The 144,179-nt window shown below is 42.8% G+C and overlaps 3 protein-coding genes across 6 annotated transcripts in view; 2 read left to right on the forward strand and 1 right to left on the reverse strand.

Annotated features, from left to right (window-relative positions):
• Positions 1-2,105, forward strand: part of olfml2ba (olfactomedin-like 2Ba) — a gene marked incomplete at both ends in the record, with an annotated part of 11,815 nt that extends 9,710 nt beyond the window's left edge. Inside the window, 2 exons of the mRNA XM_080730532.1 lie at positions 683-859; positions 1,492-2,105. Coding sequence (XP_080586658.1) covers positions 683-859; positions 1,492-2,105 — 791 coding nt within the window. The remainder of the gene's footprint in view (positions 1-682; positions 860-1,491) is intronic.
• A 4,024-nt stretch (positions 2,106-6,129) lies between these two features.
• atf6 (activating transcription factor 6) lies at positions 6,130-111,053 on the reverse strand. Of its 2 annotated transcripts, none has more exons than XM_080733271.1 (16): positions 110,820-111,053; positions 108,570-108,646; positions 106,226-106,304; positions 98,650-98,750; positions 97,669-97,792; positions 94,982-95,188; positions 81,889-82,064; positions 57,674-57,859; positions 56,127-56,218; positions 53,848-53,994; positions 50,437-50,532; positions 49,897-50,002; positions 46,066-46,136; positions 42,721-42,832; positions 30,482-30,566; positions 6,130-6,441 (listed from the first exon to the last, which is right to left on the reverse strand). In XM_080733271.1, exons 1-16 carry the CDS (start codon positions 110,929-110,931, stop codon positions 6,245-6,247), a joined length of 1,968 nt encoding a protein of 655 aa, XP_080589397.1. In that variant the 5' UTR covers positions 110,932-111,053; the 3' UTR covers positions 6,130-6,244. The 2 variants fall into 2 exon arrangements, with proteins under 2 accessions (XP_080589397.1, XP_080589396.1); XM_080733270.1 differs by having other exon boundaries at positions 46,066-46,139.
• An 11,229-nt stretch (positions 111,054-122,282) lies between these two features.
• rxrgb (retinoid X receptor, gamma b) overlaps positions 122,283-144,179 on the forward strand; it is a 96,994-nt gene continuing 75,097 nt past the window's right edge. Inside the window, exon 1 of one of the 3 annotated variants that reach the window (XM_080734057.1) lies at positions 122,283-122,430. In XM_080734057.1, coding sequence (XP_080590183.1) covers positions 122,400-122,430 — 31 coding nt within the window. In that variant the 5' untranslated portion in view covers positions 122,283-122,399. Of the gene's footprint in view, positions 122,431-139,798; positions 140,097-144,179 lie in introns of those variants that run through there. The other 2 variants (XM_080734055.1, XM_080734056.1) reach the window with 2 other exon arrangements.

The following is a 144,179-nucleotide window of genomic DNA, read 5'->3' on the forward strand; positions in this document are numbered from 1 at the left end:
ACACCTAAAACAAACCATCCAGTAAACATTACTAGTAAATGCTGCTATTTAACCCATTTAGGCCTGAACACAATATGACGCAATATTTTATGCTTTAAATATTAAAAAAATTGCAGATATACAAGCTCACAGCGCGGCACCGAGTGCCGCGCTGCGAGCTTGTAGATCTGCTATTTTTGAAAAATCGTGAAAATTTGAATTTTGACCCGATTCTATAAGTGTCTTTTGAATCCTTCTAAGATTTTTTGAAAAACCCAATGTTTCTATGTCAGCAATCTGGCCAGCCATTGTCAAAGAAAAGGTCCTTTTCACTTCACTGGAGTTCAGTTAGTCTGTTCTCGAGAGACTGCTATGTCAGAGGTTCTCATAATGTTTCATGTGAAGGACCCCCAAAATGATATTTATTTGGCCACGGACCCCCATCTCAAAATATCTAGTTCCAGGGACCACCCAGAAGCAAAGTTTGAGTTACAAACATTCGCTTTGAAAATACATATATTCAAAGATTTGCACACATTTTCACGACTTTTTCAAAAATAGCAGATCTACAAGCTCGCAGCGCGGCACTCGGTGCCGCGCTGTGAGCTTGTATGTCTGCTATTTTTCACTGGTTAAAGCAGTCAATAATTCTAGGCCTAAATGGGTAATACATCTTCTGTCTAACTCTCTGGCTCGTTCACAGAGGAATGTAAAGACACGCTGGCTACCATCTCAGAACCAGTAACTCATAACACCTATGGCAGAAACGAGGGAGCGTGGATGAAGGACCCAAAGTCTGGCGATGACAAGATCTACGTTGCAAACTACTACTATGGAAACAATCTGTTGGAGTTCCGCAACATGGAGGTCTTTAAGCAAGGTAGGAGTCAGTGGTCACAGACCAAACATACACTTACAGAAACGAGCTTGAGGAATCTGTTTAATGTATGCTCACTGTACCTTCGCAAACAAGGTTATGCTTTTGCCCCCCATTTGATTGTTTGTCTATGACCGTATCTCGGTCACTGCCGGATCGCCGTGAAATTAGCCAAGCACCTTCGTGCTCCGAAGAACTGTGACTGAGTGACTCTGACCTTTCCTCTAGTGCCACCATCAAGGCAAATTATCACTTTTCAAATGAGTGAAATTCCTGAACCTTTAGTCGTTAAGAGACACAATATTAGCTTGATTGATTGATTGAATACTTTATTAGAAGCTTACTTAGGAAAAGGTAGTTTCATGACAGTACAGTTCACTGGTACACGGTCAACTAAAAGGAGATCCAAGAAAGCCTTTTGGCTTATTTACATAGGAAACCTTTATGCATCTCATATAATATTTGCACATATAATATGTGCACATTTAGGCACCCCCAGAGGGAGAAACCAAATGATTGGGGTGACGCTGTGACCTAACTTTGCCGTGAGCAAACTGGGAAGTTTTATTTGGCCGTTGGCAGAGGCCTGCAATCGACACGAGTACATCCTTGTTCTCGTTTCTTCTCCTCTCTAGGCCGATTCACCAACTCCTACAAGCTGCCGTACAACTGGATCGGAACAGGCCACGTGGTCTACGCCGGCGCCTTCTACTACAACCGGGCCTTCTCCCGCGACATCATCAAGTACGACCTGCGCCTGCGCTACGTGGCCGCCTGGACCTTCCTGCACGACGCCATGTTCGAGGAGTCCTCGTCGCCGTGGGAGTGGCGCGGCCACTCGGACATCGACTTTGCGGTGGACGAGAGCGGCCTGTGGATCATCTACCCGGCGCTGGACGACGAGGGCTATCTGCAGGAGGTGATCGTGCTGACCCGGCTGGACCCGTCGGACCTCAGCACGCAGCGGGAGACCACGTGGAGGACGGGCCTGCGGCGCAACCACTACGGGAACTGCTTCATCGTGTGCGGCGTCCTCTACGCTGTCGACAGCTACAACCGGAGGGACGCCAACCTGGCGTACGCCTTCGACACGCACACCAACACTCAGATGCATCCGAGAATGCCCTTCACCAATAACTATACCTACACCACGCAAATTGACTACAACCCCAAAGAGGGCGTCTTGTACGCGTGGGACGATGGACACCAGGTCACGTACAACATCAAATTAGCCTATGTAAACCCCTAGTAAGGGTTTGATAGCCGTTTAGTTGAGAAGCAAAGTAAAATATGTGCGTCGGGAGTGGATTGTAGATCAGTCCACACCACGCCATCAGTATATTGTGATGAAATGCCATTTTATAAAGTAAATTGTCTTGGTGATGAATATACAATGTTGGGTCTATTTGTTATTTTCCTGCGAGAAAATAATTGTTTCCGTTTCTATCGAGTGGGGAAGCTACATGAAACAAATGCTTCAGTCAACGCAGCACATTTACTGTATATAATGTAATATAAACCATTGTGAAATACATGAATGTAGAGAAATAAGGTCCAAATCAATACTTGGACACATAAAGCTATAACAATGAATTCAGAGAAACGCCTTCATCACAGCATACTGCACAATCTGTACCCTCCAAACATTACAAACAACCAGATGTTATGGACTAATCGTCTCATTCCATGTTCTGTTTTATACACATTTATTTTTATATTACCGTTTCCTTTGCATTCTGGTACATGTAGTGTACCATAAGACTTCTGCCAGTAACTGGGACTATCTGTCGACCTTTGTCCGATGAAAGCACTTATGTACTCCCCGCATATCAGATTGTACCGTCTTGAAGAGACTGCAATAAAGGTCTGAAAATACTAACTGAAAAATCGACCCCTTTGTTGGTTTAATTCACAGTTAAAGTCAAAGTGGCCATAATTACCTCCTGTGAGCTGTAATCCAATCTGCAGAACAGTCAAGGGGGAAGGCAACCAGATCTATAAAAAAAAAAGAGAAAGGCTGCCTACAAAGGACACCCACAAGTACAGAACTATGCACAAGTCATGTGCTACCCTGTAATTTCCTCCCTTACCTAAATTGAGATATAGACTATAGCGCAACATATCTAAAGGGAGCAATCTCAACCCACTGTGAATATCAAACAAAGACTAGGGGTGCCCGCTGGCCTACCGGTCCAGGCGCAAACCACATAGGCTCAGTGTAGCCTGACAGCGTGCCGCTGGTTCGAGTCCCGATCCCGCCCACCTTTGCTGCGTGTACAAACCCAAAAAACATCTTTAAAAAAAAAGACTAGCATCCAATGAAGGAGTCGCAATCCTATGAATTCAATACACAGGACCACAATGGACATACTGTACATACTGGCTTTTTGTGTTATCCTTTTTAGCACCATTGTATAAACATACCACACTGTACTATTTGCAAACTGTTAATAAAGTATTCAACCAATAACCCACATAACAGACGTACAGGCATATTCAGTGTAAATCCAGTGTTTTATTGACTCACCGTTTTTTGTAATATGATATACAAAAAAAAAGAAAGAAAAAAAGCTTAAAAAGTAATTGTGTTCTTCCTTTGTCCCTAAGAAAATCATGGGATGTAGTTACAAAATGCTGACATCAACTGAAACAAACGGCCACAACAAACATAGAAAGGCTGTGCTTAAAATCACAAAACTGAATGGGACACGCTACTTAGACCTAGGATAGCAATGTCCATGCTATAACACGGTCAAAAGATTTACACTTTGGAATATACATGAGATAGCAACATCCTATTCAACACATCTTCGCCTAACCCACCATACAAAAACCCAATTATCCTTTTCACCCATACCAGTCAAAACTAAGTCCCCTAGAATAGCATTGAGATGGTGCTAAATATTCTAATGTATATTTCCACACCTCTATACCTAAATAAAACTACACTATCAGGAAATATTTTGTCGCTCAATATTTCTTTAGATATTGCTTTTCTTCTATGCCACATTTTAAACATGGATTATTCTGTTTAACAATAAGAGTGCAATTAGGACAAGTGGACAGAGAGATCACATTTGATACAGCATCTTCATTCTGACCATATTTACCGATTGCAAATGTTGTCTATCTTTTTGAGCTCAGTGTATCACAACATGTTCAAATCAGAGTAAATAGATTTTTCATTTTTCAAGCAAAATCAGTCCCAGTTGAAGGGAACATAATGTAGGACACACATGACAAAATCAAATACAATATCTATCCAATGAATAGAATTATCTTTTGAAAGCCTAATTGACAATTGACATGTACTGTGTACATACATTTGTTTTTCTAGACATTTAAGCGGCAAGTAGCTATGTGGCTTATATCCCAATAATAACAATTATTCCATGTTAGTCCAAATAAATATGTATCTTTCTTAATCTATTTAGGTATTTAAGCAAAGCCCAGTGCAAACAAAGACCCTAAAACAAAAACAAAAAAACAACACACATACATTTTGCATCAATACAATATTGAGAATAAAGCATTTCAATTCCATTCATGAATAAATGGAAGCCCAAACCATCAAAAACAATAGTGGTTACTATTTTCACTGACTTCCTGAGTATATGCCTCTACCGCTGCAAGTGTTTACCATTATTTACTTCAGAAATAAAATAATATCCTTCATTTACAGAGGAAGAAAAACAACAAGAGAGAAAAATTAGATCCAAGAATAGTGTTCCCTTTCTGGCAAGGCCACACCGTAAATTTCAAAAGTAATGACATTTATTTCAACTAATGAAAAAGTAATTTTTCTGTCTCTATTTATCAAGGCTTGGTGCACATAGAGATCCCAACCTTTTTATTTTTTTTGTTGAAAAATATGGCTATCGTGCAGTAACCACGTTTTTGGACACACCAACTTATTTACGCCAAAGGTCAAATTAGACTTCGTGATAACAGATATACAATTAGTGTAATATCACTTGTATGCCTTTATCTCATGTGGCTGGCCAGTTGAAACACTTTTAAAGGTGTAGTTCACCCCCCAAATGACTTTTTTTCTATTGATTAGTCACGCCATGGAGAGTAGAGTTCAATAATATTTTTTGTTTTTTGTCAAATTCCTAAGACAAAAATTTGATTCGAGTAAATCTACCCACATTCATTTCCGGATGGGGACCCGTTTCGAAACGGGTCCCCATCCGGAACGAATGGGGGTAAATTTATTGTTATCACATTTTTGTCTTAGGAATGCGACAAAAATATTATTGAACTCTAGTCTCCATGGCGTGACTAATCAATAGAAAAAAAGTCATTTTGGGGGTGAACTACTCCTTTAAACCCATGTATCAGTCCATCATTATTTTGTTCGTAGTTACTGCACACTGGCTTTGTAGGGCAGTGTAGCTTGGCCAGAAAGCAACAACCGAAAAGGATGAACAACAGGCTTGAAGAAACATTCTAAAAGTATTCATGTTCTGATGAGGGTTTAGTGCCCTTCATATCCAGCTGCTCTGCAACAACCTTTGGGCAGGGCATCTGGGGATATATGGGGGGAAAGTCAGTCTTACCACACAAGGAGACTACATTTGCCCTCGATACAATAAAATCAAAATAAGCGAATATTCGACTTCGGTGAACAACGTCGAATAGTGACTTTGATATTCGGATATTCGAATATTCTAATATTTGATGAATGCCCTACTCCGGACATCAATGCCCGACACTGACCATTTCAACTGGGCTACTGCAGCCTTCTAACGACTGTGTTCCCTTCCCGAGGCCCACGAGGTGAGCCCATGCTAATTCTGATGAAGATCCAAAGTCAGACCAGAACAATTAAATCAGTGTATATATAAAAAAAAAGATACAAGATTAGTCAAAAGTACCCAGAGGATAAACAAACATGTAGAAGTTCCACCTTTTTCCTGAATCACAGAGAATGCATCAGTTTTGACCAGGGACGTGCTGGGCCCCTGATTCAGCCCGGGAAAAAGAGTTGTAGAGGCCCTCATTGCGCGCTATATCTCTATAGCGCTGCTGCTACTCAAAGAGTTGCCATTTCAGATCATGACAAGTGACAAGCCAGCGGGCCAATTACATGAGTTATATTTCGTCGTTGTCAGGTGGAAACCTTATATGTCCAAAAACGGTTTGTTTTGTATTTATCATTTAAAAAATTATTTAAACTAGTGAAAACAGCCGATCTACAAGCACACAACGCCTCGCTGTGCGAGGCGTTGTGTGCTTGTAGATCTGCTGTTTTCACTACTTTTGTGCAAACAGTTTAATTTTTTTCCTAATGGCCGGCCTGTACCGGCCGGGAATGAACCGGCCGTTCGGGAGTTGTCCCGCTTTTCCCAATGGCCAGCACGTCCCTGGTTTTGACTGGGGTTCTCATGCGGAACCCATGAGAACGACGGGGGGTGAGGCCTGCCCCTCGGCCCCTGGTGAGGGTTGGTAGAGGGTGTCGGTGTGGTTGACGCGGAGCAGCGGTGGAATGGTGGACGACTTGATGTGGATGATCCGGGTGTTGGTGACCTCACAGTCGATCTGCATCATTATCTCAACGTCCTTGTCTGGTATGATGCTCTCTGTAATGGCAGAGAAAGACAAAAAGGCTTTTTTAGTGAACGCATTAAGAGTCTTAAGACAGGGAACGCATTATTACTTCAACCATTATTTTATGCTTTAAAGGGATATTTCACTTTAAAAAAATGTTCGATAATGTTTTTCAAACGTTATTGTATTTCATTTTTTTCATTTTCCCAAAGAATTATTAAAAATAAAAGAAAAAAGTTATTGAAAAAACACGGCCTGCTCACGTATTAGGGGGGTAGTATGAGTCACCAGAAAAAATAATGTGTGTTTTTAATGAATCTATCATGGTTAAAATGAAGTTACAATGGGTGTGTGTGGGGAGAGGTCCTGAGCCTGCAGGGCCTAGTAACATTTACATCAAATATCTAAATATTGAATCAAGCAAATTAAAATCTGTTCAGGGTGTTCATAAAAGCCTGATTAGACGATAAAATGACTAAAAGTTTTTTTGAAATTGGAATATCCCTTTAACTATTAAAAAATAGCAGATATACAAGCTCACAGCGCGGCACTAGATCTGAATATTTGAATATTTTGGAGCCGATTCTATAAATGTCTTCTAAATCCTCTTGTTTGGAGCTGAAAGGTTTTTGAAAAATGCATGTTTCTACGCCAGTGGTTCTCAAACCTTTTCACGTCAAGGACCCCTGGAATTATATGTATTTGGCCGCCGACCCCCCCGTCTCAAAATATTATGAATCAGGGACTCCCAGAAGCAAATATCTGAGTTACAAATGTTCGCTTTAAAAAATATATATTCAAAGATTTGCACAAAATGTCATGATTTTTCAAAAATAGCAGATCTACAAGCTTGCAGCGTGGCACCGGGTGCCGCAGTGTGAGCGTGTAGATCTGCTATTTTTCAATAACTAAAGTATAAAATAATTCCAGGTCTTCTTCTTTCGTGTATCATCGTCCTTAATGATTGGTTCCAAGTCTTAAATGTGTTAAGTCATAGTTTATTCACCTGCGCAGCAATCGCTGCGGTGGGGCAAACGAAACACAATTATAAAGCACTTAAAGAACAACAAAATAAACATTATGTGCAGGTGAGGTTTAATAGAAAAGGCCTCCAGGGGCCCATAAATAACCATCTCACCTCAAAAGTTAGGAATTTATATACTGGCTTTAACAAGAGATACAAACGTCATGCGAACAACCTCTGTTAATTTATTCTCAGTCTGACTAACAAGTGATTGGACATGGTTTTTGTCATGCCTTTCCCCAGTGCCCTTTTAAATGATAAGGGAGACAGCACTTTGGGTGGGGGGTAGGGGGTGTTGTGCAGGGTAGGCAGGGGTGTCGCACCAAATTCTGGGCACTGGGTACTTTAACTATTGAAGAATAGCAGATATACAAGCTCACAGCGCAGCACCGAGTGCCCCGCTGCGAGCTTGTAGATCTGCTATTTTTGAAAAATCATGAAAAAGTCTCTGAATATTTCAAGGTTTTTTGAAAACCCTATGTTTCTATGTCAGTGGTGCTCAAACATTTTCATGTGAAGGACCCCCAAAATTATATGTATTTGGCCACGGACCCCCATGTCAAAATATTTAGTTCCAGGGAGTCAGGGACCCCCCCAGAAGCAAGATTTGCACATATTTTCACAACGTTAAAAAAAAAAATAGCAGATCTACACGCTCGCAGCACGGCACTCGGTACCACGCTGTGAGCTTGTAGATCTGCTATTTTTTCAATAGCTAAAGTACAAAATAATTCCTTGGCCCCTCCACCTTGGCCCCCTAGTAACTCAGTCCCACTTTCCCCCCCCCCCCCCCCATTGTGACGCCCCTTAGGTTAGGGGCAGTTGGGGGTTGAGAACCGCAGCAGCTGGAGGGCCAGAGGTGAGTCACGCACTGGCTTTCTCCTTCGTGGAGATAAACAAAACAGCTCCAAACAAGAGGAAGACATGCAAATTCAGAGGGAAGGAGAGCAGAGAAGAAAATGCTGGCAAGAGCGAGGGAGAAAAAGTGATCGCCGATGATGACTCAGGCATTTTGGTGTTACAGGAAAGCCCCAGGAGACTGCAACGCCGCAGATGGTATAGGTCAGCACAATGAAATAAAGTTTGTTATACTCGGCTTCAAGGGTAAACAACAACGTTTCCACAAAAAAGGTCATCCTGGAAACTGGAGACCTAAACAAGTGCCCGTACCCTTTATTATGCCGAAAAAACACAATAAGGTTGTGAAGAAAGAAAATCTACGTCTACGGATGTTTAAAACCCATTTAGAACGGGTACACTATATTGTGTATCATTATTTTATGCTTTAACTATTGAAAAATAGCAGATATACAAGCTCACAGCGCGGCACCGAGTGCCGTGCTGCAAGCTTGTAGATCTGCTATTTTTGAAAAATCGAAAATTAGAATTTTGACCCGATTCTATAAGTGTCTTTTGAATCCTTCTAAGATTTTTTGAAAAACCTATGTTTCTATGTCAGCGATCTGGCCAGCCATCGTCAAAGAAAAGGTCCTTTTCACTTCAACTGGAGCTCAGTTAGTCTGTTCTTGAGAGACTACTGTGTCAGTGGTTCTCAAACCTTTTCATGTGAAGGACCCCAAAATGATATTTATTTGGCCACGGACCCCGTCTCAAAATATTTAGTTCCAGGGACCACCCAGAAGCAAAATTTGAGTTACAAACGTTCGCTTTATAAATGATTCGCACACATTTTCACAACTTTTTCAAAAATAGCAGATCTACAAGCTCACAGCGCGGCACTCGGTGCCGCGCTGTGAGCTTGTATATCTGCTATTTTTCACTGGTTAAAGCATTCAATAATTCTAGGCCTAAATGGGTTAAACACGTTGTGTGGTCCCTGGTTTGTGGAATCCCGCAGTCTAGTCTTAATTGAATGGACAGTGTTCACTGTGCCTTGGGGGAAGAACACCTTTGAGTGGACAGGCTAGTAAAACTTCCTTAGCTACCAAAGCCCATAAATAGCATGTTCAAGGATCCGTCCCATGTCGGGTTTATTTACATTACTGCACGACTTGCACTTAACAGACTTCTGCCTCTTATGGCTCGTCTCGCTATGGAGCAAAATAGATGAGTTGGTGAAGAGTGTGACAATAACATTCTCCATATGGACAGCATAGGAATGGCATGCCACCGCCAGGTTTTGGTATAGAGTCTCATATTATGACCCAGAAAGGCAGCTAAAGAAGGCTTTAAAATGAGGTTGGTTAGAAACAGACGTCTTTTTTTCCAGAGACACCTGTCCAAGACATTAGCTTCTTTGAGCCTTGCCATAGGGTTTCCATATACTTAGGGGAAGCAGATGCGGAATCATGTTTAATCAGATGGGCGGCTGCTGTGTGATACTGTAAAGCCCTTCTTCAGCTGGAGTGTTCATATCAGTATATGTATCTCTGTCGGTGTATGAGTGAGTTGGGGATTGGACGATATGAACATTTCATATCACGATTATTGTGACCAAAGAAATCTCGATTTACGATATTATCACGATAATCAAAATATCCTCAACATCCATTATCATTATCGGCTAATTTTTGGCTAAGAGATTTGGTAGAGACTAGAGAGTGAAAAAAGACTGTATAAAGTATGTATATTATAAGTACATTCATCAATAGAGGGTTTAAGTGGTACCGGATATGCAGCTCGGCAAATAAAAGGTGAATTGATCCCAGTGCATGACGGAGGACGATATCACGATAAATTAAATCTCCACGAGGCGATTATTGTGAGTGTTTTTTATCAAGATAAACGATAACATGGCTTATGGTCCCATCCCTAGAGTGAGTCCATGCACTCTACTGGAGTCAAACCTGGCCTTTTCAAATGGCAATGATGTTTCAGCTGGCCTTTGGAAGTCATCTCAAAGAGTACAAATGTACTTGTTGTCACAGAAGGTTTCCATAAAGACAAAGACAGGAGACTCTACACTACACCAGGGGTCTTCAAAGTGGGTGACGAGGCACCCTGGGGTGCCGCGACGGCAGTCCAGGGGTGCCGCGAGATCATTCGATAATATTTGGAATTTATTTGGACACTTGAAAAAATATTTTGTATCATTTTAAACTTGAAGTACAAAGTTATTTTCAGTCAGTTCTAACCAAAATGGCTATTATCTCAACGTTTTCCTCGCAACATAATCACTAAAATATCGTCACTAGGCAGAAACTTTCCAAGTTACAATTTGTAATTCCAAGTTACAAGGCCGTCGCACAACGCCTCACAATGCGAGGCGTTGTGTGCTTGTAGATCTGCTGTTTTCACTAGTTTAGTACCCATATGGGTAGATGATAAATACAAAACTAACGGTTTCCACCCGACAACGACGATATGCTATAAATATAAGGTGCTGGGAGTGAAAATTATAATGTAGGGGTGCCTCGGATTAAAAAAATATTCATGGGGTGCCCTGAGACAAAAAAGTTTGGGAACCCCTGCACTACACAGTGTACTTCTTATAACGTGATAAGATCATGCAGTATGGGTGTACAGTGCATTTTCCTCCAAGTTCAAGTTCCGGTTAATTGAAGAAGGTTCCTCATGGCAAATAGTGGAGATAAGCTGTCTTTGGTAGGCTATAAGTAGCAATGCTGTCTGCTGACCCAGAAAAACAACTACAGCTGGAAAATCAGGTGCACACACACACAGAAATGGGTATTCTCTTTGTTTCACATTTCGTGCCTTTATCAAGGAAAGGAAGCTGGTGTGGATTAACGATTAAGAAGTTCCATTCAACGCCGCAGAACCAGATTGACTGGTGGAATTTGAAAAAAAAAAATGCTGTGACAATTATTCTTTTTCCTATTCCCGATTCCCTGTGTATTCTAATCCATTTCATTGGCGGAAAGCAGCCTGTATATTATATATCGTCTGTGTGTTAAAAAAAAACATTGAACCAATGGAAAGTATTAAAAAGGGCTTCTGACAAAACCAGCTAACTCCATTGGATCCTCAAACTGTTTAACCTGACTCCGCGAGGTGGTGGCGTATCGAGTTCCTCATACTTCCATCTGGTATCGCTCAGGACCAACCGCTGAAGGAGGCGGTCCATTTTTTCAAGCTATTTGGCAGGTGATTGGATCTGTCTATCACAGTGTCTGCATGATGTATAGTAGCTGCGCCGGCAGTAAAATAAACACTAAATGCAATGTCCTTTTTTCAAGCGCATTTCACGTCACCGCTTAGGGTTAGGGCCAGGGCGTGGGGGTCCGCGACATGTAGTGCGTTTGAAAAAAGATGCTCGCAGCAGCCTTGTGGTAGACGCAAAGATGAATAGTGAAAGAACTACAGTGCAACTGCAACAGGGCGCTTCTTCATTTCCTGATTTTTTTTAATTTAGGAGAAAAGGGACCTTTACTCCATGGCATTGGTATTGTCCTGGCTCGCCAGTGAGAAGCCAGTATAGGGGACTGTGTCCATGTCGCTGTACTAGTCGGCCCCTCTGTTTTAGCAAGAGGGGGGGGGGGGGGGCTGGGGAAGACGTTGCAAAACCTCTGTGCATGTTATGTTACATCCTCCCAGAGAAACTCCTTGCTGTCCTTCAAGAACAGACTAACTGAGCTCCAGTTAAGTGAAAAGAACCTTTGCTTTGACGATGGCTGGCCAGATTGCTGACATATAGAAACATAGGTTTTTCTAAAAATCTTAGAAGGATTCGAAAGACACTTATAGAATCGGGTCAAAATTCTAAGTTTCACGATTTTTCAAAAATAGCAGATCTACAAGCTCGCAGCGCGGCACTCGGTGCCGCGCTGTGAGCTTGTATATCTGCTATTTTTCAATAGTTAAATCATAAAATAATGATACACAATAATGTGTACCCATTCTAAATGGGTTAGAGGAAACTCAACTCCTTGCTGTCAGGTGAATAGAACCGGCCGGTGACTCCATGTAGACGAGGCACATGGAAGTAGGGGTGGGCTATATGGAAAGATACGCTATCACGATACACAATCTTATCGCGATTCTTTTTCATGTTGTTTTTTATGGTTATTTCTGTCAAGTTACTTAACAGTACAACCACCTACAAGGTAACAAAAACTAACAGAAAAAGCCGTAACAGACCATTTAGACCAGTGGTCCTCAAAGTGAGGTCCAGGGACTCTCTGGGTTCCTTGGGAGGTCTAAATTGACCCTTATGTAACTCTGACAGTATACAAATGAAACCTTACGGGTCCATTTGGTTTCATTTGTATACTGTCAGAGTTAAGTGGAGACTATGATATTTTAAAGTTTGAGAACTACTGATTTAGACCGAAATGCAGGTTTAAATTAATTCTGCAATGAATCTCTGTATTAACATTGTATCACGATATATATACGAGATCTCTGAAAAGGCATATCGTGGAGACATTGTATCGCCTCAATGATATTTATCACCACATCACCCACACCTTCCCCAGGCCAATGCTGTTTTTTGGCAGCGACAGGGAGCACAGTAAACAGGGGGGGGGGGGGGGGGAATTGGCAACAACTAAATTGGGAGAACAAATAGATGACAATCCCCAAAATGATTTGGGAAAATAAATAAATTCAAAGTTTACAAAACAAGGTGCCCGGCTTTTTTCATATACCCAATTCAAAGGCGTGCCATGTACAGTATATGAGGTGGACCATACTGTTTGCCTCCATCTTTCACGAAATTACCAAAACAGCTCGACAGGGCATAAACAGTGGGACCAGGGAACACAAAAACACACAGCCTGGAGGGCCCGACTTCAAAAGGCAGGTTCTTTGAGGGGCTGCCAAGACCAGCCCGCTCCTCGCTCTTTGCCAGGTTCTCCTTTCTCCCCTTCTACCGCTGCCATCTGGAGACCTTCCAGAAAGTTCCTTCCTGGCCTCTTCAGTGGCAGAATGTGTGAGCTAGTGTGTGCGCCGACTAAAGCCCTGTGGTGTGACAGCATTACATTTAGAGGAAACTCAAGAGGGCATCCTCTTGAGGACAGCGTTTGCCAGCTTGGCGTGGGGGAACTGACGGCCGAGAGGACATGTTTGAGATGAGAGCTCTGCTCGCATCCCAAAAGGAAGCAACTCATCGGTGAGCACAATCACAGGAATCGCTAAGAGGCCATTTGAGTCAATAAGAAGGAATTAGGTCTTAATAATAGGATGCTCATTAGGCCATTCAGATTGCCCACCAAACTGGCCAATTTTTCAACTGGGACTTGAACATGAATGGCTCTTTCATGATCCTCATAATCACATAATTGGATATTTATATTTATATGAGGGCAGGGAAAACTACAATCGACTGGAGGAGTAGAGAACCACTTTAGAAATGTTACACAATTTAAGACGGTAAAAATATGACAAAGTCATGCGAGTGAGGAATGGTTTCACAACGTTGTGTAATTTGTCAGGGCTAAACCTCTGGGCTGGCATGACAGGCGTCTAGTCAAGAGGACTGGTGGGGAATGGGGCATTAACAACCCTTTTTTTTTTTTTTTACCCCGATTATTTTGGGGCGGTCCCCAGATGATTAACTTAATGTGCAACATTGTTTTCTCACTCAACTGTAAACAAACCAACATAAAGTTTCTAAACTGCCAATTTAAGGACTTTTTAATACCTCTAAAATGACAAATTAAACATTGTCCAAATTGTCAAATATATAGAGGCAGGAGTTCCGACAAGATGGCGACCGAGTAGGACGCGTTTGTTGAGCTCTGTGGAGGTGCATAGTTTTCACATTTTTTAAGCCCATTTTTTACTGCCTTTATAGTTCTTTTGAGACTTTAAACGCCCAAAACACTGGTGAGCGTCTGTTTTTGCAGTTGTTTCGTGTTTCATGCCGAATACGATTAACACGAGGTCGAGGAGTACCAGGTCTCCGACCGCAAACGCCGACAACATGGCCGGCGCAATGCAGGGCGACGCTGACGCTCCGGTTACAAAGAGCATGCTGCGCGAGGTCCTCAAGGAATCACTGAAAGAGTTTATGGATGGTTTTATTCAACCCATGATGCTTGGCTTGGAGAAGAAATTACTGAAGAAGATTGATGACTTCGGAAAGGAGCTGCGTCCTGCAGTCGCCACGCTGAACACGACCGTGGCTGAACAGGGGGAGGCCATTGAGAACTTTGGTTCCTCCATGGACAGTTTGCAGATGTGTATCACTGAATTGGAGAGAAGATGTGCTAATCTGGAGGAGAAGCTCGTCATAGCAGAAGACCGGAGTCGTAGGAACAACATAAGAGTGATTGGGATCTCTCCTGGGCTAGAAAAGGCTGACCCAGTGGCCTTTATCCAGTCTTTTTTGCAGAAAACATTCCCCGACGAGTTTCCCGACTCCCCCCCGGAGGTGGATCGTGCTCATCGGACCGGCAATCCACGTTCTGATAAGCCAAGGGCTTTCCTGGCAAGGATCCATTTTTTCCGGGTAAAGGAACGCATACTCCAGCTCTCCAGGAAAGCAGGCCAACTGACATACAATGGCAAAAAGGTGTATATTTTCCCCGACTGGTCTGCTGAAACATCAAAGAGAAGGGCAGCTTTCGGGCCAGTAAAGGAATTCCTACGTTCCATCACCGCGGAAGGGGTTAAATACGGAATAAGGCACCCGAGCAAATTCTGGATAACCGTGGATGAGGCGACTTCTACTTTCAACTCACCCAAGGAAGCTCTGGCCTTTTGCAAAGATAAGTTCAAGACTCCAGGTGCTGCGGACGAGACTCTAGCTACGCAGGATGATGAGACGACAGTTACAGAGAACTAACTTTTACCAGGGACACTTTTGCTTTCGTGATCGCGTGCTTTCAAACACATTCTGCCGATGTGATATCCTTTTGCCTTTAATGGACTGTTGGTAAGCTGGCTGGGACTTTGGAGATGACTTTTACGCAGCGTCTTTCTTTCCTCACTCTCTCCTCCTCCTCCTCCCCAAAGGGTGAGTTGTTAATGTAAGCCTACTTATTGTTTTGGACTCATCATCTGACTTGACGTTGTGTTTTCAAGTGTTTCGTTTCATAATACCTATTTTATTTGTTTTATTTTTTAACAAGATCTGTAAGCAGATGGGTGTTACTCGTTTTAATTTAGGTTACCGCAAGGAGAGAGGATTTAGGGCTGCTAAAGCTATAAGCATAATTCACTGTCTTTTTTGTTTGAATATAATGGTCATTGTTCTTGTTATTATTGTATTCCTTTTCTTTGCTCTTATTGAGCGTTGTGCTGCTTACTATATAGGTCTAGAGGGTTTTATCTCTCTCTGTTAGGCTTTGTCTAACGTGTTCCGTGTCGCGGTTCGGACGGAGCCTGCTCTCTCTATCGTCTTCCCTCTATGTCTCTCTATCTATCTCGGCTTTCCCTCTCTCTCTCTCTCTCTCTCTCTCTCTCTCTCTCTCTCTCTCTCTGGCTCTCTCTCTCGCTGTGTGTGTGTGTGTGTGTGTGTGTGTGTGTGTGTGTGTGTCTTTCTCTCTCTCTCTCTCTCTCTCTCTCTCTCTCTTTCTGTTAGGTAATGGCGGCTATGTTGGTTGTTAGTTTATGGTTCGTTTATGCCGCCTAAAACGCTACTTTTTCGGGTAGGAGGGCGAGACTGGGCTTTGGCCTTTGTATTGAGTAATGTAGCCTACTGTTTAAGGTGAAACAGATATAAATAATATGGTCTAAATTGTGAAGGCTCCGCGGTTCCAGAGACCACTCGCTCTCCCGCCCTTTCTCTATGTCTCTCTACCTATCTCTGCTTCTCCTCTCTCTCTCTCTCTCTCTCTCTCTCTCTCTCTCTCCCTGGCTCATTGACTCGTTCTTTTTTTTCCTTTTTTTTCTAATCTCAATAGCTGGCGGATGTACGATCTCGTGGCGCGTTGGCTCTACGTGCTTGTGGATCCGCTGTCTGGGGGGGGGGGGGGGGGGGGTAGTTATTTACCTACTTTACTTGTTAAAATGTTAATTTACTTGTTAAAATGTTAATTTCTTGATGGGGGGAGAGGGGAGCTCTGTATTGGGATATTTATTTTGTAGTCGTGATTGGGTAGGTTCACTGTTTGAAGTATGGTAGTTTACTGTTTAAGACGGAAACAGACTTAACTAATATGATTGACATTTATCTAAGTTTGCACTGGCCTTTTGGGCATGTACAGGGAGCTGTATATGGCGCAGTATGCATTATGAGTGCTGTGTTGTATATGGTTTCCTGATCATACATAACTGTGTTTTATGTAAATACTTATGTATACAGACTTTTCTTTTCTTTCCTTTTTTTCCCCCTTCTAATTAGTAATTGTGGTTTGTATGCATGGATGCATGGGGGGGCTGTATGTGGCGCAGTATGCATTAACACTGTGTGTGCTTTGCTGCATATGGCCCCCCGGATGTGCTTTTAATTTCTATTTCTAACTACATATGTAAGTGCATATATTTTTATATCATATACACTGATTTCCTTTTTTATTTATTTTTATTATTAATATTATATTAGTGCCTTGTCGTGGTGACAGCCTTATTTCCACTTATCTGTCACAAGTGTTTGGTTATTTGCATTAGCGTGGCTTATAGGGCTTTATCACATTCTAAGTGGGCCTAATGCTGGACTGATTATTATTATTACAGTTGTTATAGTCCCCTCAATTTTTTTTTTTTTTTTTTTTTCCCTTTATTCTTTTCTTTTTTCTCTCCCCCTTCTTTACTAGAAATGTTAACATACCATTCTCATTTATTTAAGTGATATGAAGTGGGGAGATTGATCATAATTTGAGCTGATGGAATGTTTGAGAGCTATTCAGCCACAAGAAGGCACTTTTTTGTTGTTGTTGTTTTTACTTTGGTGATCTGTTATATATTTACATAACCACCAGAGGGCAATGTATGGTTACTTTTGGGCAGTTACTTGTTTGCACTCTCTGACAGAGTGAAATGAAGGTTGACTAATAGGTTGATGGGGTGGGGAACTGTTTTTGTGCACTCTGATGCTAATGGGGTTTTCCCCCTCAAGCTTCAATGTTATGTGTTTTTTTATGTTCGTTTGATGTTGCTTTTTCCTTTCTGTTCCTTTTGGGGTTGTTTTGTTTTTCTGTTGGGAAGGTTTGTTGTGAGGGACCAACTAGGAAATTCTAAAATGTTCTACTGTGCTTGCTGTGCGTATGGTTTGAACCACAATTATGACAGAATATAAATTTCTAAGTTTCAATGTAAGGGGAGCGAATATACCGCATAAGCGAACCAGCATTTTGGGGGTTTTGCGATCTAAATCAATTGACTTTGCATTTATACAGGAGTCTCATCTTTTAAAAGAGCATTCCAACCGATTGGCTAATAAACATTATCGTGTTTTAGCCTTTTCAGCTGCTTCTTCCAAAACCAAGGGAGTAGCCATATTGGCTAGACGTAACCTTAGGTTGGATTCTTTGGGTGATTGGTCTGACAGTGACGGGAGGATAGCTGTTGCTAAAATCCGCTTGGAGGGTAAAATGCTAGCACTAGTCTCTGTGTATGCTCCAAATGTTTTAGACAAAGAGTTTTACAAATTACTAACTAAAACCTTATTGGAACTGACGGATTTCAAAATCATTGTTGGTGCTGACTTCAATGCAACATGGCAACATAACCTAGATAGATCCACTGGGGTAGAAAGCAGAGAACAAGCACTAGCGTCTGCAGAACTACGTGCTTGGGCAAACTCAACTGGCTTACTCGACATCTGGCGTTTAATGAACCCAACGGTTAGAGATTTTTCTTTTCTGTCGGGTAGGCATGCTTCATTCTCTAGGATCGATTACGTTTTTGCCCCTGTTAGCTTGTTTCATAAAATTGCCAAGGTAGAGTTGCTCCCAATGTCACTCTCGGATCACAAGGCGGTGCTGTGTGTTGCTTCACTGAAACAGGTTATAGATAGAGCTCCTAGATGGCGGTTTAACACCACACTGCTGCGCGATGCGGCATTTGTAGCTCAGTTTCAAACTGGTTTGCGTGAATTTATAAATATCAATACAGGCTCAGTTGAGGATCCCAGAATTCTTTGGGATGCAATTAAAGGCTTTATCAGGAGTAATACAACCCTCTATGCGTCCACTCAGAGAAAATTAAGGTCAGCCAAACTGGTGGAATTGGAATCTCGGTTTTCTACTTTGGATAATTCTCTCCAAAATAACTTTGATGTTAGTACAGCAACTCAGAGGGAGCTAGTTAAGAAAGAAATTAACTCCATTCTCAAGCGCCGCTCAGAATTTCAAATGAAACGCACAAGGCAAAACTACTATTTTAATAGTGCAAGACCCAGTCACTTACTGGCTTTACGTCTTAGATCCAATGAGCATTTTGCTGATATTGTTAGTGTCAAATCAACAACGGGAGCCATGGTTACAGAACCCAAAGAGGTCAATGCCACGTTTCGTGCTTTTTATGATGAGCTCTACACCTCCGAGGTCATTCACGATGATGCAGTATGCAATAATTTTTTATCCAACATACAGTTACCAACCCTTAGCGAGGCGGATGCGGAAGCCTTAGATAGACCGCTCCATCTGGCGGAATTACAGGAAGCTGTGCTCGCAATGCGTAGGGGCAAGTCGCCTGGTTTGGATGGGATACCCCCTGAACTTTATGCCATCTTTTGGGAAGATCTAGGTCAGCTGATGCTAGACATGTTTCGATATGCAATTGAAAGTGGCTCTTTCTCCAGGGATGTGAATGTAGCTATTATATCATTATTGTTGAAGAAGAACAAGGATCCCACAGATTGCGCAAGCTATAGACCGCTTTCACTTTTGAATTCTGATCTAAAAGTTTTTGCTAAGGTGCTTGCGCGTCGCTTGCAGGGTTTTATGACCACCTTAGTACACTGTGATCAGACAGGTTTCATAGGAACTAGACTAGCCTCTGATAATGCTAGACGACTATTGCATATCATCGATAGGGCTAAGGAGCTGAGGACCCCCGCCGCAGTGTTGTCGCTCGATGCGTTGAAGGCATTTGATCGTCTGGAATGGTCTTACCTGTGGGCTGTACTAGATAAAATGGGATTTGGTGCTTCATTCATACATTTTGTTAAAGTACTTTATTCTAATCCGTCAGCGATGGTCCTAACCGGTAAGATCTGTTCGCCGCTATTCACGATTGGCAGATCTTCGAGGCAGGGTTGTCCCCTTAGTCCTCTCCTTTTCGCACTTTCACTCGAACCCTTGGCTCAGACAGTGCGTCAGTCTGCAGATATTACTCCTGTTTCGATTAACAACACACAGCATCGCATTTCCCTATATGCTGACGATATTCTACTGTTCATTGAGAATGCACCACAGTCAATTACTCATGTCCTTCAAATCTTTGATCAGTTCAGTTCCATTTCCGGCTACAAAATTAATTGGACGAAGTCAGCCCTTCTACCTCTAAATGATCAGATGAGATCTGCTATCCTGCCGCCCATAATCCCAGTAGTAAGCCAATTCAAATATCTTGGCATAGATATTTTCCCCTCTCTTCAGGCTATTGTTAAGAACAACTATGGTGACACTCTAAATAAGATTTGTCTTGATTTAGATAGATGGTCATCTTTGCCCAACTCTCTCCAAGCTCGAGTTTCAATCATAAAGATGAATGTTCTTCCTAGGGTTAACTTTGTAAGCTCTATGCTCCCTTTGCCACCACCGCCGCAATACTGGAATAAGCTTCACTCTTCGATATCTAAGTTTGTGTGGAAAGGGAAACGCCCTCGTCTTAAACTTTCTCTATTACAGCGTGCTAGAGATGATGGCGGCCTTTCATTGCCCAACTTTAAATTTTATTATTGGGCCTTCACGCTCCGCCCCCTTTTAAATTGGTTTAACCCAGCAAATAAGGTTTCTTGGAGAGAGCTTGAGGAGAGTTTAGTGCAGCCTGTTGAATTGAGAGATCTTATCTATTCAAACATAACTACACATCAATGCAAAGTTCGCTTTGGACCTATCATTTCTCATTTAGTGGCAGTATGGAGAGCAGCTGAAAAGATGTGTAAGATTGATTGTAAATGGAACTTATTTTCCCCAGTGTTCAATAATCAAAGACTTTTAATCGAGGATCGCCCCATTCGCTTTCCAAGGTGGAGGGCTAAGGGGATTCGTACATTAGGGGACTTATTTGATAGAAATGGTTTACGACCTTTTCGAGATTTGTGTGACATCTTCAATCTGCCTGGAAATACCCTTTTTTTCTACTTCCAACTGAGATTGTCCATGAGGACCTATGGGGTCCCATGGCAAGCTCCCCTTAGATTGCACCCCTTCCATGAGTTTATCTGTGATGGTAACAGAACAAGAGGTTTGGTTTCCACCCTCTATGGTTTTTTATTAGACTGTAGTTATGGGCCCCTATCTGTTGATACTGTTTGGAGGAATGATGTACCAAATTTGGACCCTGACTTTTGTTGGGACACAGTGTGGTCTAACATTAGGCTATCTTCTAGAAATCCAGACCATCAACAAATTCATTTAAATTTTGTTCATCGGACTTATTTAACTCCCCGCAGACTATGTGCTATGAGGATTTTGAATAATCCCAACTGCACTCTCTGCGCCTCAAATAGTATTGGTACCTTCCTTCACATGGTTTGGGAATGCCCAAATGTGTCGTCATTCTGGAATATGGTTGCCTCAAAACTTTCAACTATTTTTAGTATTAATATCATATCTTCTCCTTCTTTATTTTTATTAAATGACGTCTCACAGTTGCAACTAAACAATATACGCAAGCGCATCTTCTTTGCTGGATTAACGGCGGCGAAGAAGATGGTAGCTACGCGGTGGAAACCTCCTCATACGTTAACGTTTCGCCAGTGGGCCTTAACCTTTCTAGATATAGTATATTTAGAGCAGTCGATAGCAAGGTTACACGGAGCAAAAGAAGAAAACATTAATATGTGGTCGGACATTGCAGATAAGCTTAAGGCTATGATTCAAGAAATCACTATATAGTGGTAACAGCCTAGCACAGGCATGCACTATTGTACATTCCGTGTTGGTCCGGGGAAAGGGGGTGGGTGGGTTTTCTTTTCCTTTTCTTGTTTTGCTATTGTTTGTGTTTGTCTGTTAATTGCATTTTTCTTTTGATTAATGTTTTACTTTTTCTTGTTCTATTCATATGTATGTCTCTAATTTTATGTTATGGAAAATAAAAATAATTGATAACAAAAAAAAAAATATATAGAGGCAGAAATTGTGAAAATAGCCCATCTACAACGCCTCGCGATGCGAGGCGTTGTGAGCATGTAGATCTGCTATTTTCACAATAGAACCACGTCATACCAAATGTAATGTAGCACTGTAATATTGGATCATTCCGCCCTTGACAATAAGCAATCCTACTGTTTGAATGCTGTACAGACGCACACATGGAGCAAAAATAATGATAGAAAAACTTCGATAGAACAACTTCGACTTTCGACTTTCTCTGGTGGGAGTCGACTTGTGTAATGAAGTGGACTCAGTCGACTTGTCGACCTTTTTCGTTAATGCCCTAGTGGGGAATAGGACTGTTCTGTTTAGATTAGGAGAGTAGGAAAATGTGACCCTGAGACTCCTTCAGCACTGCCAAACTCTACACTTAACCCACCATTACAAGCCGCCTGTTAGCTACACTAACTAGACATTTAAACCCAAAGAAGGCAAAACAAGACTGCAGCGTTGGCGTGTGCACGTGTGATAATATCCCAACTAACAGCCTATTCACCTGGAATAAAAATGTAAAAAAAAAAAAAAGTGACGTGACATCAGCCCTGAAAAATCCCTTCTGCTCAAAACATGTCGGTTTCAATTGATTGAGCTTCTTTCAAACTCAGGGGGGATCGTTAAATAAACACTCCTTTTAAGGAAAGAGATATTCTTAGAAGGGGAGAGAGAATCGCAGAGGTCAAAAATGTCAAGTGACTTGAACAGAACCTCTGAACCGTGGAGGTACAGTCAGACGGAGGCAGGCCAAGGCCTACACATCAAAGTCCCTATCGCTGCTCGTTCGGTGATTGACCAGGACAGACCAAAAGATCAGTACGTATTAGCAGAGCCTATCCACCTTCTAACAGATGAAAGCCATTTAGCTGAGTGGGAGGGGGGGGGCATTCCTGAAGGAGAGCAACAGGGAGCTGGAAAGAATTATCCTCCGCTCTGGAGCAATCACGCTGCCACGGAGGGGACAGCATTTGTGCTTTTCTAACCCATTTTGGGTTAGAATTATTTCATGCTTTAACTAATTGAATGCCGCGCTGTGAGCTTGTATATCTGCTATTTTTGAAAAATTGAGTCTTTGAATATATTTAAAAGTGAACATTTGTAACTCAAATATTTGCTTCTGGGTGGTCCCTGGAACAACATATTTTGAGATGGGGGTCCGTGGCCAAATACATGTCATTTTGGGGGTCCTTGACATGAAAAAGTTTGAGAACCACTGATTTAGAAGAATGATTTAGAAGACATTTATAGAATCGGGTCAAAAATATTCAAAGACTTCCACAAATGTTTTCGAAAATGTGGTTCAAATCTAAAGCGACACAGATTTGCGTTCAGGCCCAAATGATCTAAGGGTCTCCCCCAAAGCTCGATGTACACGATGCACGCTCACTCACGCAGGATCTTTTCAAACAAAGATGAACATGAATCTAAATCACGCCTCTGAGAGAGCCATCTGAGAGACACGCATAGCCTTCTGTACACAGGGCTTTATGAGGGCCACGGGTGCTTTGACCCGCCACCACTTCTTACTGGACAGATAAAAGGACTTCTGTCGTGTCACACTGGATAACAACAGCAGGTCTTTGGCTCTTCTCCCTTCCCGGCTTCAGAAGCGAACTTCCTACTCCAGCTGGCACAGCGGAGTGGGGACAGTGGTGGACAAAGCGCTCACAAAGGAGTAGTTCACCCCCAAAATGACTTTTTTTCTATTGATTACTCATGCCATGGAGACTTGAGTTCAATAATATTTGTTGGTTTTTGTCGCATTCCTAAGGCAAAAAAACAAAACGTATTATTATAGTAAATGTACCCATTGATTCAGGATGGGGACCCGAATGCATTTGGATCCCGATCCGGAATCAATGAGGGTCAATTTATTGTAATCAAATTACTGTCTTCTTAGGAATGCGACAAAAAACTAAAAATATTATTGTCTCCATGGCGTGAGTAATCAATATAAAAAAAGTCATTTTGGGGGTGAACTACTCCTTTAAGTAAACGTATCAATACTGCAATATAGAAATACTCTGTTCAGGGTTCCCACACATTTGTACCAATGAATTTTCAAAACCTTTCCAGAATATTTAACTACATTTCCAGGACTATATAACAATCATTCAGCGCAGTAACGAGTCTCTTACTCCTAGTATGTGCAATGCCCAAAGCAAAAATAAAGCGTGCACGCCACGAACAGACCGTGGCGTGCATGTGGATCACGCACGCGCCCATGTCAAAAGGTAAGAAAATCGTGGCAGGGAACCCTCAAAGTCGATTCATGGTGTCAGTAAAAGTTAAAATCAATAACCAAAAACAATGCATAGTAGTTTTTTCCAGAACCTTCCAGGACCCTTTTTCAATTCCAAAACGTTTCCAGTACTGGAAAAATATTTTTCTAATTTCAAAATATTTCATGACCGTGGGAACCCTGTCTGTTACAAGTAGAAGTCCGGAATTTCAATTACTTGAGTAAAAGTGCCAGAAGTATTGGCATCAAAATGTACTTAAGTATCAAAATGTAGAGATTATGCAGATGTATAAAGTGTATACAAATCTTTTGAAAATAGCAGATCTGCAACAAGCTTGCAGATCGGCTATTTTCAAATGGCCGAAATAGGCTCAAGTGGTTAATGTATGTTTTGCAATAATAATCAAAATCAAGAAAGTAACTAGTAACGTGAAGTTTTCAAATAATTGTAGTGGAGTAAAAGTACAATATTTGCCTCTGAGATGTAGAAGAATTGAAAATGGGAAATACTCTGGTAAAGTAAAAAATACCTAAAGATTGTTCTTAATGACAGTACTTGAGTAAATCTACTTAGTTACTTTACACCATTGCTTCTCCCTCCAGTCCTGATACAGGAAGGACCTTCCCACTCCACTCATCATCATAATCAATTAATCTGTTGGTTTTGTCTTGAAATTCGATCAATCTGTGATAGATTTTTTTTAAAACCATCAAATAATGGTTAAATAAGGTAAAAAAAATTACAAAACGATGGTAAATGCACGCCACATGTTATCTGAAGCCAGGCAGACATCTTGAAAGTGCTCAAAGTGTTTACCCAGCTGTCAAAACAACTTACTTTTATAACACGGAACAAAGACAAGCGGTGCCATTTTGGTCAAAGTTTGAAAATAGAAAACAAATATATTTTTTATGTGTCAAACCACTAAACCAACATTTTACTACTAAAATTATATTTGATACTTTTTCTATTATAGTTAATAGCTGTCTTGAGTGTCTTCTGGCTTAAGACTCTTTTGGAAAATATACATATTCACTATTTTACTTCAAGTTAAAACAAATGACAAAAACCCTGCCACTATTTTTAGCTCTGACTTCCCTCATTTCTTGTTCCAGCACTTTGCTCTAACATGATCACATAAATATTGCAATAACAACCAATTGTCCCTTCCTGGCTTATAATGCTGATCATTTAGGAATTTAAACATTTTTGACAGTCATACTTAATTTAGGGTTGTCTGTACGACAGCGTCAGTGAAACGTGTTGAACACAAACGTAAACTCCAAACATCTGCGCTCAACATCTTGTTGAAAAACTGTTTTCAATCTTCTCTTTATAGAACGCCACATGATCAAACCTTTAAATTAGATGCAAAAGCATCTCGTGTTCACAAAATAAGAGGGCAAAGGCATCTGGTGAGAGCACAGAAGCACAATGTTTTGATTTGGTGGGTGAGAGCATGTATCCGTGTCAGATCATCCAAATCCAAGATCCTTTTCTTGTGGTGAAAAAAAGAAAAACAAGAAAAAACATCTTACGAGCCCCAGCGTCTCTCGCTGAATGCAACCATTGTTTGGCATTAGGAGCAATTAGTCGAAAAGGGAGATCTATGATTTCAACTATAGAGATGGGACGATATGAAAATTTGATATCACGATTATTGTGACAAAAGAAATCGCGGTTTACGATGTTATCGCGATAATCAAAATTCATAATCCTGGGGCGGAACATTTACCAAAAAAATAGCAGATCTACAAGCTCACAACGCGTTGCGTTGCAACGCGTTCTGAGCTTGTAGATCGTCTATTTTTTGGTGGCAAAGACATTTGATAGAGAGTGAAAAAAATAAGACTGTATCAAGTAGGTATATCATGAGTACCTTTTACCAAAAGAGGGTTTAAGTGGTACCGGACATGCAGCTCAGCAAAGGTGAACTGATCCCAGTGCATGACGGAGGACGATATCACGATGAGTTAAATCTCCACGATACGATTATCGTGAGTGTTTTTTTATCACGATAAACGATAACATCGCGTATCGTCCCATCCCTATTCAACTATTTGCCACTGCTTCAATGGGCCATCTGACCGCTATAGCTTCAGCATTCCTTCATGACAAGACCAAACCAAGAACAATGTTTACCTTCATCAATCTTCATCCCCGTAACCCCCCCCCCCCCCCAAAAAAAAAAGCATTTCCCAATGGCCCAGTCTTCCATGCTGAGTAAGAGGATCGTATTCCACTGACTCACTCCTCCCTGGGCCCGCTGAAACCCAAATCGAATCTTGTTGCTGCATCCCGGGCCAGGGAAGGAGAGGGAGATAAGACGGAGACAAGAGGATCAGTGATTAAGATGCCAAGTGAGCGGCCAAGAACAACAGCCTAATGTCCTCCCAATTACTCACACCCTACAGTACTTTGGCCCGGTCACTGATCTCACTGATCAGTTCGCTGTCATCAGGGACGTGCTGGCCATTGGGAAAAGCGGGACAACTCCCGAATGGCCGGTTCATTCCTGGCCGGTCCATGCCGGCCATTAGGAAAAAAATGAAAATAAAATGTCGGCCTTCGTTCCATTTTGGGGCTGGGCGGCCAACGAAGTAAATCGTCACTGTCGGGCAGAAACCTCGTATCTACAAGTTTCAAATTTGTAAATTTTTTCGCAAAGCAAAGCCCTGCTTCATCACACAAGGCCGTTGCAAAAAAGTAGTGAAAACAGCAGATCTACAAGCACACAACGCCTCGCAACGCGAGATCGGCTGCTTTCACTAGTTTAAATCATTTTAAAATGATAAATACAAAACAAACGGTTTTGGACGTACAAGGTTTCCACCCGACAACGAAGAAATATAACTCATGTAATTGGCCCACTGGCTTGTCACTTGTCATGATCTGAAATGGCAAATCTTTGAGCAGCAGCAGCAGCGCTATAGAGAGAGATCTCTCTCTATAGCGCGCAATGAGGGCCTCTCCAACTCTTTTTCCCGGGCTGAATCAGGGGCCCAGCACGTCCCTGGCTGTCATGCCATTTTTACAGGGTGGCTTTGCAAGAGGCCATTCGTCTAAGATAGGGTCTGTCAGTGTGTGTGTGTCGTCTGTCCAGAGTTAATCTTGAAAACCACTTTCGAGATGGGCAGATCAGCGCCAAAAGTAGTAAGCATGCTGCCAGTAAGTAGGGCTGCGAATCTTTGGGTGTCCCACGATTCGATTCAGAATCGATTCTTGGGGTCACGATTCGATTTCTTTTCGAGTCTTTCAAATCCAAACGATACGATTCAGAAACGATTATCTTCCGATTTAAAAACGATTCTCGATTCGAAACGATTCTCTGTTCAGTTCATAGGATATCAGGATCTGTCTGCTGGCATGAAAGCAGAGTACATTTACGTAGCTTTTATAATTGTAAAGGTTTTATCAACGTACTGCAATAATGTAAACACACACAGGTAAATCCAAGACAACATGTCTGACATTCTTTTAACTTGTACAAACACAACACAATATCTAATAAATAATCATAAAATAAAATAATGATATTATCTAATAAATAATATCTCATAAAAATAGATTTTTGGAAAATGAGAATCGAGTCTGAATCTTACCATGTTAGAAACGCGATTCGAATCGATTTTTTCCTCCACCCTGACCAGTAAGCCACAGAAATAACTCCATAACGTTTCTTTCACGTATTTTCCCTTGGGGCCTCGTCAATATACGCGCAGAGTTTGCTGTGGATCGGTCGAAGGGTTCTAGCCATGGACAGAGTATTCTCTACAGTGCAGGCACAGACCATGACCTCCAAGTAATGAAGTGTGTCAGTGAGTGATCCAGCAGTTATAAGGACCACAGAGGACAGTGCTGGTTAGTTTGAGGCCAAGCACAAACAGATAGATGGGCTTTAGGAAACACTTTGGCCACAACTTCACTGATGCAAGACCAAGGTTTTTGAGAGGTGGAACCAAGAAAGACATAATGAGCGTCTTCGCGGCGATCATCTTTAGAACATCTTTCCTGTAGAAACTGCAGGAGATGTTGTGGGGATCAGTGAGGCTGTGCAAATGTTCTGCACGCGTGATCCCTGTGATGACTCCCATCGTCCTTTGCATGGCAAAAAGGAGACAGACAAATAAACTGGGATCAATGTTCTTTGTAGGTTGCCGATCTGGTCTGGGTCTTGGGCGGATACGTGCGTGCATGTATAGGCATGTACTGTACAGATCCATCAAAAAAATATATATTGTGTAAAAGTACGTTTTCTTAAAACTTTCATATATTTCTAGAAACTTTCATATATTCTACATACATTGCATGCAGTGAATTATTCTAAACCTTTTTTGAATTTTTATGGCATATCAAAAGTACATATTTCAAAATATTACAATATTACACGAGACCACTCAAAACAAGGATTTATAATAGAGAAATGTCAACCTGCTGAAGTCAGAGTTGCTTGAAGTACAGTGGGAAGTTTCCACAGTCAGTTATGATTTGGGATGCTATGGCTAATTTTTTTAGATGGATCTGTAAGTGTGCGTGCAAATTACAGGGCTCTAGACCGGATCACACTGGTCACTTTGGCGGTGGAAACGCAAGGTTATGGACAAAAGCAAAACAATGTCAGGGACAATCACTGCAGGAAATATAAACAAAATGAGAAGCCAATTGTAACATCGCCACCAAGTGAAGCTTGTTGAATGAATCGCAACAAAACTCAAGACAGGCGAAATGACGTTCGTAGCCCCACTTCAAAAACTAGATTAAACATTATAGCCAAAGACTTCTATCGAATCAGTGACACAAAGCCTGAAACATTGTCCCACTGGTTCTGGAGCCTGCGTGACCTGAACAACAGGACATATTCAACTGCAGGCTGAAAGCAACAAAGATGCAGAACCAGGCATTTTTAATGCGAGGGAGGTTAATGGTTGAGAATGTTAGTGTGTCTGTTGTCTTTCTGTGTGTGACTCTAGGCATACATGAAGGAAAGAGAGAGAGAGAGAGAGAGAGAGAGAGAGAGAGAGAGTGTGTGTCTGTGTGTGTGTGTGTGTGTGTGCGCGCGCGCGCGCGCGCGCGCGTGTGTGTGCGTGCGTGCGTGCGTGCGTGCGTGCGTGCGAAGTGACTTTTTAAGTCATCATTTGTCTTTTATGATGAAAATGGTATTATGGACTTGTTATTGTATCTCAAGTTTTTTTATACAGTTACATCTTTAATACTAGACATTCTTAACAGCTGTCTGACGAGTTACATTCTGAGGAAAGCCATTCTTCTGTTATCTCTCTGTGCGTGCGTGCGTAGGTGCGTGCGTGCGTGCGCGCGTGCGTGCGTGCGTGCGTGTGCGTGCACGTGCGAGTGTGTGTGTAATACACATAGGCAGATAAACATAGCCAGATATAGCCCGGTGTATAATCAGAGGCTGAGAGGGGACATAATATGGAGTTCATTATGGTAAACCAGGACCGGTGCGGAGGGAGGATGAGTAGGATGACCCCGCATGTTGACACCACACCAGATGTCAAATAAGACAAAAAAAACAACAACTCTGCTACAAATCATTTACACATCTGTGTGAACGGCATGTATGGCTATGAATAGCAATATAATGAACCACTTTCAACCTGCCAACCATTTTGGGCACTAAAGTATCGAAAACACAATGCACAGCCACGATAGGCGATCTACAAGCTCACATCACAAGGCATCACCTTCGGATGCGTTGTGAGCTCGAGCATGTAGATCGTCTATTTTTGTCATTTAGGAAAATGTCTGCAAGTATGAAATAGGGTTTAAAACTCATTCACTGCCAAGAATATTTAACCAAAATAGCCCTCACTGCCAGCTATTTATTGTTTTTCCTTACCTTTTGAAGTAGTCACAGAATATTTCTAAATTTTTGTGATCGATCCCCCAATCGGACACACAAAAAAAGAATCTAATTCCCAATTATTCGCCAAACTATTGAGCTACTGCAACGTGCCTTTTACAAGTCATTTACCACCTTCTTGGGCAATAGAAAACTCACTGTTGCACATTGTGCACCGGCCGGGCAAGTGTGTGTGTGCATGTGGGTGTGTGTGTTTGTATATAGGGTTCCAAGTTCGATCCCGGGCTCCCCGAGAGTTAGTGTCGAAGAGTCCTTGAGCAAGACTCTGAAGCCCTAGTTGCTCCCGGTGAGCAGGTTGGTGCCTTGCATGGTTTCCTCCGCCATCGGTGTATGAATGTGTGTGTGTGTGTGTGTGTGTGTGTGAATGGGTGAATGTAATGCCTGGTCGCATTTGCGGGAGATTTATGACTGCTCGCGGGTGTCCAGGAGCGGACGCTAATTCCCGGGAGACTCCCATGTCAGCCTTATGGTCTCGAAAAAGCATTTCAGCTGGTCTTTAAACTATGGTAAGTACATTTGAGTTTTTTGAGTGCAACCCTTAAATATAAATGCTCAACACACTAGGAGAGCACGCCAGGTGGTCAGATTGAATGCCTACTGTAACTATACTAACAAAAGGATTGCTATAACCTAAATAGGATTTAAGAGATTTCCTTAAATCCTTCTTTGGCCCTAAAAATACTTCTTACAATCATTTTTACGTGCAGTACACTTTTTGTGAGGAGAGGTGTTGTTGACTCTGTTCCCATCCATTACACGTTGCACATTTCAACCAGAGCTCTGTAAAGACGCAGTTCTTACCATTTATGTTCATGGCTGGCAGCACCACAGACATTTTGGGCCGGCGTCCTTTGTTGTGGTTGGTGGCAGGCAGTAGAAGGTGATCCTGAGAATAAAAAAGGTCAAGGTGATTAATAGAAAACAATAAATCTTTTGGAAGCTAAATTAAACGGTAATGTGTGCTTTGGCAATCGTTGTACATTATTGGATCGTGATCCGAGATTGAGCTCACATCCTTATGACCGACTCGAGCTCCTGGAATTTAACTCCCCCGGTTCAGAATGATCCAGAGAAATACTCGCAGTCAGGGGTGTCGCACCAAATTCTGGGCCCTGGGTACAAGGATTCACTGCGGGGCCCCCCATGAATGTTCTTCATAGGGGGAGAGGGTTTAACTTTTAGACTGGAAATGCATTATTACCCCTTATTTTGTGCTTTAACTATTGAAAAACAGCTGATATACAAGCTCACAGCTGCGATCTTGTAGATCTGCTATTTTTGAAAAGTCTTTGAATATTTGAAATCCTTCTAAGTTTTTTTTTCAGTGGTGCTCAAACCTTTTCATGTGAAGCACCCCCAAAATGATATGTATTTGGCCACGGACCCCCATCTCAAAATATTTAGTTCCAGGGACACCCAGAAGCAAAATCTGAGTTACAAATGTTCGCTTAAAAACATTTTCACGACTTTTAAAAAATAGCAGATCTACAAGCTCACAACGCGGCACTCGGTGCCGCACTGTGAGCTTGTATATCTGCTTTTTTCAATGGCTAAAGTATAAATAATTAAGGCCCCTCCACCTTGGGCCCTAGTAACTCAGTCCCACTCCCCCCCCCCCCCCCCCCCCCCCCCCCCCCCCTTGTGACACCCCCTATTCGCAGAATACAGCAGAATGAATGGGATACAGTTACCAGGGGTCTTTAGGTTAAAATGGTCACAGCCAAAGGCGACAATTCACATGAAAGCCTCTCACACCACACCAGCTTAACCGCGGCGTTCAGGAAATCAAACTGCTCCCCATATGAGCCTTTTTTCTCCTCATGTATCACTTCAAAGGCTTCAAAGCTAAAGCAGCTCAACACTCTTTTAAAGATCATGTCGTGTGCACCCACCGTGCAACGGTGTTTTGTGCAATCATAATCATACAGTAAGATTGCGAGGTGTAATAGTATACACCGTGCCAGTCGACAGGAATTCATCTCATTGTGCACTGGATGATCACAGGACAGGAAGTCAGGTGTCCTGCATAATGCCTGTATTATTACTTGAATAAAAAAAAACATTGTGCAACGTTTTTTTTTTTTAAGATATGTTTTTGACAGGAAATGGGGAGTGACACGCAGCAAGGTAGCCGGGATTGGGAATCGAACCAGGGATACGATGTCAGGCTACACTGAGCCTTATGTGGTATGCGCCTGGACCGGTAAGCCAGCGGGCGCCCCCCTAAAAGACAGTTTAACCACCAGTAAGACTCCCTAATCGGGAGATAAGCGACCACAAATAGGCCAAAAGTTTGTTTTACCAATTATCAAGACATACGGGCAGTTGACAGTTTGCCATGGTTACTCATTGAAGTTGAATCTCCATATATGGAGATAACCTACGCATCACACCAAGTCTGACCTCACCAGCCCATATTTGGGCATGAGCAACTTATGTCTCCATATATGGAGATATGATGACATCACACAGTCCCTCAGCCGATGATGTGGCGTGATGTCATACAATACACAAACGAGCCCTACAGTATAAAGGGTCAATTCTTGCCAGGAAAGAAGCATTTATTCGACTCAGACCTTATCGCCAGGGTTGGCTTATAGCAACTGTCGGTAGATAATGCCGGTCTTATATAAGGGTCATTTGTGTACGGTGTGATTTGCCATGGTTACTCATTGAAGTTGAATCTCCATATATGGAGATAACCTACGCATCACACTAAGTCTGACCTCACCAGCCCATATTTGGGCATGAGCAAACTTATGTCTCCATATATGGAGATATGATGACATCACACAGTCCTCAGCCGATGATGTGGCGTGATGTCATACAATACACAAACGAGCCCTACAGTATAAAGGGGCAATTCTTGCCAGGAAAGAAGCATTTCTTCGACTCAGACCTTATCGCCAGGGTTGGCTTATAGCAGCTGTCGGTAGATAATGCCGGTCTTATATAAGGGTCATTTGTGTACGGTCTGTGATTTGCCATGGTTACTCATTGAAGTTGAATCTCCATATATGGAGATAACCTACGCATCACACTAAGTCTGACCTCACCAGCCCATATTTGGGCATGAGCAACTTATGTCTCCATATATGGAGATATGATGACATCACACAGTCCTCAGCCGATGATGTGGCGTGATGTCATACAATACACAAACAAGCCCAGATATGAGCAGGGCAAAAGTGTGACGTGTGACGTGACGGACGTGACGGACGGCCGGTGGAGGTTTTGATACTAAACTGCGACCTTACGGTCGCAATTACTAATTTTCAAAAATAGTGAAAATACCACATGGATCCGATCTCATTCCCGTCTCTCTCGGGTGTACTTATCAAATAAAGGGACAAAATGCATTTAAAATAGTAAAAATCGCGCCTAAGGTATCAAACACGACACACGTCGTGCATATCTCCTTGTACGGGCCGTTCTGCGCGTGACAATCAGTTATCTCCTTACATGGAGTTCCGACACTCATACATACACACAAAGCCAGACGTAGGAGTGGTTAGCAAGAATAGAAACTCATTATGCTTTGCGATCCACTTTTTCTTTACTTGGAAAAAATTTCACATTTCGTGATACAGTAAATAAATAATATGCCCCAAATTATATGCCCAAAAAAGTAAAGCTGGTTGCACACTGCTAACGTTTTTACGTTGCGTTTTGGGAATCCGAAATCCGCAAAAAAAAAACATTTTTCAGGCCAAGGAAAAAGAAAGGAGAGAGAGAGCAAGGGACAGAGTGGTGACAGTTGCAAAGACCTTAAGTCAGGATGAAATTGGAGCTACTGTAAGTGACCATGAAAACACACAGGCGGCAAACATGTCTTTCAAATGTGGTACTAGAAAGAAAGCATCTAAAGTGGTCAATGCCCTCTGCTCCGCTCAGGAGGAGTTGTGAGGAAGAGGTATGCTAGCAAACATGTGTGGGCCAGGCCTCTTGGAACCGCCTACACAAACAAACACACAAACACAAAACAATGCAAACCTGCTGTACTTGAGGCCACACGCGAGACAGAGCATACTCTGTCAAGTTTGGTGGTGTCACTCACTCGCCTCTTCCATGAATACATGGCGCCTAAAATCTGGACCCGAATTCAAAGACGTAGGCGCTTCCACGTATCGTATGAGGTGACAGATGTGGAAAATGTGACGCCATTCTTCGAATCTGGCACCAAGTTGGCCATGTGGAGAAAGAGTTGCTGCCATTAATGACAAAAGCAAGCAGAGATGAGAAAAGAAGAGCTAGGAAAAAAAAGAGAACAAATCACTGTAGAAAAAAAACAAAAACACCTCTGATCTGAACGGCCATCACCTTGTGTGGCTCAAGCGTTCTGTTCCAGAACAGATGCGGTCTACCGGGAGGACACAGCTTAAAAAACCTGCTGCCGCCATCGTATTTGGCTGCCAAAAAGACTGGAGAGGTGAGATGATAAAGCAGGAGGTTGCAGAGCTGAGGACAAGTGGGAGGGAAAGCTGGGCGTCAATTGGGTATGGCAGGGGTATGCAGCTGCCATACCCTGGGTCCAGGAGGGGAAATAAAAGTTCCTTTTAAATAACAAAATGGTCACTTTAACAAGGTATTATAATTATATTCTCCACACTTGTATTCTACCCATCTTGAAAAAAATAGTATGTTCCCAGGTTCCGCAGGTCAGCTGCACAGGTGCAATGCATTATTGTTAATTGTGGCACGTTTACAAACAATGATGTTTAGCTGCACTTCCAGGCTGCCATATCCAACCCAAGAAACCGTAGAAACGGGGAAAAAATTAAATGTATTTCTTAAAATAAATGTATCATGCCTGTTGCTAAGGTATGGTAACATGACTGGTGTCTTGCACGCGCGCGAAGGCGCGCGTGCAAGACACCAGTCATGTTACCATACCTTAGCTTTTTCTGAACCGACGCCACTGAGGGAAAGGGGAGAGAGGCGGGTGGGTGGGTGAAGTCCAAGGTTGGGGAAGGTGCAGGAACTCTGGAAAGACTTCAGATGGCGGGTAACGTTGTACAAGGCTAGGAAAAGGACGACGGGGGGGAAGTAGTGACTGGGCAAAGTCGAGACTAAATGAGGTTAGAGAAGGCGTGAAGAACTAAAACCATGCCAGCGCGGACAAGGGATCTTTGTGCTGCGCAAATAACTTGTTAGATGTACGGTACAATACGAATGGAGCAAGGAGGGCGAGTTAAGGGGGAAGAACAAGGCCCGTGTCTGTGTTCGGGGGAGGTAACTGCAGTTCCTCAACGGTGAAATGCTGCAGCGTTGTCAGATCTGACATGGTGGCTGCCGCTGCTATGGAAACTGGTAGCCAAGCTCGCTTGGAGACACAAGCCCCGGTTTATGCTCCGAAAAGAAAAGGTGATCTACAAGCTCACAGCGCGTCGCGGATGCAACATGTTGTGAGCCTGTAGATCGGCTTTTTTTTCTTTCCCGGTGAGCGACGCCGTTGTGCAGATGAAGTATAAATTAACCCATTTAGGCCTAAAATTATTGAATGCTTTAACCAGTGAAAAATAGCAGATATACAAGCTCACAGCGCGGCACCGAGTGCCGCGCTGCGAGCTTGTAGATCTGCTATTTTTGAAAAAGTCGTGAAAATGTGTGCAAATCTTTGAATATATGTATTTTCAAAGCGAACATTTGTAACTCAAATTTTGCTTCTGGGGGGTCCCTGGAACTGAATATTTTGAGATGGGGGTCCGTGGCCAAATACATGTCATTTTGGGGGTCCTTCACACAAAGGTTTGAGAACCACTAACATAGTAGTCTCTCAAGAACAGACTAACTGAGCTCCAGTTAAGTGAAAAGGACATTTTCTTTGACGATGGCTGGCCAGATTGCTGACAAAGAAACATAGGTTTTTCAAAAAAACCTTATAAGGATTCAAAAGACACTTATAGAATCGGGTCAAAATTCTAATTTTCACAATTTTTCAAAAATAGCAGATCTACAAGCTCGCAGCGCGGCACTCGGTGCCGCGCTGTGAGCTTGTATATCTGCTATTTTTCACTGGTTAAAGCATTCAATAATTCTAGGCCTGAATGGGTTTAAGGCTATAATGGCTCAAATCCCCACAGGGCGAAAAATGGCCAGTGTTTTCCACCACCTCACCACCTCTCGACTGAGGCACACTTACATAAAAGTCACAGGTGCTAAAACAACCCCGGGAAAACACAGATGACCACAAGATGACCGGCACCATGCAAACACTGCCAACCTTTGGCTTTCGTAGAAAGTCTAGGTTTTCCATCACCTCAGCGTGTTTCACTCTGTGTTTGCCAGGTTCTGTGAGGGAAATAAGCGTCCAGGTCTAGGAAAAACAAGCCCAAAAGAAGCGACTGGTATAGGCCACATGGGCACTTTAAGCCCATATACTGTATACATTGGCTATTTGAAAACGGCTGATCTACAAGCTCACAGCCCGTTGTAATGCAACGTGCAACGTGCTGTAATGCAAGGTGTTGTGATGTAATGCTTCGTGAGCTTGTAGATCTGCTATTAAAGAAAATATCTTGGGAAAAATGAAACATTTTAACAAATCTGGTATTGGGGTCCCCCTGGCACAAAATATTTTCAGATGGGGGGGGGGGTCTGCAGTCAAATACATTTTAATCTGGGGGTCCTTGACTTGAAAGTGTTCAAGAACCACTGGCTTAACAACATTAGGAAGCAATTTCAAATATGCAACTACACTTTAGAAACAAGTCCCCCAAAAAATGCAACTACTTACAAGCAACTTTTACAGAAACACAAGCCCAAAGTGGCTTATAATGAGCAGACATGGCAACACACAGGTTTCACTCTGTGCTGTAGGGCCAGCTGTTTTGAAGTGACCTGAACATGACCAGGTCCCAGGGCTGAAGATGTAAGACTGTCCGCACTTTATATTAGAGCCAGACCATGCCAGATTGTTGGGTCCGATGCCATTCCCCCATGTTGGAGTTCCACTCCTAGAACCACAGATTATGGATATTTTGATAGAGATTTTGCAAAAAAATAGCTAAATCTTGAAAAGTTTCTATTTGAGAACATTTTAACTGAATTAAAAGCAAGCAAATAAATGTGACTTTAACTTTTGATAGATGAGAAAATATACACAATCTGATTTTAACTACTTCAACCCAAACATAAAAAACAACCAAGAAAATCGTATCTCCTTATAATGACATGTCCAAAACAGGGATGCCACGTTGAAAGTGGTCAAAGAAAACTATGTCCGATTTACGGGTCTGGCTCTGCTGCCAACAATATGACCACGTCGTCCCAGGGCTGAAAATGGAAGACTGACCGCACGCTCTAGTATTGAGGGCACCGAGAGGCTGTGATGATGACCGCGGCAGGAGTCCAACAACAGGACACCAGTCAGATTGGTCCCGGTTGGCTTCAGCGTTTTAAACCTTTGGCCCGTCCTGTAACAACATCACATGTGCTGGAACAAAAACAACAGCACGCCCCCACTCAGGGACACACACACCCTGAAACCCAGGAAACAAAATACAGACAAATAAACGGAGGGGGCGAAAAACTAATAACCCGTCTAGGCCTAGAATTATTTTATGCTTTAACCATTGAAAAATAGCAGATATACAAGCTTTGCCTGATGGAGGGGGAAAGGAACTGGTTGGAATAACGTGTTCCTTCCGCGCGCTACGTCCAAAACAAGGAAATCTCCACTGTCAGGTGAAAAGAAGCAACTTGGACTCCTCATGCATAGAAGGAAGCATGAGGTCAGTCCGTTGTCTCCCTAGGCGCGGCAGAGGGAGAGCAGAGCCCAGGATTACATAGGCATTTGGCACTGGGTGAAAAAATGGGTTACAAAATTGTGGGATAAATTATATTAAAAAAAAAGCGTACATTTGTATCTCAAATATTTGCTTCTGGGTGGTCTCTGGAACAACATATTTTGAGCTGGGGGTCCGCGGCCAAATACACGTTATTTTGGGGGTCCTTGTCATGAAAAGGTTTGAGAACCACTGACTTAGAAGATGGATTTAGAAGACATTTATTTTCAAAAATAACAGATATACAAGCTCGCAGCGCGCTGTGAGCTTGTATATCTGTTATTTTTTATAGTTAAAGCATAAAATAATGGTTAAAGTGGTTCAAATCTAAAGTGACACAGATTTGCGTTGCCAGGCTAAATGGTATAACAGGTCTGTAAAAATTAACGGGAACAGTAATCCGTGTCCTCAGCGTGTCGTGTACAGCTTGCTGAGCCCACGTGGTTTCCATCTTACCTAATGAACGGCTGACCAGTAATCAACAGCGATTACTGTTAAATGTTTTTGTTGTTATGAAAACCTATATTCCTGTTCCAGCCGTTATAATTGTACGGTTTGGCGATTGGATGAAACCAAATCCAAACAGACAGCGAGGGGAAGGCAGAGGTCCAGAACACTGCTCCATGGAAAGACCTGGAGGGTCGACTGCAGTGCACCGCACACATCTGCCCATCAAGACAATTATCATAATCCTGTGATGTTGAGTATCATGCGTGATCTTGTGATGCTTATAATCATAATCTTGTGTTAATCATGTTCTAATGTTAAAACATTTCTGTTAGTTTGTCCTCGCTTAACCACTTGAACCCGAGCATCCCTGTTCTGAGGGCGGGAGCTTGTCGCTATTTCTACAAGTCATCTTTTCCACAACCAAACCTAACCCTAACCTCCGTGGGGTGAGTAGCGATACCTGCCGACGCTCCGTTGTCGAAATGATGTGTGTTCGAAAAAGCGAGATTTCACCCTCTGGGGCAGACATTCGACTAAAAGGTTTAGTAGTGTAGAGCAGAAGGGAGAGTGTTTTCTGCAGGTCGTTCAGTCCAAGTGTATCAAAGGGTGTGTTCCGAAATGTGCACCGGGTGTGTGCTCAGTGTAGTGAGTGCCTAAACCTAACCCTAACCCTAACCACACCCGGTGCGCATTTCCGAACGCACCCTTTGATACACTCGGACTGAACAACCTGCAAAAAATACTCTCCCTAGAGCAGAAGGGCGGGAAGGGTGATATTGGTCTTTGCATGTACTCCTACGGGCTGTGGGGGGGGCACCTGTCAGCGGGGAGTGTTGGGCGGGAGGAGTAGGATGAAGGCTCTACGTCCTCCCGAGGCTACCGGCGGGGGCTCCTCACTGGCAGGTGAGTCAACACAGTAATGCGTGTGGGGGCCTGGGCCACAGGGTAGTAGTGGACCGGTCCAGGCACCTCGGCTGGTAATCCGGCCTGACAGCGTGTCGCCAGTTCGAGTCTCGATCCCGACGACATTTGCTGTGTGTCACCCTCCACATCTCTCTCCCAAAAGTCCTGTCAACCTACTGTATACCTATCAATAAAGGCAGAAAAAGCCCCCCAAAAATATCTTTATCTTTACATAATATATCTATGTGGGTTGACGAATGAATAAGCACATCTGTAACTATTACATTGGTGGTACAAAATAAAAAGGGGGTAAAAAATCATTGGTTTAATTTCTAATTTATAAATGCTTTAATGTTTTTACTTCATAAAGCAATTTTTGTATATGTGTTCCCATTTATGACAAAAACTATCCTGTGTTCATGTTTCAAACTTTTGCAGTGCAGTTTCTATTAAAGTGAAAACTACCATGTCCCCGTTCAGTAAAACAGCTGTCAGCTGATGAAGGCCAGCTACTTGACCTATTAAGAGGTCCTAAACCAGGATGTGACACTGCCTCCGTTGTCCTTACTGTCACCATGTCAACTCTTGAGTCAAAACATTGTCCTTACTGTCACCACGTCAACTCCTGAGTCAAAACATTGTCCTTACTGTCACCACGTCAGCTCCAGAGTCAAAACTGTCTGGGCAGGGACGTGCTGGGCCCCTGATTCAGCCTGGGAAAAAGAGTTGGAGAGGCCCTCATTGCGCGCTATAGAGAGAGATCTCTCTCTATAGCGCTGCTGCTACTCAAAGATTTGCCATTTCAGATCATGACAAGTGACAAGCCAGTGGGCCAATTACTGTACATGATTTGTATTTCGTCGTTGTCGGGTGGAAACCTTGTATGTCCAAAACCGTTTGTTTTGTATTTATCATTTTAAAAATGATTTAAACTAGTGAAAACAGCCGATCTACAAGCACACAACGCCTCGCGGTGCGAGGCGTTGTGTGCTTGTAGATCTGCTGTTTTCACTACTTTTGTGCGACGGCCTTGTATGATGAAGCAGGGCTTTGCGAAAAAAGATTAAACATTTGAAACTTGGAGATACGAGGTTTCTGCCCGACAGTGACGATTTACTTTGTTGGCCGTCCAGCCCCCAAAATGGAACGAAGGCCGACATTTTATTTAATTATTTTCCCTAATGGGGGAATGAACCGGCCGTTCGGGACTTGTCCCGCTTTTCCCAATGGCCAGCACGTCCCTGTGGGAGATCTTCAGCGGCAACGCTCTGTCAGCCTTGATCCGGCCGATGATGCAAGACTGACTGCATGCCAAGTCTCTCTGACCACACAGACTAATCCTGGGCATTTGAGAATTCAAGCAAGCCCGGAGGTGCTGAGGCTGATGAGAAACAGAGCCGGGTTTGCTCCTCTCTGTACCACATTAGCGTGCAGTGTTTCCCTGTTCAGACTATGATCACACGACGACGTGACCGTGTGGGAAGGGAACAACATGTCTTCAATTGAGTGAACGGAACATGTCTTCAATTGAACGGAGGGCAACGAGCATTTCAGATTCACAGGGCTGTTCTCTTTTGCCGGAATTAGTCATCTCTGACCCTTACTTTTCCAATAAACAAAGTTGTTAAGGCGGAAATTGACATGTGTTTCTTGGCACGGCACGGAATGACAATATTGTTAAACAGAGCGGTGAGTCCAGTGAAGAACAGGAGATAAAAACTGGGTTTTAGACGGGCTTTATTGTAACTAATAATTCTGGGAAGTGGTGAAAACAATAAGTCCAGTGAAGAACATGAGATAAAAACTGGGTTTTAGATGGGCTTTGTTGTAACTAATAATTCTGGGAATAGTGGTGAAAACAATACATCCAATTAGGGCTGTCACGATTATGACATTTTACATGACGATTAATTGTCACTCAAATAATTGCGGCTTTTAGGCTTTGAAGTTGCACATGGCAATCATGGCACACTTAAATATGCAAAGAAATACGACATATTTGACAATTTTATACTTAAAAAATAACATTGATAGTGATGCAACGCGTTGTGGGCTTGTAGATCGGCTATTTCCACTACTTTTTGAAAGTGTTTGCAACTACATTAACGTTTCTCAACATGGAAACGATTATGACGATTATGCAAAATAATTGCGATTACCTCAAATAATTGCGATTAGACGATTATGTAATAATTGTGACAGCCCTAAGTCCAGTGAAGAACATGAGATAAAAACTGGGTTTTAGATGGGCTTTGTTGCATCAAAATTATAATTATAATTCTGGGAAGCGGTGAAACATTTCCAGCCGATTCCTTTTGTTTTGGTCAGAACAGATGCATGTAAAGTAGAAGACACAGCACCTGCACCTTTCTTTGGAAAGAAGTGACAATGCTCAGAAAATCAAAGCAATCAGAGAATCCCCCTCTGAATAAGTCGTCCGGTGTTTTTTTCATACCAAGAAAGGGAAATTAATTGCGGTTATATAATCACAAAGAGCGGGGGGAAAAAAAAAAGGATTTATGAATAAAGGCTAAGTGAATTAATGGTGACATGATGTGGTCGTGCCCTAAATGCTAGAACATGGTTCTGATGATTACAAATGGCTAGACTGGAAAAAACGGGGGGGGGGGGCTCCAGTTAAAAAAGACTTCACCCCTGACGCTGCGTCTTGCATTTCCATTTCAAATCTAAACCTGGACACGGAGACCAGGCCTGTTGAGAGATGCTAATGTACCGTGCAAAGGGCCTGTGGACGACGTGTGTTGCCCGCAAGGCCGAGCCTCCCCGACCATTTCAAACCAATTAGCAGAGCTCATGTCTGGTGCCCAGCTTTGTGTGATCTGTTTCCTTTCTTTTTTCATCCATCATTTCTGATTCATTCATTCTTTTTTTCCTTGTTTTTTATGATTGACGTTTCTTAAGTCAATCCATCTGCATCAAATCACGAAAAACATGTTTTCTTGTGTCCAGCTCTGGAACTTGGAAAATATTAACAATTTTTGGAATAAACATTAATATGAGTAAAGTTCTAAACCTTGACTGAACCCCCTCTAAAAACGTATTTCAGACGCTGTGTCAGAGCCAGCGATGACTGCTCCTATCAAATACGCCTCTTTAACGCACAGCTGCGTGTTAAACATCAGTTAACATGTTCAAGGTCCTTGAGACATTTATATTTGTAGCTGTTTATTCTTCTTCATAGACGCTTGCTACATTGGAGGAATATGCTGTACTTGTTTGCCTCCTGAATTAGCATAGTGAGCTTTTAACTTGTGCCTAGCTATACCCCCATATTTTTTTACTTATCAAAATGTCACAAGTAGTCTTTTTTGTCCCTTTCATTTAAGAGTACAGAAGTCACAGGAGACTCAAACCTATGCCAAACTGGGTTCGTGTAGTTCCAGAGGTTTTCATCAATCCATCCATCTTCAACCGCTTATCCAGAATCAGGTCACGGGGGTAACAGTTCCAACTGAGATTTCCAGAGTTCCTTATCCTGAGAAACTTCCTCCACTCCCTCAGGGAGTATACCGAGGCAGCCTGGAGATATAATCCTTCCATCTGGTCTTTGGTCTGCCACGAGGTCTCCTCCCAGTGGGACGTGCATCGAGAACCTTCCTAGGAAGGCGCTCGGGGGGGCATCCGTACTAGATGCCCAAACCACCTAAGCTGACTCCTTTCCAAGTCTAGAAGCAACGGTTCTACTCCAAGTCTCTTTCGGGAGACTGAACTTCTCACCCTATCTCTAAGGGAGATACCAGCCACCCGTCTGAGAAAACTAGTTTTGGCTGCTTGTTTGTACCTTATACTTTCGGTCATGACCCAACACTTCATGACCACAGGTGAGAGTAGGAACTTTAAACTTGTATTAGCCAGAAAGTATTCTAAGTTAAAACTCACCCTGCGGAAAGACACCACGTAGAAAGTGTCGCCGCGACGATTGATTTCATCAAAGAAGTCACTGTAGGTCCGGTGAGGGGCGTAGTAGACCTGGAGCTCACTGCCAGGATTCCTGTTGGAAGATGAAGTACAATCAGAGAAATACTACAATGGTGCTTTCACACCAGGGCCATGGGCCCGGATACGAGTCCAAAGTTGGTTTAATAGGGTGAATACTGTGTAAAAACCATGCATGCATGGATCAACTTCTGTGCCTGGGGCCACTTGGAAAAGGTGGTCTCTGGAGTGCAGTTTATGTGGACCTGGATATCGTACAGGTGTGAAATCAGTCTGTACTAAAACTAGACTGGTATCAATTCACTTTGCAGGTTGCTGATCCAGTCTGTGTCTAAAGTGGATATAAACTTTGTGTGCATGTATGTGTGTGTGCTAGGGCATTCACCGAATATTCGAATATCAAAGTCACTATTCGACGTTGTTCACCGAATATTTGCTTAGTTGTTTTATTTATATATTTGTCTTTCTTTTATACAGCTTGGCTAGATAGGAAGTCATAAGAATGAGTTTTCAATGCCCCTGGTCGATGAATTGGTTAATGCTCTATCTATACTGAGGTCATGTGTCACGTTTCGTCTCCTGGAACTAATTACCAGTGGGAAAAACAGCGTCCAGCCGGCAAACTCCATGTCATGATGGAGGAAGAGCAACTGTCTCTACTAGATCGAGAATTGCTCGTTTTTATTTCCTTTCGAATATTCAACTATTTGAATACTTTGAGGTCGAATAATTCAAATACTAAAAATCACTATTTGTGAATGCCCTAGTAGTGTGCCCAAATTACTGTATACAAAAGGTGGGATCTAGAACGGATCAGAGCACTGAGCAGTAAAGAGAAAACTGTGTATTTCCACACGGAATGCAGAAACCCATAGTGATGCGCGGATAACCAAAACACTGCTTAGATGTGACATCATAATAACTATTCACCGATAGATATTGTTCCATACTGTTCAACTAGAGTTGTACGGTTTTTCGGTGTTTCGGTTTAATACGGTGTTATAAAATGTTGACGGTCTCGTAAGCCAAAACCGAAAACCGTCACGTGACATGTGCGCCGCTGCCGCATCTGCCGTGTTTACGGAAGCAGCAGAAATCACTCCTGAAGGAGGAGACACAGAGATAATAGTAGCAGCTGGACTGGAGGGAGACCTGGTCTCTAAAGAAATGCACGAGGCTTAGCTTGAAGCTAAACACGGTGGATCTACAAGCTCACAACACGTTGCACGGTCGACGAGCCACAAGCTTGTAGATCAGCTATTTTTGTATGCCTCTCGTCTCCTCCAAGGCTAAAGGAACGGGGCTATAGCGCTAGCATGCTAACGATTTAGCCACGTTCCTCCAGGAGGAAAAACAACAACAAACGTAGGCTAAAAGTAACAATTATGTAACGTCAGTGAATCGATGCAGAACGGCACGCGGCTGTATGCAGGCAAATTGTCTTATATTAATCTAAAAACTTTTAAGAAGTATTCTACTCCATCAGTGTTTACTATGCAGTGTGTGCGCTTGCCGCTTGACACAGCACCCAGTACAGCGGCGTCAATTCAGAAAAAGCTAAGGTATGGCAACATGACTAGTGTCTTGCATGCGCGCCCTCGCGCGTGTGCAAGACACCAGTCAGGTTGCCATACCTTAGCAACGGGCACGATTACAGTACATTTTATTATTTCCCCCTGTAGCCAAGGGTATGGCAGCTGCCATAGCTTGCCATACCCAATTGACACCTCTGACCCAGTACACACTGCAGCCAGGCAAATGCCTCAGCGTTTGTGAATCTGTGGGTCGAGACCCCAGAGAGGTCCCAAAATGATTTTGGGTGGTCCCCAAATGATTAACTTAATGTGCAACATTTTCTCACTCAACTGTAAACAAAACAACAATAATATAATAAAATAATAGTTACCTATATTATCCCGCGGGGGAAATTCAGATATCGCAGCCCACCCCAGCTGCTTTTTTTTTTTTACATACAGTGTAGTGACAACGTAAGGACTTTTTTAACCTATGACAAATTAAATTGACTTGGGCTATTTACAATTTATTTTAGTATAGCCCAATAGTATTTACTGCATTTTTGTGGGTAACTTTTGTATCTGCTTTATAAATAAAGCACTTTGATTTATTTATTATTATTATTATTATTTTTTATCACGTTAAAGATTGTAAAACCGTGTAAAACCGTGTACCGGGGTTTTGGGGGGGGCCTAAACCGAGGTTAAGAAAAAATGGAAACCGTACAACCCTATGTTCAACCATGGAAAAGGAAAAGGATCTCTCTGGTCTACAGAAGATATTAGTTCAGGAAATCCTCTGCTTTTCAGGGCCAAACATTCCCACTGAGAGCAGTAGAAACAACCCCACCAGAAGGGCTGTATTGGTGCATCTTTGTTGAGCCCTCATTGCCAACAACCCAGTGATGCAACTCACAGATTCATCACTGGGAGACCAAACTTGATTTATTCTTGGTTGCGCATCAGTTCGCGCACAGAAACTAGCTGATCTGCAAGCACACAAAGCGTCTCAGTGTGGCGCAACACCGGCACGCAACTAAACATAAATCACGCCTGACAGACAACAGAAGCTTCAGTGGTTTTGCCGGGTTCAGCTGGTGTGTCTGGACTCTGCTACAGTGGCTCTAAACCAAGATTTACACAATGGGAACAACATAAAACGGAGGAAAAAAGTGGGACAGCTACAAACAGAACCATCAAATTCCACTCAGACGCGGATAAAACATGGTCGGAATCGGGATTTTACGCACGCTTTCCTGTGTCAGAGTGAGAGATCTACTGCACTGTAAAAAGTTTAGATGTCCGTTTCGAAAGCGGGGATGCTGGTTGGTTTGGGGTCCTGCAGACGGGAAAGGTTTTTATAGACTGACTCACGTTGGGGGGAAAAAGCATTGTGAGGCCAAGAAATCGGTCTGGCTCGGTCAGGCAGATCCGAACCCCTGTGAAGCTATGTGTTAAGCTCCAACGTTAGAAGCACCATGGCATAAATCAAGTGCTCTATAAACAGGGATGAGATGAGGAACACAACAAAAGGAAAAGAGAGGGAAGTTGGTACAGTATGTCCCATTGTAAAAAAGAAAAAAACCTCTGGAATCAAATAAATGCACTTTGGAAAAGAAAACACACCAAGTGCTTCAGCTGTTAAACTAAAGGCCATACTCGTAAAAGAAATGAACACTAATAAAACAAAATCACACCACCAATATAAATTCCACGATAATAAATAAAATCCCATGATATAATAAATATGTATATAATAAAATACTTGACTCACTTTTCTTCGCTGGGTTCAGTGTACTGGACAGTCACGATCTGGGCGATATCAGCCTCCTCGTCGGTTGTCTTCTGCTGGGTGGCATGGATAGACAGGAGACAAACAGGGACACAGAGGAAGCGAGATTGTGAGAGATTAGTCTCGCGTAGCCAGACAACTATTCCACAATCTCGCTACTGTATATAGAGTCTGGAACTACACCTCCCGAAAGCCGAGTAACGGAAGTAGTCACTGCTGCACGGAACTGTAGTCCCATTGGAAACATAACAGAAGCACACTAGCACAGACAGAGTCATTATAATGAACTGTAGTCCCCTTGGAAACATAACAGAAGCACACTAGCACAGACAGAGTCATTATAATGAACTGTAGTCCCATTGGAAACATAACAGAAGAACACTAGCACAGACAGAGTCATTATAATGAACTGTAGTCCCATTGGAAACATAAAAGAAGCACACTAGCACAGACAGAGTCATTCGAGTGACATATTCCTGTTATGCGTGTATAGTTCCAGAAAACATTAACATCATGGAAGTAACACCAACAACACCAGAGAAAGACGAAATAACGCCCCAAAAAATATTGAAAGAAGACATAACGCTTCCAGTAGGACTTGTTATCGCTACTGCACCAAGGGAGTGGTTGCGTCACATCCGCTTTATCGTATAGGCCATGGGTCTTCAACAGGGGGTCCGGGACCCCTAAGGGGTCCTCAGAGTTACTACAGGGGGTCCTCCAAATCTTACAAACATTTTTATATTAACAACTCGAACCCTAGTGTTCATATTCTTTGAACTGTAGCCAAAAAATAGCAGATCTACAAGCTCACAACGCCTCGCGCTGCGAGGCGTTGTGAGCTTGTAGATCGGCTATTTTTGGCAAAGAGCTTTGGTGTAGAGGGGGAAAAAGAGAAGACTAAGTACAGAGTGAAAGGTCAAGTTTATTAAGTTTTGACGGTTCAAGTGGTTAAATATCTGAAAAAACAAATTGACATGAATCCAAAATAAACTGATGATTGTGCTGTCAAACAATGAAACTATATGGAATCTATAAACAGGTTGTGGGGGTCCCTGCTTCATCTCTCTCTCAACTAAGGGGTCCTTGGCCTGAAAACGTTGAAGACCCCTGGTATAGGCTACTCATGATTAGAACTTCCGTCTCCCAGACTGTATGACGGGAGCATTTGCACATTGTGGGAGTCAACAGCGTGGCCACGTGAGACTAGAGAGAGATGGAAGGACAGGGGTCGAATACAGTGAGTATAAGAAGGTAATACGTGGGCCTGTGTTTATACAATAGACTACAGCTGGTCATCCAAAACCCCTTGATGATACTTTACTAACAAAGCATTGCTAATCTTCTCATAACACTCCCCAACGCAACCTCTCCCCTGACATACTGGATCCAGTGTGTTATTCATCAGAGCTTTTCTGAGAGGGGCTGCAGTGAGGACTCTCCTGGGTTTAGCAGGATGGATTGCCATCATTAAGGCACGGGGGGGGGGGGGGGGCTTAGGGAAACAGCAAACTGTCAATGCTTGTCCAGAAACGGCTAACACATTAACAACCTTGAGGAGAATCATTCATTCAAATTAGTCGAAATATAACTAAACAGTGGTGATATGTTTAGGTACGCCTCAGGGTGCCAGGACTAGTTTGAAAAATCGGGTGCTTGGGCGTGTGTGCGTGTGAGAGCATGATAGAAAGCAGGTCAGTACAGGCGGGAAATAATTCAGCTCAAAAGTTGCAAATGTTTCTTCCTTTGCAGAAACATGAATGACCAAATCAACCATTCACTAACCAAGCCATTGAGCAGACATGCGTGACTGAAGTCACTGGGACAGATTAAACAGAAAACACAAATACAAAAAGTGAAAAGTGGGATGGGAAATAAATAGGAGCAAGGCATTAACTCCACATTGCCTTTGATTTTTTTTCTAAATCACTTTCACACAAGATAAAATAATAAAAAAAACAAGTAAGGGGATTCTGTCAGGGAGGTGGCTCTGTATCATTTATGATATTTCATAATATTGATACAGTCTGTGTTTGGAGAAAATTGAATTCATACTATGCCGGTCCGGTACTCAGAAGAAATAGAGTTGGGCAACTACATTAGCAAATCACAGGAGTCACTGAAGCATTCCTGAGATTCCTTAGATTTTGTGACATTAGTTCATCTGTGATGGCTTTTCTGCCTTCATTGATAGTACACTGTGGAGATAGACAGGAAACAGAGTGAGAGATAGGGAGTGACACGCAGCAAAGGTCACCGGGATCGGTATTCGAACCCGCGGCGCTCTGTCAATAGATCCTATATGCAGTATGAGCTTGAACCACTAGAAAAATCACAATGCAACTAGGACGAGATGCTGCGTATGCCGCCAGTGGTGCCGGGGGGGGGGGGGCAGTCGCATGTGTAATGGGAGATTTAGTTGTTAGGTCAATTCAATTCAATTCAAAGGAGCTTTATTGGCATGAGAAAACATACCTTTACATTGCCAAATGATCTTAGCCTGAGCATAGCCTGAGCATTGTAGTCGATTTGTAAGCGGGCTCACTCTTTGGATAAAGTAGTGCTTTTTCAGTTGATGCTTTGTAACCACATGAGTAAAATGCCCAGAGTCACAGAACAGTTTTTATATTATGTGATGAAAACAAAAGTCTACTGGATTTTGAATGGGGGAAAAAATGACCCTGGGCTGTGGTATTTGACGTTAGACGTCAGCACTCTATGTATTTTGTTTAATTTCTCAGAACTGCCGGATTAAGCTGTCCAAAGAGAGGATGAGAGAGAAAGAGACACAAGAGGGTGAATTGGCTGAAAGAAAGACTTGCTAAAAATCCCCATTGTTAACTAATAGCAGATCGATGTATTTGTGGCTCAGAAAAGGGGATAAGTCCTCGTTAAATCCACAGATAGTTAAACAAGGTTCTGTCAGCTGTCCTAGCTCGGTCTAAAGATTATATATTTTATTGTCTGTTCCACCATCTGTTCTATGTAATCTAATAACACGGTTATTCTGACGGTAATGCTATCCCTACAATGTGTTTTTTTTTTGTGTAGCCAATAACATTTTAATTCAATTTCTTTTCAAATTAAAAGGGTGTAATGTGCAAAGCAGACGAGTTAAATAAAGTTCCGTCATCTCTTCTAGTTCGCTCTAAAAAGATAATAACTTTTATTGTCTATTCTCCCATCTGCTCTGTGTAATCTAATAACATAGTTATTCTGACGATAATGCTATTCCAACAATGTCAGTTTTTGCTGCCAAAAGGTTTAGATGCGTATATCTCGTCTTCTTTTCCCATAGCGTGCGACCAGTCATGTTGCCATACCTTAGCAACAGGCATGATACATTTATTTTAAGAAGTACATTCTATTTTTTTCCCCCCAAAACATTTCCATGGTTTCTTGGGCTGGAACGGTTGTTTCAAGTGCAGCTAAACTTGACATAAATATAGTAAACGTGCCACAATTAACAATAATGAATTGCACCTGTGCAGCTGACCTGCGGAACCTGGGAATATACCATTCTATCAAGATAGGGAGAATACAAGTGTGGAGAATATCATTATAATACCTTGTTAAATTTTGCATTTGTAGTTATTTTACTGTAATTTAACAACATAACCAGCACAGACAGACAATGAGACATTCATGGATTTATATTTTAAAGTAACTTGTATTCTCGCCCCTGGACCCAGGGTATGGCAGCTGCATACCCCTGCCATACCCAATTGACGCCCCTGGAAAAGCCTTGGCAGCTAATCTACAGTTATGGCAACATTATGGCATTCAGAATGTGTCTGGTGAGTCGTGACTCACCAGGATGGTCCTGGTGGGTTTGTGCTGGTTGTTGTTGTTCATGCGTCTGGACTTGGTCTGCTCCACCTCGTGTCTGTGGACCCAGCCTCTCAACTCATGGGCCAACCTGCCAAGCACAGTTCATCTCAGGTGTGAATGCATGGAATATAATCTGTTCAGATAGACTGTTAAGTAGCCAAACCTAGCCAAACATCCACAGTGCATTTTATTCAAATTGTTCCATATTGCACTGTTGTTTTCCTGGATCCATTTGAATGAATAAATCTCTGTTTTAACCACTCTGTTGACACTTGAGATGCAGTGAAGTATAAGTATAAGTAAAGGTACTGCAAATTGGAAATACTCCAGTAAAGTTAAAAAAAAATACCTCAAACTTAACTCATTTGCTGCTCTTAAAAAATTGCTACTTTCAGGCTGAACTGCCACGATAGTGCACAGATCATGCACGGTTTTCAAACAAAAACATCCGCTTGGAAACCCATTCAGGCATTCATGAGATGGCAGCCATCATATTTTAAAGAACACAGATGGAGCACTTACTCCATGCACTTGGTCCTGTTGACGGGCGGCAGGCAGGGTGGAGGTGGTGTCAGGTAGACGGGGTCCTTCACCACCACCAGGGCCTTATCTTCTGAACTACAGAGACAGAGAGAGAAGGAGAAGAACATGTGACATGGGATTAGATCGATAGATCTTATCTTATATCTTATCTTCTGAACTACAGAGACAGAGAGAGAGAGAGAAGAACATGTGACATGGGAGAAGATAGATAGATCTTATCTTATCTTAGATCTTATCTTCTGAACTACTGACCCGGAGACAGAGAGGGAAGGAGAACATGTGACATGGGAGAAGATAGATTTATGAGGCCGTGACAGCTGTTGGGAAATTACCGTCACCGTGTGCCAGAATCTAATTCTAAAAATGACGATCTGGTAATCAAAAAACGTTTCCACACACAGTGAGGGTACGTTTTCTTTTTTTAATTTGATACAAATGTATGTCCAAGATGGTTTGTTCTTCTTGTACAGGGGAGTAGAAACATTCATGGTGACATAAACGGGTAAAAGGAGCCTAGACAACCCCAAAACACAACAAACCTGGTGTCCAATGTGGCGGCAATTAAAACGCAATTGATTTTCTTTCATGCTTGCCACGTAAAAGAGCCCCGTGCTTAGTTAAGAGTCAAGTAAAGCTGAAATCTGGAACTTATTTTAATGTTTTACCATCTGTATTGGTAGAGTATGTCAAGTCTGTTACCAATACTAGTCCAGTGGTTGGAGGTGATCTCCCAACTGCTCCATTGAGAAATGTACACTCTGGTGTCAGGTAGGACACACTTATTGGTTGACAAGTAGTACTTAAAGCTCATGAGTGCAATGGCTCGTCCAATCAAACAGGGATTCTGTCTTGTAAGGGTGGTACAAATTTGCACTTGTGGTCGGACGTGGGAGACATCACAGGTAGGACATGAGACATATGAATTGCATCTTTAATGTATGGTTACTTTAAAATGCTGACAAACTTGTGCAGAGTCTCTGATAGTCTGGAATGACAATGATATATCAGTGATGGGATCTCAGTTACTGGACAATGTTCAACTGGTATAACAGCCAGTTGTTACTCAATACTCACAGCAGTAAAATGCTTGATTTATTCCCCCATTATACAACAGTCTCACGCACCAAAAACATCAGATCCGCAAGCTCACAATGTGCCGTGATGTGACACGTTGCGAGCTTGTAGATCAGCTATTACTGTAAAGCAGGTTTAAATTAAGCTGCAATCTGTAATATTTCTCTCCTAGCCAGGATTCAAACCTGGCTATCCTGCTTACAGTAAGTGCCAACATTTCTACCACCGAGCTAAGACAGAAAGCATGTTTGGACGGGGGAGATATTAGGCTTTTGAGCTTCATGCAAAACATCTTGTCAACCATTAGTGGTCCTGCCCAACCACAGGATCTAAATGATTCAGTAGAAGAGGAGCCAGCGACACCAGCGGTTGTAAGTAACACACCTGCTATGTTTGGAGGTGGTGGTGGTGGTGGTGGGGGGGTTCCTAGAACAAAATATTTTGAGATGGGTGTCCACGGCCAAATACATATCATTCTGGGGGTCCTTGACATGAAGACGTTTGATCGCCACTGATACAGCAACATAGGTTTCTCAGAAAAACGGGTTTAGAAAACATCTGTAGAATCGGCCTCAGGTTTTAATGGCTCAAGGGGAAAGAGTCAAGGCTGTGAACTGCAGTGTAGAGCGTCGTCCGAGATGATGGGCGACACCAAGATCACAACAAACATGAAAGAAAGAAAAGCAAAGCCCTACTGTAGTGTAGGCACATCACACAGGACGAGAGATGAAAGCAGATGAAACGAAGGGGTCCACACTGAGGCTGTTATGGTAGCGTAGCCTCCAAACATCACAGATTAGCAGTACACTACTCCACACATCTAATTGGCTGGCAGCTCAGATTACATACAGTAAAGTCTCGGGGTGAAATATTAATCTGGGCCAGGTGATGATGTGGACTGTCTACAGGTCGGCGTTGTCCACCTGCGAGGGCCTCTTTATCAAGATGGCAGCCGCAGCTCTAATTCCTCCCCCAGGGAGATTGTGTGTGTGTGTGTGTGTGTGTGTGTGTGTGTGTGTGTGTGTGTGTGTGTGTGTGTGTGTGTGTGTTTGGGGGGAGGGGGCAAGGGGGGGGGGGGGTGGCTTGCTGGAGCTGCGCCTCGCGATCCAGTTTCTAAATGGCCTAGAAACGGTTCCGCGAGACAGAACATGGCAGAACACGGAGGCTATGTCGTAACTCTTTGTCGCGGTTGCGTGTTAAGCTTGTCACACGTGCACACGTCAAAGCACACACACGCTCCCAGCACCATGCCCTTCACTAGGGCTGCACATATCAATTATGTTCTTAACGATTACTCTGACGATTACGTTTTCGATGAATCAAATAATTGCTTGTTTTTTGGATACAGTATTTATTTTATATATCAATGAATCAACGCAAACAGATCTAATCGTAGATTATAATCATTAGCACAAATAACAAGATAAGCCCTACTTTATAATGTTGTCGTACAACAGCGTCACACGCAAAGAGCGAAAATGGCTGATCTACAACAAGCTCACAACACGTGAGCTTGTGTATCTATCTTTGCAATTTAAAATATTTAGGAGAAAAAATAAAATATTTTCCTAAATTACTTATTTTTAATAAATCCATTCGCGATCATTTTCATAATTGATTAAATGGAACACACTCTTTCAACCCAGAGGAACCCCAATGTCGGGTTGCACATACCCCGCTACGGCCTGCCCCTGCCCCCCCCCCACTCCCTGTCACCCCCCGTGTTAAGGCTAATGTGTTCCTTCCTGTACGCGTTGGGTAAACGGTGCTGCGGGGGAAACCCGAGACCAGAGATGAATGGCTCGCATTAGAAAGCGTGACCCAACCTCCCCATGCCTGCATGTGACACGACGCAGGTCGGCCACGCTCGACATGCAGTTCAAAACAACACCGTTGGCATGGGGGGAGGGGGGGAGGAGGGGGGCAGTACAGGTAATGTACCAGACAAGAATGTTATTCAAGCAATTTACAAACCAAAAGTCTGTGGACTGGTGTCGCATTTCCAAGTGAATGGTAGAAATGTTTCTTTTCTTTTCTTTAAGTTTTTAGAACAATAAACTGTGACTGGTAATGTAGGGCTTTATGTCAACCCAGGCCCAGACCCATCATAGCCCTCCTCCGTTTTCGTAAACTCAGGGGTCAGTCATCGTCTGGCACGTTTGTTTACGCATGGCGGTAATGAGCTGTCCCTGCATCAAACCTGTGGCCCCCGTGGTGGCGCGCACAGGTGCATCCTGGTCCGAAAAAATGCCCGACACGGTATGTAAATAGGGCGTCAGTGGGGGGGAAAGGGTGTTGGCTGGCTGAGCTCATTACCTGTCTGCGAGGCCTGCGGGGCCGCCGAGGTGCTCGGGGCCCACGGCCTCGGCCTCCGTGGTCTCCTGGGAGATGCCCAGCAGGTGCCTGCCACCGTGCTGCAAGGGGCCCGTCTGGTGCATGGAGCCGGGGCCACCCTGGAACAGACTGGGAGAGAAATGGACAGGTTGGAGATAGATAGATAGATAGATACCTTTATTATCCCAAGGGGGAAATTCAGTTGTCCAGTAGAAGCACAGCAGTATACAGTTATTTACAAAGTTACAGAGACGTAAGAAAAGATAGATAAGATAAGAGGGAAAAAACTAAAAAACAAAGACAAGAGCAGTACAGTACCAATAAAGAGAATGTGCATCAATAGAGAAGCGAATAATATATAAGTATATATACATAAAGTGTCTTGCAAAAGAGACCATAGCAGTCAATGCTAGTTAGTGCAAACAAGTATCTCACTGTCATTGTTAAATAAAGCAAAAATACTCAGAAACTACCAACACAACCTAAAAGTGCAATGTCAAAAATCAGTGCGAAAAAAGAAGAAACTAGGAAGCGTAGAGGGGAGAATATGGGATACAGAATGAGAGAGAAATGATATCGGGAGGGATCTAGGGATGGGGACGATATGAACGTTTCATATCACGATTATTGTGACGAGAAAGAATGTTGTGACCGCGAATTACGATATTATCGCGATGATCAAAATATCCCCAATATCCATTATCCTGGGGCGGAACATTTGCCAAAAAATAGCAGATCTACAAGCTCACACCGCGTCACAACACTTGTAGATCGGCTATTTTTTGGCAAAGAGATTTGGTAGAATGTGTAAAAAAGACTGTATTCAAGTACATACTGTATATTATAAGTACGTTTTACCAATAGAGGGTTTAAATGGTACCGGATATGCAGCACAGCAAATAAAAGGTGAATTGATCCCAGTGCATGACGGAGGACGATTTCACGATAAATTAAATCTCCACGATATGGTTATCGTGAGTGTTTTTCAATCACGATAAACGATAATATCGCTTATCGTCCCATGATCCCTAGAAGGATCCGAAGAAGAGATCAAAAAGAGAAACGGACGTGAAGGACGGAGCGAGGGGCCTCGGTATGTAGGAAGATAATTGAAAAGAACAACATTGTAATGGACTGAAAACCAATGCCAAATTCCACGCGGCCCCACATCCTGTGGTGTGCACGGGAGAGGCTTTTAGTTCTTCAAGCCATCAGCACAATCTGAACTCTGATCGTGACTGGATAAACCGAAGCACACACGGACACAGACAGACACACGCCCCGCGCAACAGCACTCACTACTTTCAACAGTATCACTGTACACAGGGTGGCATTTTCTTTTCAAAGGGATCGGGCCTTGTATGTCAGCATAGCTTAAATTCCAATGTTGAACGCACACATACGCACGCACACATACACAGATACAGTAAATGCACAACTACATACACACTATAGCTAGAGTGAAGAACACAGCTCCAGCAGTAAAATCAGTCAAAGTGTTAATTTAACAAATTCATTCAAATACACCAATAATGTATTTGAGGCCGTTTATAGCACCAAGAATTGCACATCACTTGCAGCCGCTACAGTATCTGCCTCGTCCTACGGTCCGATTCACAAAAGATTAAGATATTAACATGATCATAATGGATCATAGCTGACTTTGAGTTGCCCTTTTGCATCTGACTGCAATTATCCATGTGGCAGATTATAAATGGTGGCTTTGCACTTCACTATTTATTTGTGTGTATCTCTGACTCTGAGCAGTTTGTTGAGCTGGTGCCAAAGCATTATGTAGGCTAACAACAGCCTGAAAGTGGACAATGCCAGTGTAGTAATGGATCATTTTATTAGAGCCAATGGACTCGAGTGTCAGCAATTTTAAGTTCTTTTGTCTGAAAATACCGTACACTCTAGTCCGCTGTAATAGCAAAGGGGCAGTGCTTGAACGCTAGTTCGTTTCAATTAGAAATTGGAGCAGTCATGAATAACACTGGATTTAATTGGCCAGTACTCACCAGTACAGAGTACAAGTTCGGATGACTTTTGTCCACCCGAGTCCCTTAATTACTTCTAATTATTCTCGGTCACTTAAATTAAGTGGGGCTTTGAATGTTAATTCCCACAGCGCTTTCACACACACACACACACACACACACACACACACACACACACACACACACACACACACACACACACACACACACACACACACACACACACACACACACACACACACACACACACACACACACTCTCACCTCGTTGGTCCCACATTGAACACAAGAAAGACCAAGACCGCCATGAGAAGGACAGCCCTCCTCTTGGGGGCGACGGTCTGAAGAACTGTGTTCTGTGGAGAGAGGAAAGCACATTATCAACTCTGTGTCTCATACTGCAGTGGTTCCCAAACTTTTTGGGCTTCAGTACCCCCTTTTCCTGACTTCTGAATCCATGTATCCCCCCCCCCCCCTCCCCCCCCTTAATCGACAGCAACATTTTGATCAGAAAATACTGACATCAGTTTTTATGTCAAGATGTTGAAAATGTAAGTAGCCTATTGCTTTCTATTCAGTAACAGCTGTGCTAGTCAAACTTCTTACTTAATTTGGTTTAAAGCTTTACAGAGCAGCACGTTCACATACATGTGTCAATGTTTTATCATTAACCACAAGAGTAAAATCATTTTTACCATTTTCTCTCAAGTAGCCCCTGTAGTACCTCTGTGTACCCCTAGGGGTACAATAACCCCTTTTTGAGAAACACATACTGTGCTACTACTGCTAATAATAATAATAATAACTTGAATTTATATAGCGCCTTTCAAAAACCCAAGGCGCTTAACGAAACAGAAACAAACACATTATCGTCCAAAAGCCTGAATAAATAAGTGTCTCTTCAGTGCAGACTTGAATGAGTCCAATGTTGGCAACTGGCAAATCGCCATGGGGAGAGAGTTCCAGAGGGTTGGGGCTGCCACCACAATGACAATTGAATTTCTGTCGCCCTTGTTGGTCAGCAGCAATTCAGTGAAAAGTCAAAAGGTGACAACTGTTTTCCATTGTTTAGGTTGTACATGGATTAACTCCCATCCTCTTCAGCCGAAAAAGGTAAATGGTACAGTACATGCATTTTATATAGCAGCTTTAAGTGCTTTAAATGTGCATTACATTCACCATTATTATTATCATCGCTATTTTTGGATAATGATTGAAAAGGCATTTTTCAACATGGTGTAATGGGTATTGCATAACAGGGTGGGCCATGCTTCCCTATTTTCATCGTTCCCAAGTTGCATCATTCCCGAGTAGGCCAATGCCCGATGAGCACAGGTCTAGTTTTGCTAAAGAATTGTGATTGTGTGTGTGTTAGGGCATTCACCAAATATTCGAATATTCGAATATCAAAGTCACTATTCGACGTTGTTCACTGAAGTCGAATATTCACTTTCTTTTATTTTTTTTATTGTTTTGTCTTTAAAAATGTATATGTTTCTTCATGGTTTATAAAGCTTGGCTTGATAGGAAGTCATAAGAACCCTGACAAGCACTTGGAATTGTAGGTATTACATTTAATGTGACTCTGTTTCGCAGATAAATATTGTGGAAAATAGCAGATCTACATGCTCACAACGCCTCGCAACGCGAGGCGTTGTGAGCATGTAGATCGGCTATTTTCACAATGTTTGCCTCTTGCTTACTTAATATTTGACAGTTTGTCCAGTCCTGTCGAGGGCGAATAATTCGAATACTAAAAATCACTATTCGTGAACGCCCTAGTGTAGATGTGTCAGTGCCCCATCTCTCACCTCAGAGAGCAGTCCTTCCAGCTGTCTCTTGAGGCAGCCGTTCTCGCTCTTGAGCACCTGGTTCTCGGACAGCGCCATCTTGAGGCGGGCCTCCAGCGTCAGCAGGTACTCCTTCTTCTTCTTCCGAGACAGCGACGCCGACTCGCGGTTCTTGATCATCCTCTGCTGCCTCTGGGAGACCTTTGACTGGACGGAGGGAGGGAGGGAGGGAGGGAGGAAGGAAGGAAGGAAGGAAGGAAGGAAGGAAGGAAGGAGAGGGAAACAAAGGAAGATTTGTTGTATTCATTTATATGTTTATTTGACAGGGGACAATACAAAAAAACAATGTCAAGTTATAAATATCAAATCTCAGTTTGAAGTGGAGCGGTGAATTTGAGCAGCTATACCCTGTGTGTGTGTGTGTGTGTGCGTGTGTGCGTGTGTGTGTGCGTGCGTGCGTGTGTCTAGGCTGCACAACAGTGGTCTTCTCAATCTGTTCCTGTTTTTATAGTTTAAAAATCCCGTTATACTAATGAAACATAACTCCGGCCACGCACCGTTGTACTAAAGAAACATAGCGCGCCACTTGGTCAAAGTTCATCCTCAACGGGACAGGGCCAGTCCACGACACACAATGCTAAAAGGTGGGAGCGATTCACCGCTCCAAAAACATGAAGCCGTTGCATTGTATATGGGGTTTCTAGCTGAGGCTAATTTGCAACCCCAGTCCCTGGTTAGGCCTTTCTATACCATATCTACCTAGTTTAAAAAAAAACACACACATCTTGTGTGAAGTGAGGGATGCCATTTATGAGTTTATTTCATGAAGCGTCACACGAACCCTGGCCAATGTGACCCTAGGCGTACAACAGACTTTGAGCGCTTTGTGCCACGATGTAGGCCAGATGTAGGCCACTCTTCAAAGCCCAGACATTATTTGGGCCCCGGACATTTTTGGGGGCCCGGACAAAGCCAGATGTTGGAGCTTAGCTCCTTCCAGGAGCACCGCTCAAAAAGGATCCAATTACAAAAAGCACATGCATGAAGCTCCAATCTAAACAAGTACAACATTCTCAAATTACAGTCATGAAAGCAGTGACGTTAACGTTTTAAAATGTGCATAACATTAGTGTTCGCAGCTTTGGTTTGATTTCAACAAGTATTTAACCTTTTTAACTCTCAAATACCTGGAACGCGCCCGAGTCGCGTTAGATTTGAACCACTTTAACCATTAGTTTATGCTTTAACTATTGAAAAATAGCAGATATACAAGCGCACAGCGCGGCACCAAGTGCCGCGCTGCGAGCTTGTAGATCTGCTATTTTTGAAAAATCGTGAAAATGTGTGCAAGTCTTTGAATATCTTTGACCCGATCTTTGACCCGACTTCTAAATCCTTCCTCTAAATCAGCTGTTCTCAAACTTTTTCATGTCAAGGACCCCCAAAATCTCATTTCTTCGGCCGCAGACCCTTATCTCAAAATATGTTGTTCCAGGGACCCCCCAGAAGCAAAGATTTGAGTTACAAAAGTCTGCTTTGAAAAATACATATTTTCACGATTTTTCAAAAATAGCAGATCTACAAGCTCGCAGTGCCGCACTGTGAGCTTGTATATCTGCTATTTTTCAATAGTTAAAGCATTCAATAATTGTAGGCCTAAATGGGTTAATATATATATTTTTAATTAAAATATTAATTTTCCCACTTTGTATATTTTCGGATGAACGCTACGCTACCCATCACATCTGGACCACTGCATGCGCTCTTCACCAATCCAAACAGAGCGAGGGAAAGGGAAACACGCTGTTGATAGTAGGAATACTCTGTCGAGTTATACATTTCTGTCCGAGACACCTGTTGGGCAGCGGATCACAGGCTCATCTCATGGTGTGACCTCATGTTTGTCTATATTCTCAAGGGCTTCTTGGATGAAAAAGAGGGCCTTTCATTTGTATGATCCATCTTTTTTCTGCCAGATCACCAGCAGCAGCTGCCAGCGCCGATGACAACACACACAGGGAGGGATGACTGTCTCACGCACGCAAGTGTAGAGCAGGGGTTCCCAAACTTTTTTGTCTCAGGGGTCAGGGCACCCCTACATTATAATTTTCACTCCCAGCACCTTATATTTATAGTATATCATCGTTGTCGGGTGGAAACCTTGTATGTCCAAAACCGTTTGTTTTGTATTTATCATCTATAAAATGTACTAACTAGTGAAAACAGCAGATCTACAAGCACACAACGCCTCGCATTGCGAGGCGTTGTGTGCTTGTAGATCGGCTGTTATCACTAGTTTTGTGCGACAGAGGTTTCTGCCTGACAGTAATGATATTTTAGTGATTATGTTGCAAGGAAAACTTTGAGATAATACCCATTTTGGTTTGAACTGACTGAAAATAAATTTGCACTTCAAGTTTAAAATAATACTAAATATTTTTTTCAAGTGTCCAAATAAATTCCAAATATTATCAAATGGGGTGCCCCTGGACTGCCGTCGCGGCACCCCAGGGTGCCCCATCACCCACTTTGAAAACCCCTGGTGTAGAGTACAGACAGACACTACAGCAGTGGGTCTTAACGTGGGGTCTGGGGGACCCCCAGCGGTCCTTGAGGATTAACATATGAATCCGTTTTGTTTGGTTCACTCTCAGAGTTAGGATTTACCTAGAGGATTTTACTGTGTACTGTAGATTGGGGTCCCTGTCCCTGAGATAATTGGGGGTCCCAAGGCCTAAATGATGCATATTAAACTGGGGGTCCTTGTATTTACATCAGTTACCCCAGTCCATTATAGCCTGGAAATCAGACGAATCTGAAAAAACAAACAAAAAACAATTGCCCTCGTCAAATTTGGTCTGGCACCGCTCAGTTGTGATTGGACTTCACTCCCTCCAAAGTTGTGAGGGACCAATCAAGGCCGAGTGCACAAAAATGGGGCGGCTTTATCACCAGAGGCATTTTCTTTTTCAATCTGTCCCTTGGAAATGCAGGTTCCACACAGAGATTCAAAGGTCTCTCTTTCACTATCTGCCTCTAACACACTAATCTCTCAAGAACAAGACTCTCGGGGCGCCCGCTGGCCTAGTGGTCAAGGCGCTACCACATACTAGGCTATGATGCCTGCTGGCGTCGCCGGTTCGATTCCCAAACCGCATGTCATTCCCCATCTCTTTCTCCATTTCCTGTCAATCTACTATCCTATCAAATAAAGGCATAAAAAGCCCCAAAACAAATCTTTTTTTTTTAAAAGAACAAGACTCTCTGATGCTACGCAAATGAAAAGGGACTTTTCTTTGACGATGGCTAGCCAGATTGCTCGCTCACACACACGAACGCACGCACGCGCGCACACACACACACACACACACACACACACACACAAAGAACGACAGTGGACAACACTAAGGAATGCGGCTCCTTAAAGTTAAGCCTGTGAGAAACCCAGGAGTACTGGGGAGGGCTGAGGGAGGGAGGGAGGGATGATGGTAAAAGGAAGGATGGTAAAAAGAAGCTTGTCAGAGTGAGACAGAAAATGGAAGGGGACGAGGGGAGGGGTGGTGGGAGAGAGAGCTACATAAAAGCCAGGCTCTTTGTACATGAGCTCTCTGGGAAGAAGTCCTGGGTCATCGCAGCCTCCACTAAGTACAGTAGAGAATAATAAACAGGCATGTGTCACAGAATGAAGGATTCCTCTGCAACGTGGCACAGGTTTTAACAGGAGACATCGGGTCGATATTAGCATTTTGGACACTTGTTTGGCTCTGCACTATTGGGTTGTTTCAAGTTTATTTGTCATACAGTATATGTACTGTATAAATACAAAGCATGTATAATACAATGACATTCATTGTGCTCTGAGCACCCTTCAGCCTTACACATACAACACACAACATCCAGACAGGACATACAGTACACTTAGTGTTGGTAGTATTGACAGGGTTCCCATACATTTTTACCAATTCATTTCCAAAACTTTTCCAAAACTTTTCCAGAATATTTAGCCCAATTTCCAGGACTATAGAACAATAATTCAGCTCTGCTCAATAACAGGTCGCTTACTCCTATACGCAATGCCCAAAGACAGGTAGTGTATGCCAGTGGTTCTCAACCTTTTCAGGCCGTGACCCCCAAAATAATCATGTTTTAACTGGGGACCCGGCACCCTGACGAGCACTAAGAGTTGAGAAATTTTGTATAACACGGTTCTATTGTGAAAATAGCAGATCTACATGCTCACAACGCCTCGGGTTGCATTGTGAGCATGTAGATCGGCTATTTTCACAATTTCTGCCACTAATATTTGACAATTTGGCCCATGTTTAATTTGTCATTTCAGAGGTATTAACAAAATCAATAACCAAAGACAATGCATAGATAGCTATTTTTTCCAGGACCTTCCAGGACCGTGGGAACCCTGTATTGAGTATTATTGCTTGTGTTTGACATGGCTGTGTAGCACTGACTAAGATTGACTGTTTGGACGCTTTTTGTTTGGCAATAGTTGTGCTTTAAGTATTGCTATTTGTGTTCTGATGTGACACACACGTTGACTGCTTTTCGACTTTTTCTTCTTTTCGGTGCCTTTCTTTTTTTCACTGTACACATACTTCTCTGTAACCTTGTAACCTTAAACTGCGTTGCTGCCTCAGCCCTCTGGGTGACAGATTTTCCCCCTTGGGATAATAAAGGTATTGTACTGTTGGGATCAGCGGCTAAGGGATTACTTTTAGGGTACAGAGTCTGCTACCATTGATTACGGATACCGGAAATCTTTGAGAGAGAAAATAATAACAATCAGTTGATACCGGCTTTCCTGTTCAACAAAATATTGGAATCGATTATGTGCCTTGAAAGAATCCATATCGAATTACCTCTCTAGCTTTATTGCTCTGAAGAGTGAAGACTGAAGGAACAACCCCACAGCCCCGCGGCCGCGATCAAACTTCTGCTGGAAATATTTATGCCTACATCCTCTCTGGAGGGATCAAGGGGTCACACTCACCGAGGCAGAACAGGGGTTATGAGAGAGGGGACGCTACACTCCAGACGTGATGGAGGGACTGTTTACAGACACTGTCATGCAATGAGGGATGAGGTCACAGCATACACACATAAACACCACCAGGAGACACACACACACACACACACACACACACACACACACACACACACACACACACACACACACACACACACACACACACACACACACACACACACACACACACACACACACACACACAGTAAGACTGCAAGAGTTTAAAAAAAGCATTCAGGCATGGTTCCGACTTAATTACCGAAGTCAAAGATTTACACACTTGAGATGATCTGGAAATAAACATGGGATTTTGCATAATTTCCTCATTTAGAAATCACTGGATTTTGTTTATGGAAGAATTTCCGACAACCAACAGCGTCCAGATTTTTTGCAATGGACACCTAACAAACAACAACACACCACCACCTATAAAGCAGTCTACTACAGTGGCTTGTGCACCTCAAGAACTAGCGTAAACCATCTTCAAGTGAGATAGAAACCAAACTGCCGGGTGTGTAAATGGTAAATGGTGCATTTATATAGCGCCTTTATCCAAGGCGCTTTACATAGATTGTGCATTACATTCACCCATTCACACACACATGCATACACCGATGGCAGAGGAAACCATGCAAGGCACCAACCTGCTCACCGGGAGGCTGGAGCAACTAGGGGTTCAGTCTTGCTCAAGGACTCTTCGACACTAACTCTGGGGGAGCCTGGGATCCAACTGGGAACCCTTCGGGAACCCTCTGTGTTTTAACGACGGTTTCTCTACCCCTGAGCCACTGCCGCCCCCGTGTAAAGTTCTGTTCACCCAACCTGACCCGACCAACGAGCATAAATCTTGTTAACATGAGCAGCGGAGGGCAACTTAACATGACCCATTGACAGTGAGGAGCCCAAACAACGTCATTGTCCCAGACCCAGCTATACCCGCTTCAACTACCCTTCCCCAAACACAAACAACACCCTCCTCTCCCTACCAGTAAGCCCCTATAAGTCCCCTGTCCTAATAGCCCTGCTGGTGATTAAGTTATTTGGATCCTTGTATTTGTGTTCCTGTCTCCTGAGAAACCTCTCTCTCCCTCTCTTTCTCTTTCTCTCTCTCTCGGTCTCCTGGCTTAGAAGTGGGAGCTGCGCCACCAGCCCGGAGCCTGGGAACACGGTGAATAAGCGGTTACCATGGAGCAGCGGGGGAGAGAGGGAAGGGAAGGGAAGGGAGGGACTTGACTTCACACTGCTGCGGTGCTGAAGAGGCTGAAGAGACCAATGTGGGGCAGGGAGCGAAGATGGAAGAATGGCACCTCTCTCAATTAAAGGCGTTCAACCGTTTTCTTATAAATGAGAGGCAAAGTACGAAAACCTTGGAAACTCTGAGCTTGGGCAGGGGGCGGGGGGCAGTGAATCATTAACAGTGTGAGTGAGCTTCCTTAACCACATTGAACTTGGCGTTCCTATTTTGGGCATGTTAAAGCCTACAAGCCAAACAGAAATGTAATTGTCAGCGACAGAAACACAGTTAAATTGTAAATCACAATAGGCTATATGCATATGCACCATTTTGTTCTACTTCCGGATGTCTTTCGACTTCCTTCACAGATGTTACTGATGATACTAATTAAGGCTCTGTTTGATTTATTGTACAGTGGTTCTTTAATTTCAAGGACCCCACAACTCTATACAAATGGAATCAACAAATGGAATCAAATGGACCCTTGCGGGTCCATTTGCTTCCATTTGTACACTCTCAGAGTTACACACCTGTATGGGGACATTTGGAACGCACTCAAGAACACTTTGAGACCCACTGGTATAGCAGAGTGTTTCAAGTGAGCCAACATGCACAATATCAGCACCCTGACTCTGTTTGACCAGAATGGAACAGACCCTTCATTAGTATCATCGGTAACACCTGTGAAGGAAGTCGAAAAACACCCGGAAGTAGAACAAAATGGCGCATATGCATATAGCCTATTATGTGAGCGACATTTAATCGTCATGTAAAATATCATAATGGTGACAGCCCTATACTCACAACAACCCTAACAGCAAGGAACCCTTGCACACCTGGTCTCTGGCCTGCTGTTCAGGCCTGCTGCACATTCCACTGGTAAAGGTCAAAAGGTTAATTCAGGAGGAAGTGCATGATGACCCATCAGTCGGTTCAAACGGTCTGGTCTTGACTTCACAAGGTCTTAACTTCACAAGAGGAAAACTTCTCTTGAGTTTACAAGAGCATGTTAACCCTGCCTAACAGTGGCACGTGTGTTGTGTTCCACAGGCGATACAGGACTTTCTTTTTAGTTTCAAAGGATGAAAGCGTTGACAAAAAGGCGAAGAAATGCGAACATTTTGCCGTGCATGTTGAATTGTTATTATTCACGAACGTGACACGAGGTATGCTTTGAAGAGATGGGCTTTACGAAAGAACGCATGCGTCCCCATCAGATGCTGTATGAACTCAGCCGGGTTCTACCACAGAGAAACAGTCCCTGACACCAACACCACACATACATATCGTCGTTGTCGGGTGGAAACCTCGTATCTCCAAGTTTCAAATTTGTACTTTCTTTCGCAAAGTAAAGCCCTGCTTCGTTATACAAGGCTGTCGCACACAAGTAGTGAAAACAGCAGATCTACAAGCATACAACGCCTCGCGATGCGAGGCGTTGTGTGCTTGTAGATCGGCTGTTTTCACTAGTTTAAGTCATTTTTAAAAGGATAAACGCAAAACGAACGGATTTGGACATACAAGGTTTTCACCCGACAACGACGATATGTATTCTATATGTTCCCTGTCTGTATTTATTATCCGTTATACACATGTTGCACCATTTTCTGGGCTTTCTTTTATGCCTTTATTGACTGGACAGTAGACTGACTGAATGGGGAGCTAGAGATGGGGAGTGACATGCAGCAAAGGTCGTCCGGATGGAGAATCGAACCGGCTGTCAGGCATCAGAGACTATGTGCTATAATGCGCCTGGACCAGTAGACCAGCGGGCGCCCCACGTTGCACCATTTTCCGCAATGTCGGTTTTGTACGTATTATCTGTGATTTGGTGTGAACACACTATGTGGCCATGAACATTGCAAAACTATTGCAGGCAATCATGCCGTGCCAAAAGTTTAATTTCCAGTAAGCCGAACAATGCAGCAAATTATTATATTAAATTACAACAAAACAAAAGTATCAGAAACAGACCACAGTCCAACAATAGACAAATAGCTCCTCTCTGAAGCATCAGATTAAAATAAATAAAAAAACATGGCAGAATGGCGCTCTGATTGTTGCGCTGAGACGTTCTCACTGATTCCGTGACCGACCAACCCAAACCCAGAACTCACATCACGCTCCACTAGCGCCTGCGTCTGCCCGCGGTGGGGGAGCCACCGAGGCCTGCAGCAATGCCAGGCTGACCTGATTTACACAGCAGAACAGGGGTCTTCAGGCCAAACGTTTTCAGGCCAAGGACCCCTTAGCTGAGAGAGAGACGAATCAGGGACCCACACTACATATTGTATAAAATTGCGTTGCAGATGAAAAATGCTCATAGATTTCTTAAGCTGGGTTCAAACCTGGATGGTCCGAGAGGCGCGATTACATACAAAGTGAAAGCAAAGACGAGACGGCGCGCGACCGAGCACGGCCCGAACGGGCGAACCATCCGAAAGGGGCGGCGCGAACAGTCGCCTCGTATCTTCGCAAACTCCACCCATCGTGTCCTGACAGCCAATCAGCGTTGATGTTGTCCGGAGACAGACACGAACATGTTTTTGGTGTTTGGAGTTGGGACTCCCTTTTTTCCGTGTATTTGTCCCAACGGGACATGATTTTTTTACCAACGCGGACCTGCACGACCAAAGTGAAGCGATGGAAGCGACTAGAATAGAAGAAATAGCTTCAGGTTTGGACACAGCTTGAGACCGCTTATAGACTTGTTTGACAGCACTGTCATCATGTTCAAGGAGTAGGCCAATGTGTATTTTCAGACATTTAACCACTTGAACCGTCAAATACTTTAGTCTGCTCTTCTTTTCCCTCTGCAAACCTCTTTGCCAAAAATAGCCGATCTACAAGCTTACAACGCCTCGCAGCGCGAGGCGTTGTAAGCTTGTAGATCTGCTATTTTTGGCCAACGCTCCACTTTGGCGGCCCCCCTGTAGTAACTCTGAGGACCCCCTAGGGGTCCCGGACCCCCTGTTGATGACCCCTGCAGCAGAACATACGAGCTAAATCCCTGCGTGCGCAGGGGGGCCATTACATCGCGGTGACACAATCCCTGATGGTTGTTTACAGCCCTCACAAATCCCCTGTTATGTCCTGCGCAACACCTGCCCCAGATATGTAATCATTAGTAGCCGTTTTACACCCAGGCTTATACAGAGCATAAAGTGGGCCGTCGGGTGGAAACCTTGTATGTCCAAAACCCTTCCCTGTGTATTATTGTTTGAAAAGATATTTTAATTGTGAAAATAGCAGATCTATAAGCTCACAACGTGCTGCATCATGATGCGTTGTGAGCTTATAGATGTGTGTCACTTCAAACGTCTTTTGTGTGACACTCTTATCTATGATGAACAGATGAAGTAGTGCAGTGGTTCTCAAACTTGGGGTCGGGACCCCAAATGCGGTCCCGAAATTATTTTGTGGGGTCCCCAGATGATTAGCTTAATGTAAAAAAAAAAGGAATTCTCACTCAACGGTAAACAAACCAACATAAGTGTATACAGGGTATCTGCACATTTATAAAGTGACAATTTAAGGATTTTCAAGACCGTTTTAATACCAAACTGGCCAAACTGTCAAATATTAAGTAAACAAGAGGCGAACACTGTGAAAACAGCAGATCTACATGCTCACAATGCCTCGCACTGCAAGTCGTTGTTTCTGCTATTTTCACAATATTTATCTGCGGAACCGAGTCACATTAAATGTAATACCTACAATTCCAAGTGCTTGTCAGGGTGGGGGTCCCCAGTTCATATATGTTTATTTTGGGGGTCACGGCTTAAAAAGGTTTGAGAACCGCTGCAGTAGGGCATTCGTTTATGAGAAAACTAAAAGTTGAAATACGGAGATGCAAGGTTTCTGCCCGACAGCAGCAACAACCACACACACACACACACACACACACACACACACACACACACACACACACACACACACACACACACACACACACACACACACACACACACACACACACACACACACACACACACACACACACACACACACACACAATGCACCTGGTTAAAGCCTGCCATCTTTAACCAACCACCGTGCTGTATCCAAACCACAACGAGCTTATAAAATGAGCACAGCTGCAGTTGGTCCGAATAGCAGCACACACACACACACACACGCACGCGCGCACGCACGCACGCACACGCACACGCACACGCACACACACACACACACACACACACACACACACACACACACACACACACGCACACACACGCACGCACACACACGCACGCACACACGCACACACACACACGCACACACACACACACTATGTCTCAAGTGCTTTTCAGTGGCCCAAGGCTACAGCTGAGTTACGTTACGGAACAATAAATCATCACACTGGACTGGACTGGACTGGTGCTGCAGAGCTGATATGGCAACCCTTCAAGCTGTACCTACGGTACTTCAGATACGGATTTTTCCTTCTTTTCTTTTTTTTAAGTGCCGGATTTATGATTTTCATTTTTTGCCCTTTGTGCCCCTCTGTCTGCAACTCTATCCTGAGAACCCAGACAAATAGTTTTTCACTGAGGTGTCGACTCTAAAAGGCCTTGTATAATTTTTGCTATTTATTTTCCCCCTCACAGATCAACGTGTCTGACCCCTCCTCTTTAACCCATTTAGGCCTAACATGATTGAATACTTTAACTATTGAAAAATAGCAGATATACAAGCTCACAGCGCGGCACCGAGTGCCGCGCTGGGAGCTTGTAGATCTGCTATTCTTGGGAAAAGTCGTGAAAATGTGTGCAAATCTTTGAATATGTATTTTCAAAGCGAACGTTTGTAACACAAATTTTGCTTCTGGGTGGTCCCTGGAACTAAATATTTTGAGATGGGGGTCCGTGGCCAAATAAATATCATTTTGGGGGTCCTTCACATGTAAAAGTTTGAGAACCACTGACACAGTAGTCTCTCAAGAACAGACTAACTGAGCTCCCTTTAAGTGAAAAGGACATTTTCTTTGATGATGGCTAGCCAGATTGCTGACATAGAAACACAGGTTTTTTCAAAAAACCTTAGAAGGATTCAAAAGACACTTATAGAATCGGGTCAAAATTCTAATTTTCACGACTTTTCAAAAATAGCAGATCTACAAGCTCGCAGCGCGGCACTCGGTGCCGCGCTGTGAGCTTGTATATCTGCTATTTTTCAATAGTTAAAGCATAAAATAATGATACACAAAATGTGTTCCCGTTCTAAATGGGTTAATTGCTTATTGTAAACTTTATTGACTCGGCCCGGCTTTCACAAATGGGCTGAGAGGCTTGTTTGTCTTGGACTCTGGGGCTTGGAATTCTTCTCCAATGCTCTGGAGGTCTGGCACGGCGAGCGTCTCTCCAGACTCCATTATGCCCATGATGATAATTAGGACGAGTTCCCCTCGGCCAGTTTTAGCGGCCGAGTGTTTTCACAGTCAAAGGCCAAATGTTCATAGAGACAACGACCGCCCCTTATGAAATGTTACTGAGGGGGTTAACCACTTGAACCCCAGCATCCATATTCCGGGGGGGAACATTAGCCAAAAATAGCCGGCTGATAAGCTCACTTTGTGAGCTTGTCAATCGGCTATTGTCGGCGAAGACATTTGGTATAGAGCATACATGGGCAACTGGCAGCCCGGGGGCCACATGCTGCCCCCACCTTCACTTAATGCGGCCCGCAGGCTAATACCGGAATACTGATATATTATTGATTTCAGCTGTTAACAATTCCAAACATGACCTACTTTAATGCCGTCAGTCTATATTAGTAGCTAATGACTAGTATGGTAGTATTAAAATGAAAATGTTTATGTCCAATGTATTTGTATTTAGGTTCATAAAGTTAACATGAGTATATAACTAAATGCGTTTGAAATTAATTCAAAATGTTACATTTCAGGATTCCAATAAAAAAATAAATAAAAAAAAAATCAGGATTCCAATTCAAAAGAAGCAAAAATAGCAGATCTACAAGCTCAAAACGCATCGCGCTGCAATGCGTTTTGAGCTTGTAGATCTGCTATTTTTGCTTCTTTTGTATGAGATACTATAATGACCAAGTAGGACGTAGCGCTGCGATATGCATTGTGGCCCTCTGGAGTGAAGGTGGAAATATAGTAGTGGCCCTCGCCATCATCAAAGTTGCCCACCCCTGGGCAACCAGGGAAAAAGTGGTCCAAGTACAGAGCCAACTCAGGTCAAGTGGTTATTAGGGATGAAGCTCGAAACAGAGGCCTGCTACAAACTCGATAACAAATGTATTGATTACACGGTATCAAATAGTTTTGGGCTTATCAAACTCGTTATTGAGCATAGCGGCCCATGACGTCGTTTAAACAGAGGCGATCAAGAAATGATTATAGCACTATTCATAATATACAGCTATTTAACGCTTATTGCACACAAATGAATGATTGTTTTAATGATATTTAATGATAATATGTGTTACTTTTGTCAATTGTCATCTTCATAGTGGTCAGCCACAAACTCACAGTCACAACAACTGGCCAATAAAAAAGATACTAGTTGTGTAACTTGTGTTCAGAATTTGTCGTCTCACATCTTTCCACAAAATATTAGAAAACACTCAATAGTGGGCTCCATAAAAGCCTGTCTCAATAAGCAGGATCGATAAGGTGCTCATTATCAATACAAATGAACGAGCTCCATCCCTAGTGGTTATTATGAAAAATTACTCATGGAAACATGGCAGTCAACATACATAAGTCAACTGGTATCAATAGATGTTCACATTCAGGGCTGCAATTTGAGTTGCTCTCGTCCAGTGAGAACACGATTCATGTACTGTAACACTGTCTAGTAGTAGCTGAAATGTGCGACGGTTTTCTGAGTTTAGCAACATTTCGTGATTGTCTCACAGTCACAGCGGAGGCAATTAACATAACATATTCTACCAACCGGGACTTTTTAGTGGTACCATGAAGAAAAGGTTGCAGAATAAGAAGAATGACACAGCATTAACAAGGAAGCGGTGCTCACGCGAAGCAAGAGAGGAAGACAAATGGAGAAGAGAGAGTGAATGAGGCCGCATTCGTCACTTAACAACGTGCCAAGAGGTCAGAATGCAGGGGAAAAGCCACAAGGGACGGTTTGTGCTGCAGACAGTCGCCTGTGAGAAGAACTGAGGTTACGACGGTTAGTCAGGGCGGTCAGTGCTCAGTGTGCTGGCTCTAGATCTGTAGAGAATCCCGTTGAGATGCAAAGACTGATAGTTAAAGGTTAGAGGAGCGGAGGAGGCCTCTGCGTGCCTAAAAGTCTAATCGGGAGAGGGAATAGAAAATGCAGGCCATTGTGTGCTTGAGCCGAGCCCTGGGCCTTTAACCCATTTAGGCCAGAACACATTATGACGCAATATTTTATGCTTTAAATATAAAAAAATAGCAGATATACAAGCTCACAGCGCGGCAACGAGTGCCGCGCTACGAGCTTGTAGATCTGCTATTTTTTTTAAATCGTGAAAATTTGAATTTTGACCCGATTCTATAAGTGTCTTTTGAATCCTTCTAAGATTTTTGGAAAAAACCTATGTTTCTATGTCAGCAATCTGGCCAGCCATCGTCAAAGAAAAGGTCCTTTTCACTTAAATGGAGCTCAGTTAGTCTGTTCTTGAGAGACTACTATGTCAGTGGTGCTCAAACCTTTTCATGTGAAGGACCCCCAAAATGATATTTATTTGGCCACGGACCCCCATTTCAAAATATCTAGTTCCAGGGACCACCCAGAAGCAAAATTTGAGATACAAAACGTTCGCTTTAAAAATACATATATGTTCAAAGATTTGCACACATTTTCACGACTTTTTCAAAAATAGCAGATCTACAAGCTCGCAGCGCGCGCTGTGAGCTTGTATATCTGCTATTTTTCAATAGTTAAAGCATTCAATAATTCTAGGCCTAAATGGGTTAATGGAACACAGTTAACGCTCCCACCCTGCACACACGAACAAAAGGTTGAGGGGAGACTTTTATTGAGAAACCGCAGGCTTGTAGTATAAACAGGGAGCGCTGTAATTGAGTTTTCGTGTTGTGCTTACGCCTGGTTTAAGTCTCATTGGCAGTCCAGCGCTGCAGTTAAGTAGTACCTTACAAGATCCCTGAAAGCCGTGTGGTCTGTGTGTGTGTGTGTGTGTGTGTGTGTGTGTGTGTGTGTGTGTGTGTGTGTGTGTGTGTGTGTGTGTGTGTGTGTGTGTGTGTGTGACCGTGCTGCACTGTCATTACCCAGGCCTAGCAGGGATGAGTTGTGTGAAGGAAGAATACCGCAACGTTACTTTGATTGTAGGGATGGGAGGATATAAAAGATTTGATCTTTTATCATGATAAAAACACTCAAGATTATCGGGATGATTGTGAATATCCTGACGACTCTAGCAGAAGAGTGCCACGGTGTTATTTCTTGTTTCGTTTTTTTTGCCATTGCCACCGTACCAGTTAGACTTGACTTGACGTGACTTGCAGATGTGCTATTGTCGCTATTTGTCAAACTTTTGAAAAAAATGTTTTGTTGTTGCTTGTTTGTTTTTTGCATTCATTGTACTGCCCCTTCTGTCTTTGTGATCTGAAAAAATCAAAATCAAACCTCGGTTCGAAGTGAAGCGGTGAATCGGAGTATAAAATTGTCGAGAGCTACAGAATTCTGAATTCTGAATGATTTTATCTGGAGGGCCGGATTGTCATGTGAAGCTTGACCAATCCTCAAACTATGGTCTCATTGGACATATCTGTCCAATGAGACCAAGCTTTAATCACCGGGACGGACACTACACACATATTCTGGATGTACGGGACAGATAAAACCTGTTAATTCTGGACTGAAATGACCATATATGGACATGGGGGACACACATGGGACACACATTTACGGACAGATAAATCCTGTTCATTCTGGACTGAAATGACCATATATGGACATGGGGGACACACAAAGCCACTCCTTGGAAGCGGCTTTCACCGCTTCAAAAAGAAAGGCTAGAAGCAGTGCTCTTCCGAGCACAGGTCTTCACCAGGTCAGGTATGTTATTGTGGCCTCCTGGTGGCGCTATAATAAGCCAATGTGAGATGGGTGCCATGTTTTCTTCGGCCTTTAACGTCAATGTGACACTGCATGCATGATTTGAGGCACTTTGTTCCAAAAATGAGTTTGGCAAAAGTAAACCTACTGGTGGCGCTATAACAGACCAATGTGAAAAGAGTGGCATTTGTTCCTTGACCTAGTGGGAATGTGCATGCAGAATTTCTCTGTAATCACAAGCTGTGTTCATGATTTACGTCATTTTGTTCAAAATGGACCAATCCTGCAAACTTTGGAAGCCAATGTTTGCCAATTAGGATGGAATATGAAATATCACACAGATCCGTCTTGATCACATGCCTATAGAGATACTGTGTACTGATTTGCTTGATTTTGGATCAACTCTGAAGGAATAATAGGATTTTTTTTACATAAGTCGTCCGCCTGGCGCTATAAAATGCAGGTATGAAAAATGCAGGGCAAAGGGAGTTTTACACTGATCAGTGGATTTATAGGTTAAAAGTTAAAACACAAATCGGCCTGTTATAGCGCAACCATGAGGCTGATTTGAAAATGTTAAAGTGGCATTTCTTCCTCAGCCTATTGGGAATGTGCATGCAGCCATGCACAATTTCACCAAAATCGTCCGCACGCACACACGGACAGACAGGGGCGAAAACATAGTCTCCCCGTGAGTGTGTGTGTGTGTGTGTGTGTGTGTGTGTGTGTGTGTGTGTGTGTGTGTGTGGTGTACATCTAAGAGTGTGCCTGCATCTTTCCACCCCAGCTGTCCTGACATCACCCTTTCAGACACCGTCAAAGGCAGAAGGAAACGCCCTCTGTTATATCAGTGTCCGATTCCTTCTAAAGACAAGGTCAAAAACATGATTTAACGTTACGTAAGACATGAGTCCTTCCAGTAAAAAACTCCCATCGGCACAAATAAAGCAGAGGCCAAATAATGACTGTTCTATCTGCAAATGTTCTGGCTCCAAAAAAACAACTATCCCAATGGAAGAGTCATGGAAAATTCATGGCCTACTGTGATGATGACCACTCGTATCAACATAAATCTGTTATATTTCGGAGTCCTAATGGTTGGCTATATTTACTATGTTTGGTCATAGGATTGCCTGGTTTTGCTTGTTGGGGGGTTGAGTGACTGGGTCCAAGTGTGTGACTGAGAGACACGCATGTGCTGTAGTTGTATAACTCCTGTGGAAAAGACACATCTAGAGTCATGTGCAATAACAATAATAGTGATGACAGGCGAGCCTGTATTTTCCCCCTGCTGTTTCACATTACAGTATTTTATCCTGGAATATTAAAGTTAATGGTTTTTGAAATCCTAACAAGCTAAAAATAAGGCAAGATGAGAGAATATATGTTACCGACAGTATCCAGTCCACGAGTGACCATAGCAACTACAGAATCATTATAGTTAACAAGTTATGCAAGTGCACACTCGCACGCCTGTACTCACACACATTCATACGTTCATGCATTCACCATCTCCCTCTGTCTAAAACGCACGCACGCACACATGCATGCACGCACGCACACACACGCCCTCTTGAAATCAGCATGATCTTTATCATTATGAATAAGCGCCGTATGATAATTGCTCAAGACATGGTTCTATTTAGGCTGAAACAGTACACAGCCTTAGAAGAGCCCTCCACCAGAGTCTGACAACCTCCCACCCAAATGCCCAGGGAGAGAGAGAGAGACAAGAAGCAATACAGTGGCTAGGGCAGAGAATGTGTGTGCAGGGGCGTCACAAGGGGTAGGGAAGTGGGACTGAGTAACTAGGGCCCAAGGTGGTGGAGGGGCCTTAATTATTTTATACTTTAGCTATTGAAAAATAGCAGATATACAAGCTCACAGCGCGGCACCGAGTGCCGCGCTGCGAGCTTGTAGATCTGCTATTTTTGAAAAGTCGTCAAAACGTGTGCAAATCTTTGAATATATGTATTTTTTAAGCGAACATTTGTAACTCAAATTTTGCTTCTGGGGGGTCCCTGGAACTCAATATTTTGAGATGGGGTTCCGTGGCCAAATACATACCATTTTGGGGGTCCTTCACATGAAAAGGTTTGAGCTCCACTGGCATAGAAACATAGGTTTCTATGCCAAAAAAAAACCTCAGAAGGATTTGAAATATTCAAAGATTTTCATGATTTTTCAAAAATAGCAGATCTACAAGCTCGCAGCGCAGCACTCGGTGCCGCACTGTGAGCTTGTATATCTGCTATTTTTCAATAGTTAAAGCACAGGGGCCCCGCAGTGAATCCTTGTACCCAGGGTTCAGAATTTGGTGCGACACCCCTGTGTGTGTGTGTGTGTGAGAGAGAGAGTTTCTTACGCGATCAGTTTGACTACTGTTAAGACTTCTATTAACAAGAGGCATGTGTGTGTTTCTCTCAAAATTGCAATACCAATAAAACTTTTAGATGAGGACTTTAGTTTGGGCAAAGGCAAGCCCATTAAAAGCCCACCTCCGGTCATTGTTGTGCTTTTGTTTTCCTATGCAAACCTGTAGTGTTAGACATTGATTCCAACAACTCACTTTGATATTCCATTATGTGCTGCTATGTCACTGAGCAGTAGGGGTGGGAGGGATTGAAGGGGTTGTTTTCATGTTACTTGCTTTGTATTTTTTTTTTTTTCTGGTTTGTTTTCTTGCTCTCCTTCTTTTTCTCTTCTTTCTTTGATTTTTCTATAACAGAAAATTGTAACTCGGACAACATGTTAATCTTGTGATACTTTAAAATTATGTTGGCAATAAAACATATTTGACCAAAAAAAAAAAGACATTGATTCCAGAGGCACCATAGATTTTAAGCTCCTCTTGAAAGGGTATTTGTCTAAAAGTGATTATCCAGGTCCCATTGGCTAGTTGGTTGTCAAATCTACGTTCTACCGTATTGGGTTTTATTTGATTTTATTATAGGTGAAGGTGGAGGAAAGTAATCTTCCACCTCAACTGTCCTCCGAGACATTCTGCTCGCTTTTGCAGTCACTTCCACTTTACATCACCTCAGTGAAATTACACCCTGGTTGCCATAGCGGTGTGACATACGATTTCCATCCGCAACTGTGCATGGTTTGGTGAGACATTAAACCCCCCCAATCCCAATGGGCTTTTGGTCGATTGCAGGGGCAATTTGAAAACACAAACAAAAACATACATTTATACCACTTTTTGTGGTCACATGTTCAGATACTGGATTCTGATTGGCTTAAAACAGTGGTAAATCAGTCAACAACCTTGAGTTGGCTCACTGTTGTGTTGCAGTTGTATAACTAAATAACCTTGCAAGTTACAACTGTGTTTTCTTTCATTTATATGGTAGAAGTGGTAGAAAAGCAATTTACCATTCGAGGGTCGTGGGTTGTTGGCTGATTTACCACTATTTCAGGGTTGTTTGGCGCTCTGCTTCGCCTCGTGCCACAACCCTGAAACAGTGGTAAATCAGCCAACAACCCACTCCCTCTCATGGTAAATGGCTTACTCATTTCATCCACCGTCCAGTCACAATCATGTTAACTGCTGTGAATGGGAGCTTGCAGGTATGTCATCAATAATAATATATATATATATATAGAGTATATATATATATATATATATATATATATATTTTTTTTTTTAAAGATTTGTTTTTGGGCTTTTACGCCTTTATTGATAGGACAGTAGACTGACAGGAGATGGGGAGAGAGATGGGGAGTGACATGCGGCAAAGGTCGACCAAATCGGGAATCGAACCGGCGACGCCGGCAGGCATCCATGCCTATGTGGCGATGCCTAAGTGGTATGCGCCCGGACCAGTAGGCCAGCGAGCGCCCCTTCAATAATAATATTTGAAAAGAAAGAGGCCACGATGCACATAATTTATTTAAATAACCAACGTTTCGACTGTAGCAGTCTTCCTCCGGGTTTAACCCTATTATCTAATAATAATATAACATAATCTGGTCTGCACTCCTTTGCGGTAATCATCACTGTATATTTCTGCATATACAGTGAAATGTGGTGTCTGCATTTAACCCATCATAAGTATCAGGAGCAGTGGGCGCTGCGGGGGAAGCAGTTAGGGATCAAGTGTCTTGCTTAGGGACACGTAGTAGACTGGGGCCGGAACCTCAACCTCCTGTGTCCCAGACGGCGTCCCAGACGGTGTGAACGCGTGTGAATTTTTTCTGAGTTTCCCTTTTGCACGCTGTAACAGCAACCATGAGCCATAACATAGGCCTATATAAACAACAGCATATAACAGATATCTAACAGATCTAAATATGAATCATTCAGACAGGGGAGGGGAAGGGGTCAGCTCTGACTGAGTGAGCAGGGCACCCTGAAACTGCATAAGGTGTGATCAGGACAGGCATCACGCACGCTTGCATGCCGATGTCGATGATGCCGTGATTATTTATTTTGCTTGTTTTTTGGTCAATGTTGTTTTTGACAGCACATTTTGATTTAGTTTTAGTCATAGTCTTTTGAATAAAATGTATTTTAGTTTTAGTCATAATTTAGTCACCTGAAAAGTTTTAGTTTTAGTCATAGTCTTTTGAATAAAATGTATTTTAGTTTTAGTCATAATTTAGTCACCTGAAAAGTTTTAGTTTTAGTCATAGTCTTTTGAATAAAATGTATTTTAGTTTTAGTCATAATTTAGTCACCTGAAAAGTTTTAGTTTTAGTCATAGTCTTTTGAATAAAATGTATTTTAGTTTTAGTCATAATTTAGTCACCTGAAAAGTTTTAGTTTTAGTCATAGTCTTTTGAATAAAATGTATTTTAGTTTTAGTCATAATTTAGTCACCTGAAAAGTTTTAGTTTTAGTCATAGTCTTTTGAATAAAATGTATTTTAGTTTTAGTCATAATTTAGTCACCTGAAAAGTTTTAGTTTTAGTCATAGTCTTTTGAATAAAATGTATTTTAGTTTTAGTCATAATTTAGTCACCTGAAAAGTTTTAGTTTTAGTCATAGTCTTTTGAATAAAATGTATTTTAGTTTTAGTCATAATTTAGTCACCTGAAAAGTTTTAGTTTTAGTCATAGTCTTTTGAATAAAATGTATTTTAGTTTTAGTCATAATTTAGTCACCTGAAAAGTTTTAGTTTTAGTCATAGTCTTTTGAATAAAATGTATTTTAGTTTTAGTCATAATTTAGTCACCTGAAAAGTTTTAGTTTTAGTCATAGTCTTTTGAATAAAATGTATTTTAGTTTTAGTCATAATTTAGTCACCTGAAAAGTTTTAGTTTTAGTCATAGTCTTTTGAATAAAATGTATTTTAGTTTTAGTCATAATTTAGTCACCTGAAAAGTTTTAGTTTTAGTCATAGTCTTTTGAATAAAATGTATTTTAGTTTTAGTCATAATTTAGTCACCTGAAAAGTTTTAGTTTTAGTCATAGTCTTTTGAATAAAATGTATTTTAGTTTTAGTCATAATTTAGTCACCTGAAAAGTTTTAGTTTTAGTCATAGTCTTTTGAATAAAATGTATTTTAGTTTTAGTCATAATTTAGTCACCTGAAAAGTTTTAGTTTTAGTCATAGTCTTTTGAATAAAATGTATTTTAGTTTTAGTCATAATTTAGTCACCTGAAAAGTTTTAGTTTTAGTCATAGTCTTTTGAATAAAATGTATTTTAGTTTTAGTCATAATTTAGTCACCTGAAAAGTTTTAGTTTTAGTCATAGTCTTTTGAATAAAATGTATTTTAGTTTTAGTCATAATTTAGTCACCTGAAAAGTTTTAGTTTTAGTCATAGTCTTTTGAATAAAATGTATTTTAGTTTTAGTCATAATTTAGTCACCTGAAAAGTTTTAGTTTTAGTCATAGTCTTTTGAATAAAATGTATTTTAGTTTTAGTCATAATTTAGTCACCTGAAAAGTTTTAGTTTTAGTCATAGTCTTTTGAATAAAATGTATTTTAGTTTTAGTCATAATTTAGTCACCTGAAAAGTTTTAGTTTTAGTCTAATTTTAGTCGACTAAATATAAGATTTTGGGCGACTAAATCTACAGTTGATTTAGTCAACTAAAATGTATTTTTATAATGGCTGATTTTACACTTGGTTGCGTGCTGAAAATAGCCGTAGATCTTGTAGATCTTGTAGATCTAGCTTGTAGATCTGCTATTATAGATCTGCTATTTTCAACATGCAACACCTGAGAGCAACCAAACATAAAATGACTCTTCTCCATTAGTCCCTCCCTAACGTTTTAGTCTAGTTTTTATTTTGTTGACGAAATTGTCAATATATTTAGTCTTAGTTTTAGTCATCACAGCATACTTTTTATTTCGTTTTTATTTCGTTTTCGTCAGTGAAAAAAACGCAGTCGACAAACATTTTTCGTCATAGTTTTAGTCGACAAAATCAACACTGTTTTTGGTGCCCTTCGGCACAGTGCGTCATGCGGGTCATGGTAGAGGCGGCACTGCCAGACGGTCTCTCTACCATGTCTGTAATATTTAGTACTAGTCTACTACAGCACTTTTCAACCACAGCGCACAAGCAAGACCACAGTTTTCAGAATGAGCTCAGGAAGACACACCAAGAGACAAAAGACTTACAATGTCCATGCAGCGAAAGTACAATTCTCTTCCCATTCTGCATAGCAGAAAGGGAAGAGAATTATACTTTCGACATGTCAAATGGTTAAGTTTATGTCTCATCAGCAACAACTGTGCAGCAGGATAGACACTTCTGACAAACCACAAATCATGTGTCAGGAGACTCAGGACTCTTCCAGAAGACAGTGAGCTGAGAGAAATAAAGGAGGAACTGGAATCATAACCATGTGAAACTGGTTCAAGTGCTGTCATCAGTTTTTTTTAAAGTTCCATAAATGTCATTATTGTTTGCTGTGCATCAGAATTTATCTTGCGTTCATTATTCATATTGAAACAATTAAATTACATTATGTCAGGTTTTATTTAATTATTCTGTGTTTTGCATTATTCAAATGACCAGCTTATAATAAGACATGACAGTGGGGTTTTTTACTGTCTGGCGATGGTAGAACTCACCAGCCTTGAAGTAGTACCTTGTGCCCTAAAATGTTGCCCACCACCCCTATTCATTCTTCAAATCCATGACAGCCACACATTTATCCACAACTTTCCAACATCCCATCGTGCATTATTGTGCAGAATGTGCAGGCAGCTTCCGGCGCCGCAGCCGAGAGTGATCTACAAGCTCACAACGGTTGCATCTGCGACGCGACGTGAGCTTGTATGTCTGCTGTTAACCGGAAGTGTCCCGCAAATAATGCTACAGTAAATTCTCGCGGAAACAGGTGGATAGGGAGAGAGAACTTGGCAAACGTTTTATCAATTACATACAGTATTAAAGGGCGACTACACCCATTTTCCACTTATGTTCATATAATTGGTCCTCACTAATGCTTATGATAAAATGGTCAAATTAAATTCTACTCTGTCCGTGTCTCAGAGAAGGCTGTAGAAACTTCAGAAACCTGCCTAACAGCGACATCATCGCTAAGCAGGGGCATTTCGATACGTGAGAACAATGGCTTCCATCAAATCATGCTAATTTTCTAGGAATAGAAAGCCTGCAGTTTCTATTAGCTGGGATTCCCCATCGATGAGGTCACTGGTAGGCGGGTTCCTGAACGGTCCACAGCCCTCCTCTGAGACACAGAGTAGACAAAAATGGTACAATATTATAATGAGCATACGTAAGTGAAGACCAATTATATGAAGAGTAGTCATCCGTTGAAGAATGAGGCACTGGGATCTTTAATTTTATTTTGTAATCTCTGCCTTCATTTCACACAATGCATTACAATAAGGAGGGGAATTCTTTAATGACCATTAGAAGTGGAGTAGACATTATTAAAACCTGATCCACATCCGTGGTGGTCCCAACGTATTTTCAGATGCAGACAGACCTCACAGATGAGGTCAGGGGACCAATTTCTTTTTTAAATGAAGCGGTGCATTACGGTAGAGTAGGAGAAGGGGCTTGATGGCGGCGCCCCCTTTTCCCACATGGAAAACGTATCCATGTGAGCATTGAAACCGAGAAAGTGGATTTATTTCAAGGGATCACTGCCAACCCTCGCTCGCTTGCGCTGTGACGCCTCATGTAGTCGGCCCGCTGGCGGCTTCGTCTTGGTTGACGCAGAAAGAACTCAACAGAATCCTTACGACAATTCCCCGAGGGACAGGAATTGCCATACAGTCTAAGAGCTGTTACCAATTATCCTTTGACCTTGGCCTGACGTCTGTGTGTGTACAACCGTGCCCCTTATTTCACACGCATACTCAGGGACGTGCTGGCCATTGGGAAAAGCGGGACAACTCCCGAACGGCCGGTTCATTCCCGGCCGGTCCAGGCCGGCCATTAGGAAAAAATGTAAAATAAAATGTTGTTCCATTTCGGCCAACAAAGTAAATTGTCACTGTCGGGCAGAAACTTGTATCTCCAAGTTTCAAATGTATACGTTTTTTCGCAAAGTAAAGCCCTGCTTCATCATGCAAGGCTGTCGCACAAAAGTAGTGAAAACAGCAGATCTACAAGCACACAACGCCTCGCGGTGCGAGGCGTTGTGTGCTTGTAGATCGGCTGTTTTCACAATCATTTTTAAAATGGTTTTGGACATACAAGGTTTCCACCCGACAACGACGAAATATAACTCATGTAATTGGCCCACTGGCTTGTCACTTGTCATGATCTGAAATGGCAAATCTTTGAGTAGCAGCAGCGCTATAGAGAGAGAGATCTCTCTATAGCGCGTAATGAGGGGCCTCTACAACTCTTTTTGCCTGGCTGAATCAGGGGCCCAGCACGTCCCTGCGCATACTGTACAACCCAGAGTACAAAACCATCGTGCTTACAAACAAAGCGTAGTTTTCCGAGCAGACAAAATGAGAAACACTGTGGACAGGACTTACGTCATCGTCTGAGGAAGGGGCTCGCAGTGTGACGGAGACCATCTGCGGCGCGGCGACAGTGCCCGTCACGGCCATGTCCCGGCTCAGTGTTGGCATGGTGACCACATGGCCCCCGACCGTCTGTGGTGTCTGGATCTGTAGCACCTGGCCTGGCTGGGGCAGCACCATGGGACGTCCTGGAGAACACACACACACACGCACACGCACACACGCACACACACACACACACACACACACACACACACACACACACACACACACACACGGACGTGCAAAGAATGTTAGAGAGGCAGGGGCTGACATTTCTAAAAGGGCTTTTTTTAAGATTTGTTTTTGGGCTTTTTATGCCTTTATTTGATAGAATAGTAGACTGACAGGAAACGGGGAGAGACATGGGAAATGACATGTGGCAAAGGTCGTCCGGATCGGGAATCGAACCGGCGACGCCAGCAGGCATCATAGCCTAGTATGTGGTATGCGCCTTGACCACTAGGCCAGCGGGCGCCCCCCCCCCCCTAAAAGGGCCTTTTGGTGGAAATATCGAAAATCGAAAATAGCCGATCTCCAAGCTCACAACGCGTCGCTTGGAGGTCAGCTATTTTCGGTGCTTGATACCACACTGAACAATCAAGTGAATGCTTGAGATGTGGTGTGCAGCATGGATTTCTACACCGAGAGGGCAATTATTTCAACATAAGAAGCTGCATTCAAGTTCAGGAGTGTTTAGACAAGGCAATTCTCCTGAATGCTGCCTTCAGGTATGGCATGGAAAGAGGGCATTTGCATTTCTTTCACCATAGTAAAAACTGCATTGATGGTCTGGAGAGAGGGCACTTTTTACAGATGGATAAAAGGTGATTGATGTCTATGTGTGCACGTGCCTGCACACACACAAATACACACTAAAATGACAGGAGGCAGCAGCCACACTGTAACTATACTTTTACTATATGACCAGCTTTGGCTGTGCTTGTGCACGTCGTCTTTGTTCCTATGTTTGTGTTTATATTTTCTTAGTCTCCGTGTTTGTATGCATGTCTGTGAGTGTGTGTGTGTGTGTGTGTGTGTGTGTGTGTGTGTGTGTGTGTGTGTGTGTGTGCGTGCGTGCGTGCGTGCGCGTCTCTGCTCGAGTTCATGTCCAACATTTGTCTGGTCACAGACCATGCAAAAAGACAAGCTCATCCCTGGCTAACCCATTGCAGCTGGTGGTCATATCTGTCTGGCTCTTCGGATGTGCAGATGCCACAACCTTCCCTCCTTCCCCAGTGACCCGCATTAACCCCTGGACTTTAACAAGAGCCGCTGTGTGCAAGGTTCAGGTGGAAACGATGTTTACTGTCTATGACCCGCGTGGTCTGAACACACACGACTACATTCCTAACAGCGTTAGAGAGTGTTCCAATATGAGGGTGTGACTTTTTTTTATGTATGAGTATGCATGTAGCCTCAGTAATATCGTTTTTAACTTAAAAAAATCTAAGTAATCGAAATGAAAACAGCTAAAATCGAATCGTATCGTTTTATTTTGTATCGTATCGAATCGTCAGTGCAAAGAATCGATTGTATCGATACTACCTACTTGTGCATTGTATTTAGCATTTTTAAGAAGAAAAAATGTAAAGGAGGGGTTTAATTACGTTTCCTTTCCATATAGCTACACTGGTCTATCCATAAATGTGTGTAATCTCTGGGTTCATGTCAAGGTGCAGGTTTGTCAATATACAATGTTCATGTATTTGGCAGATAATCACTGTGTTTACTTATTTATATCCATAATAATACATGTTTCCCTTAAAACCTGCACTATCCACACCTTTCACACAGATTTAATTTCTTTGCTAAATAGTTACTATATCAATTTTAAATCATTGAATCGAATCGTATCGTATCACCATGAATGAACCAATATTGTCCATGTATCGTATCGTCAACCATGTATCGTGATATGTATCGAATCGCTATTAAAATGTATCGTTACACCTAGTACCCACGCTTTTATTTTAGTTCGCATTCGGCTCAAAAAGGTATGCATGCATGTATAGGATGGTTATGGGCATGGAAGATTATGCATGGATGGTTAACATCGCTTTAGTTCTGTGGCTCTCACCCCCAGGGGGGTCCCCAAATTGTTTTGGGGGGTCCCCACACGATTAGCTTAACACTTTGACTGCCAGACCCCCCCACCCCCCTCCCCCGGCCAATGCCACCATCAAGGCCCATTCATTTCTGCCCCCATTCCAGAGAATAAATTGAAAATGATGCGATGTGAATATCGGAACAAAAATGGGAGATTTGGTAAAAGAGGATTTTCTTTTTTACCAAAAAAAATTTGGAGTGATTTCGGTGAGCGGTTTTGGAGATAGGTGCTCGAGAGTGCACACTGCGCAAACCAGTCAATAACCTCAGAAATCTAGATTCTGAGATATTTGAGTTCAAAGAAAAAAAACTTTAGGAAGCCATAGCAACAAATTGGTAAATGGTAACGGAACACAAGTACCCTTGACAGAAATAATAGCATGCCTACTTTCATTTTCTGCAAAGAAAGTGAAAAAAATATTGTACCATCGTCTAGTTTCAAGGGGGCAAAGTGAAAAAGTATGAAATGACTCAGAAGGTGGAAATTGCCTTACATTTTGATAGAACTATGCACTGTGAATTCACTGTGTTTTTACCTGGTCTAAAAGGTCAGGAAGACAAAAAGTCAGAAAAGCGATGTCAACCTTTTATTTTATGGCAACATTGAACCCTAACCCTGGTGAGTACCTCACACATCCAGCATGAACATATTTATGTTCAACAATATTTACAAATATTTCCAAAAAAAAAAAATCACAAATATGACTTCACAAAAATAAAATATAACTGGATAAAAGTAAAATAAAATAAATGTGCAGCAAGTAAAGAATAAATAAAATAATATAAAAGTCAAAATAAAGTACTGTATTCTCAAAAAGGCATTCAACAAGCCAACATTCAGGAGTCAAAGGCACCACAAATCAAGGTCAAAGATGGTACTGTTCACCGTGTGCCTGGACCAATGTCACTCTAGGGGAGCTGAAGAACTTTCTGGGACTTCTCTTCCTCACAGCTATCGTTCACAAGCCGGAGAGCCATGCACTGGTCAAAAAACATTGCCATGCCGTACTTTCCCAGAACAATGGCAAGGAACAGGTACCAGGCCATTTTGAGGTACCTGAGGTGCACGCAAGCACGCACGCACGCACACACACACACACACACACACACACACACACACACACACACACACACACACACACACACACACACACACACACACACACACACACACACACACACACACACACAGATTGTATTACTAAACTATCTATCTAGGTATACACACACAATAAAAAACTAAACTATAAAGAATGTATTCTTACTGGAAGAAGTTGGAGGAACTTCATACACCACAAACCATGGATTGACATCTAGACCTACTGCACATACAGTATGAAACAGAGCTGATACCTTTATGTACTATGAGGAAAATAATGCTGCTATTTGTACCCTGTATATATATAAAATGACACAATGCGACATAGCTCTGTTTGAACAATGCTGTACCCCCTCCAACTGTATATTTTCAACTGTTTTTTTATTGTATAATTTGTGATACTTGCTTTGGCAATGTAAACGTATGTTTTCTCATGCCAATAAAGCTCCTTTGAATTGAATTGTATATTACCAAATGCACCCTACGTGGAAAAAAAACAATAGCAGGTCAGGCTTATTGATTGATTGAAGAATGTATTACAAGCTTGCATTAGAAAGAAGTAGACCTACAGATTCATGGCTCATTTCCACAGGAACACACTTTATGCATGATCTCATACAGTGGTGTGTTCTAGACTTTTTTTGAGGGCATACGATCAGCTACTATTCGTTTGGCCAGGGCAGACGCTATAGTACATAATCCCTATCAAATACGCTACTTTGAAAGGTTCACGAGGGCAGACACCATTCATATTTTATTGTTCCTCCATCACGGAGGTATAGAGGCCGGCGCCGCGTGTGGAGGGTAGTCTCTGGTGCTATGGAGGTTCCAGCGACCCCCTGGGCTAATCCTACCTGCCCCTGCCTTTTATTTTCCGACAGCAGACGCCGTATACGTGCGTTATAGGTAGAACACACCACTGATCTCATATAACATTGAAAGACAGACGTAAAGAACAAAGTGAATCGTAGAGAACATAAACTTTGTAACGCTTACCGGGTTCGCTGATCACAGCTCAGCAGTGCTTCCTACAGGGCGCGGGGAAAGACCGCACCGATCGGTGGTCTGCCTCGGGCAGCATGCATGTCACCGCCGGAGACTGCGGGCTTGTTGTCCAGAGTTAGACTCTCCACGGGGCATGGCGCGGGGAGAAACCGCCGCGATCGGTGGTCTGCCGCGGGCAGCATGCATGCCGCGCCATCGGCGGAGGCTGGGGGCTGAGTGTCCACGGCCGGGGCATGGTTCGGCTGCCTGCTTGGTCTCCATGTGCGGCCATGACTTGCTCTCTGATCAGCGGAGCAACGGTCCGGTAACTTTTTTACAAAATGGACGCCCCCAACCTACAAAGAAACTAGCCCTTCCCTTCCCCCACTCCTCCTAGGTAAAACCTCTACCTTCCGATCTCTCTCTCTATCTCTATCTCTCTAAATAATACGACATCTAGTGATTTTATAACTAATTCTAGCTCATTCTCTCAATATATCTCTCTCTCCCTCTGATTGCTGTGTGTCCGGTTACGGTAAAAGTCACTGAACTCTTTGAGACCCTTGTTTCTGGGGGGAACCGGCCAACCAGCATGCTTGAATTTGGTCAAATGAGCGTGTGATGTCATGCAGGGGCGTCAATTGGGTATGGCAGGGGTATGCAGCTGCCATACCTTGACAGGGGGAAATAATAAAAATGTACTTTTCATCGTGCCTGTTGCTAAGGTATGGCAACATGACTGGTGTCTTCACCAGACACCAGTCATGTTGCCATACCTTAGCTTGTTCTGAACTGACGCCACTGAATTGTCATGCATGACGACCGTCCCATCGTCCAAAAGGGCTGTATCTTGGTTACCGCATAGATCCAACACTGTACTACTGTAATATGAAAAAAAAGGGTCGGGCGGTATATCCCTCCCTACTTTTTAATTGGCAAGATTGCGCAGGAAGTGGCGGGCGGTATATCCCTCCCGTGGCAGTCAAACTGTTAATGTGCAACATTGTTTTCTCACTCAACAGTAAACAAACCACCATATGGTTTAAGTGTATAGAGGGTACAGTATATGCACATTTCTAAAGTGACATTTTAAGGACTTTTTAATACTTCTAAAATGACAAATTAAACATTGGCCAAGTTGTCAAATATTAGAGGCAGAAATTGTTATACAAAATGTATCGCCTCAACTCATAGCGCTAGTCAGGGTGGGGGGCGGTCTCCGGTTAAAATATGATTATTTTGGGAGTCGCGGCCTGAAAAGGTTGAGAACCACTGCTTTAGTTAAAAGTTTCAATTAGTCTTCATACCATCTGTTTCGTTTTAATCCGTCTCCCAGTATCAACTGGGTGGGACTGGTTTTCCCCCACATTGACAACCAAATGAATGCCAACAAGTTTTTAAGGACGGGCTGTGTGACAGTTCATGAAGGTTGCTTTTCCCATGACTGACACCATATCTTACCCTTCTCTGGCTTGTCCTGTCGCAGTAAATCCCACCCATCTATTGCTCAAAGTAGGTTCAAGCAAACCATGCCTGGTATGTATCAGAACTTGGCCTTCTCTGTGTGTGTGCGTGCATGTGCGTACGTGCATAATATGTGTGTGTGTGTGTGTGTGTGTGTGTGTGTGTGTGTGTGTGCGTGTGTGCGTGTGCGTGCAAGTGTGTTGCTTTTATGAGTGGGCACAAACAAATAAATATGCATGTCTGCCCACATTTACACAGGCTTGTGGTTTGAAACCCAAAAAAAACAAGCAAAACCACGACAAGTAACAAACAATATTGTCTCCTGTTTATAGATGACCTGTTCACGGTTTACAGTAGCGGTCAGTGTTGATCCCTACCCAGAGAGCCACAGTACCAACAGTCTGAGCCAGGAGCCATTTCATCTCAGCCAGTCCTGCAGTCTCTCAACCAGGGACGTGCAGAGATTGTTAGAGAGGCAGGGGCTGACATTTCTAAAAGGGCCTTTTGGTGAAAATATCGAAAATAGCAGACCTCCAAGCTCACAACGCATCGGCTATTTCCGGTGCTTGATACCCAGAGCCGTTTCTGGGTCCATGGGGGCCCTAAGCATGATTCTGCTATGGGGCCTTCCTTAGCAGAATCATAGGCCTAATTTTTTTTTATCATTTTTTAATCCATTTTATAATGGAAATATATTTTCTTATTTAAATAAAAAAATGAAAACTTCCCCATGGAGTGCTGGAACACCTGCAGCACCCCTAGTTCCCACGCTGTGGCTGAGTCCTGCACAGTGGCCACTGTGCCAAATTCACTTTTACTTTCAGCAGTGTGGAGATGCACGGAAGCAAAGAAAGTCACCACAGTTTGATTTGATCATTGCTTAGTCAATTATGAAGGGATTTCAAAAATTAAAACGTCTCCATATTGCTTGGGAAGTCTTTCGCCTTTGCGATTCGCTAATAGCGAGATTTCACATCGCGATTTCGGTTTGAAAACGATTAACCATGCAGCACTAGTTCTTTTCTGCTGAGGAGGGGACGGTGGGGGCCTTTTTGGTCGGCGGGGGCCTTACGCAGTCTGCGTAGTCTGCGTATACGGCCCGCCGGCGCTGTTGATACCACACTGAACTAAGCATAATCAAGTCAATACTGGAGATGATGTGTACAGCATGGATTTCTACACAGAGAGGGCAATTCTCTCAACATAAGGTGCATGTTGCATTCAAGTTCAGGAGAGTTTAGACAAGGAAATTGAATGCTGCCTTCAGGTATGGCATGGAAAGAGGGCATTTGCCTTTCTTTCACCATAGTAAATACTGCAATCATGGTCTGGAGAGGGCACTTTTTACAGATGGATAAAAGGGCAGGGGCTCAAGCCCCCTTTGATGCCTATGTGTGTCTGTGCCAGCTCTCAACCTCATTCTAAACGACTTTGTTGTTGTCAGTGCAAATCGTAACCAACGGTGCTAATGAAAGTAAGTCGTGCAAAAGGCTTCGTCATGCACCAAGCTGACAGAGGAGGGGAATAAATCTAGAAGACTTCTACATTTGGAGCCTTATTGGGTAAGTTTGCGGTTTCGAAATAATAGCGTTGCGTGTTATGCAAGGTTCAAGGGTTTAAATCCGTCATATCAGAATGTGTTTATTCATTGGTCAGGTATGTTCAGTTCACATACGAGGAATTTGGAAAGTGAAAATACCTGGCTTATAAACAGATTCTGAATCGGCGGCTATAAATCATGGAGCCCGGGCCACGCATCATTGTGCACCGATACATTTCAAATTCAAAACTGAAAACTTTCCCAAAGCTCCAATGAATTCCTTTTTGGAGCTGTGTGGAACACAAGCTCCCTATACGTGGCCGTGTGTGTGGGTCTGTCTGTCTGTCTGTCTCCGTGTCTGTCTGTAGCCTGCAGTAACCTTTTCTGACCACACATGTTAAGGGAGGGGCGCTGTTACACACACACACACACACACACACACACACACACACACACACACAGCTCCACTTCGAACAGAGGTTCGATTTCTTTTTAAATATATTTGTTTATTGAGGTTCTGTTAGCTTACATTTATACAAGTACAATGTGTGTGTCGAATCCCCACATTTCTGGCAGCCCAATGAATTCCTGTCGACTGTCTTCTTCAGTCATTATACTCACATCAAGGAATATTTAAAATGTTCACGTTGTTTTGAGGTAGTGTTTAACCGATAATTAGCTTGAATGAAGTCAGGTTCTTAAACAAAGCACCAAAAATGCAGCTGAGCCCATGTGAACAATAGGCACGCTTCTCTGAGATATTTAACCCATTACTAACGGGAACACAACTTTGTTACGTTAGATTTTCACCACTTTAACCATTATTTTATGCTTTAAATATTAAAAAATAGCAGATTAACAAGCTCACAGTGTGGCACCGAGTCCCGCTCTGCGAGCTTGTAGATCTGCTGTTTTCGAGTCTTTGAATATTTTTGACCCGATTCTATAAATGTCTTCTAAACCTTTCTTCTCAATCAGCGGTTCTCAAACCTTTTCACGTCAAGTATCCCCAAAAAACATGTATTTGGCTGCGGACCCCCATCTCAAAATATGTGGTTCCAGGGACCCCACAGAAGCAAATATTTGAGTTACAAATGTTCGCTTTGAAAAAGATATAATCAAAGATTTCCCAAAAGAAATCTTTATTTTTCAATAGCTAAAGTATGGGTTAAGAGCAGTGTTGATTTTGTCGACTAAAACTATGACGAAAAATGTTTGTCGACTGTGTTTATTTCACTGACAAAAAAACTAAGCTAAAGCTAAACTAAAACTAAGACTAAATCTATTGACAATTTCGTCAACAAAATAAAAACTAGACTAAAACGTTAGGGAGGGACTAATGGAGAAGAGAGTCATTTTATGTTTGTTTGCTCTCAGGTGTTGTGTGCTGAAAATAGCCGATCTACAAGCTCACAACGCGTCGCGCTTGTAGATCTGCTATTTTCAGCACACAACCAAGTGTCAAATCAGTCATTATGATGCCATCAAGGCCAGCCAAAATACATTTTAGTCGACTGAATCAACTGTAGATTTAGTCGCCTAAAATCGTATGATATTTAGACGACTAAAATTAGACTAAGACTAAAACTTTTCAGGTGACTAAATTATGACTAAAACTAAAAGACATTTTATTCAAAAGACTATGACTAAAACTAAATCAAAATTTGCTGTCAAGAACAGCAGCAGAGACCAACACCAGCAGACACCCAGCAGACCTGTCTCAGTATCTTCCTGCTCCCTGCTAATGTCCTCCAAGCTGGAAACAGGGACGTGCTGGCCATTGGGAAAAGCGGGACAACTCCCGAACGGCCAGTTCATTCCCGGCCTGGACTGGTCCAGGCCGGCCATTAGGAAACAAATGAAAATAAAATGTCAGCCTTCGTTCCATTTTGGGGGCTGGGCGGCCAACAAAGTAAATCGTCACTGTCGGGCAGAAACCTTGCATCTCCAAGTTTCAAATGTATACATTTTTTCGCAAAGCAAAGCCCTGCTTCATCATACAAGGCTGTCGCACAAAAGTAGTGAAAACAGCAGATCTACAAGCACACGTGTGCTTGTAGATCGGCTGTTTTCACTAGTTTAATTCATTTTTTAAATGATAAATACAAAACAAACGGTTTTGGACATACAAGGTTTCCACCCGACAACGACAAAATATAACTCATGTACAGTAATTGGCCCACTGGCTTGTCACTTGTCATGATCTGAAATGGCAAATCTTTGAGTAGCAGCAGCGCTATAGAGAGAGATCTCTCTCTATAGCGCGCAATGAGGGGCCTCTCCAACTCTTTTTCCCGGGCTGAATCAGGGGCCCAGCACGTCCCTGGCTGGAAATGTTGCCCCTTCGTATCTCTGCCATCTGCTATCACTGAGACAGGAGGCAGGAGGAGGCCAGTCTGCAGGACCCAAACATTCAGCCCACTTGGGTTCCTGGCTGTGACATCAGTGTTTACATTGGCCTGCCTTCTACTGAGGTAAGGGACAGAGGTTATCTACATGGTATCCGAGAGTCAAGCACGGGCACGCGCACACACTCACACACATACACTCACACACATACACGCACAAACGTACTGTAAATGTTTTAAGGAAAGGTGTTGCTTGGATCGACATTAAGAGAGGTGACATTTTGCTTTGCAGAGACAAGAGGACTCACATGTACATGTTGCTATATCACCAACACACACGCACACACAACATACTGTAGATGTAGATGTTGCCTATAGGCCTACATTAATTGTGTTCAAATTAAATGTATATATAATATACATTCTGTTACTTTAGAGTGGGACTGTAATGTAAACCGACTGTATACTACTGTAGCAACCATCTCCGAAGTAAAGCAAGGGATTTCATATTTTGGTTTGAATAAACATTTTGCAGGCTCTGAATGGCCCATGCTTTGCAGCACCTCCTCACAACCAGGCCAAAACAGGCTGGGAAACAATGAACATAGGGATATGGCGCCATCTTCTGGACAAGTTGCAACAGCAAAATCAGAAAGAAATCCCATAGTCTCCCTTAGCCAGTCAGGGAAAAATGGGGGTGAACGTGGATTCGCCTGTAAAAGTTTTTTTCTCAACTGATTCTTGTAGCTTGGGGTCACCTCTTAAGGATTCAAGAGGATGACCAGTGATATCCATTGAGCATTTTTTATTATTAACCCCTTAATGCCTGAAACATGGGCTCCCATTGACTTTCTATACAGGAGGAAAATACCCAGAAAAAGATTATTTTTCGGGGTATTTAAGGAGGATCTGAGGGGTCTAACTAGGGGTTTGTCATGATGCTGAATCCATTGCAGGCATTTGTTTTGCACAAACAACATTCTGTGGGCTAGAAATAGCCTCAGAAAACAATACACGTATGGGTGAGTATTCATGTTAGTCGGGGGCTTTAGGTTTTTTTTTCTCGTGCTAATCAGTCTAAAAGTGCAGAATTTTGCACAGATGTAGCTCAGGGCTTGCTCTAATGATTTAGCTAGGATGCCCGAGTCTGCGACATTCGGGGTCGCCACAGCGGCCAAATCAAGTTGGGCTCCCATCGACTTTAGTGATGAAAAGTGATGAGTCATCACTTTTCAGAGTTTTGTGGGTGTTGTGGTGACCCCGAAGGTCGCCGACCTAGCTAAATCATTAGAGCATGCCCTGAGCTACATCTGTGCAAAATTTTGCACTTTTAGACTGATTAGCACGAGAAAAAAAACCCTAAGGCCTCCGACTAACATGAATACTCACCCATACGTGTATTGTTTTCTGAGGCTATTTCTAGCCCACGGAATGTTTTTTGTGGAATACAAATGCCTGCAATGGTTTCAGCATCATGACAAACCCCTAGTTAGACCCCTCAGATCCTCCTTAAATACCCCGAAAAATTTTCTTTTTCTGGGTATTTTCCTCCTGTATAGAAAGTCAATGGGAGCCCATGTTTCAGGCATTAAGAGGTTAATAATAAAAAATGCTCAATGGATATCACTGGTCATCCTCTTGAATCCTTAAGAGGTGACCCCAAGCTACAAGAATCAGTTGAGAAAAAAACTTTTACAGGCGAATCCACGTTCAGCCAAAAATCACCCTTTTTTTCCCGGACTTAGTTTTCTAATGCTTCCTTTCACAGTCTGGAGATCAGAAGCTCTGATCACGAGTAAGCGATAAAGAGGAAGTGCGGCCTACTCTCCACTTTCATTTGGTCTTTATATTCACGCAAATGTATCTAATATATATATACAGTAAATTAAAATAATCTAAGCAAATATAATATATATATATTTTCGTGAACGGAAATGCAAGCTTCCGTTACTCGGATTTCGGAAGGTATAGTTCCAGACTCTATATGGAATTCGGAGATTGTGGGGCGCCCACAATCTCCCCACCATCTCGGATGTCACTCTGCATGTGACTCCCCGTCTCTCTCCCCATTTCCTGTAGATCTACTGTTCTTTTTTTGAATATTTTATTTTAGTTTTTTTTTTAGTTTTTCAGACAAACAAAAAAGACAAAATATACAGACAATAAAGTACACATTATAAATCGACATACACATAACGAGAGGTGCCGTCTTTGCCTTTGTAACACTGTTAATCTGTAATAAAATGTTATTAAATGTTATGTAATCTACTGTTCTATCAATAAATGCAACAAATCCTTTAAAAGAAATTGTGGAACAGTTGTCTGGCTACGCCAGGCTACGCTAAATCCAGGGATTCTATGACTACAATCCGCTCTCTAAATTAAGGGCACAAATCGATTTAATTGATTATAAAAATAAAAAATATATATATCGATAATTTCATTGAATAATCTATTAATAATCATGTTTCATTTTTTTTTTGTCACAAGCTCACAACACCTTCGGTGCCTTGTGAGCTTGTAGATCTGCTACTTTCACAATTTTTCCATGACACTCTTGTGTGACAAAGTATAAAATATCACTTATGTGGTTAATCCATTCACAGTCAAAAGTTTGGACACAGCTTCTCACACAGATTGAATAGAAGCTGTGTCCAAACTTTTGACTGGTAGGATATATAAATTAAGATATATATATATATATACAGTGTGTGTATATATATATATCTATATATATATATATATATACACACACACACTGTATGTATTAAAACAGGGGTTTTCAAAGTGGGTGACAGGGCACCCTGGGTTGCCGCGACGGCAGACTAGGGGTGCTGCAAGATCATTTGATAATATTTGGAATTTATTCGAACACAATATTTAGTATCATTTTAAACTTGAAGTACAAAGTTATTTTCAGTCAGTTCTAACCAAAATGGCTATTATCTCAACGTTTTCCTCGCAACATAATCACTAAAATATCATCACTGTTGGGCAGAAACCTTGTATCTCCAAGTTTCAAATGTTTACGTCTTTTGGTAAAGCAAAGCCCTGCTTCATCATACAAGACTGTCGCACAAAACTAGTGAAAACAGCAGATCTACAAGCACACAACTCCTCACATCGCGAGGCTTTGTATGCTTGTAGATCTGCTGTTTTCACTAGTTTAGTACATTTTATAGACGATAAATACAAAAGGAATGGTTTTGGACATACACGGTTTCCAAATGACAACGACGATATGCTATAAATATAAGGTGCTGGGAGTGAAATTATAATTCGATTAATCGGAAAAGTGATCGATAGAATAATCACTAAGAGAATAACACAGCCCTTTTCTTAAACATAAGAATCAAAAACAACATGCATCACAGACTAGTACAACACACACCCACAGTATATAGCACACCTCACCTCAGGCTAGCCTATAGCAGCGATGCTCTGCATTAATGCAAACAATGAGTAGTATGGTGTGCGAGTGATGCAATCCAGTGCAACCGGGAGCGCAGTGTGGACTCTCACCTGGAGGGGGCGCTGGCTGGATGCTGATGGGAGCTGTCTTCACCACAGCAGGCAGCATGGTGGCCTGGAGAGGCTGGATGATGATGGTCTTGGTCTGCAGGGGGGGAGCGGGGCGGGCCAGGGGCAGCGCTGTGATCACAGGCTTGGGCTGGATGGACACCTTGGTACTGAGCTGGATGGGCCTCTTCACTGGCTGAGCTGCTTTGGCTTAGAGGAGTACAGGGTGTATGGTCAATAAGTAATGTTATGGAAATATTGGAAGTTTGCTTCTTCAAGTTTTAGTTTCTGTGGGACAAAAGCTATTTACATATGCGTAAGCATCTCTGGCACTGGCTAGGGGGTCTGACACCTTTGTGCTTACATCCTTAGCATTGAATGAATACTGTAGGCTATGTCGAAGCCATGCCACACCTATTATTTGCTAAACCCCCTAGGGTATAAAGACACTAAGAAATGAGTGGAGAGGGACTTCTGTAGGGAGAGGTGAAGGACTTACCCAGGCCGTGGGCCGTTAGGGCAGACAAGGCTGAAGCCTTGTAATGGTATATGCTGTATATGCTAACTTGCTATGCCTCTAAATAAAACTGGACATTTCATCTTCATCTTCATCTGGACAATATATTTCTTCCCATAACAGTAACCCACTAAAAACCCTGTGTGTGGGTCTTGGGCCATAAGCTAGATGCAGAATATAGAGTATAAATATAGAGTCAACATTTTTAACTCAATGCTTGGTTTCTGGGGGTCCCTGGAACAAAATATTTTGAGATGGGGGTCCACAGTCAAATACATATATTATTTTGGGGGCAAACGAAAGGTAGCCTAAAAAACAGGGAAAGCATCTTGTGTCATCTTAGATTTTAGTGTTGGCTATTAAAAAATAGCAGATTCAAAAAAATAGCAGACAGTGCGGCACCAAGTGGCGCGCTGTGAGCTTGTACATCTGCTATTTTTGAAAAGGTTCGAAAAATCGGTCCCATCCTAATTTACAGTACACTTTAAGACAGAATAAGACATAATAAAGCCATAATAAGAAATAATGTGTTGGTAATTAGAACTAATATGTTTTATTAGACAGAAACAAAGACAGAATAGCAGAAAGAGCGAATGCATTCTCTGGCACGCCGCACGACCGGCAGTTCGAACGGCAGTTGCACTGCATCGCCAGCGATATAGGACTGGCAGTTCGACCGGCAGTCCCGGCAGTAGGACCGGCGGCCGCCGCACTGACCGGCAGGTCCCGTCGCGGTAAACTGCCGGTCCGTGCAGTGTGGTGGCTGCCGCGGCAGTTACCAGTGATGCCGGTCCTACCTACAGTTCCGTGCGGCGCCCGCCGGTCCTATCGCCGGCGATGCAGCACGACTGGCGGTCGAACTGCCGGTCGGCAGGTGCCGGTGCCAGAGAATGCATTCGCTCTTTCTGCTATTCTGTCTTTGTTTCTGTCTAATAAAACATATTAGTTCTAATTACCAACACATTATTTCTTATTATGGCTTTATTATGTCTTATTCTGTCTTAAAGTGTACTGTAAATTAGGATGGGACCGAAAAATCTTGAAACAGCGTAGCTCATTATGTGAATAAACAGACATTGTTGTTTTGGTTGTTGCTGTTGGAGAAATGTCCTTTTTACATTTGCAATCAACGCAAAGTCAAACTTGCCACTACTAATTATGAAATGGATTTAAAAGGAATAGCCAGATATGTGAGTTGTAAAGGGCCGATTCTGAACCTCTGAATCTGATGGGATTGTATACAGTGTGGCAAAAAATACTGCATATATGTAGTCTGTGTTTGTTTAGCTTGCCTCTGTCTAGAACAGGATGTATCTTTATGTATGTGTATGTCTTCTGAAAAGACCAATCACAGATCACTTCGCTACATGCATAACATACTGTAAATGTAAATGATCCTTCAACACGCTGAAATCCCTACCAGTTGATAATACAACAGTAAGTACCTTAAATCAGTGGTTATTATTTTGATCTGCATTTTGCCTTTCATCTCTCCTATGGTACCAACATCAATACAGAATGGAATTGTAGAAAACAGCCAACAATAACAAAGTATTATATGAGTTTTGGGTCCGAGAGGCTAAATGTCATCAAATGGTGGTCCGTGGCTCAAATGCCTAATAAATAAAGGACCTTGATATAGGGCTGTCACAATTATTACATAATCGTCTAATCGTGATTATTTGACATAATCGTGATTATTTTTCATAATCGTCATAATCGTGTCCATGTCAAAAATAGTGGATATAGCAGATCTACAAGCTCACAACGCGTCGCATCGCGACGCGTTGTGAGCTTGTAGATCGGCTATTTCCACTATCAATGTTCTTTTTTAAGTATAAAGTTGTCAAATATGTCAGTAATTTCTTTGTATATTTAGCTTATGTGTCATATCTACCATGTGTAATTCAAAGCCTAAAAGCCAAACAGAAATGTAATTGTCAACGACAAAAACACAATTAAATCGTTAATCGCAATTATTTGAGAGAAAATTAATCGTCATGTAAAATGCCATAATCGTGACAGCCCTACCTTGATATGAAAAAGGTTGAAAACCACTGCCTTAAATCATTGAAAATACATAAGACAAAAGACTGCTTTTTTACAAAGAATCCTGTGGACACTGGAGAGCCTAATGAGCCCATGTCAGCTGGCAGAGGAGAGGTGGTCTCACCCCGTGCACTCAGGCTGGTCCTTTTCGGGGCTCTCTTGGCTGGTGCAGGGGGCTCAGAGTATCCACTGGACTCTGAGCAGACAGAGACAGGAGAGGGCTGGGACTGTGGAGACAGGGCCTCATCCTGGTGAAGAGGAAGAGGAAGACAGTACAGTGAGTTTTTTTAAGTACAATACAGGAATTTATGAGAGTAGAGTGAAGAAATATGAGCATGTGGTTAAGTCAATCAAAGGCAAACAAACGGTTGAAGATCCACATTTACACATATCTAAGGTGTACCGGTATTCACATACAGAGGAAAATAAATAACACAGTTAAGATGTTAAAATGTCCTTGGCAATATTCGAAGATACTGGCAGTGCAAGACAATGTCCTTGGATCCAGACACAGTGGTTCAGTCGGCAGACAGACACCGGTGCTGGGGTCGAGAGCAGGATGTAAACTTTGCCCTTGTTCTGACGTGCTGTGAAAACGTCTGCCTACCAAATTATGCAAATGTGTCCAAAGTTGTCAGCACCTTTTTTTAAATGAGGGGGCGGGGCAAATATCAGGCAGACAGTGAATAATTAGTTTGACAAGGTGTTGTTTAAGGCGGTCATTAACGAAGCGTCTCTGGTGAGGGTGTGTGTGTGTGTGTGTGTGTGTGTGTGTGTGTGTGTGTGTGTGTGTGTGTGTGTGTGCGTGTGCGTGTGTGTGTGCTCAAGTACACGTGGGAGCGTGCTCGTGCGCGTGTGTCCAAAAGAAAAAGAGCAGCATCTGCCTGCGAAAGTGATATGAATGTTTTTGAGCACCATCTGTGAGAAATCCAATTTCCACTTCTGTGCCAAGATGGCCAACAACGTACACTCCTGTCATGTAAACCAACACAAATAGAGAACAAAAACAAATGCACAACAACTCTCTCCAATGACAGGAGATATTTGCATGGAAAATGAGCGTGTTTAAACACAGTACAGAGGGCGAGGCAGGGGGAAGACTTACCGATAGGGAGGAGTCCGGGGACAAGGCTTCCACCGAGGCAGGAGAAGGGACAGAGCTCAGGGTGTGGGCAGGTGACAGAGAGTCCACGCTCAGCTCGCCATCTGGACGCACAAGGACAGTGGGAAGAACGTGTCACACAGGCTCACCGAGCTGGCCTAATGTAATGTAGTCAGTGGAGTGTACTAGGGAGGGATGGGACGATATGAAAATGTCATATCACGATGACTGTGACAAAAGAAATCAAAAGATAATCAAAATCCATTATTCTGGGGCGGAACATTTGCCCAAAAAAATTGCAGATCTACAAGCTCACAATGTTGTGAGCTTGTAGATCGGCTATTTTTAGACATTTGATAGAGAGTGAAAAAAAGACTGTATCAAGTACATATAAGTACCTTTTACCAATTCTAGAGGGTTTAAGTGGCACCTGATATGCAGCTCGGCAAATAAAAGGTGAATTGATCCCAGTGCATGACGGAGGACGATTTCACGATAAATTAAATCTCCATGATACGATTATAGTGAGTGTTTATTATCACGATAAACGATAATATCACTCATCGTCCCATCCCTAGAGTGTACACAGGAAAATCCTTCATTCAACTCTGAGGAGGGTATACAAATTGGTCAATTTAACCAACAAGACCTGAGGCCGATTCGACAAAATAATGCCATCTAAAATCAGTAGTACTCGATATGTTTCGTGGCAAGAACCCTCAAAACGATATTTTGCCGCAGAACAGCCGCAGCCAAATAGATGTTTGAGAACCACTGATTTAGAAGAAGGATTTAGAAGACATTTATAGAATTGTGTGAATATATTCAAAGACTTGCACACATTTTATCGATTGTTCAAAAATAGCAGATATACAAGCTCACAGCGCGGCACTCGGTGCCGCGCTGTGAGCTTGTATATCTGCTATTTTTGAGCGGTGGTCACACCGTCTCCTATACGTGGCCGTGTGTGTGGGTATGCGTGTCTGTCTGTCTGTATGTAGCCTGCAATACCTTTTCTGACCACACATGTTAAGGCAGGGGCGCTGTTGTTCAGGCCAGGCACACTCACACTCACATTCACACACACACACACACACACACACACACACACACACACACACACACACACACACACACACACACACACACACACACACACACACACACACACACACACACACACACACGCACGCACGCACACACACATGCACGCAGCCTCCACCGCTCAGTTCACACGAGTGTGATTTTTCAATAAAGGCCCGCTGACACGCCCCGAAATTATAATAGTATGATACAGTAGGTCACGTGGTCTCTCTGAAAACTATGGAGCCAGAACAGTCTCATAATTCACAAATGCGTACCTCCAGTTTTGTAATTTTTGAAATTTTGTGTTTCCACATTTTGAACTCACATGCCCAGATTTGAAACTCACAAGGTCAGATTCTTGTGTATTTTGTATCTGTGATTTGTATCTGTGTTTTGTATTTGTGTTTTGTATCTGTGATTTGTATTTGTGATTTGTATTTGTGTTTTGTATTTGTGATTTGTATCTGTGATTTGTATCTGTGATTTGTATTATTATTTGTTATTTGCATCTCTGATTTTTATCTGTGATTCAAAATCCACAAAATACAAATCCACAAAACACAAATCACAGATACAAATCACAGATACAAATCACAAATACAAAACACAAACACAAAACACAGATACAAATCACAGATACAAATTACAAATACAAAACACAAATACAAATCACAAATACAAATCACAGATACAAAACACAAATACAAATCACAAATACAAAACACAGACACAAAACACAGACACAAAACACAGATACAAATCACAAATACAAAACACAAATACAAATCACAAATACACATCATATAAATCCACAGATCATGCACGTCTGCTGTGAGGATTTTTTTTCCGCCACTAGGGGGAGCTGTTTTGCAGTGGATCTGTTTTACAGTGGATCTGTTTTGCAGTGACTTTATGAGACTCAGTCTGACGGTTGAGTGACAGGCCTCCCAGACCCAGTTGTTGCCATGTCTGCTTATTATAAGCGACTTTATTATTACCATTATTATTATTAATATTAATAGTAATTCTTCATCTCCAGAGGCGAGGGGCCGGCGGCCGACCGAGGGGCCTCTGGAGTTGGGGTCTGACCACCCGGGGACCCCCTGGAGCCCTGGGGACCCCCAGCGGACCCCCTGCTATCTAGTCCCATGTATTTAAAAAATGTTCGGCTCTACAATGGTTTCAATGGGAGGGCCGACATTTTTTTGGGGAAATCCGGGACTTAACCCGCACGGACACCCTCCAGGGGGCCCAGGGACCCCCGCAAAATTATAGCGCCGCCACTGCAGCGCACATAAACTTCCATAACTCGGGCTAGGAGCGACCGTTCGAGACGGGACCGGTACCCACACGTCCGGCTCGGGGCCCCGGAGCCGGCCGTGCCACTGCGCCGCCTGGCGGCCGACGCCAAACAGGAAGTGCCTCTATATCTCATGAACCGTTTGTCGTACAGACGCGTGGGTGGCGTCATATGACTTGATTAAGAGTCCTTGACCTTAATTGGTGCAACAGGAAGTGCCCTTCGCCAAACAGGAAGTGCCTCTATATCTCATGAACCGTTTGCCGTACAGACGCGTGGGTTGCGTCATATGACTTGATTAGGAGTCCTTGACCTTAATTGGTGCAACAGGAAGTGCCCTTCGCCAAACAGGAAGTGCCTCTATATCTCATGAACCGTTTGTCGTACAGACGCGTGGGTGGCCTCATATTACTTGATTAGGAGTCCTTGACCTTAATTGGTGCAACAGGAAGTGCCCTTCGCCAAAAAGGAAGTGCCTCTGTATCTCATGAACCGTTTGTCGTACAGACGCGTGGGTGGCCTCATATTACTTGATTAGGAGTCCTTGACCTTAATTGGTGCAACAGGAAGTGCCCTTCGCCAAACAGGAAGTGCCTCTGTATCTCATGAACCGTTTGTCGTACAGACGCGTGGGTGGCCTCATATTACTTGATTAGGAGTCCTTGACCTTAATTGGTGCAACAGGAAGTGCCCTTCGCCAAACAGGAAGTGCCTCTATATCTCATGAACCGTTTGTCGTACAGACGCGTGGGTGGCCTCATATTACTTGATTAGGAGTCCTTGACATTAATTGGTGCAACAGGAAGTGCCCTTTGCAAAACAGGAAGTACCTCTATATCTCATGAACCGTTTGTCATACATGTTTGGGTGGTGTCATATGACTTGATTAAGAGTCCTTCAGCTTAATTGGTTTAACTAGCCCTGCATCTCTTCTGATGGCTGCTGCCCCTTTTGACGTGGGTAGAGCTGCGAGGGCCCGGTCATCATTGCTGAAGGACTCTTAATCAAGTCATATGACACCACCCACACGTGTACGACAAACGGTTCATGAGGTATAGAGGTACTTTCTGTTTGGCAAAGGGCACTTCCTGTTTGACGAAGGAAACACCAATTAAGGTTAAGGACTCTTAACACGTTGCAAGCCGCGGCAGAACCCTCTGAACAGAGGTAGCGCCGAAGAAATAAGCCATTTATTTACAAACATGTTTTAAAAAAACAAAGCCCACATGATAACAACACGTACTGGAGTGCTCGACACAGCGTACATATTCATCCTGCAGAGGTCGGCGATCTTACTTTGGCGAGGCGGAGGGGAGATCAATTCCATTCGTTTACGTGCGGCGAAGCAGGGAAAGGAGCGATAGAGAAGCGGCGCCCGAACGTGATTGAAACCGCGATCCACGAACAGAGACAAAGACCAGCCATCTTGTTTGAGCTTCTTGCTGAGTTTCAACACTGGGGAGAGGATGAGGCTCCTCCTGGCCAGCCATCCATCCAGAATGTGAGTCAACGGCGTGGCCTGCTGGATATTAGGAGTATCACACCCAGCACCAGAAAATGACTGTCAGAGCATATTAACCCTTTCAGATCGCTCCAAAAAGACACAGAGAAGAATTTCCGATGTTTTTTTTTTTTTTATTATAATTTATATCAAAAGTCCGGGAATAGACGGCGTGGCTGATGGGACCCAGTAGGAAGTCCGAGGGAGTACGGCCAGGCTTAGAAGGTGTTAATCAAGTAATATGAGGCCACCCACGCGTCTGTACGACAAACGGTTCATGAGATACAGAGGCACTTCCTGTTTGGCGAAGGGAACTTCCTGTTGCACCAATTAAGGTCAAGGACTCCTAATCAAGTAATATGAGGCCACCCACGCGTCTGTACGACAAACGGTTCATGAGATACAGAGGCACTTCCTGTTTGGCGAAGGGCACTTCCTGTTGCACCAATTAAGGTCAAGAACTCCTAATCAAGTAATATGAGGCCACCCACACGTCTGTAAGACAAACGGTTCATGAGATACAGAGGCACTTCCTGTTTGGCGAAGGGCACTTCCTGTTGCACCAATTAAGGTCAAGGACTCCTAATCAAGTAATATGAGGCCACCCACGCGTCTGTACGACAAACGGTTCATGAGATACAGAGGCACTTCCTGTTTGGCGAAGGGCACTTCCTGTTGCACCAATTAAGGTCAAGGACTCCTAATCAAGTAATATGAGGCCACCCACGCGTCTGTACGACAAACGGTTCATGAGATATAGAGGCACTTCCTGTTTGGCGAAGGGCACTTCCTGTTGCACCAATTAAGGTCAAGGACTCTTAATCAAGTAATATGAGGCCACGCACGCGTCTGTACGACAAACGGTTCATGAGATATAGAGGCACTTCCTGTTTGGCGAAGGGCACTTCCTGTTGCACCAATTAAGGTCAAGGACTCCTAATCAAGTAATATGAGGCCACCCACGCGTCTGTACGACAAACGGTTCATGAGATATAGAGGCACTTCCTGTTTGGCGAAGGGCACTTCCTGTTGCACCAATTAAGGTCAAGGACTCCTAATCAATTCATATGACGCAACCCACGCGTCTGTACGGCAAACGGTTCATGAGATATAGAGGCACTTCCTGTTTGGCGAAGGGCACTTCCTGTTGCACCAATTAAGGTCAAGGACTCTTAATCAAGTCATATGACGCCACCCACGCGTCTGTACGACAAACGCGTGTTTCCTAAACCCACCAGGCTTGAGTTAAGACCCGCCTCGCGGAAACGCGAGAACGTCTAGGAGTGGCTGAAATCCTTGCCGGAGTCGGACACATCGAGGGTGGATAAAGTCAGAAGGCATGAAGACAATCTTAAAACTTGTACTGAGAAAAGCCTGCATTTGCACAGCTATTAATTTGTCACTACAGTGCTCAAAATAAACTGTGCTAAACAAAAAAACGGAAACTTTGTACTGTGCTTAAAAAAGGGAAACCTAGTAACTTTGCAAAAGAGAAAAACGTAGGCCTACTGAGAAAACTATTAATTTGTCACTACTGTGCTCAAAATAAAAACTCTTACTGATTATCAGTTAAATTGTTATGGTTTGGATATGGCTTTGGGCCTATTATGCTGCGTGTATTATTGTAATGGGTCAGTATGTAGTAGTAGGTAGTGGTACTTTGCACTTGAGCGAGCAGCACTAACCACGTTCATGGGCACTTTCATACTTAAGATTATCGAGAGGAGGCGGGTCTTAACTCAATCCTGGTGGGTTTAGGAATCACGCACGACAAACGGTTCATGAGATATAGAGGCACTTCCTGTTTGGCGTCGGCCGCCAGGCGGCGCAGTGGCACGGCCGGCTCCGGGGCCCCGAGCCGGACGTGTGGGTACCGGTCCCGTCTCGAACGGTCGCTCCTAGCCCGAGTTATGGAAGTTTATGTGCGCTGCAGTGGCGGCGCTATAATTTTGCGGGGGTCCCTGGGCCCCCTGGAGGGTGTCCGTGCGGGTTAAGTCCCGGATTTCCCCAAAAAAATGTCGGCCCTCCCATTGAAACCATTGTAGAGCCGAACATTTTTTAAATACATGGGACTAGATAGCAGGGGGTCCGCTGGGGGTCCCCAGGGCTCCAGGGGGTCCCCGGGTGGTCAGACCCCGACTCCAGAGGCCCCTCGGTCGGCCGCCGGCCCCTCGCCTCTGGAGATGAAGAATTACTATTAATATTAATAATAATAATGGTAATAATAAAGTCGCTTATAATAAGCAGACATGGCAACAACTGGGTCTGGGAGGCCTGTCACTCAACCGTCAGACTGAGTCTCATAAAGTCACTGCAAAACAGATCCACTGTAAAACAGATCCACTGCAAAACAGCTCCCCCTAGTGGCGGAAAAAAAATCCTCACAGCAGACGTGCATGATCTGTGGATTTATATGATGTGTATTTGTGATTTGTATTTGTGTTTTGTGATTGTGTTTTGTATTTGTGATTTGTATCTGTGTTTTGTGTCTGTGTTTTGTGTCTGTGTTTTGTATTTGTGATTTGTATTTGTGTTTTGTATCTGTGATTTGTATTTGTGATTTGTATTTGTGTTTTGTATTTGTAATTTGTATCTGTGATTTGTATCTGTGTTTTGTGTTTGTGTTTTGTATTTGTGATTTGTATCTGTGATTTGTATCTGTGATTTGTGTTTTGTGGATTTGTATTTTGTGGATTTGAATCACAGATAAAAATCAGAGATGCAAATAACAAATAATAATACAAATCACAGATACAAATCACAGATACAAATCACAAATACAAAACACAAATACAAATTACAAATACAAATCACAGATACAAAACACAAATACAAAACACAGATACAAATCACAGATACAAAATACACAAGAATCTGACCTTGTGAGTTTCAAATCTGGGCATGTGAGTTCAAAATGTGGAAACACAAAATTTCAAAAATTACAAAACTGGAGGTACGCATTTGTGAATTATGAGACTGTTCTGGCTCCATAGAAAACGTTCTGAAATAGTCTGAAACTCATGTCACAGTGTAATCTGCTGCCCCTCGCCCCCCCACAACAGCTGACGGGTACAGTCCACTACAAGTAGTCTAAGTACATTCAATTAATTTGATTGGCTTTATAATTGCGCATTCCCATAATGACATCATAAAAATATTAACTCATATTTTAAGATGACTTTTTAAAGTGACAGTACTCCTTTAGGTGACAGTACCTCTTTAACACTCAGGACGCCACCATTCACTTACACTTTATTTTGAAGAGCCCCGGAAGCTCCGTGCGTGTGCACGTGGGTGTACACTGACGATCCAAGATGGACGTCTGTTTGTTTACAAACGGTCGCGAAAACTAAAATCCTAACCGGGGCCGACCATCACGGCATAGTGTCGCCGTGAAGACAAGCTGATCTCGGCCTCCTCGGTGTTATTTGCACCTTATTTCGAGATTTTTATGTTTCAGTATAGAATAGGAGTCAATGGATAATGGCCGCTCTCGGTTGCTTCTGGCTGCGTTGCGTCATGACGTATGCAGTTTTTTCTTTCACCAGCACCCGTAGCAAGCGTCTGAGATGCGGGTTACCATGGAAACCTTATCTCGTCTGTGAACGTGTTTGGCTACCGAGAGCAGCCAAACTGTTAAGGCATGAAATAATGGTTAAAGTGGTTAAAATCTAAAGTGACAAGGTGATTACCTGTACAAGTGCTGCCTGTGGCTGCTCCGTTCCACGGAGGCAGGTCGATGTCGAAGTCCAGCTCAGGAACCTCGGTGGCCTGGGATGAGATGTAACTCAATCACATTCAGCTCTAGCAGTCAAGACACTTCTATCTGTATACAGTAGTACATTTTATACCAGGCAAACTCATTATGATTCACGTTAAATCAATGATAATTATGCAAATATTATACAAACAGATATGCAAAGTGCAGCCACCGCCACTCATCCACCCACACACACACACACACACACACACACACACACACACACACACACACACATGCATTTATAAACCATACCAATCTACAATTCAAATTATACATCTTTTAGAGCTCCCCACTTATACACACACGCATGCACGTGCACAAAGGCACGCACGTGCACAAAGGCACGCACACAGCATTTATAAACCCCACCAATCCATAATTCAAATTATACATCTTTTAGGGCTCCCAACTTATACACACACACACGCACGCACGCACGCACGCACGCACGCACGCACACACGCACACACGCACAGTCGCACACACACATAGACAAATGGTGACAACATGGTTGACTGATTAAAGTCAGTCAATCCAAAAAATAGTCAAATATCAGTGTGCATCATAATTCTTTTGTAAGCAAATGAGCCAGATGGGTTCATGGCTCCAGTTCTGGTTTTACCTTTACTACTCTTGTCCTCAACGGGTACAAATTCATCTAAAATTGCACATGGGTATTATGTATTGACCAAGGATCATCGCCATGCAGTGACTGACTCACTTTACCCCCGATTTAAGCTGTTTATCTGCAGCCTTTGGGATCTGTAGGTGCTGTGGTCGCGGCCTGGACTGACATGCCGTGGTTTTATTGGTAGTCAAGGTAACATCACAACCTATTGACAGACAGGCTCTAGCCAAGTCTGCTGCATGTAGAGTCAGTCATATGAATGAACACTATCTGAAGTAACTATCTGATATGGGGAAGCAGTGAGCACCGCTAACCCCTCCACTATACCCTGCACTATACACCCACCTACACACCCAAACACACACACACCCAACACACACACACACACACACACACACACACACACACACACACACACACACACACACACACACACACACACACACACACACACACACACACTTGCTTTTAAAGATGACACAGCTAGGGCTGTCACGATTATGAAATCTTACATGACCATTAACCTCGCCCACCAGGCTTTCTGAGAGAAAGCCTGGTGTTCGTTCACAACAGGCCGTTTGGTTTCCGCCCAACGCGGAAACCACTAGAAGAAGCGGCGTCCCTCTGATTTGGTTCCCTCCGTTTGTTTCCCCAATCCCTATTAAAATGCTCGAGTAGCCTAGTGTAGTCTTTCCAGTCGCTACGAGTTGGACTAACAGATGCATATACCAAACAATTTTTTCAAAAGCAAAACTACTCCGCATCAAGGAGTTTATTAGGTAGGCCCTAAAAGTATGTCCTTGAGCGCAGGGGAATTATTTGGGTTAAAACTGTTTCCGGTGGATAGTTTCAAGTTTCGACCAAATGGTAGTCCTTTGAGTACTACAACATGACGTGTTGTGGTTTCCGCTCCAGACCGGTTACAAGCCCGAAAAGTGAAGTGATCCCAGACGACATGACGATTAATTGTCACTCAAATAATTGCGATTAACGATTTAATTGTGTTTTTTTTTTTATTACATTTTCTGTTTGGCTTTTAGGCTTTGAAATTGCACATGGCAGATATGCCACATAACCTAAATATACAAAGAAAAGACTGACATATTTGACAACTTTATATTTAATAAATAACATTGATAGTGGAGATCTACAATCTCACAACGCGTCGCATCAGATCTGTTATTTCCACTATTTTTGAATATATATGACATTTTATCAACATGGAAACGATTATGACGTCACGTGATTATGACAACATAATTGCAATTATATCAAATAATTGCAATTATATATCAAATAATTGCAATTAGACGATTATTATGTAATAATTGTGACAGGCCTAGACACAGCTGTAGCAGATCTCAAGTCATCACGAAGGTTGTCCCAGAGAATTAATTCATGGATGTATTATTTATTCATAATGCTTAGCGAATAGATTGTCTGATGTGATGATCTCAGCTTGGTTTATACGTAGGTAGTGTGAGCACTGAACACAAGAGGTCAGATGTATTTGGGAGCTTTATAGACCATTTAAAGAGCTGTTTTTCTCATACCAGCGAGTACTCTGACTCACAATCCCTGTGGGCATCACTGTTCAATGTCCAGTTCCCAGCAGTTACAGTCAGTATTGGTTTAGGTTACTTACATAGCCAGCAGTCTCCAGGGCTCGGATGAGTTCATCTGCATCAGGCAGATTGTCCAGCTCATCAAACAGGCTGATGTCTATGTAAAGACAAGAATGTAGATAGAACAAACAATTCAGCTTTTCAATTGAGTGGTTCCCACCTATACACAGCTCATCATATAAAGTTGAGAACATTTAGAATCTTATGTTAAAATTGCCCAGAGCAATGTTTCCGCAAGTGTACAATATCTTATTTTTTCTGTTTTCCTGTACATTTTGAAACGGGTATATATATTTCAAAAGATAAAAAAATGTATAAAAGTTTTTAAAGTATTTCATAAATAAAATGAAAAACATCTAATCATTTCCATAAATATGTATATTTTTTAAAGTAGAAGAAGTAGTGAAAATAGCAGATCTACAGGCTCACAACGCGTGTGAGCTTGTAGATCAGCTATTTTCACTCGTTTTAGGTCCCAGGCCCCGCCAGGAGCCCCTGGGTGCCACAGGTGCACCGTTGCTCCAATCTGCAGCAAACTTGGCACAAACACTGTTGAGGTAGTCTCGCGTAGCCAGACAACTATCCCACAATCACTGAATGCTATATAGACGGGTTTCTTGTTTACACACATTGAGACTGAATGCACAGGTGACTGTATCATGTAATCAGTCCGTCCGATCCCCAAACCTGTTGTTTTGGGGAGTGCTGGTTTCATTGGCTAATTTTGGTACCGAATCAAACGTGACGTGGACCAGAAACCCGTCTATAGAGTCTGGAACAGCAGCTCCCTAACGGCGAGTAATGGAAACGGGCGTTACCGTTCAAGAAAATATATTTTAAAATGTCATTTCTGCTAAGCAGCAAGCTAAACATGCTTATATGATTTTTATTTATATAATGATAAATGTGTGCGATGTGAGACTGAAACGGAAGTGACGTGGGGGCTTCACTTCCGCTTCATCTTCGCACTCATCATTTCTTCCCCGGTCTGCCAGACTGTATGCCGGGAGCATTTGACCAAATCGCGGAGGCAACCGTCTGGCCACGCGAGACTAGTGTCAAAGTGTCCTTGAGCAAGACTCTGAACCAGTTGCTCCCGATGAGCAGGTTGGTGCCTTGCATGGTTTCCTCCACCATCGGTGTTATGAATGAGTGTGTGAGTGTGAATGTGTGAACGTAGTCGTAGATGCACAATCATTGTAAAGCGTCTTGGATAAAAGGTGCTATATAAATGCACCATTAAATGCACCATTAAAGTAAAAATGGGCATTTTATTTTACCTCTTCAGCAAAACCTCAAACTCTGTTTCGCATTGTGTGTGTGTGTGTGTGTGTGTGTGTGTGTGTGTGTGTGTGTGTGTGTGTGTGTGTGTGTGTGTGTGTGTGTGTCCCAGCCCTGCCACTGCACTGTGCAATCAACTAACTACGCCAATGTAATAACCAGGTCAGGTGCCCACAGGAGACCACTGAAGTCACTGAAGTTAAAAATAGTAAAAGGTTCTCCTGGATCAAACGGAATAACACATTTAATAATGACAGTGGTTCTCAAACTTGTGTCAGGGACCCCCAAATTGATATGTATTTGGCCGCGGGCCCACATCTGGAAATGTTTTGACAGGGATTTATTCATTATTATTACAAAACTATTCAAAATCTTCCAAATAATTTCTATGTATAATAATAGATGTTTATAATAATAATAATTATTATTAATATTTCTTATTTAATAACTATAACTGGACACAGTGGTTCAAATGATGGTGATGCTATGCTACTTTTGCTGAGAAGGACCCCCTGGACCCCACTGGTAAAGTACCCAATTTGGGAACCAATGGGACACGAACCAGAGTTCCACTTCCAACCAATCACCCCTACGGCCAATTCTAACAGCCAGGTGTTGCTATTTTCACCCCACAACACACTGAAGCAGCAGGTCAGGTCGGAGCAGGAGCTCCTGCACTGGCCACACTAACTGTAAGTATTATTACAGGTGTGTATAATGTATATTATTCATTATTCAAGACATTACTAAGGGGAGCAGAGAGCCTACCATACAAGAGCATTTAAATGAACAATTGCACACAGAGTCAACGTGGTTACATCATCTCTCCAATGTTGACAACCATAGTTGACAACACGTTACAGCTTGTATGTAGATTCTGCTATCTTGGACTTTTCGGCACATAAACCGCATACATGAAGACATATTGGGTTAAAATGTTATTATTATTATAGTTATTATTATTCAAAATATTAATATGTGACACTCACCCCACTCTCCATCCTGGTCGATGGACATGAAGCCCAGTCTGTCACTATTATCATTGTCCATCATAGAATGGTGGTGATGATTTTCGATGTCTACTGTTAAATCGGACGACATTCTCCCTCGAATACATTAGTAAACAGATAAATAACTTAGATAAATGTAACTTGTAGAGCAGTGCTGTATTTAGCATTTATCCATCTTGCTTGCTGTTTTGTTTTCGGTTAGAACTGCATGTACTTCCTGATGTATGATCTGCGTAGTACGCTGTACTTACACGTATGGTTAACCGTAAATCTACGGATGCCGTCATGGGACACAGTAGTGTCAAACCTAGTGATGCAACAACGCTACGTTACAGTTACAACTATACGCCACACGGTGGAAGCAAATACTATTCTGTCTCCATAATATGTGTAGTGGCCCAAAATAATAGCAGATGTACAAGGCCCAAGCCAATGTTATTCAATGTTATATGTGATAAAGAGAAGGATCTCCTTGGAAATAAGCCGCAAGACTTACCCGAGACAATTTGGCCAACGTTTGACCAATTTTATAGTATTTTTTTTTCTTTTTAGGTATTAAAAACGTCTTTAAAGTCCTTAAATTGTCACTTCACTGTCATCTGGGGACCCCCAAAAAAAAATCACAACCCACAGGTTGAGAACCACATTCTCAACCCTTTCCATTTCAAAAGACCCCCAGGCCAGGGACCTCCATTTTATAATAAGATGTATTTCAATCTCTGGGACCCCAATCTGCACTGTAAAATCCCCACGTGTTTAGCTCATGGGTCCATTTGGTTCCTGTCCTGTGTGCTGTGCACCATTGTCCATTTGGTTCCATTTTGTCTCAGAGTTACAGACCCTTAACAAGAGTCCATTTGATTCCTTCTGTCAATCATTTAGTTGGAGAGCCACTGCCCCCGGCTGGAACCCGTCAAGGACTCCTGGGGGTCCCCGGACCCCATGTTGAGAATCTATGGTGTAGTAGGAGGTACAATATGCATGGTGACGTTCAAACCAATGAACCTAGTATGTTCAGTCAGTTGTAGCAAACAATGCCACTTTAGATAAATAGAATTGCCCCCAGTGCCTCACGTCTTGGGGCAATGCATGACAAGATGGATAGATAGATACCTTTATTACCCTGCGGGGGAAATTCAGTCTACAAGAGTCTGCACTGTACAGCAGTTAAGGTTACAGAGTCACAGGTAAAGAGTAAGAAAAAGAACCGTATCTCGTCATAAAATACAAATAATAATAATAATAATTACTAGTAAGACGCCTCAGGGCGACATGCGATCTCGCCCTTTATCTGGCCATTGATGTATATCGGGCCAGTTCGGTACCCAATACCCATATATGGAGATCCATGTACTGTATATGGTACATCCCTTTTATGCCCATACATGGAGATCCCTGTCTGAACCAGCCACACAGATAGGGCTGTCTTTCTCCATATATGGGCATTCCCATATGATGTCCTGTTAGATATGGGCTTAATATTGATGACATCAGGGATCTCCATATACAGTATGGGCATAAAATGGAATCTGTTAGAGTGGTTCCCATGACATCACAACATACAATATATTTTATGCCCATACATGGAGATCCATATCTGAACCAACCACACATATGGGCCATGTCTTGGCCATCTGGCCAGTGATATACTATATCGATGACATCAGGGATCTTCATACATGGGCATAAAAGGGATTCTGGGGAATACCCAGATGTCCATATATATGGACTTGTACATAGGCGATGTCACCTGTGATATCACCTGTGATGTCACAGTGATGTGTCAGGGGAACCACAGTGTCAGGCGTGACCCTCAGAGATACACAGATACGTGGACAAAGAAATCTGTGCAATGAAAACAAACAAAATGGGTCTTCTCTTCACTCATCCAAATGTCTCTGTTCAAAATGATTCCTTCAGAATAATTCAGAACAAAATAAACGTAAGCGACATCTTAGTGTTGATTGATTGATTATTAAAAGAACCTTTGCTATATAAGTTCGGTACAGTGTGTACATCTGTAAATATACCGCCATGAAACATTACACGCCTGGTAGGTCAAGTTGCTGGCATTCCATAAAGCAGTGTCCTATGTAATAGACGTGCAAATAGGCCTTCATCAGCGAGACAGCTAGACAGGATGAGTTGTCAGTAGCAGTGTACGGCAGCTCTGTAACAGAAGAAGCCTGCTCTTTCAAGGAATGTATTCTTAGACCCCCGGTTGTGATTCTTAAATGCCAATGGCATGGTATTAGGTCACATTGGTGTGTGTGCTAGAACTTCAGTAGCAGGTGTACGACAGGCTTAATCCTTTATGGACATCTCAGGTCGGTGCGAGATTAACCTGAGGTGGTCCTGTTTATTCCGCGTGTGGATTCGTTCTGGTCAATATTGTGAAGAAAAAGAATTACCCACCAATCATTCCAGTCTTAACTCCTTAGGAGGAAGACAAACACTAAACAGAGGTCAACCATCTGCCAGCAATCTCTAATCCACATTCATTATACGCCTAATCAGACTTATATTGATCCAATGACTTTATGGTCTGTCTCAGGGACGATGGGATAGGGACAGTTTAATTATGGAATTTTGTAAGCGATCCTATTTCATGATCCACTGTTAAGGCCCAGATTAGATAAGTACATCATGATCTGTACGGTCTGGCCCCACAGCAAAAATTATAACAACCAAAGGCTTTTAAGAAGACGACAGCTATTTTAAAGAATTTCAGTTTGCTATGATGTATTGATCATGTATTTTATTTTCTCTGACAATGTACAGTAAGAAGAGTACAACTGCCTGCCTACTGGACACCCTAAATTACCTTGCATCAAAGTAAAAAGCACAGTAAATGTCTGTGTTCATTTTAACTACTAGAAGCGTCTAGTCGGCGACCTGGCCAACTCGGAACAATGTAAATAGGGAATGAATGCCCCGCCCTTTAATGCAAACCCCATTATACCTGTTTTCATAGGACCCGTTTTGACCATCTGTCTGCCTGTGTCCATTTATGCCCATATATGGAGATATCTGTATCTGTCTGTCTGTCTGTCGGCGTCCATTTTATGTCCATATATGGAGATCACTGCAGTTATAGTTCTGGGTCCATTTTATGCCCATATATGGAGATATCTGTCTATCTGCGTCCATTTTATGCCCATATATGGAGTATCTGTCTGTGCCTCCAACTGTGTTGCAGACACAGTGCCGGTTCCCCCTTTAATGCAAACCTCATTATACCTGTTGTCATAGGACCCGTTTTGAACATCTGTTTGCCTGTGTCCATTTATGCCCATATATGGAGATATCTGTATCTGTCTGTCTGCGTCCATTTTATGCCCATATATGGAGATCTTTGACCATCTGTTTGCCTCTGTCCATTTATGTCCATATATGGAGATATCTGTATCTGTCTGTCTGCAATCCATTTTATGCCCATATATGGGGGCATTCATTTTATGCCCATATATGGAGAACGCGCGTGCCGGTGGGACGAACGGTTCTCGAGATACGCGGATTACACACTCACAGAGATTTTTTGTTGACTCATGTGGCGTACGTGATGTCAGAGCCTTTTATGAAGTGATGTCACAATGAGTCAGAGCTTACGCCGATTTCCTCCGGAACAGCCTGATGTCAACAATCAGCTCCGCATAAGGAGATTCCGAACGTTTCGCGCCGTTTCGGAAAAAACGCGCGTCCATTTTATGCCCATATATGGAGTATCTGTCTGTGCCTCCAACTGTGTTGCAGACACAGTGCCGGTTCCCCCTTTAATGCAAACCTCATTATACCTGTTGTCATAGGACCCGTTTTGAACATCTGTTTGCCTGTGTCCATTTATTTGCAGACACAGTGCCGGTTCCCCCTTTAATGCAAACCTCATTATACCTGTTGTCATAGGACCCGTTTTGAACATCTGTTTGCCTGTGTCCATTTATGCCCATATATGGAGATATCTGTATCTGTCTGTCTGCGTCCATTTTATGCCCATATATGGAGATCTTTGACCATCTGTTTGCCTCTGTCCATTTATGCCCATATATGGGGGCATTCATTTTATGCCCATATATGGAGAACGCGCGTGCCGGTGGGACGAACGGTTCTCGAGATACGCGGATTACACACTCACAGAGATTTTTTGTTGACTCATGTGGCGTACGTGATGTCAGAGCCTTTTATGAAGTGATGTCACAATGAGTCAGAGCTTACGCCGATTTCCTCCGGAACAGCCTGATGTCAACAATCAGCTCCGCATAAGGAGATTCCGAAAGTTTCGCGCCGTTTCGGAAAAAACACGCGTCGGGTCGGGTCGAGGCCGGGCACTGCACTCCGCGCCGCGGCGGAGAACGCGCGTGCCGAATCTGAAGCCGGTGGGACGAACGGTTCTCGAGATACGCGGATTACATACACGCAGACACGCAGAGACTTCTCGCATTTATAGATAGATGAGAGAGAGTACAAATGGAACCAAATGGACCCGTAAGGGTAAAATTGATTGGTTCCATTTGTATTCTCGTTGACTTAAATGAACATACAGGATTAACACTGGAAACAAATCACTGAGGTGTGGAGCTCCCATCCTGTGTTGCCTGGGTTTCCGAGGCGAGTGTTGTGATGTTGATCTGGAGAGTTTGTCTGATTGCTGATGGAACCCAAAGTCATTCCACTCTCATCATGTTGACTGTGTGTGAAGCCTTCTCCAGGCCCAGACAGAGACATCAGATTAACCTGCAAGGGGGCCAGAATGGTTCAGTCGAAACATCAGTGGAAAATGGATTATAAGGGCTTCGGTGTTGCCATAGGAACTCGTACGTTTCCTCTTTTATATACAAGATACTGTATATAGACTAGAGAATCCTCTTTGATCATCATCCCTCTTGTTTTGCTCAATGTCCAAAATGTCAAAAGATAAAAGAGGTAATGATAACCACTAATAAATCAATCATGACTGCATGTAATTTGTTCTTGTCTGACCCTGATGTCAAGGCCCTCAAGAAGCAAAGCAAATACCAAACCTGACTACCAGTATTTATGTCCATCGATGGGTCACTTAATCACTGTGATTATCAATAACATTGATTCACTCAAATTTATCCCAGAGTTGTGACTTAACTCTTGGTGAGCGTATATATATCGTCGTTGTCGGGTGGAAACCTTGTATGTCCAAAACCGTTTGTTTTGTATTCATCAGTTTAAAAATGATTTAAACTAGTGAAAACAGCCGATCTACTGCGAGGCGTTGTGTGCTTGTAGATCTGCTGTTTTCACTACTTTTGTGCAACGGCCTTGAATGGTGAAGTAGGGCTTTACTTTGCGAAAAAATGTACACATTTGAAACTTGGAGATACGAGGTTTCTGCCCCACAGTGACGATATATATATATATATATATATATATATATATATATAGTATCCTACAACTTTACCTGCACACGAAAGGCAAGCCTAGATGAAGGGAGATAAACAGCCCGGGGCAACTCCTCCCAATCCAATTACTTCTAGATCCGCTTCTGTTCACACAGCCCACTGCAAGGTTATTACAGGGATTCAACAATTAGGAAAGCATTACAAGCATTTAAAAGCACAATGACTGTATAATTACTCCAGTGGAAATATTACACTAAACATGCAATGACATCTGTTGGCTGACAGCTTGAGTGGCTGGTTTGCACATACCAGGGGATGTTTTTGTTTGTTTGCAATCAGTGGCGTCAGTTCAGAAAAAGCTATGGTATGGCAACATGATTGGTGTCTTGCACCCACGCCTTCGCGCGCGTGCAAGACACCAGTCATGTTGCCATACCTTAGCAACAAGCATGATACATTTATTTTAAGAAGTACATTTTATTTTTTTTCCCCCGTTTCTACGGTTTCTTGGGCTGGATATGGCAGCCTGGAACGGTTGTTCAAGTGCAGCTAAACTTGGCATGTTAGTAAACGTGCCACAATTAACAATAATGCATTGCACCTGTGCAGCTGACCAACAGAACCTGGGAATATATACCATCTTGTCAAGATGGGGAGAATAAAAGTGTGGAGAATATATTTATAGTACCTTGTTAAAGTGACCATTTTGTTAAATGTTGCATTTGTAGTTATTTTACTGTAATTTAACAACATAATAACCAGCACAGATAGACAAAGAGACATTCATGGATTTATATTTAAAAGTAGCTTTTATTTCCCCCCCTGGACCCAGGGTATGGCAGCTGCATACCCCTGCCATACCCAATTGACGCCCCTGTTTGCAATCACAGGTTCCTGCTGTGTAACTATCTGATTTTAATTCACAGGTATATACACTTTATCTCAAGGAAATATGTGGCTCTTGCGCAGAGGCTTGTGAATGGTCCATAGCACAAACAAATCATGCCACATGGCGTGGCGCGCAGGTTGTCATGACCTCTCCTATGGTGTCCTCTGATTGCTCCCTATGGTTCACTGAAAATCCATTCATGCTAGTGGATGCTAGGTGTGCTAGCTCTTGCATTTCTATGATTTTGCTTATAATATAAGCAAAATCATAGAAATTATATATACTGTAAATCATTGTTAGATTTTTACAGAGGACATTCTTTTAACAGATGCCAGTGTAATGCAATATATTGGTCTCATCGGGACAACACAGTTTAATAAAGAGAATAACAAATAATAAAAGCAAAGAATCAAGTCATAACAATGCAGTAGTAAGACAAAGGGTGAAGGCCAATTATTGGGAGAGTGGAAACAAAACAAAAAGAACAATCGGATTCATGTTGCACATGGTTTGAAATCAACACAAACCCCCATACTGTAGGTACACATTCTAATAATCTTTGACAGTGGCTGTACAGTCAAACAATATAAGTTTGTCAGATAAACATAATTGGATCATCATTAGATCAGATTTAATCATTTAAATACCATAGTCATAATACTCTCCATACAGACGATACTAGTTCCTTTCACTGCATATTGTAATATATCTAATCTAATCTACAGTAATCTAAGAACATCAGTTGATTAATTCTAAATGCACGAACAACTCTTTATCACCTGAAGTTCTTTTTCCTAATATTTTTCCTCCCATGCTTATGCACTTTCTCTCCTGTTTGACCACACGATAACAAAAGTCTGAGTCAATTGTAATGTCACACGACACTCAACAAAGTGTGGCTCAAAAAAAAATATGTTTTCAATTAAAAACAAATAAAATGTTCAACCGAAAAAGATTGAAAACAATGTTTTTTTTTTGTCGAGCAACTCTTTTCGAAAGTACGCATTAGCCTTTGGAGAAGTGGACGAGAGAGGGGCTTCTTATAAGCAAAGTAGGTGGGGAGAAAAAAAGCTCCAGAATGGGAGAGCTGGAGCCACATTTCATCTTTTGTGTCCCAGATTGATGACCTATGAGATGGATGATGTTCTCCACTGTTGTGTGGCATTGTCTTATCCGAGCCTCCACAAAGGGCCGGGTCACTTATCATCTCAGGCTTATGTATGGAGCGGGAGGCGGGGGTTGTCAGAACAGTGAAGAGGGTCCAGGCGGGTGGGGGTGGTGGGGGTCCCTCTGATAAAGCCTGATGATGGAGGTGGGCTAATGAGAGCAAAGGCAGATGGAGAAAGCGTCTCCCATGACAACCCATGGGCCAGCACCGTCCGCCGGCCACACCACCACGCATCTCTGGAGCCAGAGAGAGAGAGAGTGTGAGGGACAGACAGACAGACAGACAGACAGACAGACAGACAGACAGACAGACAGAAACAGCAGCAGAGGACAGAACAAGACCAAAAGAGAGAGAGAGAAAATGGGGGGGGGGGGGGGGGGTCTATGAGAGAGGTTCTGTAATGTATGTAGGCCTACCGTATGTATCTTTGTGTGCACAACTTCTCTTTGTGCAATATACATGCACAAGCACACACACACACACACACACACACACACACACACACACACACACACACACACACACACACACACACACACACACACACATACACACACACACACACACGTGCACCTGCACCTGCACATGCTCACGTTACATGCACCGCGTGTTGTTTTTCTTGCATGTATATATGGCAGTTATTATGCATATGAAGTAGCCTATATATACCTTTTCACGGCAGCCAGCTATACTTAAATTCATATCGTTGGCCTTTTTTGCCGCACAACTTGTGCTAGCAGGTGGCCCAGGTTTGTTAGGTTTGGTTTAGGATTAGGATTTAGGACATTGTTTGGTGGGAATGGTGCTGTGAATACAAAGGGATTAGTGCAAAGGGCTGCTTCATTGACTGTGTGTTTGTGTGTGTGTGTGTGTGTGTATGTGTGTGGAGTCCGGGTGGGGGGTTGATGGAATCTGGAGGTGATGGATGGATCTGTTGGGCAGCAAAATGAAACGGTGCGGTCAACAACAGTCAACAACCTGGTTTTCTTCAAGAAAATAAATAAAAAAAAAACATTGTCATAATGACCCAATTGTTATTCTTATGTCATATTATGCTAAATGCTGAAATGAGTGCATTGCTTGATAAAAACAAAATGTTACACAGATTAGATCCATTATGTTTTGAACCTTAATAATCAAAATAAAATGTCCAACGCAGGCTGTGGACAACAAGACGTTTTTTCTCCCAAATAAACTCTGCCTTGCTTTGCACCATCATCATATGACTTAAACCATGCCGCCATTAGAGGACACACAAAGAGAGCCCTGACAAATGATCATTTTAATGTCCCCCCTCTTTGACTTTAATGAATTTATACGTTATCCGGGCCCTAATGGGGTTGGTGGCGGTGGATGGGGGGGCTCATGGGGAAGGGGGCCAACAAATGAAAAGCCCTGATTAGTGTAGAACGAGTCCAGAAAAAAAGGCCATTCATCTTGGTTAGCATCCTCCTGTGCTCTTTTTTATGGGTCGCTGTTACAAGGACGGGAGCCGGGGGTTGCGCGTCCCATTAACGGGGCAAACCAAAAGGCCCGCTGAGTGGTCAGCCGGCCGGCGTTGACGGAGCGGCTGCCCGCTCCCCGGTTCAGGCCTGTGAATGCCTCAGTGCAGGCTTGACTCCTGGATAACCTTCTGAGGTACCGCAGGCTCACCCTTACATGACCCCACACTCTGCTGAAGACAGATCTGGGGGGATTCCGGGGGGTCCCGACACCCGCACTCCTTCAGCTCCACCACTGGGCCTACTAGGTAAACATGAGGAGAGACCCCTAGTTGTCAGAAAAAAAAGAAGTGGTGGGACTATAATCAACATTTTTAGAGAAGGAGAAATCAAGAGGGAGAGAGAGGGAGGGGGGGGAGACTGAGAGAGGTGTGGGTGCAACTGCACACCTTTTAAAGGAGTAGTTCACCCCCAAAATGACTTTTTTTCTATTGATTAGTCATGCCATGGAGACTAGAGTTCAATAATACTTTTAGTTTTTTGTCGCATTCATGAGACAAAAATGTGATAACAATAAATTTACCCCCATTCGTTCCGGATGGGGACCCGTTTCGAAACGGGGCCCCATCCGGAATCAATGGGGGTAAATTTACTCGAATCAATTTTTTGTCTTAGGAATGTGACAAAAAACAAAAAATATTATTGAACTCTACTCTCCATGGCATGAGTAATCAATAGAAAAAAGTCATTTTGGGGGTGAACTACTCCTTTAAGCCCCTGAACTCCTCACACATTGGCAGCAGTATAATAGGCCTAAAAGGCTATGTATCCACTAGTATTCACACAATATATTGACAACATTACTGGATTTGGCATAAGGTTACACAACTTACACAAATGCATAATAAATGTGGCTACATCTGGTTTGTTTTAGGCCTAGGGGGCCTACATCAAACGTCAAGATGATTCCAATTACTGTTTCAATGGAGAGGAAAAAAAAGAAGAAAAAAAAGATTTAAATAATTCTAACACAAGGCTATCCTCTCTGTGATTCAACAAATGCTGCCTTGTTATCTATACAATTACAATGCTGTATCTCTCAGTGTTCTTGTCTGTTTTTCAAATTATGAGATAAAGTGGTTCCTGTGTAAATAAGCCGAAAAGCTCACCATATCTCCTTTGCTGACCTTGTACCAGTGATTTGTGTTGTCATGAAACTATAGCCTACTTTTTCCTATATGCATGCAAACATCTAATACATTCTTCAATCAATCAAAACAGACTACTACTTAACTAACTTTCCACATGGACAGACTAGACAGAAAGAAAAACAATTATTGGCAAATTATACAACACACTAGTCGGAGCAGCCCGTCCAGAAATCACCATAAAAACCCGTTGTTCTTCTGGTCAAAGTAACATTTCTCCCCAGAAGATTGCAACACTGTATCGCCGCGAGGGAGAAGTTTCGTCATGATCGTGTTGGAGCTTGATATGGACAACAGTTGTCCCCCCCTCACTGGGCCCCTGTGTGCACAGACCTGGAGAGTCCAGATCCCAGGGCCCGGAGGGACGGGTCGCGGTCGGGCGTTTAGTGATTGGCCAGTTCCGTTGCCAGGGGAACCATTGCCACAGATTATTTTTTCGTAGCTAAACTAATAACTGATTTCAATACTGGGGCGCCTGCAGGCTGCTATATGAAGGCTGAGCCTGGCCTGCGATGCCTCAGAAAGGTTATTCAGGAGTCAACCCGCACAAAAAAATGATCTACAAGCTCATGCTGTGTCTCATAATAAAATATAAGACATAGCCTAGGCCTATAGGCTACTTTAATACTATGAGTATTTAAGCATAATAATACAATGAATCTTAGTTTACACAAACAGTGTTTCGTTAACGATAGTTATTGTTGCCTGTTGGTGGCTGTCATGCCGGTCTGGTTTATCTAAACAAACAGGCATTTTATTGTAATTACACTGTAATTAGGCTACTGCCCACATAATAGCACTAAAGCACACCTAATTTGTGTTATCACTACAAAATATTTGATGTGTTGATATATTATCCATCCGTGTGTTAGCCCGTGGTCTATCTATGATTATTTACTTTTTCACCCTTTTTTTGACAAAATATCACAGTAGCCATAGTAGGTCTACATACAGAGAGAACAGAACAAAAAGCTGTCACAAAGGAAAACAAAGAAAAATACAATTTAAAAAAATGAATAAGAGATTATAAATTTAGGCAATAGGCTATATTCATCACAGATTCTTCTGGTTTTCATAGCTTCAGTGTAAAGGTAGGCTATCTCTCTAAATATGACAGTAGGGCTTTAAAAACAACAATATTTGGACGTTGGTTGGCATATTATTTATTAGGCACAATGCATATGAAATTTAGCAAGAATTAAGAGAAGGTTGATCTATGATTATTTACGCCGTGTCATTTTAGGTGTCAATCATATCAGACAGACTAGCGGTTGCCTGGGACAACCCCAAGCAGCCAATCGCAGCAGCGGCCGTACCTTGGGGCCATGGGATGGGCAGATCGCAGCCAGCCTTCAGAGTGGAGAGTTGGTTGAGTCGGGGCTTTGGGAGTGGAATTCGCTGGGATGCTGCTGCTGTGACGGAGAGGAGCGGCACTAAAACTGTCGGGAAAAAAAAAAAACGAAGCAACTAAACTGACACAGGCATGGACAGCAATGATCCCTATTTACACCTCAGTAAGTAAACCCTCCGGGGGCTGCCTGATTTCAACAGCATTGTCGACTACAATAGTTGTTTCGTGTGAGTGTGTGTGTGATTTGGGTTATATATGATTTGTTATAAGAGCGTGCATTCTGTTCCAAATCCATGGCGTCTTTTAGCCTACCCGAAGTGTGTGAAAGCGTTCCGCCGGACTTATAAAAATCGCCCGATTTTGCTGCAGTGGTTGTTGTTGTTGCTTGTGTTTTTTTATTCTCGGTTACAAAAGGAACACACATGGCTTTGCAGTTGTGTCTTGTTCACACACACTAGTCTGAGAGAGCGCAGAGCTGCGGCCAATGCAAAAGTCAGGTGATAGCGGCTGTGCGTCGGGGCAGAGGGTCAGAGGTTGGCACTTTAATTGCGCTTATGTAATTTATGGCGCTCGTCGCGCGTCCTCTCGCTAAACTGTTTGAGACAGAAACACAATTTATTGGTCTGGAATGGAATGGTCACTTTGACCGAGAAGGGTATCTCTATATAGGCCTGTGCTGTGATCCTCCACGGCCCAAAGACTGGCGATTCCTTTTTTGTTTGTTTTTTTGTACCTTTTTTAAACAAAGTTCTCGTGTGGAGAGAAAGAGATTACAGACACAGCAGCATGTACGGCAGCGGTTCTCAAAGTGGGGTCCGGGGACCCCCAGGGGCCCTTCATGAGGGAGTTCCAGGGGTAGTTTAGGGGCCAAATGGATCCTTATTTATGTAACTCAGAGAGTGTATACATGGACCAAATGGACCATAACCGGTCCATTTGGTTCCATTTGTACACTCTCTCTCACATTAACATTGATAGTAGCCTAAATTGGGGTCCCAGAGATAGAAATACCATTAAATGGGGGGGTCGGTAGCCTAATGCATGTCAAACTGGGGGTCCTTGCAATTTAAATGGTTGAGAATCACTGCTAGAGCCGTAGAACTCTTCTCTAAATGGGGGGTCGGTGGCATATCTTTTCAAACGGGGGTCCGCGGTCTAATTCGTGTCAATTGGGGGTCCTTGACATGGAAAAGTTAGAGAACCACCACAGCATGTAGGACAAGCGTTCCAGGCGCGCCCCATGTTGGGCTGTCCTAACCTGGTGGTGCATGCATGGCTTTGAACGTTTTGCTGTGCGCTTTGCTCTCTCACTCAGGGCAATAAAAGCTCACATCTGTGACTCTGCACTTGAACCAGATTAGATTCGGTAATAGAGTAAGATTTATGTTTTTGTTTTCCCCCCATAGATCTTTCTAGATCTTTAAATACATGATGGAACACATAATAGCCTATATATGATATGGGCTATAGGCCTATGTGAAATACCTTGACTATGCAGTGTACTGTACAGTATATAGGCCTACATGTATGGTATATGGCCTAGTATTGTGAATAGACTTGCTTTGCCGGTTTTTGCAAACCCTTCAATCTGCTATTCTGTGTGCCGGGAAGTTGGAGCCCTAGGCTCTTTGAGCTCCAGCGAGTCACACACTACATGCATCATTTATCATGTGATGTTTTCTTCTCTCCTTGAATGATACATTCATTGCCAAACCACTGCACCACGAATATAGCATGAGATTATAAACCCCTGCTGTTCTCCCTCTGTGTGTGTGTGTGTGTGTGTGTGTGTGTGTGTGTGTGTGTGTGTGTGCGTGTGCGTGTGCGTGTGTGTGCGTGCGTGTGTGTGTTGAATTCAGAAAGACAAGCAATCTGTAAAAAAAAAAAAGTACTATAAAAGTACAAACTAGATTAAAGGCGTAAGATATATATATATATTTTTTTTTTTTTTGTTAAAAAGTTGAAGCTTTATAGAGGGGTTTGTTCAGTAACGGGGGATCTCCACGCCTTTCCAGCTCTTTACTACACAGAAAACGCAGTTTCATGTGGGTTGCCAATTTCAGCCAATCAGGAATGAGTACCCATTTTTTATCAATTTAAATTTTAGTGTCAGTCAATTTTGTCTGTTCACTTCTTTACGTCATCCCTTCCAATTGCACTTGTTTATCGTCGTTGTCGGGTGGAAAGCTTGTATCTCCAAGTTTCAAATTTGTACGTTCTTTCGCAAAGTAAAGCCCTGCTTCATCATACAAGGCCGTCGCGCAAAAGGAGTGAAAACAGCCGATCTACAAGCACACAACGCCTCGCGGTGCGAGGCGTTGTGTGCTTGTAGATCGGCTGTTTTCACTAGTTTAAATCGTTTTTAAAATGATAAATGCAAAAGGAACGGTTTTGGACATACAAGGTTTTCACCCGACAACGCCGTTATGCTGTATCCTGCATGAGTTATCTCTCTCCTCATTGGATCAAATTGGTATCCCGACCTGGAAATGCATTTTCTGCTTACTAAAGAGCCGGAGAGACATGCAGGGAGACCCCCTGTTACTGAACAAACACGCTATAGCAATGGCTGTTATCAGAATATAGAGATACTGAGCGCTCATTTTGACGACAACAACAAAAATCACTTACTGCATGCCCTTTAAAGAAATCGTCGAAGACAGAGTTGTGCCAAATGTCATGTTGTTATCACAGAAATGTCTGCGCCGATTTGAGGGTTTTTTGAAATGTGTTTCCATAATGATGAGCGTGTGGGTCTCCAAGGGGAATGGGAGAGACATCTGGATAGGAGAGCATAGAGAGTGTGAGCACATGGGTTTGCATAAGAAGCCCCCTGGGCTACAGATTTCTCCTCTCTGCCTCTGCGTCCGTCCATGACAAAACATGCACCACCATTAGGCCTCATTTAACCTAAACCAAATTTCAAGGTCTTCCCTTAAGTCTTGACAGTTTGGTTCCATTTGTATAATGTCAGAGTTACAGACTTGTATGGGTCAATTTAGATCCACTTTGGGTGCTTTTCGACCGGCAAAGAACCGGTTCGGGTTATTTCTCCCGTATGAGATGAACCAGAGGTGAGCTTTTCCACCGAGAACCGAGTTGGTTCCGAACCGTAAAAGTTGGTCCGTAACGGGAACCACAAAATCCTTGGTTCCTCTGGTTCAATCTGGTTCAATCTGGTGGAAACACAAGCCGGTTTGCAAGAACAAACCAAGGTTCCAAGAAAGTTGAACGGCACTGGTTCGATACGTTGTGAGCTTGTAGATCTGCTTGTTTTCACAGAATGTTCCTCACAGAATATGACTGCTGGGGTTCGAATGGTTCAAGTTAAGCGGTTGTGTCACAAGAATGAACGCAAGACCGCAGATATATTATGAAGCTTGTTGTGGTAAAACTACCGCACTTATTAAAAGCATATGACTTTTAAAAGATGACTCCAAACAGAGACTTATTAACGTACTATTAAAGTCTTGGACTACATTTAAGCCTACAGTCGTGATTTATTAAGAGCTCAGCATCAAGAAGCCGTGTACTGCAGTGGTCCTCACACTTTTTCATACCATTTTGGCGGCCAGGGATTCCCCCGGACCCCTCTTTGTACTGCACTTAAGCAATATTACACGAGAGGGTGTGCATTATCGCGGTTATTTGGCCCGACAGCCTTGCTGCAGGAACGAGCCGAAGGCGAGTTCCGTAGGCAGGGCTGAAATAACCACGATAAGGCAGACCCTCGAGTGTAATATTGCGATTATACAACCGTTGCCCTTAAAAAACTTCATTTCATTGTAATTAAGATATTCGATAGGAGTTTGTAATTTTTTAATGCCTCATTTAGCGACTATGTCCCCGAACTTCACATGAAAACCGCTAGCCTAGCCGCCTAGCATAGTGTGGGGAGAGAGGCGCGCTTGCTCTCTTTCGTGACAAACGCAGCTGATTTCTTTATTTGATGAGAGACGGTGCAGTAGTGCTCGTTATATGCACGGTTGGAGAGCCTGTTTTCCATTGAGAGCCCGACTACCTGTTGTATAACAAGGCATACTGAACATGTCATCTCAGGACGCCCGGGTAGCGCAGGGTCACATAGACGCCGAATGCTTCTTCGTGCCACCGGGTGCTAAACCCGACTATGTGGACTGGTTCAACTGGTTGTCCCAGCCAATGGCCGAGCTACTGTATGATAATGTATATTTCGACGTTGGTGCCGCTGGGTGCTTCAGCAAGTAGGGCTGTCACGATTATGACATTTTACATGACGATAAACTTTCTCTCAAATAATTGTGATTAACGATTTAATTGTGTTTTTGTCGTTGATAATTACATTTCTGTTTGGCTTTTAGGTTTTGGAGTTACACATGGTAGATATGACACATAAGCTAAATATTCAAAGAAATTACTTGACATATTTGACAACTTTATACTTAAAAAAGAACATTGATAGTGGAAATAGCCGATCTACAAGCTCACACTGCGCCGCATCGCGACGCGTTGTGACCTTGTAGATCTGCTATTTCCACTATTTTTGACATGGAAACGATTATGACGATTATGAAAAATAATCACGATTATGTCAAATAATCACGATTAGACGATTATGTAATCATTGTGACAGCCCTATCAGCGAGTCAGAGTATGCGCAGGGATAAAGTACCTGCCCAGCACGGTGGAGAGACTGGGGTTCAGTTTGTCCACTGGTGCTGCTGGGTTCGCCAGTGGTAATCACAGCAGTAGGATGTTCTCCACTAGCAAGTCCTACTATACAGGTTAGTTGGCAACCTTTCGTTTGCCAACGGGTCTGAGCTGCGTGTATCTATTCTGCATCTAAAGCAAGACCCAAATTCAGAGTGAACATTTTTATCTAAAATCTTTGCTTCTGGGGGTCCCTGGAACGAAGAGATTTTGAGATGGTGGTCCGCGGCCAAATACATGTCATTTTGGGGGTTTACTTGCATTGCCGTAGCATTATTCGTAATGGGTGGGAAAGAGCGTGACCTTTCGTTTGCCAACGGGTCTGAGCTGCGTGTATCTATTCTGCATCTAGCTTAAGGCAAGAACCACATTCTGAGTGATTGATTGAAAATTGTATTAGACAAAAATGGAGAACAGTACAAGTATAGTCAATACAATAGAAATGTAGTACAGTACAAGTACAGTTAAACACCCTGCCTAAAAGGAACATCCCAAATATGTCCTTTTACGGTCTTTTTTACATTACATTTTTAACTAAAATCTTTGCTTCTAGGGGTCCCTGGAACAAAATATTTTGAGATGGGGGTCCGTGGCCAAATACATGTCATTTTGGGGTTCCTTGACATGACAAAGTTATATATAGGCAGATTCTACAAATGTCTTCTAAACCCTAACAGTTTTCTGAAAATAATGATGTTGCTACATCAGTGGTTCTCAAACTTCTGTCATGTCAAGGACCGCCAAAATGATAGGTATTTGGCCGCGGACCCCCATCTCAAAACCTCTTGTTCCAGGGACCCCCAGAAGCAAATATTTGAGTTGAGCCCTAAGCTAGATGCAGAATATCTATTTTGCATCTATATAGCTTATAAGGTAGGAGTGGGCGATATGGTGATAATTATCGCTGAGACGATACAATGTCTCCACTAGGGTGACCATATTCTGAAAATCCAAAAAGAGGACACACACACGCACGCACGCACGCGCGCACGCACGCACGCACACACACACACACACACACACACACACACACACACACATATATATATCTTTTTTTCTTTTCTTTTTTCCCCCAAATAATTTATAGTACTAGTTTACAGCTCAATTATGTTATTAGTTATGTATTCATTTTTGAGGGGGTTCCAATTGGACCCTTTACAAATCTATAGGCTAGAGAATGAGATCCACTGATAAAGTATGCCTTTTGACTCCTGTATGAACGTTCAGCTTTGTAACGAGAGGTAACCCAAACCGCCGTTCTGCTTTACAAGGTTGTACAAAAGATTCTGTCAATTTAGTTTGCGGAAGAGCTCTCACCTCGCACAGACTGTCTTGTAGACTACTTTGCAGTGTTGATATGGGCTTGAAGCAGAATAATTTTTATTTGTAAATGCCTAAATAGACACAGAAGAGTACCAGCTTTGCTGGCAGAACGCTCTGCTTCTCATTGTTGGTCACTGGCACTTTGTGTGCATTTCATCAGTGAAACAGCATTAATTGCGTTAGCAGAGCGATGCTGCCGAGTGCCGACTGCCGAGCTCGCGCTGCTCTGCCTCTGGTCTGAAAGCGAGACAGGCTGAGGGAGGGGCGTGTATCAAAACAGCGGCGCAGTTCGGCCAGTGGGGAACGAGAGGGGCGTCTCCACTGGCCGAACTGCGCCGCTGTTTTGATACACGCGAGGGAGGGATCGCAGCGCAGGCAGAGAGTAGTATGAATAATACACGTTCCGGGGTTAGGGGTGGAAACTCGCCTCTCACAGTGTGTTTCCAAACGAACCATTGAACGTGCATTGTAAATGCTCGTGCTTTAACTGTGATATGCGCGAAACCCCGGACATTTGAAGGAATTTATAAAACCCCCCCGGACAGGCCGGACAGCCCCCTAAAAGAGGACATGTCCGGGCAAAAGAGGACGTATGGTCACCCTAGTCTCCACGATATGCCTTTTCAGAGGTATCGTATATATCGTGATACAATTGAGGGAGCCTTGTAAAAAATCCTGTTTAATCGTTAATAGAGATTCCTTGCAGAATTCAATTTAAACCTGCATTTTGGTCTAAATTAGTAGTTCTCAAACTTTTTTTCAAAAATGTCAAGGTCTCCACTTAACTCTGACAGTATACAAATGAAACCAAATTTGTATACTGTCAGAGTTACATACTTGTAAAGTTCAATTTAGACCTCCCAAAAGGAACCCAGAGAGTCTAGCTTTTGTCAAGTAACCATAAAAACCAACGTGAAAAAGAATTGTGATAAAATCGTGTATCGTGATACAGCTTGGGAATATATTGTGATATTGTATTTTTCCATATCGCCCACCCCTATTATAAGGCCTCAGAGCAGTTGGGAAACCCGCACACGCGGTTAGTTGTGGCGAGTGTTCAGCAGGTATCAGAAGTGAGTGAGAGAGAGGGATGGCGTGTTCCTTCCTTGGTGTGCCCTCTCTGTGAAGCTCCCTCACTGTCAGGTTGGAAGGAAGCGTCTGGTGACTCCATGTGCATCGGAGGAGACATGTGGTCGTCTACACCCTCCCTTGAACAAACAGTAGGGGTTGGCAGTGACAGGGACTATACACATGGGGGGGGGGGGATTGGCATAATAATGACTAAATTGGGGAGAAAATGAAAAAGATTTAACCCATTTAGGCCTAGAATTATTGAATGCTTTAGCTATAGAAAAATAGCAAATATACAAGCTCACAGCGCGGCACCGAGTGCCGCGCTGCAAGCTTGTAGATCTGCTATTTTTGAAAAAGTCGTGAAATTGTGTGCAAATCTTTGAATATATGTATTTTTAAAGTGAACGTTTGTAACTAACATTTTGCTTCTGGGTGGTCCCTGGAACTAGATATTTTGAGATGGGGGTCCGTGGCCAAATAAATATCAGTTTGGGGGTCCTTCACATGAAAAGGTTTGAGAACCACTGACATAGTAGTCTCTCGAGAAGTGAAAAGGACCTTTTCTTTGACGATGGCTAGCCAGATTGCTGACATAGAAACAATTCAAAAGACACTTATAGAATCGGGTCAAAATTCTAATTTTCACGATTTTTCAAAAATAGCAGATCTACAAGCTTGCAGCGCGGCACTCGGTGCCGCGCTGTGAGCTTGTATATCTGCTATTTTTCAATAGTTAAATCATAAAATAATGATACACAATAATGTGTACCCGTTCTAAATGGGTTTAAAGCAACAACAAAAAAAGTCTTGATCAAAAAAGAAAACAAAATGCAATCTCAGCTGTGTAGACACACATTTGCCTTTTGCTTCGACAAGAATGATTGTTGCAATCATATGAGGACGCTAACGCTCAGAATGTGTGCGGCGTCATGTGGTGCAGCGAGCCTGCAGCCAAGGCAGAGCAGTGTGAAGTCAGCAGCAGCATCCGGACGGACGGACGGACGGACGGACGGACGGACGGACGCCTGCTATCACGTGTGGATCATTTGGACAGTCCACTCTCACAGATTCACTCTTTCCATTAGTCATTCACATTCTCCCAATGTTGTATGATTCTGCATGTTTTAATGCAGGCATATTCCGGGCTTTTAGCAGAATCAGCATTTTTCCATCATCATTTATTTCTGTTGCGTTTTTTTTTTATCAGTGGTGAACACCCACTTTGCTGCTCTTTGGAGAGGAGAGGGAAGTCACTTAGCTCGCAGATCGGCAACGTACTTCCTATTAAGAAAAGTACAATGGTGTGTGAATGGAGAAAAAGAAAAGAAGAGACCGGGGACAGGGGGGTAGAGAAAGGTCAGCGTGGTAGCACTCACTGGTCTTCAGTTCAGATCAGGTCCTCCAGTGCCTTGGTCTGAGGCTGTGCCTCAAAAAGGCAATGTTAATGTCAGCCCATGTTTCTGTTCTCCACCATGACAATGGGCTGCATTCTACAACTTTTATGTAACACGAATTATAATACCTTTACCAATTGCAGTCTACAGTTTGCGTTCCCTTGCACATTCGCCGAATTAGTTTCTTGTTTGGAATTTTCATTTATTTATGTATTTATTATAAGTGTTAATATATATTATATTATTTGTATTTATTTTAAGAAATATTCATATTTTTCTTCTTCAGTTTTGCATAATTTAAAACAGATTCTTGCGTTTTTTCTCCATTCTACATGAAATCCGGTGCATGTGCAAATAAGTACAAGCTAACAGTTAAAGGTTAAGGGTGGAGAATGTAGTCCATTTATACCATGGAGAACAGTCTTTCCTCACTTGAAAAACATGTGTTCGCCTCATTATTCCTGTTATATTACACAATATATTACACTAGAGTACACAGCACAGCACAGACGAGTGAGAAATTCTCTGTTTGCTGTCAACACCGTCTTTGACAGGGCGTTAGGAGGCACAAGCATAACGCACTGGACCAAAGCTACGCTCTGGTCTCATCACTTACCGCAGGCAGGGTTCAGACAGCGCAGAGCCTCTTCTGCTTTGTGTTTGAGGAACTGTGCCATTTGCCGATGAAGACGCTCTATTTTTTGCTGAAACGTTTATATTCCATGTGCTGAATAATACAAAAAAAAAGTGTATTTGTATTATTGAGGCTATATGAGCATATACAGCAATTTTAGTTTTTTAGTTCTGTTTCCCATAGTCAGCACTTAAACAATCCGGGAAGAGGCAGACGTTTGCGTCTTTGAGTAACTGTGTCCCAATTGCGTGCGTGTATGTTCACAGTCGCGCGCACACACACACACACACACACACACACACACACACACACACACACACACACACACACACACACACACACACACACACACACACACACACACACACACACACGCACACACACACAGGGACACACCCTCCCACAGTCACAGCCAAACTCTAGTTGCTAATATGGTCTTCCTATGTATTACATAGACTGGCGGAAAATAAAATGTGACCACAAGATCATGTGACTGTGTGGAATGCGGAGGGGGGACCATTTGGCTATGCATACTATGAAACCCAGCCAGTATTAAGCCTGCTCTCCTCCGAACTGGATCTCCCTCCTCTCTCTATATAGAGAACATTCCCCACCCACCCTTGTGAAGTTAAGCAAACCATACAGGTAGAGAGGTGGGGCACTCAACCAGTATTTACCTAAGGATCCTATATAATAGTTTGAGCGTTGCCTTTGCATTGGCATGTAGATTTAGCACACAATGATGCACACACAATAGGTTTATTATTAGGCAACGTCTGAGGGAGTGTGTGTACTGTGTGTATCTGTTTATGTGTTTGGTGGATATACTTTAAAGTGTGTGGATAAGGTTTTGGAGCATGTCTGTGTTTTTGTATGTATACTTATGTGGGCATGTTTGTGTGTAACGTGGCATGCATTCTATACAGAAATAGGGGAAAGAGTGGGCGTAGGAAGAAGGCCATTCCGCAGGCTAATTGTCAGTAATTAGTCATTAGCGAATAAGGTCAAAGTTTGATTAAATCCCTGCTTTAATCAAGCAGAGAACCTTGCGAGGCCCGGCCGTATATAGCTGCGTTTGTGCTTGAGACGCACATAGCCCTCGCCTTGCTTATCAAGCAATAACGACATGCTACACATGAGTGCATCACTCAAGTATGATTTTCCATTTACTTGCTGCCCGTTCTACTGAAATTACACACGGACACATGAAATCCTAGTCTTTCCTCCGTAATAAGTCAGCAATGACGCGTCTCCACAGAAAGAACACCATGACCCGGACGGTTTTCTTTTCTCTCGACAAAACTACGGGCCAATGTTTGGTAATTGTTCTTTTTTTGCAATAATATTCCAGTGAGGACAGTTTTAGTGTTGCAACTTGTACCAGGACAAAAAGTACAGTGAGAGCAGAGATATATGAGGAACTAAACTCACCCCCAGCTACCAGTGCTACGAAATATCACCAGGGAAAGACAATATTCTTTAGCCGTAAAACGTTCTTGCCATTTCCATGCACTTAACTTTAGACAGGTTTAGTTGGCGGTTACGCAAATGTGTGTCACTTAACGATTTGAACCACTTTAACCATTATTTTATGCTTTATCTATTGAAAAATAACAGATATACAAGCTCACAGCGCGGCACCGAGTGCCGCGCTGCGAGCTTGTAGATCTGCTATTTTTTTTTTATCGTGATATTTTGTGCAATCCTTTGAATATATTGACCCAATTCTATAAATGTCTTCTAAATCCTTCTTCTAAATCAGTGGTTCTCAAACTTTTTAATGTCAAGGACCCCCAAAATTACATGTATTTGGCCACGGACCCCCATCTCAAAATATGTTCTTCTAGGGACCCCCAGAACAGAAGCAGAGATTTGAGTTACACAAGTTTGCTTTGAAAAATATATATTCAAAGATTTGCAAACATTTTCCTGATTTTTCAAAAATAGCAGATCTACAAGCTGGCAGCGTGACACTCGGCCTAAATGGGTTAATACACTACATCAGGGGTCTTCAACGTTTTCAGGCCAAGGACCCCTTAGTTGAGAGAGAGATGAAGCAGGGACCCCCACAACCTGTTCATAGATTCCATATAGTTTCACTGTTTGACAGCACAATCATCAGTTTATTTTGGATTCATGTAAATTTGTGTTTTCAGATATTTAACCACTTGAACCGTCAATACTTAATAAACTTGACCTTTCACTCTGTACTTAGTCTGCTCTTTTTCCCCTCTAGACCAAAGCTCTTTTCCAAAAATAGCAGATCTACAAGCTCACAACGTCTCGCAGCGCGAGGCATTGTGAGCTTGTAGATCTGCTATTTTTGGCTAAAGTTCTCAAGATATGGACGCTAGGGTTCAAGTGGTTAATATAAAAAAGGAGAAAAAAAAGTTTCTATCACACAAAGATTTGGAGGACCCCCTGTAGTAACTCTGGGGGGTCCCGGACCCCCTGTTGAAGACCCCTGCAGTACATGCATTGCAATTTAAAGAGATAACACCCCCCTCCCCCAGAGTGTGAACTGATGTCATTAAAAAATAACTGGCTGGTTAGTATAACCAGCCAACTCATTAATAGTGATTAATAGATATGCAAGTGATGAAAGAAGATATGTGGCTAATCAGAGGAGCATGCTTGACGATCCCAAGTATAGCGTACATACAGTATAGCATTCTGGTTTCAGGGCTACAGTATCTAACATACTCTGTGCCCCACAGGAGCAAGAAATGCTATCAACAGGAATCGGACAAGTTCACTGGGTCTCATTAAATCTCCTATCCATCGACAAGAACATGTTGTAAGCCTCGCCTGGCTATTTTGAGAGCTGAGTGCCATAATCAGTGCACTAGTCCTGTAACACTGACAAACAAGTGCGCATAGCCACTCACGGATAAATGCAAGTTAAACGCAACCTAGCCTCGCGGAAAACAAGAAAAGAGAAGGGGGGGGGGGGGGGGTAAAAAAACAACATGTTTTCTTCTGCTATTTTCTTTCGTTTCTGTTATTTTCATGCTTTCTCCTCTCACTTAATGTTCTAGTCCTTGAAAACCTCTCAACAGACACAAGATGTCACATGTTTCAGTCTTCCTTCCCGTCAATGTCATTGGCAACACTGCCAAAAATCACATTCATTGTCCAGTACATAACCGGCTAGCAAAACAACCAGCAGATAGAGGGGGGAGGGGGGGGGGGGCAAAACAATTAGAGGAACAATATTTACTGGGTCATGTTTGTGCTGATTTATCGTTGCGTTACATTCTGGCCCTTCTTAAAAAAACAAAACATCTTTGCAGCTTTTAAACAAACTGCAATCCGAAACATATCGTCGTTGTCGGGTGGAAACCTTGTATGTCCAAAACCATTCGTTTTGTATTTATCATCTATAAAATGATCTAAACTAGTGAAAACAGCAGATCTACAAGCACACAACGCGATGCGAGGCGTTGTGTGCTTGTAGATCGGCTGTTTTCACTAGTTTTGTGCGACAGTCTTGTATGATGAAGCAGGGCTTTGCTTTACCAAAAGACGTACACATTTGAAACTTGGAGATACAAGGTTTCTACCCGACAGTGATGATATTTTAATGTTATCACTAGTCTGTATGGTAGAGTATGTTATTGCAACATAATGCAACATCTCTCCCGGGCCAAATGAAAACTGCCCCTTCGTCGTCGACGAGTCCGGGGGGACCGGGTTCGTTCGTATCCTGGGTAAAGAGTTAGGTATTGTGTCACTTAATATAACACCGTTACAACTCCGTCCCTAACCAAGTAGTACCTGTTGATATAAGGATTACAAACTGTGGACTGGATCATTGCAGACATGAACCTTTAGAGATAAGACACTGCACATATGGTTTTACTCATATCCCTGTGCTGCTACATTATGTAAGCTCTATCTACTCGTGCATGCATGTGCCTCATTTACTAGCTATAAAGTCCAATTATGGGTACCAGGGTTAATTTGGTGGGTTTTACGTGGGCCATGATACAGTTTTATATAAGAAGGTCTTTATTATTTTAGTTGCTCTCCAAGGGATTTGTTGGGCCTGAATGATTGACGAATTCCTCTTAAACGTAATTCCATTGCGTCGTTTTGTGAAAAAGACACTATTTCATCATCATTTACACTTCATACTATGAAGTATAAATTAGACCAGGGGTCTTCAACAGGGGGTCTGGGACTCCTACGGGGTCCTCAGAGTTACTACTATATCCATATCCATATATCCATATTCCGTGAACTTTAGCCAAAAATAGCAGATCTACATGCTCACAACACCTCGCGCTGCGAGGCGTTGTGAGCTTGTAGATCGGCTATTTTCGGCAAAGAGGCTTACAGAGTGAAATGTCAAGTTAAGTATTGACAGTTCATGGTGTTAAATATCTGAAAGCACAAGTTGACATGAATCCAAAACACACAATGAAACTACAGTATTTGGAATCTATGAACAGGTTGTGGGGGTCCCTGCTTCAGCTCTCTCTCAACTAAGGGGTCCTTGGCCTGAAAACGTTGAAGACCCCTGGCGTAAGGGTTTCGTTTTGTGAAAGATACACTATTTTTGGTCACTTATACCTGATTCTATGAAGTATAAATTAGACTTTATCCTTCCCAGTCTTTCTGCTCCGCTTGTGTTGCGCGGCCTCCCGCGGGCTCTTGCCAGGTGGCTGTCAGTTGGAGAGGTCTGGTTTCAGATGGCTATCCCTCAAGCTCCACAAGTGCTGTATAGACATATGATACAGTCCCTTGCAGGTGCACCGCACAAGAAACCCTGTCTGGTCATTTACTGTATGTAAAGTAGCATACTACTCGACTCGCCCACAAGTGAAAGCGCACCTAGTTTTAGAGCAGTGTTTTACATATTACACTAAAACTGAACAGAGTTAACTAAATAGCTATTTTGATCATGAGTATACAGGGGCGTCACACCAAATTCTGGGCCCTGGGTACAAGATTCACTGCCCCATGAATTTTAACTATTGAAAAATAGCAGATTTACAAAATCACCGCTGCGAGCTTGTAGATCTGCTATTTTTGAAAAATTGTGAAAAATGTGTGCAAGAAAGCTATGTTTCCATGTCAGTGGTGCTCAAACCTTTTCATGTCAAGGACCCCCAAAATGACATCCCCATCTCAAAATATTTAGTTCCAGGGACCCCCCAGAAGCAAAATTTGAGTTACAAATGTTCACTTAAAAAATACATATATTCAAAGATTTGCACACATTTTCACGACTTTTCAAAAATAGCAGATCTACAAGCTCACAGCGCGGCACTCGGTGCCGCGCTGTGAGCTTGTATATCTGCTATTTTTCAATAGCTAAAGTTACTAGGGCCCTAGTAACTCAGTCCCACTTTCATCCCCCTTGTGACGCCCCTGTGAGTATACCGTAAGTATCAGTGAGTGGACTGCTTTTCCTTTCACTTTTGTAAGCAAGCCAGGGCGGGCATGGCTAGAGATGTCGTCTGGGAAAAAGAAGGCCCCCAGGTTAGATTTCTAAGGTGTCTATGAGCTAAATGCTTAACCCCTAACTACCTCCCATCCTCTCTATGGGCCCGATTCATCAAGCATTTTACGGCCAAATTACACCCGTATTTTGATCTTACCGGCATTTTTAGGACAATTCCCAAGTTAGGGTCAGATTTAGGGCATTCACGAATAGTGATTTTTAGTATTCTAATTATTCGACCTCAAAGTATTCGAATAGTCGAATATTCGACAGGACTGACCAAACTGTCAATTATTAAGTAAGCAAGAGGCGAACAATGTGAAAATAGCCGATCTACATGCTCTGCTATTTTCACAATATTTACAATTCCAAGTGCATGTCAGGGTGGGGGTCCCCAGTTCAAATATGTTTATTTTGGGGGTCACGGCCTAAAAAGTTTTGACAACTCATTCTAGCCAAGCTTTATAAACTATATATTTTTTAAAGAGAAAACAATAAAAATAAATTAAAAAAAAAGCGAATATTCGACTTTGGTGAACAACGTCGAATAGTGACTTTGATATTCGAATATTCCAATATTCGAATAGTTGGTGAATGCCCTAGTCAGATTCAGCAATGTTTTTTTTTGTCTGGGATTTTGAAGGTAAGACATATAAGGCAGATTTAGTCATTATTATTTACACTATATCTACGACCAGATTGATGAATCGGGCCCAATGTGACCACCTGAGCAGGGATCAGCTGGATGAAGCTGAAATTGAATTTCCCCTGTGGGATTAATAAGGTCTAAATTATGATTATTATTATTAAGTGGTAAACACAGATACCCTGATTTATGCTCTCATAGCCGAGGGGGGAAGAAAATCTACTTTACCAGTGTTGTGTAACTAGATCTTACTTTTCTTTGGATGTTCTTTGCCTCTTTAATGAAGTGCTTTTCAAACCTTTTGTGGCCCAAGGCACACCTGCTGTATCCATATCCGCTCAACAACATCGCCTCTATAACGCGACACGTGTCATCGCTTTCATCACCCTGTAAATGTTTATTTTTATTTGCCAATGCCAAACATTATTGTGTTTATATAAGTATATCCTTGACATTCCCCTCGTAAACACGTAGCGTGTGTTTTCTTTTCTTATGTGACGTCTAATAAATCAAATCAAATCAAAATGATAAATATATATATATTGTTGTTGTCGGGTGGAAAAATTGTATGTCCAAAACCGTTTGTTTTGTATTGATCATTTTAAAAATGATTTATTAGTGAAAATAGCAGATCTACAAGCACACAACGCCTCGCACCGCGAGGCGTTGTGTGCTTGTAGATCTGCTATTTTCACTAGTAGTTTTGTGCGACAGTTTTGTATGATGAAACAGGGCCTTTACTTTACGAAAAAACGTACACATTTGAAACCTGGAGATACGAGGTTTTTGCCCGACAGTGACAATATTTCGAGGCTATTCGAAAATAATTTGTATCATTACATGCTATAATAACGTGCGGTCGTCAAGAAAACCCCAAGTCACTCATGTGTGCCTTAAGCACACCGTTAGTATCATGTCAGACCTTGACTGATAACGTAAAACTATTAATAAAGGTCAGCTTAGTATAAATGTACCCCAGGGTTCGTTGTTGTTGTGCTTTATTTAGTTTGCCTGATGGTTTGTCATGTATTGTTCCACGCATTGCCTTTAGAGTGTATTTTTGGACTCTTTGGCTCTGGATTTTACTTTGCCTACAGTACGTGTTTGCTTAACCAATCGCAGGGCATTGAAATGGACAGTTCCTTACTTCCTGGAATGCTAGGCTTTTTAAACACACACACACACACGCACGCACGCGCGTGCACGCGCACACACACACACACACACACACACACACACACACACAGAAAACACACAAATGCATAAACACACTGACAATGTGTTGGACTGTTTTAGCTTTAAGGCACCAAGTGACATGATGCATATGTAGGCAATGTTCAGCATGTCGGTTAAGCACTAATAAGCATGCAGGCCCATGAATTACTTGCTTTCATATCAGGGAATTTTAGATAGGTAGAATAGAGAGGAAATAATCATTTTTTGCCTCTGGCTAATCCATGCCTCTCCTTTTTATCTTGTAACAAAAATACCCCCTGTTCTACTTAAACAGCCTCTATGAGACAGACATTGTTGTTGCCCCAATACTGATATGAATATCTACCCAGAGACAACTGCCATAGTGCATCAATACAAAAGAATAATGGTCCTTCTCGCATGCACAGTTTTTGCAAACAAGGCTTCCATACAAAAGGTCTAGCCTATCACATAGTCCAGTGGTTCTCAAAGTGGATTTCAGGGACTATCTGTGTTCCTTTATGAGGGGTCTAAATTGACCCTTACAAGTCCGTAAGGTACAAATGGAACCAAATGAACCCTAACGGGTTCATTTGGTTCCATTTGTACACTGCCAGAGTTAAGGGGGAGACCTTGAAATGTGAAAGTTTTGAGAAACAATGACACAGTCCACAGTAAAATCCCTGGCTCTCCCAGACCCCTTTGCTTTCGTGTCGTCTTCCTCTTCTCATGCTCCGCAGCCGTGAACCCTTTTAAAGAGAGTAACTGGACACTACTGATCTTACCGTATTCTTAAGTGTCATCCCAGACCCACCCACCCACCCACCAACCCACCCTGTCTCCCCTCCATACTGCCACCCACCCATCCCCCGCATGACAAACACCCGGGGTCTGCCACCGCAACAGGTGTCTCTGCGCAGATAGTTTTACCACCGACACCCGGCGTGAAAGAAAGAGAGGGGGGGTGGTGGACAGACAGACAGACAGGGAGAGGAGGAGGTGCTGATCTGTGCGGCTGCCGGCCGGCCGGGCAGCAAGTGGTTCCTGTGGGATTGATTGCCGGAGGAGGATAATCTGGGTAATCCCATAAACGACGCAGGCGGCGTGGGCGTGGTGTTCTAGCTCTAGCTCTGTCCATGTTCTGTCCCTCCCCGCGTGTCAGTCTGGTATCGCTGGGCTTACGGGGTGGATGTTTCCACAGGTCTCTCTCCGCATGGAGCACAGTTTCACTTTGTTGTCACCGGGCCAAGGCAAGGCTCCCGTCTCCCAGTTGTTGTGAGTTAGTTGGCACTTGGCAGCCTCCCCGGCCGGGTCCGGTCCCCCACACCACCACCACCTGCACCCAGAGGCATGTGGCAGCATGCCACGGCTTCGCCAGCGTCTGACGGAGGAAGCCCCGAGAGGGAGTCGGGTTATTATGGCCACTGTGAGTACTAGTCGTCAGGGTTTTGTCCTCCTGTGTTGTCCTTCCGTTTTCCTCTCCGTGCGTCTGTTTGTGTCTGCAGCTCCCCAGAGAACTGACACAAATCAGGGGATTGGATACGGTCTGAAAAGGCAGCTGAAGTGATTGCACTGTATTGGAGGATGTTGACTGTTCTGTTCCTCCGTTGCAAACCGCTGCTGTGATTTTGTGGTTCGGAGAAAAAGCCAGTGTTTGCTGGTATGCCAGGAAAGGTACAAATGCATCTCTTTAAAGCCTCCGAAGCCACGTAAAAAACCTCTCTCAAGTGGTTATTTTTACATCTGTCCTTACAGGAGGGGGGGAAATCCCTAAGGGCCATGGAGAGTTTTTTTCTCTTATAACTCTACTGGTGTATCTCTTTGATATATTTTATTCAAGAATGTAAATAGGCACCAAGGCACTTAGCAAACCCCTTAAGCTCTGAAATACTGTAGCTATACCCTGAAAATCCTAAGCAGTTGGTTCAAAATGCAGAAAGTAGTTCATGAGCTGCAATACATTGCTTACTTGCTGCAGTCGCTTAGTCTTCTACTGCAGTGGTTCTCAACCTTTTCAGGCTGCGACCTCCAAAATAATCATACCCTGACGAGCACTAAGAGTTGAGGCATTACATTTTTTGTAACAAGTATCTATTGCGAGGCGTTGTGAGCATGTAGATCTGCTATTTTCACAATCTCTGCCTCTAATATTTGACAATTTGGCCAATGTTTAATTTATCATTTTAGAAGTATTAAAAAGTCCTTAAATTGTCACTTTAGACATGTGTTGACAGTCTAGACACCCTCTAGTCTATGCACTTATGTTGGTTTGTGTACTGTACTGTTTGAGTGAGAAAACAATTACATTACGTAATCATTAAGTTAATCATATGGGGACCCCCCCCAAAATAATTTGGGGACCCCCCTGGGGGGGGGGTCCCGACCCACAGGTTGAGAACCACTGTTCTACTGCAGGCTTTGCTACCGGCTTGCTTCTCTGTCAAAACGTGCGGTCGGTTGAGTCGCTGGCGCGGCGGCCCACAAGGGGTCAGGTGGTCAGTAGGGCTGTCACGATATGACATTTTACATGACGATTAATTGTCACTCAAATAATTGCGATTAGCGATTTAATTGTGTATTTGTCGTTGACAGTAACATTTCTGTTTGGCTTTTATAACTTAAATATACAAAGAAATGACTGACATATTTGACAATTTGATACTTAAAAAAGAACATTGATAGTGGAAATAGCCGATCTTCAAGCTCACAACGCGCCGCGATGCGACGCGTTGTGAGCTTGTAGATCGGCTATTTCCACTACCTTTTGAAAGTGTTTGTAACCATATTAACATTCTCCAACATGGAAACGATTATGATGATTATGCAAAAATAATTGCGATTACCTCAAATAATTGCGATTAGACGATTATGTAACAATTGTGACAGCCCTAATTGCTACACGCTGCAGTCACTTCTTCTACTGTAGGCTTTGCTACCGGCTTGGCTTCTCTGTCAAAACATGCGGTGGGTTGAGTGAGTCACTGGCGCGACGGCCCACAAGGGGTCAGGTGGTCAGTAAAGGTGAGGCCGTTCATCAGGAGAGCTTTCCACTTCTCATCTCCTCTCCTCTCCTCCTCCGTATCTCCTGATCTGTCTCTCAACACCTCTCCTTTCCTATTATCCTCTGCTCCCCCCCTCTTCTCTCCTCTGACTCTGTTTGTGTCTGCCGTCTGTCACTCCGCAGCACTCCCATCAAACCCCTCTGACTCCATTTGAGTTGTTTTTCCTTCCTGTTTTTGAAGAGGTGTAGGAGGAGGAGGTGTTGGTGTGCACACACTTTGCCGGGAATGCAAATCTGTGTTGCTTTTAGATTTGAACCACTTTAACCGTTATTTGCATGCTTTTAACTATTAAAAAACAGCAGCTATACGAGCTCACAGTGCGGTTGCGAGCTTGTAGATCTGCTATTTCTGAAAAAAATCGTGATTTATTTTTATTTTTGTGCAAGTCTTTGAATATTTTTCACGCGATTCTCTAAAATGTCTTCTGAATCCTTCTTCTAAATCAGTGGTTCTCAAACTTTTTCATGTCAAGGACCCCCAAAATTACATGTATTTGGCCACGGAACGACCCATCTCAAAATATGTTGTCCCAGGGACCACCCAGAAGGCAAATATTTGAGTTACAAATGTTCGCTTTTAAAAAGATATATTCAAAATCACGTTTTTTCAAAAATGGCAGATCTACAAGCTCTTGTATATCTGCTATTTTTCAATAGTTAAAGCATTACATAATTCTAGGCCTAAATGGGTTAACACGCAAACTTGCCTATAGCCTCGCTGAGCGTGTGCATATGTTGTGCGCGCGTGTCTGTGTTAGTGAGCGCATACCGTGCGCGCATGCGCGCGCAATTGTGTATCTGCGTAAGGGAATAGAATTATTTTCTCTACCGTCCTTGAGCAAAGTAAGTGACACATCCCGTGTTCAAAGCAAGAGATAATTGCTCACTGCTGAAAATCAGTAAAAGGGAAAAAAACAACGCTTCGTTCCGGAGACCTGGTTTGAACTGACTGCGGAGGACGGGAGATGATGATGATGACATCAGAAAAATCTCCCAGGAAACGGCTAAATCTAGCCCTCCTCGCGTACCACGACTGCCTTTAGGCTAATCCATGTGAGCCGTGTGAGATGATCAGCATGTTCTGTACCTTTTCTGTTCGTCCAGGGATATCTGGAGTTGAATAATATCTGTCTGGATTCTGCAGCAGTGCAATGTGGGCCATGCCTACTAGGATGTGGTCAAAGACTCGGGTCAGGTCAGGCTACTAGTCAAAGTCTCAACGGATTAGTGTGTTCCCCATGTGTTGTGTGTGTGTGTGTGTGTGTGTGTGTGTGTGTGTGTGTGTGTGTGTGTGTGTGTGTGTGTGTGTGTGTGTGTGTGTGTGTGTGTGTGTGTGTGTGTGTGTGTGTGTGTGTGTGTGTGTGTGTGTGTGTGTGTGTGTCTGTTTGCCAACAGGTCTGAGGCCTTAAACCCATTTAGGCCTAGAATTATTGAATGCTTTAACCAGTGAAAAATAGCAGATATACAAGCTCACAGCGCGGCAGTCAAGCTTGTAGATCTGCTATTTTCGAAAAAGTCGTGAAAATGTGTGCAAATCTTTGAATATATGTATTTTCAAAGCGAATGTTTGTAACTCACATTTTACTTCTGGGGGGGTCCCTGGAACTAAATACTTTGAGATGGGGGTCCGTGTGGCCAAATACATATAATTGTGGGGGTCCTTCACATGAAAAGGTTTGAGAACCACTGACATAGCAGTCTCTCAAGAACAGACTAACTGAGCTCCAGTTAAGCGAAAAGGACCTTTTCTTTGACGATGGCTGGCCAGATTGCTGACATAGAAACATAGGGTTTTTCATAGGATGTGGTCAAAGACTCGGGTTCAGGTCAGGCTACTAGTCAAAGTCTCTGGCTTACCCAACGGATTAGTGTGTGTGTGTCTGTTTGCCAACTGGTCTGAGGCCTTAAAGGAGTAGTTCACCCCCAAATGATTTTTTTTTTCTATTGATGGAGACTCGAGTTCAATAATATCTTTTTGTGTTTGTCGCATCCCTAAGGCAATAATTAGAATACAATAAAACGTACCGCCATTGATTCCGGATGGGGACCCCCAAATGCATTTGAGTGAGTCCCCATTCGGAATCAATCGATTGAAGACTTTTATTAGAAGTTTGCATAGAAAAAAAGTACAGTTTCATGACGTTACAGTTCACTGGTACAAGGTCAACTAAAAGGAGATCCTAGGAAAGCACTTGGCTTAATTTACACAGGAAACCATCGAGGGGGAAAATGTACTATAGTAACATTTTTGTCTTAAGGAATGCGACAGTGTGTGTGTATGTGCGCACCAAAATGTACATGGCCATTGGATTGATGGGGGGGGGGGCAGCATCCTGGGCAGTAACGGAGGAGCAGGAATGCATCGTCACCTCCCCCCCCCCCCACCCCCTTGCATCCCCCCACCCCCTTGCATCCCCCTTACCCAGAATGGCGACAGACAACTTCTAG

Source organism: Nannobrachium achirus, assembly GCF_963921795.1.
Source record: "Nannobrachium achirus genome assembly, chromosome: 1".
Lineage (NCBI taxonomy): Eukaryota > Metazoa > Chordata > Actinopteri > Myctophiformes > Myctophidae > Nannobrachium > Nannobrachium achirus.

Excerpts from the sequence above, each read along its gene's own strand:
- atf6 (XM_080733270.1), bottom strand. The coding sequence starts at position 110,931 with ATGTCGTCCGATTTAACAGTAGACATCGAAAATCATCACCACCATTCT. Across the intron at positions 106,305-108,569 it reads CCCTGGAGACTGCTGGCTAT|GCCACCGAGGTTCCTGAGCT; the intron begins GTAAGTAACCTA and ends ATCTCATCCCAG. Across the intron at positions 50,533-53,847 it reads CCCGCAGGCCTCGCAGACAG|TTCAGAAGATAAGGCCCTGG; the intron begins GTAATGAGCTCA and ends CTGTCTCTGTAG.